The sequence below is a fragment of the Clarias gariepinus genome, chromosome 6 (genome assembly GCF_024256425.1).
Source record: "Clarias gariepinus isolate MV-2021 ecotype Netherlands chromosome 6, CGAR_prim_01v2, whole genome shotgun sequence".
NCBI lineage: Eukaryota > Metazoa > Chordata > Actinopteri > Siluriformes > Clariidae > Clarias > Clarias gariepinus.
The window spans coordinates 874,740-1,018,918 of record NC_071105.1 but is presented as its reverse complement, the minus strand read 5'-3'; the positions used below and the strand labels follow the sequence as shown (position 1 = coordinate 1,018,918).

Genomic DNA, 144,179 nt, shown 5'->3' with positions numbered 1-144,179 from the left:
TCATCTATAAAAGTAATTACAGCTCATCTGTACTAGGGCTGGGCAAAGTTCAAAAATGTTTGATACCGGTACCAATACCTTGACTTTGATATCAGCTTCTGAACTATGTCTCTTTCAATATCAATTATGTAAAATCCACTTCTACAAAAAGGAAAATATTATACATGACTGTACTTACATTTATTCTTGTTTTTTAGCACATTTTCTAATAATGAAGTAAAACTTCCATTACTGTGCTGAAGTATTTTTGACTATCTGTACTTTAACTGAAGTGTTTTCTGTATGAAACCTTTGACTTGTACACACTACGTTTTATTAAAAAACACAAAAGTTCGATTTATTTTTATTTTTTTTTTTACTGAGCGTGCTGGAGAAGATGAGGAGTTTCCAACACTCGGTCCTTTCTCTTTCAAAATGCAAAATATCTGGTTTGTTTTGGACACTGACCAGATTAAACTACTTCAGTATTTTGTTAAAGTTTATCTGATAAGAACCACGTTAGTGAACTAAACTTTCCCTGACAGGAAATGAAAACCCGACCGTGGTTCACTAATTAACCAGTAATTACCTGAAAACACACTGTAGGGCTCTCAGTCGGGCTGCGTTCCAAATCAGTCCCGAGTGTACATCTAGTGCCCTACAGAGTGTGTGAGGTAAACAGCACTGTGTTCCAGCCTGTGTAGCGCACTAGCATAGGAAGTAGAAGCCCATTTAGGACTGAGCCACTGTTAGCCGAGTGTAACTTACCTTGAGCTTTACAGCAGAACGCAGTTAATCACCTCAAATACACCCACAACGGATCAGATGGAACTGTGGGGGTAAAACCCTGTCAGAAATATTGGAATGTAAAGATGATTAGTAGAGTCGGAGAGCTCAGCCTCTTCTGTTTCTGTGGATCTATAAATTCGTCGTACCCATCACTAGCTCCTGCCCACGCTTACCACGCATGCGCAGACCCGAAACACGTAACCACGCTGTAGAGCCCCGCCCATAATGCCATGCTACTACATGCTCCTTGTTTTTTTTTCTGTACGTTTTATTGCGCATTTTATTTAATTCTTGTGGTTATTTAACAGTCGAATAGTAGATTAAGATACAACGTTAAATCCGTAAAAAAGTGTAAAGTATTTAGTAATTAGCCATTACATTTGGGGTTGCTTCACTTGCTCAGGTCTAGATGAAAAATGAAAATCAGCTGATGACCTCAATGTACTCAATGACCAGGTTTTCACATATTTAGAGTTTGTCTTTTCTTGTGACACGGCCATATTCCAGGATGCCAAAATTCAGTCAGTTTCTAAAAGAATTGGGAGAATAGTCCACAGAGTGGTTTAGATCTCCTTTCATTAACAAAAGACATCAGGCAAAAGTTTTCTGGAAATTGATTTTGTGACTAATGTGACTAACTAGTGAATATGGTTATTGAGACTATACCGCATACATTTGCCATGGGAATTATAGCTAAAGCCGGGCCAACAAAATATTAATGTGTGTAACTTTTGTTTGTTCAGACAGTGTAGAAGTATCACAGTCAAACTGAACCAATATAATCACCTGTAAACTCAAACTTCTACATCATATGAAATTAAAATGTTATTTCCCCAAAGCCAAACTTTGCTACTTTGACTTAATGCGATTATATCAGGTCAATATTTTACATATATTTAATTGCCTAAAAGTTTATACATTTTTGTATAGCATATTGAGTCCACATAATTTTGTAGTAGGTCTAACCAGACAAAATCACTCTCTAATTTCAAAGCTTGAAATGAGGAGCAGCTAAAGTTTAAATGCTTCTTTTATATTGAAACGTTGTTTAGTCAGGTTGATCCCATTGAGGTAATCCCTTTTGTAAAGCAGACCTGGACAAAATGTGAGCATTGATAAACCAAACTAAGTAAAATACAATGCAAAGAAGGTTACAAGGTTCATTCTACAGTAAAATTCCTACATCAAAGACTTTATTGTGTCTATTTATAAAAAAAAATATTCAAGTAGTTCTGTGGGTGTTTTTTACATGCATAAATAGGGTTTTACTCTTTATGTGACAGAAGTGGTGCTCTAAACTTGCAAGCATTCACATCTTGTTTTGGCTTGAATATACAGTATATCTAACTTAATTCAGCTTTATTAGCTACTTTTTTCCTAATAAATGTAAAACTAATGTACACTAATAACATCATAGAACTAAGGCACTATTCAGAAACAAAGTCTGAAGTGGCACTCAAATTCCGTTGTGTTTTTGTGCAATATAATGACAATACACACTTTTAATTTCTATTATATTTCTATAAAATAATATCTTTCCAATAACACAAACAGTAGGCAGAAAGTAAGACCAGCTAACTCATGTAAATGTAAATCTACTATAAAAGTTGCATTAATGTAATGTATTTTTCCTCAATTCAAAATAACACTGCTACATTATTTTGTTTGTCTACACTACATCATTGTGGTTATTTTGTGTCTCAAACACTATTGCAAACATTAACATGCCTTCATAAATAAGCATCTAGTATTCATGCTTTTCCCCCAATGCCCGATACACACTTATGTACACGTATGGAATGGTCAAAAACATTTCCTCATTAAAAAAAGACTTAGACTTATGTAATGAAACTGCTACATACAGTATGACACAAATAAATAAATAAATAAATAAATAAATAAAAATTTAGGTGGGAAAGTAATAATATACTGACTATTTAAACAGTATCTGAAATGCACATGATGTTTGTCGACAAAAATATGTAAAATATGAAAGTAGCCTGAAATTGCCAGAAAGTTCTGACACAGACACAGGGAAAAACCCACTTTACAATTATTAAGGAAAGTAACTACAATTCCAATTAAAAGAAAAAAAAATTTTTGTAAAGGTTGGTAATTGGCAATAAAATAAAAAGGCGCCTTTTCAAGTCTTAGAAATTGTTCACTTCAAATTTTACAAATAAAAGTTGGAAATACTCAGATAATCCTTTGTCCATTAACAGAACTCATTACTGCATTTACAAAAGCAACTTAAGACACCAAGAAAGGCGTACACCAATAATGTCCAGGGACATCAAAGACTTCTCTGGGCTCGGTATTCTCTGAGATATACAGGGGCACATGGGGAACGTGATAATACACTGGATACGAGTCAACATTTCTAATAGTTTTTGGAAATTATTAGAAACAGCTCTCGAGTTCTCTGGGTCAAAGAGGAAATAAGGCATCCATGCTGTTATGACCACATGGAAGGGGTAAGTTGCACATCTGTGAGGGCACAAATGCAAAAATATGTTCTTCTTGTAGTAACACAGCAGCACAATACCAAACCTCATTCTTCTCAGATTACACATGCAGAGGACGGCTACTACACTGACCTGTCTTCTTTTGAGACTGTGCGGCACATTATGAATCGAAGACCTGCTTAATGTAAGAATATGGAAATCCCTTTAGCTTAACTAGACCAACTGGTCTCTTCAGTGTCCAAATGCTTAAAGTGTTATTAATAGAAATGGTGATGTTACACAGTGATGATAAACAGTCAACTGTTCCAATTCTTTTGGAGGATGTTACAGGCACCAGATTAGAAATGAGTGAATCTATACAAACAATTAAGTTTACATGATAAATCATCAAATAATGAGTGGTTGTTGTATTTTCAATATAGTACAAGGGAGATTTTACAGATGACTTCTTTTTGGTTTCATTGTCAATTTCCATCTTGTCTCAACATTTTTTATATACAATAGATACAACTGGATGGTCATCTAATTAATGCCCCAAATATCTATGAAGTGGTTAACAATAAACATTTTTAATGAACCGAGCTGATTTCCATTATTTTTGAAAGAAACTTGTAGGACATTTTTATTCTTTTTGACTAAAATGTGTCTGTTTGTGTCTCTGAAAGCTCTTTGCTCTCTCCCCAGTGTGAACTCGCTGGTGTCGTTGCAGATTACCCCTCGTGTTAAAACTCTTTCCACATTCTGAGCACTGATACGGCTTCTCTCCAGTGTGAATGCGCTGGTGATTTAAGAAATTCCCACTCTCGGTAAAACTTTTCCAACAGTGTGAGCACTGATACGGCTTCTCTCCTGTGTGAATGCGCTGGTGTTTTACGAGAGTAACTTTCCAAGTGAAACCCTTTCCACACTGCATGCACTGAAACGGTTTCTCTCCTGTGTGAATCCACTGGTGATGTCGGAACTTAACCCTTTGGTTAAAACTCCTCCCACATTCTAAGCACTGATACGGTTTCTCGCCTGTGTGAAGACGCCGGTGTTGCTTGAGATTACTGTGATTAGTGAAACTCTTGTCACACTCGGAGCACTGATATGGCCTCTCTCCAGTGTGAATGTGCTGGTGTTGCTGAAAGTTGCTTCGAACACTAAAACTTTTGCCACATTCTGTGCAGTAAAAGGGTTTCTCCCCAGTGTGAATGCGCTGGTGTTGTTGGAGGTTCCCTCTTTGGTTGAAACTCCTTCCGCAGTCTGAGCACTGATACGGTTTCTCTCCCGTGTGAATGCGCTGATGAATTATGAGATTTCCTTTCTCGGTATAACTCTTGCTACACTTTGAGCACTGATATCGCTTCCCTTCCGTGTGAATCCACTGGTGTCTTTTGAGATTACCCCTCTCGTTAAAGCTCATCCCACACTCTGAGCACTGATACGGCTTCTCTCCTGTGTGAACGCGCTGGTGTTTTGATAGACAGCTGCTTTGTGTAAAACTCTTCCCACACTCTGAACACTGATATAGCTTCTCTCCTGAATGAACCTGTTGGTGTTTCTTTAGAGTTCTTGTTTTACTTTTGCCAGAATTTGGACACTGATGATAATGTTTCTGCATTTGGTTGTAAGAGGTGTTAGTGTGGAAAGTACCAGATGAATCTCTGTAATCACTGGAGCTCTCTGTGGGCTCCAAGTTCTCAGATTTAATCTCTTCTGACTTCAACATAGCTGGATCTGCTGTGGAGTGATATATAAGGATAGATACATAAGGGAAAACATGAAGAACTAGGACTAGGAAAGACAACAAAAATCAATGGTTCACCCATTTAACATTAACAATGATTAATATTGATTAACAATCTTTGATACATTTGTAAAGTGTCATTTAAAGCTACACAAATCTTTTTCTCTCAGGATTGGTAATAATTATTTAATATTCCAAAAAAACAATGTTCAGCTGCTCAGCCACTGAGGTTGCACAATCCAGTGTAGTCTTAGTGTCGGTCCCAAACTAGAATAAATGAGGAGGGTTGCGTCAGAAAGGGCATCTGCATAAAACATGTGCCAAATCAATATGTGGATTATGAAAGAGATTTCCATACCAGATTGGTTGAGGCCCGGGTTACCGACCCTCTTAGGTACCGTTGGTCAGCATGATACCTGTGGAAATTAGGCTACTGTTAACCCAAGAAATGAAGAGAAATAAAGGGGCAGATGTGTCCAGAAGGAGAGGAAAATAAGGAAGGGTGAAAGCGTAAAGATTGAAATAGGAGCTTTGAATGTTGGCACTATGTGGTGAGGGAGGACATGCACCCTAGGTTTCAGAATGAAACAATTAGTTCAATTATTTTTCACACAGAGAACATTTTTCAAATTGACAGAACGATGGTCAAGAGCACACAATTCATGGTATGTTGATTTGACGTCACTCCGTAAATTGTTAATGTACAGGTGTGATGTCAACCCATGCTATTTATAATTTTTTCTACTTAATGATTCTGCACAAACAAAGAAGCAAAGTACAATTGTACTTTTTAAGCAGGTAGCAGCAGAGGATGAGGCCCACCCACTTGACTGCGAGACACTCCTTTTCTATCACACTGGACCAGCTACAACATATCCTTCTGCATGGTAAAGGAATGCAACAGTGAGCCAGTGCAAAGTGCCGCTTTACATTTAAGCATTTGCCAGATGCCTTCATGAATTGCAATTTTATCTACATATAGATATATGTACTATATATACAGTAGTGTTTAAAATAATAGCAGTCCAACATCAGTAAACGGATCAATAATTGTTTTGGGGAGAAATTATATTTCTTTAAGGTACAGTAAATATTTTACCTGTAGGTGTAGTGGAGTAATAGAAAACAACAGACCCAACAGTCATGACTTGCATGCACCTGATTCTGTGTAATTGAATCATTAATTGAAAAGGGGCGTGTTTAAAATAATAGCAGTGTGGAGTTCAATTAGAGAGGTAAATTATTCTGTGAAAAACAGGTGTCAAACTAATTCAAGGATAAATGCAGAAAAGGTTGTCTTGTGCATTTCTTTCTGAAAATAAAGAGAGATGTCTGGGTCGTTCCAGACATTGTTCAGAAGAACAGCGTACTTTGATTCAAAAGTTGATTAGAAATGGGAAAACATACAAAGAAGTGCAGAAAATGATAGGCTGCTATGCTAAAATGATATTTAATGCTTTAAAATTGAGAACAAAACCAGGAAGCTATCAGCAAAAAGCCCCCATACAGTCCCATTGTTGAAAAAAATACATGTGCTGAAGAGGTTACAGTTCGCCAAATAACACACTGACTGGCCTAAAGAGAAATGGTGCAATATTTTGTGGACTGATGAAAGCAAGACACGACAACGACCCCAGACACACCAGTAAGTGAGCAGCATCTTGGTTCCAGACCAACAAGATTGACGTAATGGAGTTACCAGCCCAATCCCCAGACCCTAATCCAATAGAAAACTTGTGGCCTGACATTAAAAATGCTGCTTCTGAGACAAAAAAATGCTGTTTCTGAGACAAAAAAATGCTGTTTCTGAGACAAAAAAATGCTGTTTCTTGGGCTGGAATACCTGTTCAAATGTGCCAGAAGTTGGTTGACTCCATGCAGCACAGATGTGAAGCAGTTTTCAGAAAGCATGGTTATACAATTAAAAATTAGTTCAGAGATGCACAAGAAAGATTAAATTCACCACTTTGTAAAGATGAGTGATGACACTGCTATTTTTATAACAGACTAATATTTGTTTTTCTTCACTTTCTGTAAACTAATAATACATTTAGGACATTTTTCTTCATGTTGTGATTCAGAATAGAACGTAAGTGTCGATGTTGCACAGCCACTGTTCTGTCAATCCATTTCCACCCTACCTGTCATGTTTTTGCTACATGAGGGTTCTGCACATGCAGAGACTGAAAAGCTTGCAAAGTACTTCATTCATTTTGTTGATTATTTAATGGGGGTCTATCAGAGTATGCTACCCATGAACTCTCAAATAAATATGTCATAATTAAGGATATATACGTGATCCATTTACTGTTCCATAGGGTTCTCTCACTCTCAACATTTTGCGAAAAGGCAGCACAATTTGTGTTTTACTGGTTGTAGGAGAAGAATTACAAATTGCGGCTTCTCTACAAATAAAGCATTAATCATCATCAAACAATACATAATTACCTATACACACTGTAGTTTCTTAATCAGGCTGCGTCCCAAATCAGTCCCGAATGTATCTCTAGTGCCCTACATAGTGTGTGAGGTAAACAGCACTATGTTCTAGTGCCCTACAGAGTGTGTGTGAGGTAAACAGCACTATGTTCTAGTGCCCTACAGAGTGTGTGTGAGGTAAACAGCACCATGTTCTAGTGCCCTACAGAGTGAGTGTGAGGTAAACAGCACTATGTTCTAGTGCCCTACAGAATGAGTGTGAGGTAAACAGCACTATGTTCTAGTGCCCTACAGAGTGTGTGTGAGGTAAACAGCACTATGTTCTAGTGCCCTACAGAGTGTGTGTGAGGTAAACAGCACTATGTTCTAGTGCCCTACAGAGTGAGTGTGAGGTAAACAGCACTATGTTCCAGTGCCCTACAGAGTGTGTGTGAGGTAAACAGCACTATGTTCTAGTGCCCTACAGAGTGTGTGTGAGGTAAACAGCACTATGTTCTAGTGCCCTACAGAGTGTGTGTGAGGTAAACAGCACTATGTTCTAGTGCCCTACAGAGTGTGTGAGGTAAACAGCACTATGTTCTAGTGCCCTACAGAGTGTGTGTGAGGTAAGCAGCACTATGTTCTAGTGCCCTACAGAGTGTGTGAGGTAAACAGCACTATGTTCTAGTGCCCTACAGAGTGTGTGAGGTAAACAGCACTATGTTCTAGTGCCCTACAGTGTGTGTGAGGTAAACAGCACTATGTTCTAGTGCCCTACAGAGTGTGTTTGAGGTAAACAGCACTATGTTCAAGTGCCCTACAGAATGAGTATGAGGTAAACAGCACTATGTTCTAGTGCCCTACAGAGTGTGTGTGAGGTAAACAGCACTATGTTCTAGTGCCCTACAGAGTGTGTGTGAGGTAAACAGCACCATGTTCTAGTGCCCTACAGAGTGAGTGTGAGGTAAACAGCACTATGTTCTAGTGCCCTACAGAATGAGTGTGAGGTAAACAGCACTATGTTCTAGTGCCCTACAGAGTGTGTGTGAGGTAAACAGCACTATGTTCTAGTGCCCTACAGAGTGTGTGTGAGGTAAACAGCACTATGTTCTAGTGCCCTACAGAGTGAGTGTGAGGTAAACAGCACTATGTTCCAGTGCCCTACAGAATGAGTGTGAGGTAAACAGCACTATGTTCCAGTGCCCTACAGAGTGTGTGTGAGGTAAACAGCACTATGTTCCAGTGCCCTACAGAGTGTGTGTGAGGTAAACAGCACTATGTTCTAGTGCCCTACAGAGTGTGTGTGAGGTAAACAGCACTATGTTCAAGTGCCCTACAGAATGAGTGTGAGGTAAACAGCACCATGTTCTAGTGCCCTACAGAGTGAGTGTGAGGTAAACAGCACTATGTTCTAGTGCCCTACAGAATGAGTGTGAGGTAAACAGCACTATGTTCTAGTGCCCTACAGAGTGTGTGTGAGGTAAACAGCACTATGTTCTAGTGCCCTACAGAGTGTGTGTGAGGTAAACAGCACTATGTTCTAGTGCCCTACAGAGTGAGTGTGAGGTAAACAGCACTATGTTCTAGTGCCCTACAGAATGAGTGTGAGGTAAACAGCACTATGTTCCAGTGCCCTACAGAGTGTGTGTGAGGTAAACAGCACTATGTTCTAGTGCCCTACAGAGTGTGTGTGAGGTAAACAGCACTATGTTCTAGTGCCCTACAGAGTGTGTGTGAGGTAAACAGCACTATGTTCTAGTGCCCTACAGAGTGTGTGAGGTAAACAGCACTATGTTCTAGTGCCCTACAGAGTGTGTGTGAGGTAAGCAGCACTATGTTCTAGTGCCCTACAGAGTGTGTGAGGTAAACAGCACTATGTTCTAGTGCCCTACAGAGTGTGTGAGGTAAACAGCACTATGTTCTAGTGCCCTACAGTGTGTGTGAGGTAAACAGCACTATGTTCAAGTGCCCTACAGAATGAGTGTGAGGTAAACAGCACTATGTTCTAGTGCCCTACAGAGTGTGTGTGAGGTAAACAGCACTATGTTCCAGTGCCCTACAGAGTGTGTGTGAGGTAAACAGCACTATGTTCCAGTGCCCTACAGAGTGAGTGTGAGGTAAACAGCACTATGTTCTAGTGCCCTACAGAATGAGTGTGAGGTAAACAGCACTATGTTCTAGTGCCCTACAGAGTGTGTGTGAGGTAAACAGCACTATGTTCTAGTGCCCTACAGAGTGTGTGTGAGGTAAACAGCACTATGTTCTAGTGCCCTACAGAGTGTGTGAGGTAAACAGCACTATGTTCTAGTGCCCTACAGTGTGTGTGAGGTAAACAGCACTATGTTCTAGTGCCCTACAGTGTGTGTGAGGTAAACAGCACTATGTTCTAGTGCCCTACAGAGTGTGTGAGGTAAACAGCACTATGTTCTAGTGCCCTACAGAGTGTGTAAGGTAAACAGCACTATGTTCTAGTGCCCTACAGAGTGTGTGTGAGGTAAACAGCACTATGTTCTAGTGCCCTACAGAATGAGTGTGAGGTAAACAGCACTATGTTCTAGTGCCCTACAGAGTGTGTGTGAGGTAAACAGCACTATGTTCTAGTGCCCTACAGAGTGTGTGTGAGGTAAACAGCACTATGTTCTAGTGCCCTACAGAGTGAGTGTGAGGTAAACAGCACTATGTTCTAGTGCCCTACAGAATGAGTGTGAGGTAAACAGCACTATGTTCCAGTGCCCTACAGAGTGTGTGTGAGGTAAACAGCACTATGTTCTAGTGCCCTACAGAGTGTGTGTGAGGTAAACAGCACTATGTTCTAGTGCCCTACAGAGTGTGTGTGAGGTAAACAGCACTATGTTCTAGTGCCCTACAGAGTGTGTGAGGTAAACAGCACTATGTTCTAGTGCCCTACAGAGTGTGTGTGAGGTAAGCAGCACTATGTTCTAGTGCCCTACAGAGTGTGTGAGGTAAACAGCACTATGTTCTAGTGCCCTACAGAGTGTGTGAGGTAAACAGCACTATGTTCTAGTGCCCTACAGTGTGTGTGAGGTAAACAGCACTATGTTCTAGTGCCCTACAGAGTGTGTTTGAGGTAAACAGCACTATGTTCAAGTGCCCTACAGAATGAGTGTGAGGTAAACAGCACTATGTTCTAGTGCCCTACAGAGTGTGTGTGAGGTAAACAGCACTATGTTCCAGTGCCCTACAGAGTGTGTGTGAGGTAAACAGCACCATGTTCTAGTGCCCTACAGAGTGAGTGTGAGGTAAACAGCACTATGTTCTAGTGCCCTACAGAATGAGTGTGAGGTAAACAGCACTATGTTCTAGTGCCCTACAGAGTGTGTGTGAGGTAAACAGCACTATGTTCTAGTGCCCTACAGAGTGTGTGTGAGGTAAACAGCACTATGTTCTAGTGCCCTACAGAGTGTGTGAGGTAAACAGCACTATGTTCTAGTGCCCTACAGTGTGTGTGAGGTAAACAGCACTATGTTCTAGTGCCCTACAGTGTGTGTGAGGTAAACAGCACTATGTTCTAGTGCCCTACAGAGTGTGTGAGGTAAACAGCACTATGTTCTAGTGCCCTACAGAGTGTGTGAGGTAAACAGCACTATGTTCTAGTGCCCTACAGAGTGTGTGTGAGGTAAACAGCACTATGTTCTAGTGCCCTACAGAGTGTGTGAGGTAAACAGCACTATGTTCCAGCCTGTGTAGCGCACTAGCATAGGAAGTAGAAGCCCATTTAGGACTGAGCCACTGTTAGCCGAGTGTAACTTACCTTGAGCTTTACAGCAGAACGCAGTTAACCACCTCAAATACACCCACAACGGATCAGATGGAACTGTGGGGGTAAAACCCTGTCAGAAATATTGGAATGTAAAGATGATTAGTAGAGTCGGAGAGCTCAGCTCATCAATCAGCAACACTGCAGCACGGCTTCTTCTGCTTCTGGGAATGTGTGGAGGAACGAGACCGAAACGCTCACAGCGACACCTACTGGAGGCTTGTACATTTACTCCCATTGTTATTACCAAAGACGGTGGTTTAAAATCGAAGCCAAAATCACTCTGACGCCCTCTAGTGGCTACATTTATGATGTAATTACTTATAATACTGTAGTGGCTAGATGTGGTACAATTGTTGTTGATAATAATAATAATAATACAAATCAATGACAGATTGTCTCTCTTACACATGTACGCATTGCATAAGTCTTAAAATCTTTTTATATTTTCAATTTACAGTTGTTTTTATCTTGTTTTAGAAAACGTTTCTAAGCAAACATTGATTGGTGTATATTAACACCAATCAATATTATATATTAAATAGTATAAACTATCACACTTATACTGTAGTCTAATACATGATGCACTAATCTCCTGACTATCTCTAAAATAACTTCAGATCATCACATGTGCTGGTGTTTTTAAGTATTCAAATAAATTCTCATGCAGCAGTATGTACAGTATAGACTAGTGCATGTATTATTTTGCCTTTAGTGTAAGCTGTACTACTGTGTTCTGAATCTCCATCACCCTGTTGTTTGCTTCTCCTACAGTTTAGTCATTTCAGTACAGCTCTGTCCTCTTATGAGTCTGTTCTCACTTACACCTGCTTGTGAAAATGCCTCTATTTTGCACCATTTTCTTATTCAATACAGATTATATTACAAAAACCTAAGTGAAAAGTAGAATCTGCACTTGAATTTCAGCACTTTTATAGTATTTGTGTTTTACATCAGAAAGATTAGACATGTGAGGAGTATGAGTCATTCTGTTACCATTGCTTCAAAAATAGATGAAGAATGTTGTAATCAGCTGGTTAGGTACGTTCTAAAACACACACACAGTAATTTATTCCTTACATTCATTGGTATTTATTACATATTTTGTCAGTTAAGGCAAGCTAAATGGTATTGTAAAAAAATTAATAAATAAATACAGGATGAACATAACCATAAATAAAAGAGTGTGATGTTTCCCGGCAAACACTGAGGCAGGCCAATCATTGAAGTCATGTGACTATATGAAAATAAAGCATATATTGCGTGTAATATGACTATGGGTTTATTATAATTATTAATATATTCAGTATGTTTAAAGAGATGTACATCTATTTACAGTGCGTGCACTTTGTTCATGCTCACACTCTTATCTGGATTAGAGCCGAATTCTAATCAGCAATAATTTTCTTTGGTATTAAGTAGCATTGTGCTAACTCTGATTCCTTTGTTAACATCCCATCCCTTACAGAATTGTCTTACTAGACAACTTTAGCATTTTATTATAGTGAGAAATATGCAATACCAATTTTTATAACTATACATCTAATCTGAGAATTTTACATTTATTGCAAGAAAATGTCTTTTGTCTGTATTTCCTTATTAAATGTATAAATGTACAATACATTGCCAAAAGTATTGGCTCATCTGCCTTTACATGCATATAACCTTAAGTAACATCCAATTCTTGATCCATAGGGTTTAATATGATGTTGCAGCTAACCTGCTGCAGCTCTTCTGGAAAGGTTTTCCACTAGGTTTAGGAGTGTGTTCATTTGGAATTTTTGACCATTCTTCTTGAAGCACATTTGTGCACTGGTGCGCAGTCATATTAGAACAGAAGGGGCCGTTCACAAACTGTTCCTAGAAAGTTGGGAGCATAAAACTGTCCAAAATGTCTTGCTGTATGCTGAAGGATTAAGAGTTCCTTTCACTGGAACTAAAAGGCCCACAACCTGACATAATAATCCCCCCCCAAACTTTACATTTCCAGCCTCGTCCATTTTATTGCCAGACATAGTGTCCAGTGTCGGCGTGCTTTACACCACTGCATCCGATGCTTTGCATTGCACCCGGTGATGTAATGGCGATGCAGCTGCTCTGCCGTTGAAACCCACTCCATGAAGCTCTCTACACACTGTTCTTGAGCTAATCTGAAGGCCACGTGAAGTTTGGAGGTCTGTAGCTATTGACTCTGCTGGAAGTTGCCGACCTCTGTGCACTACTGTACGTGTCTCAGCACCCGCTGACCCCACCCTGTGATTTTACGTGGCCTAACACTCTGTGGCTGAGTTGAAGTCGTTCCCAATCGCTTCCACTTTATTATATCATCACTAACAGTAGACTGTGGAATATTCATAGTGAGGAAATTTCACAACTGGACTTATTGCACAGGGGGCGTCCTATCACAGGACCACGCTGGAATTCACGGAGCTCCTGAAAGCGACACGTTCTTTCACAAATGTTTGTAGAAGCGTTCTGCATGCCTAAGCGCCGGATTTTATACACCTGAATTTAATGATTTGGAGGGGTAAGGGGAATACGTTTGGTAATATGGTGTATGTAAATGAATGTCCCAAAAACTAACCATTAACGTCATTTAATTATTTCCCCAAATTATTTTTTGAGTCTATGAAGTGGTCATAATTAAGCATTTAGAATAAATATCTTTAATTTCCACTTTTCCAATTTCCATAAATTTCCAATTTAGTTTCTTAGTTGAACTGCACCAGGTTCTTATTTTCACTGTACGAGTGTGTCGCTGGAATACTCTTCATGTCCTGAACCTCTTGCCACACTCAACTCAATTACTTGCGAGTGTGAATGCGCTGAGATTACCACTTCGCTTGGCAGTACGAGTGTATCTCTCCAGTGTGAATGCGGTGATGTACTCTGAGTGTGTGCCTTTAAATAAAAGTCTCCTGCCATGACACTCGCTGATACGCGCTCTCCTGTGTGAATGCGCTCATGTCTTACGAGACCGCTACTCAGAGTGAAACTCTTTCCACACTGCGAGCACTGATGCGGCTTCTCTCCTGCATGAAAACGCTGGTGTCTTATGAGAGTACTGCTGTCAGTGAAACTCCTCCCACACTCGGGGCAGAAGTGGGGTTTCTGTCCAGTGTGAATGCGCTGGTGTATTTCAAGTGTGTCCTTTCGTTTAAAACTCTTGCCGCAGTCCGCACACTGATACGGTCTCTCTCCTGTGTGTTTGCGCTGGTGCTGTCGGAGGTGACTTCGGGTACTGAAGCTCTTCCCACACGCTGGGCAGTAATAAGGTTTGTCTCCGGTGTGAGTGCGTTGGTGTATATGAAGTGTGTCCTTCCGTTTAAAAGTCCTCCCACATTCCGTACACTGATACGGTCTGTCTTCTTTGTGGATACGCAGGTGCATTCCCAGCGTACTGCTGCATGTAAAACTCTTCCCGCACTGCGAGCACCGGTACGGCTTCTCTCCTGTGTGAATACGCTGGTGTTTTTTAAATTCTCCACTCTCAGTAAAGCTCTTCCCACACTCAGGGCAGTAATAGGGTTTCTCCCCGGTGTGAGAGCGCTGGTGTATGCGCAGCAAGCACTTCTGATTAAATGTTTTCCCACAATCTGCACAGTGATACGGTTTCTCCCCTGTGTGAACACTTTGGTGCATCCTCAGAGAACTGTTGCTGCTGAAGCTTTTTACACACTCCAAGCACTGGTACGGCCTCTCTCCTGTGTGGACACGCTGATGTCTTTGGAGAGTGCGCTTTTGTGTAAATCTCCTTCCGCACTCTAAGCACTGATACGCCTTCACTCCTGTGTGGATAAGCTGGTGTTGTTGAAGGTTACCCTTTCGCGTAAAACTCTTCCCACATTGTGGGCACTGATATGGCCTTTGTCCAGTCTCAACAAACTGGTTTTTTTTGAGATTTACAGTTTCACTGAAACTCTTCCCACCGAAGGCTCTGTAAGAGTTGTTGGTGTGGGAAGCACTTGATGAAATTTGGTGAGTAATGGAGATCTCTATGGGTTCCAATTTCTCACATTTAATCTCACTGGGATTCATCCTAGTTGGATTTCTTGATGTTCTTGCAGATGTGAAATTAAGACATATAGCCAAGAGGACAGCAGGAGGAGACAGGACAACTCACACCTGGAGCAGTAGGAAGCATAAATGGTTAATTGGTCAATATTTTCAACATACAAACTAATATAATAACGTGAAACTCAGCGCTACACATCAGCTGTATACTGTCTGACAGCTGTTGCATTCTGAAGATAAACAACGTTGGGCAAAGAAAAACAGTTGCTTCTAATCAAGTGGAAAAAGCAGGACAAATCTCTAACTAAACCAGCATAAAACAACAGATCGTGCAAGAAACTGAAGACTGCTGATGAGGAAAATGGTTATTACAGCTGCTATCACCTGCCTTGTATTATTATCAGAAGTATCTGTATCAGTTCTGTATCAGATCAGATGGGGTACTGCCCAGACGACAGTTTTAGGGTTAGTTATGTGTAATGCTGTATAATTGGGGTGCAATGATGCATCATTGCAGAATACAAAATTGTTTTCTTAATTATGATCGAATCCAGTTGCTCCAGCTGAACCAATCTAAACCAGGACCTGACTGTGCAAATCTACAACTCGGGAAAAGAAGATCAGTGTATTGTTAATGCTTTTCGGAGCATGTGTGCAAAGAAAGCATTACAAAATTTAGATGAAGCAGTCTCTATTTTTGGCCCTGGGAACCAAAAAAAAGATCATGAGATCCACTCATTAGCATATACAGTAGGGCCCGCGAGATGCCACCTCAAAATTAATGCATTGTTCAGTAACAGGCAAATTTAGCCACATTAAAAATGAAAGGGCACAATACATTTTTAAATACTTGCAGTACTCATTTGTCACACTTAATTCAGATCATCATTCAAATTTTTATATTACACAAAGTTAACCCGAGTGAATACAAACTGCAGTTTTTTTATCATTTCATTTATTAAAGGGAAAACCTGCCTGGCCCTGTGTAAAAAAGGTGAAGGCCATTGCTGACCACTGATTGAGATGACCATAAAAAAACTCAAAAACCCTACAGTGTGACTGAATTAAAAGAAGAAGAGTGGGCCAAAATTCCTCCGCAGCAATGAGAAAGACTCAGTGCCAGTTATCACAAACGCTTGATTGCAGTTGTTACCACCAAGGGAGGCACAACCAGTTTTTAGGTTTCGGGGGCAATTACTTTTTTCAGGTAGGCTTGGACAGGTGGGTTTTGTTTCCTTAATGAATTAAACCATTTAAAACCTGCTTTTTGTATTTACTCAGGTTATCTCTGTGTAATATTAAAATTAGTCTGAAGATCTGAATCATGTAAGTGTGACAAACATGCAAAAATAAATAAACAAATAAATAACAAAAAGAACATGTTCCAATGGGTTTGTTTAAAAATTAGAGCTCGGCGAGTTAATTGATAAAGCAATTTAATCAATCTTCTGTTATTGTTCTGAGCGGAAGGATCAGTTTTTCATTTACAAGTTACTGCTTTTTGTATATAATGACAACGATTAACAATTTCGCATTTTAGAAAAGTACACTTTATACAAATATACATCAGGTTTTTCTCAGGTGGCCAAGTTTCTTCTAAACGACAATTAAGATCATTGAAAGATTTGAATTTTAAACATGTTACAGATACTTTAACATAAAAGGGAAATTGTATTTAGCAAATGTGCTTCTTTTTCATCCAATTCAATTCAATTTTATTTGTATAGCACTTTTAACGATTTACATCATCACAAAGCAGCTTTACACAATCACAAGAATTAAGTTTCCAATAAAATATAAATGTGTATGTATATTTACAAGAAACGAAGCATGGACCCTGAGTGGCATGTTGTGATATGATCCTGTCTAAAGAGTTCACTTTTTCACTAGGTCAGACACTTCTTAGCCACAACACGTTTCGTTAAACATAGTTAAAGAAAGTAATCATTCTGTTAATCATAATTATAAAACAGACAATAATCAGCTGCAAACACGCACTCACACACAAACACTTAAAGGGAAACGCTACACTGTTTAACACTACACAGTATGTGTGAAACAGCACTATGTTCTAGTGCCCTGCAGAGTGTGTGAGTTAAACAGCACTATGTTTTAGTGCACTACGGAGTGTGTGAGTTGAACACCACTATGTTTTAGTGCCCTACAGTGTGTGAGTTGAACACCCCTATGTTCTAGTGCCCTACAGAGTGTGTGAGTTAAACAGCCCTATGTTCTAGTGCCTTACAGAGTGTGTGGGAGGTAAACAGCACTATGTTCTAGTGCCCTACAGAGTGTGTGAGGTAAACAGCACTATGTTCTAGTGCCCTACAGAGTGTGTGAGTTATTCTAGTGCCCTACAGAGTGTGTGTGAGGTAAACAGCACTATGTTCTAGTGCCCTACAGAGTGTGTGTGAGGTAAACAACACTATGTTCTAGTGCCCTACAGAGTGTGTTAAACAGCACTATGTTCCAGTGCCCTACAGAGTGTGTGAGGTAAACAGCACTATGTTCTAGTGCCCTACAGAGTGTGAGATAAACAGCACTATGTTCTAGTGCCCTACAGAGTGTGTGTGAGGTAAACAGCACTATGTTCTAGTGCCCTACAGAGTGTGTGAGGTAAACAAGCACTATGTTCTAGTGCCCTACAGAGTGTGTGTGAGGTAAACAGCACTATGTTCTAGTGACCTACACAGTGTATGTGTGAGGTAAACAGCACTATGTTCTAGTGTCCTACAGAGTGCGTGAGGTAAACAGCCCTATGTTCTAGTGCCCTACAGAGTGTGTGAGGTAAACAGCACTATGTTTTAGTGCCCTACAGAGTGTGTGAGGTAAACAGCCCTATGTTCTAGTGCCCTACAGAGTGTGTGAGGTAAACAGCACTATGTTCTAGTGCCCTACAGAGTGTGTGAGGTAAACAGCACTATGTTCTAGTGCCCTACAGAGTGTGTGAGGTAAACAGCACTATGTTCTAGTGCTCTACAGAGTTTGTGTGAGGTAAGCAGCACTATGTTCTAGTGCCCTACAGAGTGTGTGTGAGGTAAACAGCACTATGTTCTAGTGCCCTACAGAGTGTGTGTGAGGTAAACAGCACTATGTTCTAGTGCCCTACAGAGTGTGTGAGGTAAACAGCACTATGTTCTAGTGCCCTACAGTGTGTGTGAGGTAAACAGCACTATGTTCTAGTGTCCTACAGAGTGTGTGAGGTAAACAGCACTATGTTCTAGTGCCCTACAGAGTGTGTGAGGTAAACAGCACTATGTTCCAGCCTGTGTAGCGCACTAGCATAGGAAGTAGAAGCCCATTTAGGACTGAGCCACTGTTAGCCGAGTGTAACTTACCTTGAGCTTTACAGCAGAACGCAGTTAACCACCTCAAATACACCCACAACGGATCAGATGGAACTGTGGGGGTAAAACCCTGTCAGAAATATTGGAATGTAAAGATGATTAGTAATGATGTCACACATGACCCGATAGCGCTGAATCGTGTTGAACAGAAGGGGCGCGTGTCGGTGCCCTGGATGTCACGTGACCAGCGACAAACGACGCCGCGCGTTTGCCTGAATCACGTGACTGATTGTCTCAACTGGCTTATTAATTAGAATGAGAAAGTTTTTTATTGACAAGTACATTTGTACGTACAAGAAATTGTACGTTTTAGTGCGACAAAAAAACCCTTAAGATTTAGGGCTAATACTCATGACTCATTATACTCATTAACGGCTCGTTACTACAGGAGTTATTTCTGAGCGGAGTCACCGAGAAAGAGCAGGACTTCTTTTAATTTAAAGCAATCTGAAGTAGTTTCTACCAAATAAGGTGTTCCTGTAATAAATTGCTGTATTATACTCTGGGTCTTTTACTCTTTTACTTTTAGAAAGTGGGTTTGTATTTTTAATTAAAATGTTCCGAGATGTTAGTTATGTCTACAAACCTTTGTGCAGTAGATTTTTTTAAACAACATAAATAACTAGGATTGCCGTTACAGTGAGTCATTAATTCTAGGTTAAAATTAATATGACTGGGTATAGTTTTAATTTATAAGTCTTTAAACATGCATCTTTATCCTCTTTTGTTTTCATCAAGCAGATTCTCCACTTTTTCCCTCCAAATGTGAAGTGTCTGCTATGCCTTGCTCTCCATGATGAGGGGATACCAGGCAAATTTGTGAAAATGGAAATCTCCAGAACAAGCCACACAGATAAAGTAGGGCCTTGACTAAAACACTACAGTTATGATCATGTCTTTATTACAATACATTCACCCAGATGTTCTCTAGATGTCCAGAAGCTTGTTGTGGATGAGGCTCGTATCAACGTGATTGTGAAGAACTCTCAATCATTAAGAGGTGATTGAAGATGAGGGATTCAGGAAGTTCGTCCATGTTTTGGATCCAGTCTACACACTCCCAACAGGATAGGTATGTGTTGCAACGCTAGAAATAATGGTTCTTGTTCTGTGGCCAGTCATGCTGTTTTCTAGGTTCTACAGGCACTATGGTGGAGGAGAGCCGCCTGTGGCAGTGAGTGTGTCAACAGACATGTGGACACCCATCAATGTGAAGGCATATCTTACTATAACAACTCATTTCATCAATGATGACAAACTGATGACCATTTTGCTAGTTGTGGAACATTTTTTCAGAATAAAGTACTGGCTCATTTTCATCAAGGCTCAGTGGAACTCTCAAAGGAAAAAAACAGGTGTCTCGCTCAAAGTTTATCCCATTAATGAAGATGCATCATGTATACAGTGTATACTGGCAGCATGCAGTGATTAAAACTGGCAGATAACTAAGGCCACTGAGTCAGGGACACCGACACACTGATACACTGACAGAGCAAATGAGGCAGTCAAGAGACTGAAGACTGATTGTGAAAATGTAATGACAAGGCCACATGGTTATGTTTAAGGAGATACCCAGCTTTCATCAGCTGGTGTGGACACTGCTCTACCAGGTACTTTGGGAACTAAAGCCAGTTCAGGCAAGGTTTATTCCTATAGCATAGCTCTTATGTTTGCTAAAAATTACCTGTAAACTTCTTTTCTTTTACTCATTTAAATAGGTGGTGATCTCTGGCTTCTGTTTAAAAGAAGTTTGTACCAGAGCCAGGTACAGAGAAAAGCACCAGCAGATTTTACTCTGGTGGTGCAGCAATAACTCCGAGATAGGAACATTGCAAGAACAGAAGATCCATAACAATGCTGGAAGGAACAAACAATTGGGCCCCCATTCGTACCAGGTGGCACTCCGGCCTCTTCAGTTCCTTGTGAAATGGTGGGTTCAAAGACAGATGTCTTAATTCTTAATGTCTTAATCCTCATCAGTTAAACAACACTACACAAGCACTGTAATTTTGTGTCTGTATTTTCAGCTACACGCACACATTTTCTGACATCGTACCGCTTGCAATGTTCGGGATTATTTGTTATATAAAGTGTGTTCACTAGATGGCAGCACAATGAGCTCTTAACTGAGGCTTAATGCATTGCAGAAATACTGTATATATCTATGAATGCAGTGAACAGTTTCACAGTTCCTTTGCCTGTGTATGTGTGGCGGAACACGACCTAAACGCTCACAGCGCCTCCTGCTGGAGCAATTTGCACTCCCACGAGTATTTGTAAGCCCAAACTTGTGCATTTATTGATTCTGTGCTTTATTAGTATGACACTAAAGTTAGTTTTTCTTTTTGTGGCTATATTGAATTGTAAAACTTTAGAAACAAGTCACAAAATGACAACAGAAGAAAAAAATACACACGTTTAATTGTGCATTCATAAAGAAATATTTGGAGGAAGTCACAAAAAGAAAGATCATGTAATAATAAAAATAATAAAACATTAATGGTGTAAAAAAAAAAGAAAAAAGAAGAAGAAGTCACTTACTGACCCTCACCTTGTGGGAGGTGTGGCATTGGGACAGCTTGACACATGCTAACTAGGTAATTTGAAAGTCAGCAAATTAAGTAACTTTTGATTTCATAATTCATACAAAAAGTAAAATGATTATAATACATGCATGCCAGTCAAGTCGTGATAGGCATACACATATCTCATCCCATAACCTCATACTCCAGTACATCTATCCTGAATGGCAACTACGCTAATTCTCTCCATCTGTTCTGTACTTTTCTACCCATCCCGAGGCATCTGGAGTTTGTACCAGCTTCAGTAGACAAAGGCCAACCCTGCAAGGATCCTGAGGCATCCAGAGAAGGACCAGCTCCAGCTGGATTCTGCTTTATGATGGTTTGAGCTACACATCCTGCTCCTGTGCTCCAGACCCCATCTGCCCTCTGCACCTACTGACTCCCTGTGCTGAACTTCATGTTAATTTAAAGAATTTCTGTTACATTGAACTTTCAGCTGCATAACACACATGATGTTATATCATCTCTATCTGATTTAACCCTGTTGAGTCTGGTTCCTCTCAATGTTTCTTCCTATTGCCATCTCAGGGAGTTTTTCCTTGCCACCCTTGGCTTGCTCATCAGAGACATTTCATTCATCATTCATTCATTCATCTCATTATTATCTAGACACATTTTTCTCATACATACATGAAAAAAAAAATCATTTTTGTGAAGCTGCTTTGAGACAATGACCATTGTTAAAAGCACCATATAAATAAAATTGAATTGAATCAAGTGTAAATGCAACAAAATCAGGCGAATGCAGATTTACAGTCTCATGAGATTTGTTTTATTTTATTACTTTTTACTGGCATGAAGAAGAAACTGAAATTTAACAAATATAGATGATGAATATTACAAATTTCATGATTTCTCATACCATCTACTTAATCATACAGTCTTGGAATTGAACAACAGGTGTAATCTTGCTGGCATCTTATTTTCTTATTTTATGTAAATTGGGCATTTGCAATAAAAAAAATCTGGTAGTGAGTGAATTTGAAAGACTTGTATATTGCTTCTTTCAATAGTCTGTAAAATTCTATTGGAATGAAACCACTGCCGTCCATTTGAGACTCTTGATTCATTATTAACAATGTGATTTTGCTAAAACTTAAACTTTGCTCCATTACACTGAACCAATGTAATCTTCCTTAAAATCAAATGTGGCCATTAGAGATAAGAGAAACAATTTCCGTGATTCTTTTGTGTGGCAATTCATTGACTTCCAATTCAAGTTTTTACAATTAATTGTTAACTTACATGTGTTTACATTTGAGGTGGTGAAACACTGCAGTTCCTGGATGCTCCTACAGAAACTATTCCATTGGCAGGCAGAACAGTGTCCTGTTGTTTGGAATGGTAACAAAAACGTAAATCGCATCTAAAGATACTTTGAAAATCACAATGCAAACTTATATTAAAGTAACATGATTTCCCTTGAAGCCAAACTTTTTAAAATGTCAAACTTAAAAAGCAACTTTACACTGACTTACATTTACAAAGTAAAATATATTTTTTCACAGAATACACTAAAATTTTTGGTGATCACATTTACAGTACATTACATTGATCTCTTGGAATTTCTTCTGTATCTTCTAATTATAACTAGAAATGTACCTTTTCATTTACTTTAATTTTAATTTTCCAAGGCAGCTTTATGCAAAAATTGTCATTACAACATGATGTATTTGTGGTATACAGACCACTTATTAACTAACCAGCTAGCTCAAAGGTTCCTCTCTACATCCCAGGCAAGGGCTTGACTATTACTTTGGTTTGTCAAAGATTGCTTTCAAAGGTGTCTATATTTTTCTAATAAATATATAAATCATGCACTCTAAATGCACAATATTTTTTATACAGATGTCCCACTAAATATGTAGGAGTAAAGACATAAATGGAAAATACAAGATGCACAGAACGTTAAAACCAGAGTTTCTAAATCTACTACAACGTCACATTAATATGTAGTTTTCCTCAAGTACAACTTACAAAATTACACCGCTGTAAGGTTCTTTTTTGAATCACAATATTGTAGTGTAATCCTACAGCTCTCTGCATTTCAGACATCATTGCATACATTAACATGCTTTAATAAATTAGCATTTCTCTATTTTTTGTTTTTCAAATATCCAATATGATTATAACTTTCTATGTTAACACACATACAAGTCTGGAACGAAGAACATTTTTAAATAAGATATGACTCAGCTAGGTAACAAATGCTAATGTAATGAATATAACTTTAAACTGAAAATTCAGTTTAAAAAAAAGTTTGACGACAACATACACACAGCCTGGCCAAACAAAAAAAAGTCACACTTTCAGAAGGGTTAAATTATTGGTCTTGCATCAAGCAAAGAAAACAACTAAGGTTTGTAGTTTTAAGGATCTGTAACTGGGTGAGAACCCTTCAGCACATTATCAAAACGTGGTAGGATAGTGCTGAACAGTCAACTCTGTAGAAGAAATGTAGTATGAAAAGAAATTATGAACAGATCACTTAAACATTTGGAGAAATTGCATAGTAAAACAAAAAATCGTCAGTAAATAAAACCGAGCTACATTTAATAGTGAAAGTAAGAATTTCCATACACACGCAGCGTGATGAGAACTCATGGGATTGGGACTAAACAGCTGTGTGTCCATAAGAAAACTACTGGTTAGCAAGACTCATGTGGACTGATGGCCACTGTACAAGCCTCTGGAGATAGTGTTATGATCTGGGGTTGGTTCAGTTGCTCAGGTCTGGGCTCAGCAATAAAATCAAGGCAGCTGACCACCTGAATGTACTAAATTACCAGGTTATCACATCTATGGAGGTTTAATTCCCTGATGGGACGGACATATTCCAGGACTCGGACTATGAAAAACTGTTTCTGGGAGCATGAGGAATCATTAAATGTGATTAAATGAAATCTCTTTTTTTTGGACAGGTAGTGTAGGTTCACCTAGCAGAAAAGAAAAAAAAATACTGCTTTGACGTAACTAAGTAAAAAGTATACCATTACTGTTAACAGTAATTAAAAATGCTCAAATGTTCCAAAGATAGGCTGGAGGCTAGAAAAAGTTCCGATGTCATCCCTCTCACTGACGTGTACGTTACCTGTCTAAGATGAGAAATTTACATAAACTAAAAACAAACAAAAAAACATCCAGAGATATATTTTGCATGAATGTACTAAAAACTACTTTTTTATGGTCGTCCAATTATTGCCCAAAATCATTTTTATGAGACTTTGAAGTGATTTGGAATAATTCCAGCTAATTTCCACACTTTCTGAGGAGAACTGAGGCATGGCCTGTGTGTATAGGTTTGTGTTGCTGAAACACTTGCTACCCTCAGCTCGGTTTCTCACGGAGGTGAACACGCTGGTGTCGTTGGAGATTACCACTTTGGTTAAAACTCTTCCCACACTCTAAGCACCGATACGGCTTCTCTCCTGTGTGAATGCGCTGGTGTGATGTCAGATGACTACTGCTAATGAAACTCTTCCCACACTGAGAGCACTGATACGGCCTCTCTCCCGTGTGAATGCGTTGGTGCTTTTGAAAATTACTAAGATTTTTAAAACTCCTCCCACACACGGAGCAGAAATAAGGTTTCTGTCCGGTGTGAATGCATTGGTGGATTTGAAGCGTGTCCTTTCGAATGAAAGTTTTCCCACATTCCACACACCGATACGGTCTCTCTCCCGTGTGAATGCGCTGGTGTTTTATCAGATTCCTGAAGTCAGTAAAACGTTTCCCACACTGTGAGCAGTGATGCGGTCTCTCTCCTGTATGAACACGCTGGTGGTTTGTGAGACTACTCCTCCCAGTAAAACTCTTTCCACACTCGGGGCAGTAATAGGGTTTCTCTCCGGTGTGAATGCGCTGGTGTTCTTGTAGTGTGTACTTTTGTTTAAATGTTTTCCCACATTCCTCACATTTATACGGCCTTTCTCCAGTGTGAATGCGCTGGTGTGATGTCAGATTGCTACTGCTAGTAAAACTCTTTCCACACTGTAAGCACAGATACGGTCTCTCTCCTGTGTGAATACGCAGGTGGCTTTCGAGAGTACTCTTCTCGGTAAAAGTCTTCCCACACTCGGGGCAGTAATAGGGTTTCTCTCCAGTGTGAACATGTTGGTGTACTTGAAGTGAGCACTTTTGATTAAAGGTTTTCCCACATTCTTTACAACAATACGGTTTCTCTCCTGTGTGAAGGCGCTGGTGTATTTTTAAATTACGTTTATCAGCAAAACATTTCCCACACTGTACGCACTGGTACGGCTTCTCTCCTGTGTGAACGCGCTGATGCTTTTGAAGAGCGCGCTTTTGTTTAAAACTTCTGCCACACTGTGAGCACTGATACGGCTTCTCTCCTGTGTGAATAAGCTGGTGTTTTTTGAGACTCTCCTTTCGGGTAAAGCTCTTCCCACACTCTGTGCATATTTGCAATTTTTCTTCTTTACGAACCCACTGGTGATGAAGGAGATGATCACTTTGTGAAAAACTCTTTTCATACTCTGGGTACTGATACGAATTTGGTCTTGTGTCAATGAGGTTTCTAGTTTCACTGAAACTCTCGCCACAAAAGGGAAAGTGGTGAGTCTGTTGTTGCATTTGTTCATAAGAGTTACTCATGTAGGAAGAACCTGGTGACATCTGGTTAGTAATAGAGATCTCTATAGGTTCAATTTTCTCACATTTAATCTCATCTGAATTCATCATTGTTGAATCTCTTGAAGTTTGTGCAAAGGATAATATAGGATATGCAGGAAGAAGGCAGCAGGAGAAGAACTTAAACCTGGATCAGAAAGAAGCATAAATATTCAATGATTTGAATTTCCAACAAACCAACCAGACAGTTTAATTTTATAATCTGAAAGTCAGCGCTACACAACAGCTGTAGGAGAAGGGTGCATCCAGACTGAAAAAGCCAAAAATGAAAAACCGTTCCTGCTCTACAAGTTAAAGAGCCATAACATAACATAAATGACAAACCATTTAATAAGAAACGCAACCTCACCAAAGTAAAGTCCACAATACTAATCCTTTCTCGTGAAACGTTCTTTCTTAAAGGGTCTGCCATCTTCCACATATCAAAGTTACAGACCTATTTAGAGAACACGGGGTAATAGAAGTGTTGGAGTATGCAGAAGTCACGCTTCATTTCTACAGGCAATTTGGAAACAGTTATTATCATGATCTGCATATCTTTGGACTGTGGGAGAAAACCAAAGTACCCAGGGGAACACAGATCAAAGGCATGAATTAAACCCTCAAACCTGGAGGTGCAAGGCCACAGTGCTAACCTGTGACACTGCCACATGAAAAATGTATAAAATTTAAAAAATGTGGGTACAAAGAGTGAACGCGCCATTCTGTATATAAAATTCTTGCAAAGAGAAATGGCAGGTGTCTACTCACATTATGTGTTAAATTACCTTGTAAGAATAAAAGTAAAATAGGTAGTAGGAAAATGTATATGTTTAAATTTTATAAATTGTAAATTTAATAGGCTTCGAGAAAAGAGGGAGGACTCTGCAAGGGAGGACTCTGCAATTAATGGAACATCTGGCATACAACGGCCTGGACTGTGGAAACCTACATTATGGCCGACACTAATCTGGCTTTTTCATCTTACGCCTAGATGTCCTTACCAAAGCGCAAGTCCAGATAAATGTAGGGGAGCGGGTCTATGGAGTGGTGATCCAAAAGAAGAAGATTTATTTCCCATTCCAAAGTCAATTTCCAAATATGTAGTCTTGGTACCCTACTGAGGGTTCTAGATAAACTGTAAACCTATACACATGGCTGTGGTTCCTCTCCCAGCTCCAATTTCTTTAACCCTGATGGCAGAAGCATCTGAGGCACAAGAGGCTATGATGGCAATCGATCATCAGGAAATGCTGAACCACTTTTGGGTTTGGCCCTCAGTCTGTTCTCCTATAGACACACCATATACATACAACCAATAAAATTCCTGTTCGAACTAAAGCTTATCGTGTTTCTTCAGTGAAAAAGTAAATTATTGAAGACCACCAGATGCTGGAGGGTGTTAGTTCTCTAGAGCTACAGACTGGTACTGTCAAGTGGAAATGGATCTTGAAAGTAAACCAAAGACTGCATTCATCAACCCATTCAGGTTATGTTCATTTATGTGTATGTCATTTGGTCATTACAGCATTTATTACAGCATCTAATGGAGTCTGTGCTGGGGAATTCCGAGGCAGGATATGTTTTGTTTATATCACCAAATTAATTACCTATTTGCCAAGCCTGGAACAACACCAGAAATCTCTCCCGAGAAGATCGGCTCTAAGCCCCTTTTTGTTTGCTCTGGTGATGGACAGGATGACAGATGAGGTAAGACAGGAGTCTCCATGGACTATGATGTTTTCAGATGACATTGTGCTTTGTAGAGAAAGCAGGGAACAGGTGAAAGAAAATTTGGAGAGGTTGAGAAAGCAGAAGCAGAAAGCAGATGCTCTGGAAAGCAGAAGAATGAAGGTTAGCCACAGCAAGACAGAATATTTGTGTGTATCCAAGAGGGACCCAACTGGGACAGTGAGGCTACAGGGAGCAGAAGTAAGGAGGGTGAGGGACTTTAAGTTCTTAGAGTCAACGGTCCAGAGCAACAAAGAGTGTGAGGGCCAGGGGTAGCTCAGTGGTTAAGGCATTGGATTACGGTTCAGAAGATCCCAGGTTTAAACCCCACAACCACCAGGTTGCCACTGCTGGGCCCTTGAGCAAGATGTGTAATGAAATAAAAAGTAAGTCGCTCTGGATAAGAGCGTCTTCCAACTGCCTAAATGTAAATGTGGAAAGGAGGTGACGAGGCGGGTACAGACAGGAGAAAAGTGTCAGGTGTGTCGTGCGATAAAAGAGTATCAGCGAGAAGGAAAGGTGTACAGGACAGTGGTGAGACCAGCAATGCTTAGAGACAGTGGCACTGAAGAAAAGACAGAGCTAGAGGTAGCAGAGCTGAAGGTGTTGAGGGTTTCTTTGGGAGTGACAGGGATTCATCAGAGGGACAACCCATGTTGGATGTTTTGGAGATAAAGTCAGAGAGGCCAGATTGAGGTGGTTTGGATATGTTCAGAGGAGTGATTTTGAGCATATTGGTAGAAGGATGCTGAGGTTGGAACTAGGTTTAGAGGACGACCAAGGAGGAGATTTATAGATGTAATGAGAGAGGACATGAAGTTAGTTGGTGCGAAAGAAGAGGATGCAAAGGATGGAGTTAGATGGAAGCAGATAATTCGCTGTGGCGACCCCTGAAAGGGAACAGCCAAAAGACAAAGAAGAAAATGTATCGCAGCAGTATGCTTAACATAAACTTGGTCATCTGTGTCATGTCTGAAGTTATAGTTTTGGAGCAGCGCAGGTTGTAGGAGGTGTTACTCACATCTCATTTTTTCCCACGGTTTTTTAGACTTTAACAGGAGACAGGGCTCGCAAGGCACAGGCAGGCACTCTTCAGTTTTTTGCTAGCCCAAAATAAATTGAAAGTAGCCCAAATAAAAAAAAGATTAGTTTTAATGTATAATATTGTGAAGGAAAAAAAACAATGAATCAAAAATTAGTTCAAACACACAAATTACAGCAACTTGATGATTTTAATTTTTTATAAACTCAAATATTTGGTTCTAACTGAAAAGAAATTTTTATTAACTTGTAAGAAGTTTGCATGTCCTCCCCATGATCGGTGGGTTTCACTTGTGTAGTCCGGTTTCCTCTTACAGTCCAAGGACAAAGATTACACCAAGTGGTGTTCCCAAATTGCCGTAGTGTATGAATGCGCATGTGAATGTTGACCGGCAGTTCCCCCACGGTTGTAAAAATGGGAATAAATACAATAGTAATAACAATGGCCCCAACAGTCCCTAGTTGGACTACAGAGGTTCCTAGATGGATCTATGTAAAATATCTAATATTGTAAATTAGCATAATACTAGAATGTAAACTTCATTAATGCATTAGAACTGTAATAATCCTGATCTTCAGTCAGAATCTCTGAATATGAATGGAATATTAATCAGAATGTTTTTATTTACATTAAACTCATTAGATCTGACTATATAGACTAATGTAATAGTCTGACATCCTAAAACACACACAGTATATAATTTCTATGCAATATTGTTATTTAGGACAGCACTGCATATCTAGTGCCCTACAGAGTGTGAGGTACACAGCACTATGTTCTAGTGCCCTACAGAGTGTGTGAGTTAATCTAGTGCCCTACAGAGTGTATGAGTTAAACATCACTATGTTCTAGTGCCCTACAGAGTGTGTGAGTTAAACATCACTATGTTCTAGTGCCCTACAGAGTGTGTGAGGTAAACAGCACTATGTTCTAGTGCCCTACAGAGTGTGTGTGAGGTAAACAGTACTATGTTCTAGTGCCCTACAGAGTGTGTGTGAGGTAAACAGTACTATGTTCTAGTGCCCTACAGAGTGTGTGTGAGGTAAACAGTACTATGTTCTAGTGCCCTACAGAGTGTGTGTGAGGTAAACAAGCACTATGTTCTAGTGCCCTACAGAGTGTGTGAGGTAAACAGCACTATGTTCTAGTGCCCTACAGAGTGTGTTTGGGGTAAACAGCACTATGTTCTACTGCCCTACAGAGTGTGTGTGAGGTAAACAGCACTATGTTCTACTGCCCTACAGAGTGTGTGTGAGGTAAACAGCACTATGTTCTAGTGCCCTACAGAGTGTGTGTGAGGTAAACAGCACTATGTTCTAGTGCCCTACAGAGTGTGTGATGTAAACAGCACTATGTTCTAGTGCACTACAGTGTGTGTGATGTAAACAGCACTATGTTCTAGTGCACTACAGTGTGTGTGAGGTAAACAGCACTATGTTCTAGTGCCCTACAGAGTGAGTGAGGTAAACAGCACTATGTTCTAGTGCCCTACAGAGTGTGTGTGAGGTAAACAGCACTATGTTCTAGTGTCCTACAGAGTGTGTGAGGTAAACAGCACTATGTTCTAGTGCCCTACAGAGTGTGTGTGAGGTAAACAGCACTATGCTCTAGTGCCCTACAGTGTGTGTGAGGTAAACAGCACTATGTTCTAGTGCCCTACAGAGTGTGTGATGTAAACAGCACTATGTTCTAGTGCACTACAGTGTGTGTGAGGTAAACAGCACTATGTTCTAGTGCCCTACAGAGTGAGTAAGGTAAACAGCACTATGTTCTAGTGCCCTACAGAGTGTGTGTGAGGTAAACAGCACTATGTTCTAGTGTCCTACAGAGTGTGTGAGGTAAACAGCACTATGTTCTAGTGCCCTACAGAGTGTGTGTGAGGTAAACAGCACTATGCTCTAGTGCCCTACAGTGTGTGTGAGGTAAACAGCACTATGTTCTAGTGCCCTACAGAGTGTGTGATGTAAACAGCACTATGTTCTAGTGCCCTACAGAGTGTGTGATGTAAACAGCACTATGTTCTAGTGCCCTACAGAGTGTGTGATGTAAACAGCACTATGTTCTAGTGCCCTACAGAGTGTGTGTGAGGTAAACAGCATTATGTTCTAGTGCCCTACAGAGTGTGTGTGAGGTAAACAGCACTATGTTCTAGTGCCCTACAGAGTGTGTGTGAGGTAAACAGCACTATGTTCTAGTGCCCTACAGAGTGTGTGAGGTAAACAGCACTATGTTCTAGTGCCCTACAGAGTGTGTGAGGTAAACAGCACTATGTTCTAGTGCCCTACAGAGTGTGTGTGAGGTGAACAGCACTATGTTCTAGTGCCCTACAGAGTGTGTGTGAGGTAAACAGCACTATGTTCTAGTGCCCTACAGAGTGTGTGAGGTAAACAGCACTATGTTCTAGTGCCCTACAGAGTGTGTGAGGTAAATAGCACTATGTTTTAGTGCCCTACAGAGTGAGTGAGGTAAACAGCACTATGTTCTAGTGCCCTACAGAGTGTGTGTGAGGTAAACAGCACTATGATCTAGTGTCCTACAGAGTGTGTGAGGTAAACAGCACTATGTTCTAGTGCCCTACAGAGTGTGTGAGGTAAACAGCACTATGTTCTAGTGCCCTACAGAGTGTGTGAGGTAAACATCACTATGTTCTAGTGCCCTACAGAGTGTGTGAGGTAAACAGCACTATGTTCTAGTGCCCTACAGAGTGTGTGTGAGGTAAACAGCACTGTGTTCTAGTGCCCTACAGAGTGTGTGAGGTAAACAGCACTATGTTCCAGTGCCCTACAGAGTGTGTGAGGTAAACAGCACTATGTTCCAGTGCCCTATAGAGTGTGTGTGAGGTAAACAGCACTATGTTCTAGTGCCCTACAGAGTGTGTGTGAGGTAAACAGCACTATGTTCTAGTGCCTTACAGAGTGTGTGAGGTAAACAGCACTATGTTCTAGTGCCCTACAGAGTGTGTGAGGTAAATAGCACTATGTTTTAGTGCCCTACAGAGTGAGTGAGGTAAACAGCACTATGTTCTAGTGCCCTACAGAGTGTGTGTGAGGTAAACAGCACTATGATCTAGTGTCCTACAGAGTGTGTGAGGTAAACAGCACTATGTTCTAGTGCCCTACAGAGTGTGTGAGGTAAACAGCACTATGTTCTAGTGCCCTACAGAGTGTGTGAGGTAAACATCACTATGTTCTAGTGCCCTACAGAGTGTGTGAGGTAAACAGCACTATGTTCTAGTGCCCTACAGAGTGTGTGTGAGGTAAACAGCACTGTGTTCTAGTGCCCTACAGAGTGTGTGAGGTAAACAGCACTATGTTCCAGTGCCCTACAGAGTGTGTGAGGTAAACAGCACTATGTTCCAGTGCCCTATAGAGTGTGTGTGAGGTAAACAGCACTATGTTCTAGTGCCCTACAGAGTGTGTGAGGTAAACAGCACTATGTTCTAGTGCCCTACAGAGTGTGTGAGGTAAACAGCACTATGTTCTAGTGCCCTACAGAGTGTGTGTGAGGTAAACAGCACTATGTTCTAGTGCCCTACAGTGTGTGTGAGGTAAACAGCACTATGTTCCAGCCTGTGTAGCGCACTAGCATAGGAAGTAGAAGCCCATTTAGGACTGAGCCACTGTTAGCCGAGTGTAACTTACCTTGAGCTTTACAGCAGAACGCAGTTAACCACCTCAAATACACCCACAACGGATCAGATGGAACTGTGGGGGTAAAACCCTGTCAGAAATATTGGAATGTAAAGATGATTAGTAGAGTCGGAGAGCTCAGCTCATCAATCAGCAACACTGCAGCACGGCTTCTTCTGCTTCTGGGAATGTGTGGAGGAACGAGACCGAAACGCTCACAGCGACACCTACTGGAGGATCAGGGCACTCACACATCAGTTAACAGGGAAATACAATGAAATAAAACCACACACAAGGACTGAACCAAACTCTTCCTTCCTCTAATCAGCATAACAACACCAGGCTCTTTATATACCAGACTAAAGCAGGTCAAAGCACAGATCTGCACACATGCAGGATAAAATAATCACATTGGATATAAATGAATTTATAAATAAATATTTCAAAGGAGCATTTCTATGGAAACATTAATATTTTGAGAATCCTCCAGATTTATAAAAAAAATCTCATACTGTGATAGTGTCGAAATAACACACAAGAGCACTAAACACACCTTCAGTGACGACATTCGCTCTGTTATCTCTGAAATGTTCAGGGTGATTCTACAGAGGAGATGGAGTTTAGTGGAGAGAATCAGCTGGAGTGCACTCACACGTCTGACACACCTGGAACTTGTATAATAGCAATAACTTACTTTTAAACTTTAGGGATCAACAAAAGGTAAGCTTAATGCATTTTATTAAAGAAAATAAATTTAATACTTCATACTGTTCTCTGGTAACACTAATGACAATTTAATGACAAATCATAACTAATAACAAAATGGCTTCCATGAGACAACATGGTCTTCAGTTAGGTCAAAATCAATTATTAGATGTAGTCAGTTTTTATGTCCAATTTATATTTAATGAGGAACACCATGAATATACATATAATTACTAATGTCATTGATGGACTTAAAAGCTTTAAATAAAATTGTAAAATGAATGTTTCTAACCAAGAGAGATATCTGATGAAGCTCTTATTTGTCCTGCACTCTTTATCTAGTGACTCAGGAACGATCAATTGTGTTTCACAATAAAACTCTTCACACACACTCACATTCCCTACAAACTTAAATAATTCTTCTGATTGTCTCAAGCTGCTTTTTGACAATGACAATTGTTAAAAGCGCTATACAAATAAAATTCAATTTGAATTTCCTTGAATTATCCCTTTGTTTAAACAAAAATGCTACGATTAAAAATTGAACATTAAAGTAAGAAAATGTATATTGAAAGTACAGACTGTATTTTCGAAACATATACAAGTCATGTGTCTGTTATGTTCATTTAAATGATTGTCATCACTTTCTACCTTTTTTGTAGTGACCAGAATATCTATCTCCAGTTATATCAAGTCATTTATAAACAATTATATCTAGTATTTTACACCTACATTCACATACAACTTTACCAGAAAACTGATGAATGAGGGGCGTGTCTGTATTATCCTTGTAATGTCTCCCTGACCGACCCATCTGTACCTGCCCTCGCTGTGCCTGTGACTAATAAACCTCTGAATCACAGAGCCGGATAATCACTGAATAATTCATCTTTCCTTAATGTTTTGTCAAAAGTTTAAACTTACAGATCATAGAAACTGTGTGATTTGTAGTTATTTAAAAATGTGTATGAATTGCAACTGTTTTAATTAAAATTGAAATAAATCTGTGTTTAAAACAGGACTACATTGCAGGGCGCGCACACACACACACACATACTACGAGCAATGTAAGAATGCCAGTTAGCCTAAACTGCATGTCTTTGAACTGTGAGAGAAAACCGGAGTACCCGGAGGAAACCCACAAACAAATTTTGTATTAAAAATGGATCCATATTGGGTAACCACCAAAAATGTATTATTATTATTATTATTATGTGACTTGTTTTAGTAGTAAATGCAAATTTTTGTGCTTTATTAGTATTTTCATGTTATGTTTTTCTGATGTTGTCAGATCATTATAGGATTGCATTTGATTTCGTTGTACTACACTGACAATAAAGTGAACCTTAAACCTTGAAAAAACACAGGGTGTACAGACTTTTGCTCAGCACCCTACATTAATAATACATTAAAAAAAAAATCACACAGTACAGTATATAACAAGGAAACAAATTGAAAAGAGTGAAAGTGCTTTAAAGATTTTTAAGGCAAAACAATCCCTTATGGTTAAAGGCTTCTGAACCCTAGCGAGTCCCAGTGTGTCCCAGTTTATATTTACACGTTGTTGTTCTCGGCCGTGTGAGCGCGTCTGTGCTGCCCAAAACTCTGGTGCGGCTCCTCTCCGACGTGGACGCGGTGGTGCTTTCGGAGGTTACTCTGGTTACTGAAGGTCTTCCCACAGTCCGAGCAGCGGTAAGGCTTCTCTCCAGTGTGAGTGCGCTGGTGTAACTGGAGCGAGTCCTCACGATTAAAGCTCTTCTCACACTCCGAGCAGCGGTACGGCTTGTCGCCACTGTGAACAGACTGGTGTTGTTGGAGATTACTCCTCTGTGTGAAACTCATCCCGCAGTCCGAGCAGCGGTACGGCCGGTCTCCCGTGTGGACGCGCAGGTGCCGCTGGAGATTACTCTGGCTGGTAAAGCTCTTCCCGCACTCTGTGCAGCGATAGGGCTTGTGCCCGGTGTGAACACGTTGGTGTATCTGAAGAGCGGTCCCTTGCCTGAAACTCTTCCCACAGTCTAAGCAGTAGTAGGGTTTGTCTCCCGTGTGGATGCGCAGGTGGATCTGGAGACCGGTGCCTTGTCGAAAACGCTTCCCACACTTTAAGCAGTTATAGGGTTTGTCTCCGGTGTGGATGCGCAGGTGCTGCTGAAGGTTACTCTGGCTGGTGAAACTCTTTGCGCACAGCGAACACCGATACGGTTTCTCTCCCGTGTGAACTCGCTGGTGTTTAACGAGGCTCCCGCTCTCAATAAAACTCTTCTCACACTGCACACACTGGTACGGCCTCTCTCCCGTGTGGATGCGCCGGTGCCGCTGGAGGTTACTCTGGCTGCTGAAGTTCTTCCCGCACAGCGAGCAGTGATACGGCTTCTCTCCGGCGTGAACGCCCTGATGCTTCCTGAGATTGCTCTTCTGACTAAATCTCTTGCCACACTGCAAGCACTGATACGGCTTCTCTCCCGTGTGAACGCGCTGATGTTCTTTGAGCGTACTTATCTGACTGAAACTCTTCCAACACTCGGAGCATCGGTGAACATTTTTTTTCACTGGTGTGCGAGAGGTGTCGCCGAGGAAAGCACCGGGTGACATTTGAGGACTGTTGGAGCTCTCTGTGGGTGCCAGATCCTCACATTTCATCTCCTCAGACTTCATATTAGCATGAAATCTTTTACTTGTTACTGCAGAGAGGAATGCACGATGTGTAGGAATGAAGAGAACAGATGGTGACAGAATGTCACTTGATGAAATCTGGATGGGAAATAAGAAAAAATGTTTACGTGTTTAATAGTAATAATAATAATAATATGAAATAGCTTTATGTTGATAACTAGATGTCAACTTGTGTTACTTCCGGGTCACACTAAAGTGAGGATGAAGGTGACTATTAGTAATCGTACCTCTTAATGATGAAAGGAATCATCTGGAGACTGAAGCACATATTCAGCTTTATTATAGCATCTTAACATGTGGCCCCTACATGTGGCTGTTCTGCTCCATATGACCACATACACGTTAAAGCTGGAACTGTAATCAGAACACCATTTCTATATTTATATATCAATGCACTACATTTCAAAATCTTCTTACACCTCATGTTAATTGCAAATTTTTTTTTAAAAAAGTTAAACGTAGAAATCTAATGACTATCGAGACGTTGCATAATGCAATAACGTTTATCATCCAGGAGGTGTCGGTGTAGAGCCAGGTGTCAAACGCTTTCCATAATTAGCGTTATTAGCGCAGAGTGTGTGAGGTAAACAGCACTATGTCCTAGTGCCCTACAGAGTGTGTGAGGTAAACAGCACTATGTCCTAGTGCCCTACAGAGTGTGTGAGGTAAACAGCACTATGTCCTAGTGCCCTACAGAGTGTGTGAGGTAAACAGCACTATGTACTAGTGCCCTACAGAGTGTGTGAGGTAAACAGCACTATGTCCTAGTGCCCTACAGAGTGTGTGAGGTAAACAGCACTATGTCCTAGTGCCCTACAGAGTGTGTGAGGTAAACAGCACTATGTCCTAGTGCCCTACAGAGTGTGAGGTAAACAGCACTATGTTATAGTGCCCTACAGAGTGTGTGAGGTAAACAGCACTATGTCCTAATGCCCTACAGAATGTGTGAGGTAAACAGCACTATGTTCTAGTGCCCTACAGAGTGTGTGTGAGGTAAACAGCACTATGTTCTAGTGCCCTACAGAGCGTGTGTGAGTTAAACAGCACTATGTTCTAGTGCCCTACAGTGTGTGTGTGAGGTAAACAGCACTATGTTCTAGTGCCCTACAGAGTGTGTGAGGTAAACAGCACTATGTTCTAGTGCCCTACAGAGAGTGTGAGGTAAACAGCACTATGTTCTAGTGCCCTACAGAGTGTGTGTGAGGTAAACAGCACTGTTTTAGTGCTCTACAGAGTGTGTGTGAGGTAAACAGCACTATGTTCTAGTGCCCTACAGAGTGTGTGTGAGGTAAACAGCACTATGTTCTAGTGCCCTACAGAGTGTGTGAGGTAAACAGCACTATGTACTAGTGCCCTACAGAGTGTGTGAGGTAAACAGCACTATGTCCTAGTGCCCTACAGAGTGTGTGAGGTAAACAGCACTATGTCCTAGTGCCCTACAGAGTGTGTGAGGTAAACAGCACTATGTCCTAGTGCCCTACAGAGTGTGAGGTAAACAGCACTATGTTATAGTGCCCTACAGAGTGTGTGAGGTAAACAGCACTATGTCCTAATGCCCTACAGAATGTGTGAGGTAAACAGCACTATGTTCTAGTGCCCTACAGAGTGTGTGTGAGGTAAACAGCACTATGTTCTAGTGCCCTACAGAGCGTGTGTGAGTTAAACAGCACTATGTTCTAGTGCCCTACAGTGTGTGTGTGAGGTAAACAGCACTATGTTCTAGTGCCCTACAGAGTGTGTGAGGTAAACAGCACTATGTTCTAGTGCCCTACAGAGTGTGTGAGGTAAACAGCACTATGTTCTAGTGCCCTACAGAGTGTGTGTGAGGTAAACAGCACTATGTTCTAGTGCCCTACAGAGTGTGTGTGAGGTAAACAGCACTATGTTCTAGTGCCCTACAGAGTGTGTGTGAGGTAAACAGCACTATGTTCTAGTGCCCTACAGAGTGTGTGTGTGAGGTAAACAGCACTATGTTCTAGTGCCCTACAGAGTGTGTGTGTGAGGTAAACAGCACTATGTTCTAGTGCCCTACAGAGTGTGTGTGTGAGGTAAACAGCACTATGTTCTAGTGCCCTACAGAGTGTGTGTGTGAGGTAAACAGCACTATGTTCTAGTGCCCTACAGAGTGTGTGTGTGAGGTAAACAGCACTATGTTCTAGTGCCCTACAGAGTGTGTGTGTGAGGTAAACAGCACTATGTTCTAGTGCCCTACAGAGTGTGTGTGTGAGGTAAACAGCACTATGTTCTAGTGCCCTACAGAGTGTGTGTGTGAGGTAAACAGCACTATGTTCTAGTGCCCTACAGAGTGTGTGTGTGAGGTAAACAGCACTATGTTCTAGTGCCCTACAGAGTGTGTGTGAGGTAAACAGCACTATGTTCTAGTGCCCTACAGAGTGTGTGTGAGGTAAACAGCACTATGTTCTAGTGCCCTACAGAGTGTGTGTGAGGTAAACAGCACTATGTTCTAGTGCCCTACAGAGTGTGTGAGGTAAACAGCACTATGTTCTAGTGCCCTACAGAGTGTGAGGTAAACAGCACTATGTTCTTGGGCCCTACAAAGTGTGTGGGGTAAACAGCACTAGGTTCTAGTGCCCTACAGAGTGTGAGATAAACAGCACTAGGTTCTAGTGCCCTACAGAGTCTGTGAGGTAAACAGCACTATGTTCAGTGCCCTACAGAGTCTGTGAGGTAAACAGCACTATGTTCTATTGGCCTACAGAGTCTGTGAGGTAAACAGCACTATGTTCTAGTGTCCTACAGAGTGTGTTTGGGGTAAACAGCACTATGTTCTAGTGTCCTACAGAGTGTGTGAGGTAAACAGCACTATGTTCTAGTGCCCTACAGAGTGTGTGAGGTAAACAGCACTATGTTCTAGTGCCCTACAGAGTGTGTGAGGTAAACAGCACTATGTTCTAGTGCCCTACAGAGTGTGTGTGAGGTAAACAGCACTATGTTCTAGTGCCCTACAGAGTGTGTGAGGTAAACAGCACTATGTTCTAGTGCCCTACAGAGTGTGTGAGGTAAACAGCACTATGTTCCAGTGCCCTATAGAGTGTGTGTGAGGTAAACAGCACTATGTTCTAGTGCCCTACAGAGTGTGTGAGGTAAACAGCACTATGTTCTAGTGCCCTATAGAGTGTGTGAGGTAAACAGCACTATGTTCTAGTGCCCTATAGAGTGTGTGAGGTAAACAGCACTATGTTCTAGTGCCCTACAGAGTGTGTGTGAGGTAAACAGCACTATGTTCTAGTGCCCTACAGAGTGTGTGTGAGGTAAACAGCACTATGTTCTAGTGCCCTACAGAGTGTGTGAGGTAAACAGCACTATGTTCTAGTGCCCTACAGTGTGTGTGAGGTAAACAGCACTATGTTCTAGTGCCCTACAGAGTGTGTGAGGTAAACAGCACTATGTTCTAGTGCCCTACAGAGTGTGTGAGGTAAACAGCACTATGTTCTAGTGCCCTACAGAGTGTGTGAGGTAAACAGCACTATGTTCTAGTGCCCTACAGAGTGTGTGAGGTAAACAGCACTATGTTCTAGTGCCCTACAGAGTGTGTGAGGTAAACAGCACTATGTTCTAGTGCCCTACAGAGTGTGTGAGGTAAACAGCACTATGTTCCAGTGCCCTACAGAGTGTGTGTGAGGTAAACAGCACTATGTTCTAGTGCCCTACAGAGTGTGTGTGAGGTAAACAGCACTATGTTCTAGTGCCCTACAGAGTGTGTGTGAGGTAAACAGCACTATGTTCTAGTGCCCTACAGAGTGTGTGTGAGGTAAACAGCACTATGTTCTAGTGCCCTACAGAGTGTGTGTGAGGTAAACAGCACTATGTTCTAGTGCCCTACAGTGTGTGTGTGAGGTAAACAGCACTATGTTCTAGTGCCCTACAGAGTGTGTGTGAGGTAAACAGCACTATGTTCTAGTGCCCTACAGAGTGTGTGAGGTAAACAGCACTATGTTCTAGTGCCCTACAGAGTGTGAGGTAAATAGCACTAGGTTCTAGTGCCCTACAGAGTGTGGGGTAAACAGCACTAGGTTCTAGTGCCCTACAGAGTCTGTGAGGTAAACAGCACTATGTTCAGTGCCCTACAGAGTCTGTGAGGTAAACAGCACTATGTTCTATTGGCCTACAGAGTCTGTGAGGTAAACAGCACTATGTTCTAGTGTCCTACAGAGTGTGTTTGGGGTAAACAGCACTATGTTCTAGTGTCCTACAGAGTGTGTTTGGGGTAAACAGCACTATGTTCTAGTGCCCTACAGAGTGTGTGAGGTAAACAGCACTATGTTCTAGTGCCCTACAGAGTGTGTGAGGTAAACAGCACTATGTTCTAGTGCCCTACAGAGTGTGTGTGAGGTAAACAGCACTATGTTCTAGTGCCCTATAGAGTGTGTGTGAGGTAAACAGCACTATGTTCTAGTGCCCTACAGAGTGTGTGAGGTAAACAGCACTATGTTCTAGTGCCCTATAGAGTGTGTGAGGTAAACAGCACTATGTTCTAGTGCCCTACAGAGTGTGTGTGAGGTAAACAGCACTATGTTCTAGTGCCCTACAGAGTGTGTGTGAGGTAAACAGCACTATGTTCTAGTGCCCTACAGAGTGTGTGTGAGGTAAACAGCACTATGTTCTAGTGCCCTACAGTGTGTGTGAGGTAAACAGCACTATGTTCTAGTGCCCTACAGAGTGTGTGAGGTAAACAGCACTATGTTCTAGTGCCCTACAGAGTGTGTGAGGTAAACAGCACTATGTTCTAGTGCCCTACAGAGTGTGTGAGGTAAACAGCACTATGTTCTAGTGCCCTACAGAGTGTGTGAGGTAAACAGCACTATGTTCTAGTGCCCTACAGAGTGTGTGAGGTAAACAGCACTATGTTCCAGTGCCCTACAGAGTGTGTGTGAGGTAAACAGCACTATGTTCTAGTGCCCTACAGAGTGTGTGTGTGAGGTAAACAGCACTATGTTCTAGTGCCCTACAGAGTGTGTGTGAGGTAAACAGCACTATGTTCTAGTGCCCTACAGAGTGTGTGTGAGGTAAACAGCACTATGTTCTAGTGCCCTACAGAGTGTGTGTGAGGTAAACAGCACTATGTTCTAGTGCCCTACAGAGTGTGTGTGAGGTAAACAGCACTATGTTCTAGTGCCCTACAGAGTGTGTGTGAGGTAAACAGCACTATGTTCTAGTGCCCTACAGAGTGTGTGTGAGGTAAACAGCACTATGTTCTAGTGCCCTACAGAGTGTGTGTGAGGTAAACAGCACTATGTTCTAGTGCCCTACAGAGTGTGTGTGAGGTAAACAGCACTATGTTCTAGTGCCCTACAGAGTGTGTGTGAGGTAAACAGCACTATGTTCTAGTGCCCTACAGAGTGTGTGTGAGGTAAACAGCACTATGTTCTAGTGCCCTACAGAGTGTGTGTGAGGTAAACAGCACTATGTTCTAGTGCCCTACAGAGTGTGTGTGAGGTAAACAGCACTATGTTCTAGTGCCCTACAGAGTGTGTGTGAGGTAAACAGCACTATGTTCTAGTGCCCTACAGAGTGTGTGTGAGGTAAACAGCACTATGTTCTAGTGCCCTACAGAGTGTGTGTGAGGTAAACAGCACTATGTTCTAGTGCCCTACAGAGTGTGTGAGGTAAACAGCACTATGTTCTAGTGCCCTACAGAGTGTGTGAGGTAAACAGCACTATGTTCTAGTGCCCTACAGAGTGTGTGAGGTAAACAGCACTATGTTCCAGTGCCCTATAGAGTGTGTGTGAGGTAAACAGCACTATGTTCTAGTGCCCTACAGAGTGTGTGAGGTAAACAGCACTATGTTCTAGTGCCCTACAGAGTGTGTGTGAGGTAAACAGCACTATGTTCTAGTGCCCTACAGAGTGTGTGTGAGGTAAACAGCACTATGTTCTAGTGCCCTACAGAGTGTGTGTGAGGTAAACAGCACTATGTTCTAGTGCCCTACAGAGTGTGTGTGAGGTAAACAGCACTATGTTCTAGTGCCCTACAGAGTGTGTGTGAGGTAAACAGCACTATGTTCTAGTGCCCTACAGAGTGTGTGTGAGGTAAACAGCACTATGTTCTAGTGCCCTACAGAGTGTGTGTGAGGTAAACAGCACTATGTTCTAGTGCCCTACAGAGTGTGTGAGGTAAACAGCACTATGTTCCAGCCTGTGTAGCGCACTAGCATAGGAAGTAGAAGCCCATTTAGGACTGAGCCACTGTTAGCCGAGTGTAACTTACCTTGAGCTTTACAGCAGAACGCAGTTAACCACCTCAAATACACCCACAACGGATCAGATGGAACTGTGGGGGTAAAACCCTGTCAGAAATATTGGAATGTAAAGATGATTAGTAGAGTCGGAGAGCTCAGCTCATCAATCAGCAACACTGCAGCACGGCTTCTTCTGATTCTGGGAATGTGTGGAGGAACGAGACCGAAACGCTCCCTTTGCTAAGTCCAGTAGGTGGCAGTAGTGCATTAAATAATCGGTTTATAACTGCCATAAAAAGGTTAGAAAAAAGACGAAGAAGAAGTGGAAGAGAAGAAACCCCTCTCTAATCATCTGCTAACGACTCTACTAATCATCTTTACATTCCAATATTTCTGACAGGGTTTTACCCCCACAGTTCCATCTGATCCGTTGTGGGTGTATTTGAGGTGGTTAACTGCGTTCTGCTGTAAAGCTCAAGGTAAGTTACACTCGGCTAACAGTGGCTCAGTCCTAAATGGGCTTCTACTTCCTATGCTAGTGCGCTACACAGGCTGGAACACTCGCACACTCTGTAGGGCACTAGATGTACACTCGGGACTGATTAGGGACGCAGCCTGAATATACAGCTGGCTATAGCTTTCTCTCACTCTCTCTCTCTCTCTGTGTGTGTGTGTGTGTGTGTGTGTGAGGAGCTGTAGTGATGGTTGATGTAACTATGAGGAGTTTAGTTTATTTAAGTGAGCTGCTGGCTGATGATTAAATATTCAGGGAAACGTAAAGTGGAGTTTATTACAGAAGCGCATTGCATTCACACAATAAAAAATATCACGGGGCTTATGTCATAATTATGACTTAATATCTCCTAATTCTGACTTATTATCGCATGTAATTATTGGGGTTAGGTCATTGCTTCTGAGAGACAGGGACAATGGAGCAAATATTGCCAAGTTGAATTCGCTTTTATTTTTTTCTTGTATTGAGACACTGGTAGATATTAATGTCATTGGGTTATTTGGATGATATCATTAGTATAACAACACTGCACTGGTATCTAAAGTGCTTAGGACTCTTCTCAAAGTGGCGCTTTTTCTTCAGGAGCAGCTAAACCTGTAACGATGCGGGTCTTACGACGGGCAGAACCACGCATAAATACTCTGCAATATTCTGAACGGGCAGGTCCACAGAAAAGACAGACAGACAAAGTGTGCTGTTTAGAGACAGAGGCAAAGCCCCAGCCTCTGACTTTCTGAGATGCTGGGGAGTGAGAGAGTGGGAGTGAGAGAGGGGGAGTGAGAGAGGGGGAGTGAGAGAGACGGGGAGTGAGTGAGGGAGGGGGAGAGAGAGAGGGGGAGTGAGGGAGGGGGAGTGAGAGAGAGGGGGAGTGAGGGAGGGGGAGAGAGAGAGGGGGAGTGAGGGAGGGTGAGAGAGAGAGGGGGAGTGAGGGAGGGAGGGGGAGAGAGAGAGGGGGAGTGAGGGAGGGGGAGTGAGAGAGGGGGAGAGAGAGAGAGGGGGAGTGAGAGAGGGGGAGAGAGAGAGGGGGAGAGAGAGAGAGGGGGAGTGAGAGAGGGGGAGAGAGAGAGGGGGAGAGAGAGAGGGGGAGTGAGGGAGGGTGAGAGAGAGAGGGGGAGTGAGGGAGGGTGAGAGAGGGAGGGGGAGTGAGAGAGGGGGAGTGTGAGAGACGGTGAGAGAGAGGGTGAGAGAGAGAGGGGGAGTGAGGGAGGGGGAGTGAGAGAGAGGGAGTGAGGGAGAGAGGGGGGGTGAGAGAGAGAGGGGGGGTGAGAGAGAGAGGGGGAGTGAGGGAGGGTGAGCGAGAGAAGGAGGGAGCGGCACGCATCAGTCCAGCGCGCGCACTCAGGTTAAGTACAGTGTGAAAGTACAAAAAAGACACAACCCCCCCCCCCCCCCCCCCCCTATAAATCCTCAGTAAGGGCGAACGCCCCGAGAGGATCTAAAGTTTATTTTTAGTTTCCCGAGCCCCGTCCGTTCTCTGTTAGACGGCGGAGCTCTGTTCATTTTGTGTTTTCAGTTTTAAAAAGTTCCTAATTAATAATCCCCCACTATCTCCAAACCGAAAGGTCTTCCCGTGTGTATCATAAGCACTCTTACAACAACCCCTATTTCACTGATCCCCTCCAAAGCCCTGTGTTAGGGCTCTTATACACATCAAACACATTGTGGTGCGGCTCTCCATACCGCCCCACGTAACAAAACCAATATGGAATGCTTCATGGATACACAATCATGCATTTAAAATGCATCCAAGCTGGCTTTGTGGTATCTCAGAGAATTATCTGGCACCTGCTTAAAGTTCTGGATCCTTGTTTCTGAGCAAAAGGATGCAGTAACTTTCGTTTCCGATGTCATGCGCTAAAATGCCCCCTTCCACAAACTGCCTCATAATCTCATAATTATGAGATAGTAAGTCATAATTATTACATAATTTCTGAGATTTTTTTTCTTTTTTCTTTTGTGAATGTAATGCGCTTCCGTAGTTTAGAAGGTGGTTAAGGAGAAGTTTAAAGTTTCATTTCAGAGAAAAAATAGTTTATAATTGTTAAAAAAAACATTTGTGTATACGCAAGCAGTTGGTCACAAGTGATATGTCATGTAGTGTTGAAGCACTCAGCATTAGGTGGACTGCATCATCATTTGTGCATCTTTCTGGCACATCTCCTCTTACACCAGATGGAGCAACACACTTTTTAGGCCCTCTCCATCGAACCTGAACAGCAGCCATTACTACTCTCTTAAATGTTAATTCATAAGGTTGTGTTGATCTGAAATAAGGGGTATAAAACAAATCAATGGGGTTTATTATCTTAAATATATTTAACTCTTATTTGTTGCATCTTTCTGATCCAGACACACAGGAGTGCTGTCCTGCTGCACGTCGTCTGTTTCCTACATATTTCATATTTCACTTCCACAATAACATCAAGGGATGAATTTAGACGACATTAAATGCGAGATTTTGGAACCTCCAGAGAGCTTCATCAGTCAGCAGAGCTCGTCTTCTCACACTGACCCCCCTCAGGGCGAAAGGAGAATTCACATCTGCTCAGAATGTGGGAAGAGTTTCAGTCAGAAGAGTTCCCTCACAACCCACCAGCGGATTCACACCGGGGAGAGGCCGTACCAGTGCTCCCACTGCAGGAAGTGTTTCAACCTCAGCAGCATTCTTAGAAAACACTTGCGGATTCACACGGGAGAGAAACCGTATCGGTGCTTGCAGTGCGGGAAGTGTTTCAGCCTAAGGAACACGCTCAAACGACACCAGCGCATCCACACCGGAGAGAAGCCGTACCAGTGCTCACAGTGCGGGAAGAGTTTCACCGAGAGAGGCAGTCTCAGACAACACCAGCGCGTCCACACCGGAGAGAAGCCGTACCGATGCTTGGAGTGCGGGAAGACGTTTTCCGTTCAAGGCAGCCTGCAGCATCACCAGCGCATTCACACTAAAGACAAACCATATCGCTGTCCGGACTGTGGGAAGACGTTCAGGAAAGGAGCTCATCTCCAAGCACACCAGCACGTTCACACAGGAGAGAAGCCCTACTACTGCTCAGTGTGTTGGAAGGGTTTTAGCAGACACGGCTGTTTCCTGAGACATCAGCTCATTCACACCGGAGAGAAGCCGCATCGCTGCCTGCAGTGTGGGAGGAGCTTCAGGAGGCGATGTCACTTACAGCGACACCAGCACATTCACACTGAAGATAAACCCCATCACTGTTCAGTGTGTGGGAGGAGTTTCAGAGAAGAACCTGATCTCCAAGCACACCAGCACGCTCACACACGAGAGAAGCCGTACCAGTGCTCCCAGTGTGGGAAAAGGTTCAGAAACCGAAACCATTTTCAGCGCCACCAGCGTGTTCACACGGCCGAGAGTGCTGACGTGTGGAGATTCTCATCGAGTAGTGTGGGAGTTAACTAAATCTCTGTTTGTGTGTGTGTGTGGCGGGGGACGACGACGACTGAAGACGGGAGCGGACGGTTATCATGAAAAAAATATAGTCACTTTATAGAGATGGGGAAAAAATCTATTCGGTTACGTATCGCACTACTTTTAGCAATTTATGGTTAGTCACACTGACTGACAAAAATCCAAAGATCCAAAATCTATTTTCATGCAGTTATAAAATGTACACGTGCTTGAAGTCGTGGTGGTAAAATGTTGCAGTTCCTCTATAATCCTGCAGGTGGACCCTTCACACATTGACAGGCAGATCAGCATCCTGTGTGGTAGGAGCGAATTATTTGCATGGATTTGTTGAAAATTTGTACAATATCAATAAATAATGATATGGAATCGGGATATTTATAGATAGAACCTTTACTCTCTCTGCTGAAAATTCCTTGGTGGATTTTATTTGTACTAAAATGTTTTGTGGATTATTCTGGTGAAAGTCCTGTAACCCCTGCTCTCTCCTCAGTACTGCGGACCGCACAGGCCTTCCCTCACCCATGCTGAGACCCACCGTTAGTGTCATTAAACACTGCACAACACCTGGGACACAGAGTAATACACATAGTTAAACATCCCAGTGCTGTTACTGTCTATTATCATTACTCATGGAACATCTCTCGTCCGATCGGATTACTCAGTCATAACTAACTGTTATCTGCTTTTCTTTATAGTTTTATTTATTTGCAGTGGTATTAGCCAAGGAAATTGAAATTGGTGCATCTGTATTATTATTATTATTATTATTATTATTATTATTTAAAGACGTCAGTGCTGCTGAATCAAATCGGATTAAACATTCCGTTCTCTGAATCTACATTTCGTCCATGATTAACAGCTCTACTGTACACACTACATCAGAGATGCTTGTGTAGATTTTTTTATGCTAAAACTGCATTTTTAAACCATGGTTTTATGGTTTTTGTGAGCATTTGTTTTATAAAAAAGCTGACGTCACCTGCACATGGTGAACCTGCACGTGTGTTTATTTGACTATTTTAGAGTTTACTATTTTATTTTGCTTTGTTTTATTGTTAAACTCTTCTCTTGAGTTGCACTATGATAGGAGCTGCGGTGTGCAGGGCTGTACCTGAACACCACTGCAGGCCGTTCTGAGACTGGAGCGATCAGTTGCACATAGACAGTGATTTTATTAAAAAGTTTACAAATCTCTGTAGGTGTTTGTGGTTAAAAAGTTTAACCCAGGTAGTATCGTGTTAATATGTGATGTCATATAGCAACTAACATTTCTATCTAAAAATGTTTTTGGGGAAAAAAGATTTATGTTAAACTCATGTCCAGAAGTAATGATAATCTGCATCTGTGTTTAATCATGTGATTTTGAGTGACTGCAAATAAACATTCCCTTTTTTGTAGGAGTTTCTTCACATGTGCTTGTTTTTAGCAGTTATTTCCAAAACATTACATGTACTACAGAGTTGAAACTACTGGTTCTACTCACACCCTAACCCCATGGCAGAACTGTTCCAATACTTACCCATGACAGAATAAGTACTGTTCCAATACTTATGCTTATGTTTGAAAACCTTGCCTGTTTTTTCAGGCATTTTTTTTTTTTTTTTCTGTTGCTAAGTTTGCATTTGTACTTGTGTTCATATTGTTTCCAGTCTGTTATGTAATACACTGCTCTTTTCTTTCTGCTGCTCCTGGTAGTAATTGCCACAGCGGGTCATCTATCATGTGAATTTACACCCAGGTTTTATGTCCAATGCCAATCCTGATACCCTCTTCTGTTTTTCATTGCTAATGGGGCTTGGGTCCAGCACTAAGAAGAAGAAAAATTTTTTGTCACATTAACATTGATTACAGCGCAATGAAATTCTTCTCTTCACATATCCCAGCTTTTTAAGAACTTTGTCAAAGCATAGGGTCAGCCATGATAAAGTCAAATGCAAGGCGTAAGAGCCAGCAGTGGCAGCTTGGTGGAGCTCTGACCTTCTGAGCAGTAACTCAAAGCCTTAACTTACTGAGCCACTTCTGCTGGTGCAACCCACACCCCATTGGCAATCCTAATGCTTCAGCATAGACATTGGACGATGCTATGCTTTTGTTGCTGCTTTGCACAATGAAAATTGTTAAGTGCTATACAAATAAAATTGAATTGAATTGAATTTTCATCAACTTTGTGTCCATAGTTTGTTGAAGGCCCTTTTCTATTCCAACATGCCTATGTCCCATTCCACAAAGGAAGGACTATAAAGACAGGGTTTGATGAGTACCGTGTGGAAAAACTTGACAGGCCCCATTGAGCACCTTTGGGATGAACTGGAACGGATATTGTGAGCGAGGTCTTCTCGTCTAACATTAGTGTCTGATCTCATCAATGCTGTACAGAATGAATGAGCAGGAATTCACACAGAAACACTTAAACATCTTGTGGACAGCCTTCCAAGAATAGTGGAAGCTGTTATCGTTGCAAAAGGGGGGCTGACTCTTTATTGAAGTGTGTGTATTTGGATGCAGTATCGCAGCAGGTTTGGCCAAATACTTTTGTCCATATGTCATGTTTCAACTTCCAGATACCCTTGACCTGGATGACTGTGAATCTTCAGATTTTTTCTCCATGTAGTGTATATTTGCAAAGCAGCCTCATGTTGCTCATGTTGATTAGGAGTTCTACTAGGAAGTAGTCTGATTTAGGGCTTTATTATACAATTTGAAAAGATTTTTTACTGTTAAATTTGGTTTTCCTTCGTCTTTGAGCTCATTAATGCATCAATCCTCCAGTAGGTGTCGCTGTGATCGCGTTCCGTCACAACTTCACAGAAACAGAAGAAAACGACGAGATGAACTGAGCTGAGCTCTCCGACTCTACTAATCATCTTTACATTCCAATATTTCTGACAGGGTTTTACCCCCACAGTTCCATCTGATCCGTTGTGGGTGTATTTGAGGTGGTTAACTGCGTTCTGCTGTAAAGCTCAAGGTAAGTTACACTCGGCTAACAGTGGCTCAGTCCTGAATGGGCTTCTACTTCCTATGCTAGTGCGCTACACAGGCTGGAACATAGTGCTGTTTACCTCACACACTCTGTAGGGCACTAGAACATAGTGCTGTTTACCTCACACACTCTGTAGGGCACTAGAACATAGTGCTGTTTACCTCACACACTCTGTAGGGCACTAGAACATAGTGCTGTTTACCTCACACACTCTGTAGGGCACTAGAACATAGTGCTGTTTACCTCACACACTCTGTAGGGCACTAGAACATAGTGCTGTTTACCTCACACACACTCTGTAGGGCACTAGAACATAGTGCTGTTTACCTCACACACTCTGTAGGGCACTAGAACATAGTGCTGTTTACCTCACACACTCTGTAGGACACTAGAGCATAGTGCTGTTTACCTCACACACTCTGTAGGACACTAGAGCATAGTGCTGTTTACCTCACACACACTCTTTAGGGCACTAGAACATAGTGCTGTTTACCTCACACACTCTGTAGGGCAGTAGATCATAGTGCTGTTTACCTCACACACTCTGTAGGGCACTAGAACATAGTGCTGTTTACCACACACACTCTGTAGGGCACTAGAACATAGTGCTGTTTACCTCACACACTGTAGGGCACTAGAACATAGTGCTGTTTACCTCACACACTCTGTAGGGCACTAGAACATAGTGCTGTTTACCACACACACTCTGTAGGGCACTAGAACATAGTGCTGTTTACCTCACACACTGTAGGGCACTAGAACATAGTGCTGTTTACCTCACACACTCTGTAGGGCACTAGAACATAGTGCTGTTTACCACACACACTCTGTAGGGCACTAGAACATAGTGCTGTTTACCTCACACACTGTAGGGCACTAGAACATAGTGCTGTTTACCTCACACACTCTGTAGGGCACTAGAACATAGTGCTGTTTACCTCACACACTCTCTGTAGGGCACTAGAACATAGTGCTGTTTACCACACACACTCTGTAGGGCACTAGAACATAGTGCTGTTTACCACACACACTCTGTAGGGCACTAGAACATAGTGCTGTTTACCACACACACTCTGTAGGGCACTAGAACATAGTGCTGTTTACCTCACACACTCTGTAGGGCACTAGAACATAGTGCTGTTTACCTCACACACACTCTGTAGGGCACTAGAACATAGTGCTGTTTACCTCACACACACTCTGTAGGGCACTAGAACATAGTGCTGTTTACCTCACACACACACTGTAGGGCACTAGAACATAGTGCTGTTTACCTCACACACACACTGTAGGGCACTAGAACATAGTGCTGTTTACCTCACACACACTCTGTAGGGCACTAGAACATAGTGCTGTTTACCTCACACACACTCTGTAGGGCACTAGAACATAGTGCTGTTTACCTCACACATTCTGTAGGGCACTAGAACATAGTGCTGTTTACCTCACACACTCTGTAGGGCACTAGAACATAGTGCTGTTTACCTCACACATTCTGTAGGGCACTAGAACATAGTGCTGTTTACCTCACACACTCTGTAGGGCACTAGAACATAGTGCTGTTTACCTCACACACTCTGTAGGGCACTAGAACATAGTGCTGTTTACCTCACACTAGATATACATTCGGGATTGATTTGGGACACAGCCCGACTGAGAAGTTACTGTGTGTGTGTGTGTGTGTGTGTGTGTGTGTGTGTGTGTGAACAGATGATTAGTGACTGGTTGTATATTTATTAATAGCTGGTATTTACGTTCATGTTAGAGTTCACACTACCTTGTGGTTTCGCTCACTGCTGCTGGAGTGTTTATTTGCTCTCACTGGGAGAGACTGGAGTAATCAGGTCAGGACTGTACAGTACACACACACACACACTGCATGCAATAATGATCAGGTGTTAATACACTAACACACTGTACACAAGTAAGTGCTCGGTGTAAGGGTCAGTCAGGGGTGTGTGTGTGTGTGTGTGCGCGCAACGAATTTGAGTTTTTGATGTTAATTAATTACACTTTAGTGAAAGTAGCAAAGTTTGTATAATAAAACTAGTGAGTTCTTCATATGTGTACAGACTCTACACACATTTACTCAGAGTGTGGATGTTATTTTGTTACACTGTGAGCGTCCAGGTCACCAGGGCTGTGGTGTTAGTGTGTGTGTTACGTTGTGTTATGTTGCAGTGTGTTGTGTTATGTTAGAGTGTCGTGATGTTTTACAGTGTGTTGTTTTGTGTTACGTTGTGTTGTGTTATGGTGTGTTTTGTTACTTTGTGTTGCAGTGTGTTGTGTTACATTGTATTATGGTGTATTACAGTGTGTTGTGTTGCAGTGTGTTATGTTGCGGTGTGTTGTTTTGTGTTACTTTGTGTTGCAGTGTGTTGTGTTACATTGTATTATGGTGTATTACAGTGTGTTGTGTTACAGTGTGTTGTGTTGGAGTGCGTTGTGTTACTGTGTTATGTTGTATTACAGTGTTGTCATGTTGCGTTGTTACGTTGTGCTGTGTTGCAGTGTGTTGTGTTAGTGTTGTGGTGTTTTACAGTTTATTATGGTGTGTTATGTTGTTACAGTGTGTATTAGTGTGGTGTGTTGTTACGTTGTGTTTTGTTGCAGTGTGTTGTGTTATAGTGTGTGTTAGTTTGGTGTGTTGTGTTGCGGTTTGTTGTGTTGTGTTCTGTGTTCTGTTATGATGTGTTGAGTTGTATTATAGTCTTGTTACGTTGTGTTATGTTGTGTTGCGGTGTGTTGTGTTGCAGTGTCTTAGTATGTTGTGTTGCAGTGTGTTGTTAGGTTGTGTTGTGTTACGGTGTGTTGTTGTATTACGTTGTGTTGTTAGTGTGTTAGTGTTTTGTTTTGGTGGGGTGTTTTTTGTTACTATGTGTTGTGTTGCAGTCTGTTGTGTTGCAGTGTGTTGTTACGTTGTGTTGTTATGTCGTGTTGTGTTACTGTGTGTTGTTAGTGTGTTAGTGTTGTGTTTTGGTGTTTTTTTTGTTACTGTGTGTTGTGCTGCAGTATGTTGTGTTGCGGTGTGTTGTGTTGCAGTGTGTTAGTATGTTGTGTTGTTACATTGTGTTGTGTTGCAGTGTGTTTTGCTGTGTTGCAGTGTGTTACGGTGTGTTGTGTTGCAGTGCGTTGTGTTACTGTGTAATGTTGTGTTACACAAATGGATTATTTTTTTGGCCACTTGAAAGAAATGGTTGGGTTCAAACTAAAGGTGCCACATTTTTAAAAAGTTGTTTAGAAGGAATAGAGAAGACGGTAGGACGGTTCTCTTCCATATGGTGGACTCAACCATGTAGAACCATCCTCGACTCCCCTGTCACAGGTCACCTGATCAGTCACCTCTGGTTGTTCCGTGGTCATGGTGAGGTTGAAGGGTGACCGTGCTTTCGGTCGTTATGCAGACCTGCTGTGTACGTCACTTTGGCCAACTGTTGTTGTAAATGTGCTTTAAAAAAATGATACTTACTATTTGATGCGGAATAATAAACTCCATCAGTGTGTGTAGGAAAGTGGCACAATGAGAGCAAAGGAGGAATAATCTGACCCAAAAACAAAATTAGCCAATAATAAAATTTAAAACATTACTGCGTCAGTGTTGATTTTTATGAATTAATTTAATTCCTGACCTTATTGGTTCTCACAATAGCTTTGCTTTTCTCATCTGTTCTGTAGCTCAGAATTTCTGTTTGTAAAATTAAGCGAAAGATTATGGATTTTAGAAATATTAACCGATTTTCCTTTTTTCTGTTACAGGGTAACGCGAGAACATTAGTAGATCCGGTTAGCACGACTTCAGGTGAGATCAACTGCAACAGTCAAGACTCCACAGTAAACCTCAGGACTCAAAGCTCATCACACACTTTCTCCGTTAACTCCCCTTACAAACTGATGGGAAATGAAACGCACCCCTGCACACAGTGTGGAAAGGTTTTCAGTCAGAAGAGCACGCTCAAAGAGCACCAACAAATTCACACAGGAGAAAAGCCGTATCGCTGCTCGGATTGTGAGAAGCGTTTCAATCAGAAGAGTGCTTTCAGAAAACACCAGTGTGTTCACTCGGGAGAGAAGCCGCATCACTGCCCGAACTGCGGCAAGAGCTTCAGTCAGAAAAGTACTCTTAAAGAACACCACCGAGTTCACACAGGAGAGAAGCCGTATCGATGCTCACAGTGCGGGAAGAGTTTCAGTCAGAACGGAAATCTGAAAAAACACCAGCGGATTCACTCCGGAGAGAAGCCGTACCAGTGCTCGCAGTGCCGCAAGGATTTCATGAGCCAGAGCGATCTCCAGCGGCACCAGCGCGTTCACTCCGGAGAGAAGCTGTACCAGTGTGTGCAGTGTGAGAAGAGTTTTATCGAGAGCGGGAATCTTATAAAGCACCAGAGGATTCACACAGGAGAGAAGCCTTACCACTGTTCGCACTGCGGGAAGAGTTTCACGCAGAAAAGCAACCTCCGAAAACACCTGCGCATTCACACCGGAGACAAACCCCATTACTGCGCAGAATGCGGGAAGAGTTTCACCCAAGGAACCGATCTCCAAGTGCACCAGCGTGTTCACACCGGGGAGAAGCCGTATCGCTGCTCGCTGTGCGGGAAGAGTTTCACTAGTCAGAGCAATCTCCTGCGACACCAGCGCATCCACACCGGAGAGAAGCCGTACCAGTGCTCAGAGTGCGGGAAGAGTTTTATCGAGAGAGGTATTCTCGTACAACACCTGCGAGTCCACACCGGAGAGAAGCCGTATCGGTGCGCGCACTGCGGCACGAGTTTTACACAAAAGGGGAATCTCCGGAAACACTTACACATACACAGTGGAGAGAAACCGTATCAGTGCTTAGACTGTGGGAAGAGTTTTACACAGGGAGCCGACCTCCAGGTTCACCGACACGTTCACACCGGGGAGAAGCCTTATTACTGTCCCGCCTGCGGAAAGAGCTTCACCAGGCATAGCAGCTTCCAGCGACACCAGCGTGTTCACACCGGAGAGAAGCCGTATCAGTGCGCGGAGTGTGGTCAAAGCTTTATTGAGAACAGTAAGCTGATGAAACACCAGACTGCTCATGCAGGACTGCGGCAACACCAGGATCTTCACACAGCTGACATCAAGGACATGCCGCAGTTTTTTTTAGAAAACGGTGTATGCATTAATTAGTTTAATTACAAATTTAAATACGAATTTTGGGTTAAACAAGATCTTTTAAATCTGGTATTGTGTGTTCCTTTTTTATCGGAGGAGACTGTGGAATTTGAAATCTATAGAATTATGAAACTTTATACAGTGTGGAAATGAACAGTGTGTTACTCTAAAGGTCATTAATTAATGATCGTGCATATTTATTATTTTATTTGTAATGCATGGCCATTAAGGAGATTACCAAGACATTATTATATTCAGTACATAGATTATATCTTTTCTTGAATTCTTGTAATCCCTTTGAGACAATGATGGAGCAGTTATAACTTTAAATGACCGTAGAGGGAAACAAATGATCTACATTAATAATTAACCTACATCACAGTTTGACCTGATCCGTAAATGTTTGTCTGCTAACTATTAGCTTGCATTTTATCCTGGATCAGAATTAAATCCAAGCCTTGCGACTTTTCTTTTGCAGGTTGGAGATCAGAGTGAGTCAGTAATATTTTGAATATGCACAGGCATCGGACAGGATTATATAGAGAGATGGGTAAAATGGATTCAGTGATGGATCGCGATTCTCTTGCACATCAATTCATGTATCTCCACATCAATTGAAAAAAATAATCCTATATCATCCTGCAGGTGGTGCTATTCACTCAGCTCTGTCTTCTGTGTAGGAGTTTGTTAAAAAGTGCAAGAAATTTTTTACAAAAAAAAGGACATTATATACCTATCTCATAGGTGTGTGTGCATGCATTTCATATGTAGTTGTTTGAGTAGTTAGTAGTATATATGTACGTGTGACTATTTCATATATGTGTATGCAAGTGTTTCATGTGTGTATGCTTGAGTGAAGTTTGATTTAAGCCCTATACGGCGCCTCATATGGGAGAGTTTCATCAGCATGAATTGTCTTCATAAACAATTAGCGTGTTCATGCTGAGAATCAGTGCCACTCCCCAGAGGAACTCTCAGAAGTTCCAGTTCGTGCTTGGTGTTGTAGAACAAGGACGTGCTGCAGACTGTGTTATAGACGTCAGACCTCAAAGAACCACCGTAATGATCGTATTAATTCCTGAATGTTTAAACATTAATCTAAATTTCTTTAGTTAAAACAATGTGGTATGGTATTAAGAATAAAGGAAATATTTCATGAATATTTCCAGATGATTCTGAAAGGTGTACTTAGTCACATGATTAGGGCTGATTATAATATTTAAGGAAGAAACATGGTTAAAACAGGGCCAGTATTTCTTTTAACACACTTTGCTTGAATTTGCATACATTAATCCTCAGCACAACTTTTAAGTGCAATGCACATTTTGAAATTATACTATATTATTATTATTATACTACAATAATAAAAATAATAAAAATTCATAAAAAAAATAAACAGATGAAAACAACAGCTCAGCCCATACATGACCATAGGAGGGTAACAAATTAAGGGAAAAAGTAATAATAATAATCCAGTAATGGATTAAGAAATGCAGTTGAGGTTGACAACAAAGGGCCAATAAATTTTAGATAAGGATCCCAGACCTCCCAGAAAGCACTCATGAAAAAATTAGTCATAAATGAAACTTCTTTGTTGGGAATAAAGACCATAATAATGTTTTTTTTTTAGAGTTTTTATGCATTTCCACTATATTGAATTACTGTTATGGCATCGTTTCCTTTGTCTTAATTTATGGTTTTGTGTGGACTTACTTTCATTTTTTCATTCTTTTTATCTCTTTTTTAAATTAATGGCAATTATATTAAATGACCAGTTTTTACAGATGTTCTTAACAGTGTTTACAGTCCCCACTTGAGTGATCTAGTACAAGGTTGTGTTTCTGAGAGCTCTTCTTTATGTCTCTCTGGATAAGGGTGTTTGATTAATGTTCTGATGTATTGCAAGTGAAATATGGTGTCCCACAAGGGTCAGTTTTAGGATCTCTGCTGTTCTCAATATACATGCTTCCCCTGGGTAACATCATTAGAAGACATGGGATTAGTTTCCATTGTTATGCTGATGATACCCAATTATATATATCAACAAAACCAGACGAAATACCTAAGTTGTCTAGATTAACCGAGTGTGTCCAGGAAATAAAAGATTGGATGACCAATAACTTTCTTTTACTAAATTCAGATAAGACAGAGATATTACTCATCGGCCCCAAAACCAGCACACAACAGCTTTCACAATTCAGCCTGCGTTTAGAAGGATGTACTGTTACTACTAGCTCAACAGTAAAAGACCTGGGCGTAATATTAGACAGTAACTTGTCCTTTGAAAATCATATTTCCAATATCACAAAAACAGCCTTTTTCCATCTTAGAAATATCACCAAACTTAGGAGCATCTTATCCGTATCTGATGCAGAAAAGCTAGTTCATGCATTCATGACCTCCAGACTGGACTATTGTAATACATTACTAGGTGGTTGTCCTGCATCCTCAATAAACAAGCTTCAGTTAGTCCAAAATGCAGCCGCCAGGGTTCTCACTAGATCCAGAAAATATGATCATATAACCCCCAATATTATCATCCCTGCACTGGCTACCTGTTCAGTTTAGAATTAATTACAAAATAGTATTACTTACATACAAGGCTTTAAATGGTTTAGCTCCCACATACCTAACCAGTCTTCTGATACGCTATAATCCGCCACGCTCCTTAAGATCACAAAACTCTGGACTTCTTGTAATTCCCAGAATTTCAAAATCTACAAAAGGGGGTAGGGCTTTTTCATATTTAGCTCCAAAACTTTGGAATAGCCTTCTAGACACTGTTCGGGGCTCAGACACAGTTTCCCAGTTTAAAAGTAGACTCAAGACGCATCTCTTTAAGTCTCTGGCATACGCGTAACTCATCCCATAACCTCATACTCCAGTACATCTATTCTGAATGGCAACTACGCTAATTCTCTCCATCTGTTCTGTACTTTTCTACCCATCCCGAGGCATCTGGAGATTGTACCAGCTTCAGTAGATAAAGGGCCAACCCTGTGAGGATCCTGAGGCCTCCAGAGAAGGACCAGCTGGAGTCTGCTTTATGATGGCTGGAGCTACACATCCTGCTCCTGTGCTCCCAGTGATCCAGACCCCATCTGCCCTCTGCACCTACTGACTCCCTGTGCTGAACTGGACTTCGTGTTAATTTAAAGAATTTCTGTTATATTGAACTTTCACCCGCATAACACACATGATGTTATATAAATTCATCCATTCATTCATCTCATTATTGTCTAGACACATTTTTCTCACACATACACACTTCCATAAATTATCTTTTTTATATTTTCTTTTCATTTTTGTGAAGCAGCTTTGAGACATTAACCATTGTTAAAAGCGCTATATAAATAAAATAAATAAAACCAAACGAATTAAGAAAATATATATATAAAAAAACCTATAAATGTTTAATTGAGTAATTACCACAATTACTATTTAATTTTTTAATTTTTAATTTTTTTTATTCACTGTTAGCCTAGACAGGATCCTGATACACACTCCACTCCACTAGGTGGCGGTACTTACTTACTTAAAGTAGTTTAGCAACCGCCAAAAACACCAGAAGAAGCCGTGCTGCAGTGTTGCTGATTGATGAGCTGAGCTCTCCGACTCTACTAATCATCTTTACATTCCAATATTTCTGACAGGGTTTTACCCCCACAGTTCCATCTGATCCGTTGTGGGTGTATTTGAGGTGGTTAACTGCGTTCTGCTGTAAAGCTCAAGGTAAGTTACACTCGGCTAACAGTGGCTCAGTCCTAAATGGGCTTCTACTTCCTATGCTAGTGCGCTACACAGGCTGGAACATAGTGCTGTTTACCTCACACACTCTGTAGGGCACTAGAACATAGTGCTGTTTACCTCATACACACTGTAGGGCACTAGAACATAGTGCTGTTTACCTCACACACACTCTGTAGGGCACTAGAACATAGTGCTGTTTACCTCACACACTCTGTAGGGCACTAGAACATAGTGCTGTTTACCTCACACACTCTGTAGGGCACTAGAACATAGTGCTGTTTACCTCACACACACTCTGTAGGGCACTAGAACATAGTGCTGTTTACCTCACACACTCTGTAGGGCACTAGAACATAGTGCTGTTTACCTCACACACTCTGTAGGACACTAGAGCATAGTGCTGTTTACCTCACACACTCTGTAGGACACTAGAGCATAGTGCTGTTTACCTCACACACTCTGTAGGACACTAGAGCATAGTGCTGTTTACCTCACACACACTCTTTAGGGCACTAGAACATAGTGCTGTTTACCTCACACACTCTGTAGGGCACTAGAACATAGTGCTGTTTACCTCACACACTCTGTAGGGCACTAGAACATAGTGCTGTTTACCTCACACACACTGTAGGGCACTAGAACATAGTGCTGTTTACCTCACACACTCTGTAGGGCACTAGAACATAGTGCTGTTTACCTCACACACTCTGTAGGGCACTAGAACATAGTGCTGTTTACCTCACACACTCTGTAGGGCACTAGAACATAGTGCTGTTTACCTTACACACTCTGTAGGGCACTAGAACATAGTGCTGTTTACCTCACACACACTCTGTAGGGCACTGGAACATAGTGCTGTTTACCTCACACACACTCTGTAGGGCACTGGAACATAGTGCTGTTTACCTCACACACACTCTGTAGGGCACTAGAACCTAGTGCTGTTTACCTCACACACTCTGTAGGGCACTAGAACATAGTGCTGTCTACCTCACACACTCTGTAGGGCACTAGAACATAGTGCTGTTTACCTCACACACTCTGTAGGGCACTAGAACATAGTGCTGTTTACCTCACACACTCTGTAGGGCACTAGAACATAGTGCTGTTTACCTCACACACACTCTTTAGGGCACTAGAACATAGTGCTGTTTACCTCACACACTCTGTAGGGCACTAGAACATAGTGCTGTTTACCTCACACACTCTGTAGGACACTAGAGCATAGTGCTGTTTACCTCACACACTCTGTAGGACACTAGAGCATAGTGCTGTTTACCTCACACACTCTGTAGGACACTAGAGCATAGTGCTGTTTACCTCACACACACTCTTTAGGGCACTAGAACATAGTGCTGTTTACCTCACACACTCTGTAGGGCAGTAGATCATAGTGCTGTTTACCTCACACACTCTGTAGGGCAGTAGAACATAGTGCTGTTTACCTTACACACTCTGTAGGGCACTAGAACATAGTGCTGTTTACCTTACACACTCTGTAGGGCACTAGAACATAGTGCTGTTTACCTCACACACACTCTGTAGGGCACTGGAACATAGTGCTGTTTACCTCACACACACTCTGTAGGGCACTGGAACATAGTGCTGTTTACCTCACACACACTCTGTAGGGCACTAGAACCTAGTGCTGTTTACCTCACACACTCTGTAGGGCACTAGAACATAGTGCTGTTTACCTCACACACTCTGTAGGGCACTAGAACATAGTGCTGTTTACCTCACACACACTCTGTAGGGCACTAGAACATAGTGCTGTTTACCTCACACTCTGTAGGGCACTAGAACATAGTGCTGTTTACCTCACACACTCTGTAGGGCACTAGAACCTAGTGCTGTTTACCTCACACACACTCTGTAGGGCACTAGAACATAGTGCTGTTTACCTCACACACACTCTGTAGGGCACTAGAACATAGTGCTGTTTACCTCACACACACTCTGTAGGGCACTTGAACATAATGCTGTTTACCTCACACACACTCTGTAGGGCACTAGAACATAGTGCTGTTTACCTCACACACACTCTGTAGGGCACTAGAACATAGTGCTGTTTACCTCACACACACTCTGTAGGGCACTAGAACATAGTGCTGTTCACCTCACACACTCTGTAGGGCACTAGAACATAGTGCTGTTTACCTCACGATATTATCGTCCTATCTCTGTTCTACCATTTGTGTCTAAGGTCTTAGAAAAGATTGTGTTTCTTGAACTCCAATCTTTTCTTGCTTTAAACAGCTTGTTTGAGCATTTTCAATCTGGTTTTAAGGCGGCCCACAGTACTGAATCAGCCCTCTTGAGAGTGCTAAACGACATCTTTTTAGCCACTGATACGGGGGATTCTGTGGTCCTTGTTCTTTTAGATTTATCAGCTGCGTTCGACACTATTAGTCACGCAATATTATTACATGACTAGTTTATTTATATAGCAATATTATTACATAGACTAGAGTCTTGGGTGGGTCTCTCTGGCATAGTTTTAAAATGGTTTCAGTCATTTTTATCCGACAGAAAATATGTGGTTAAGATAGGAGATTTTTCCTCATCGACGACGACTTTTCCCTGTGGTCTTCCACAAGGCTCTGTGTTGGCTCCTACTCTATTCTCATTGTACATGCTACCTCTGGCCTCCATTTTTAGGAAACATGGGGTATCTTTCCACTTTTATGCTGACGACATGCAAATCTACTTACCTTTTAAGAAAAATGATGACCTGGCCATGACTACTTTGTTATCCTGCTTAGATGAAGTTAAATCTTGGTTATCTCATAATTTTTTATCCCTTAATAAAAAAAAAAAAACACACGAAGGCCCCTGATCTTAATCTGGGTTCTCTATCAGCCTTTAGATCCCCTTAGGTTCGGAATTTAGGTTTCCTATTAGATGATTCACTAAAACTTGAGAAACAAATCTCTACCGTGATTGGATCTAGCTATTATCAGCTCCGTACGCTCGCAAAGATTAGACCTTTTCTCACTGATAAGACTCTAGAGATGGCCATTCATGCTTTCATTACAACCCGCCTTGACTATTGTAGCTCTCTCTATTATGGTATCTCTGAATCTCAAATCGCCCGTCTTCAACTGGTCCAGAACGCTGCTGCTAAATTTCTCTTGAAAAAGAAAAAAAGGGATCATGTGACTTCGCTTTTGAAACCCTTCATTGGCTGCCTGTTCTCTTCCGAATTCATTTTAAAATTTTACTATTTGTGTTTAAATCGTTACACCAGCAAGCACCCATTTACTTATCTGAATTGCTGCACCACCATACCCCCCCCCCCTGAGAAGTTTGAGATCCTGTGACCAGAACCTCCTCTTAATCCCACACTCCAGACTTAAGCGTAGAGGTGACCGTGCTTTTTTGGTTATTGGGCCTCGTCTTTGAGGTGGTTAACTGCGTTCTGCTGTAAAGCTCAAGGTAAGTTACAATCGGCTAACAGTGGCTCAGTCCTAAATGGGCTTCTACTTCCTATGCTAGTGCGCTACACAGGCTGGAACATAGTGCTGTTTACCTCACACACACTCTGTAGGGCACTAGAACATAGTGCCATTTACCTCACACACTCTGTAGGGCACTAGAACATAGTGCTGTTTACCTCACACACTCTGTCGGGCACTAGAACATAGTGCTGTTTACCTCACACACTCTGTAGGGCACTAGAACATAGTGCTGTTTACCTCACACACTCTGTAGGGCACTAGAACATGGTGCTGTTCACCTCACACACTCTGTAGGGCACTAGAACATAGTGCTGTTTACCTCACACACACTCTGTAGGGCACTAGAACATAGTGCTGTTTACCTCACACACTCTGTAGAGCACTAGATACGCAGTGCTGTTTAACTCACACAATCTGTAGGGCACTAGAACATAGTGCTGTTTATTTCACACACTCTGTAGGGCACTAGAACATAGTGTTTATCAACGTAATAATCTTTGTATGATAAAATGACTTGTGGCATGAATCTACACAAAGAGCGTCAGTTTCAAATAATCATTCAACGCTGAACTCAAACAGCAAAAGAACATGATAATAATAATCAAAAGAATAATAATTTCTGTCCAGCATTGAATAATTATTATTAATTAAAGCTGCTTACATCACACGCTTTTACTTTTTAAAAATGCAATGTTTAATCAGCAAGTATGTCGCCTCTCTTTATGATAGATGAATATTCTGACTGAAACAAAGCTGCTTGTGTCGACTCATATTGGGAGCATTTTGATCAAAGGGGAGATGAAAAGTGAAAGTGTGTACCAACACAGCACAATGCATGTGTGTGAATGGCTGAAATGTGTTTGTGAATAAACCTTTTAGTGAATGTAAAATGTTCGATATGCGTCGATATGAGAGATTTATAAATTTCTCTGATAGATTTCTCCTCTATCAGCCTTTAGATCCCCTTAGGTTCGTAATTTAGGTTTCCTATTAGATGATTCACTAAAACTTGAGAAACAAATCTCTACCGTGATTGGATCTAGCTTTTATCAGCTCTGTACGCTCGCAAAGATTAGACCTTTTCTCACTGATAAGACTCTAGAGATGGCCATTCATGCTTTCATTACAACCCGCCTTGACTATTGTAACTCTCTCTATTATGGTTCACCTCACACACTCTGTAGTGCACTAGAACATGGTGCTGTTCACCTCACACACTCTGTAGGGCACTAGAACATAGTGCTGTTTACCTCACACACACTCTGTAGGGCACTAGAACATAGTGCTGTTTACCTCACACACTCTGTAGAGCACTAGATACGCAGTGCTGTTTAACTCACACACTCTGTAGGGCACTAGAACATAGTGCTGTTTATTTCACACACTCTGTAGGGCACTAGATTTTTCTTTCCCAGAAATACAACAAACACAAATTTATACGTGTTAAATAATCGCTGTCTATGCGGCGCTGTGCAAAACGCACGCCGATGTGAGCCGCTTTCTTTCAGTCATAATATACCAACATATTTTTGCTGTGTAGTGGACCACGCGCAACCTTTTGAATAGCACTAACTGCACAGACCAAACTGTTATCTTCTTGTACTGTTATAAAAATTAAAAGTATAAACAAACAAAATACAGCTTTTTTTGTCAGAGCTAAACGGAAAAGTGAAGGTTACCGATTAGGCGCGTGGTCCGTTGCCTACCAACACTGAACGAAACGAGGCATAATCGTGGTGTTTGCTTCGGTTATGGCATAGCATAGTTTATTATCTGCTGTGGTAGATCTGATTTATTCAAACGCAGTAATAAAGCTTCATATCCTCAGGATGGGTCATTACATTGTTTTAGAGATAATTTCAAAGCGAGTTCAGAACTAAATCGCTGCTGCTGCTCCATCTAAAGCACTGTCACACTAAAAAACATCCAAGCCGTTCAGAAGCTTGAAATAGAACAAACGAACTAATAAATTGTCTCGTTATAAAATTAAGCTTTTTTTCCCATTTTTTTTCTCTTCCTTTGTCCCCTTAGAAACTCTGTAGTAGGTTTTCTCAGTTAAATATGAAAAAAAATATAGCTGATTATCAACGCAGGAATGAATGGCGCATTGTCCAAGTGCAAGTTGATCTTGTAGCGAAATTATTTGCTTTGGGTGAAAGCGCCATCTAGCGATCATTGTGTGTCAGCGACAGCTTCTCATTCAAAACAATGGCAACCGGTAAATCACGTTAAAAGTAGGTGACACTGGCGCGGCGCTTCTAGTGTTCTCTGGCTTAAATTTATATCAGTTTCTTTCTGAAAATTTCCCCAGTTATACTCTTCTAAAACCCTTATAAAGCTAATGAGCCAGACAATGAAGCTGTGGGAAAGAGTAGTGGAAGCTAGGTTAAGGGCAGAGGTGAGCATTTGTGAGCAGCAATATGGTTTTATGCCTAGAAAGAGTACATCAGATGCAGTATTTGCTTTAAGGATGCTGGCGGAGAAGTACAGAGAAGGTAACAGGGAGTTGCATTGTGTCTTTTTAGATTTAGAGAAAACGTATGACAGGGTGCCAACAGAGGAGCTGTGGTATTGTATGAGAAGGTCTGGAGTGGCAGAGAAGTATGTTAGAGTGGTGCAGGACATGTATGAGAGCTGTAAGACAGTGGTAAGATGTGCTGTAGGTGTGACAGAAGAGTTCAAGGTGGAGGTGGATCTGCATCAAGGATCGGCTCTAAGCCCCTTTTTGTTTGCTCTAGTCATGGACAGGATGACAGATGAGGTAAGACAGGAGTCCCCATGGACTATGATGTTTGCAGATGACATTGTGCTCTGTAGCGAGAGCAGGGAACAGATGGAGGAAAATTTGGAGAGGTGGAGGTATGCTCTGGAAAGCAGAGGAATGAAGGTTAGCCGCAGCAAGACGGAATACATGTGTGTAAATGAGAGGGACCCAGGAGGATCGGTGAGGCTACAGGGAGCAGAGGTAAAGAAGGTTCAGGATTTTAAGTACTTAGGGTCAACGGTCCAGAGCAACGGAGAGTGTTCAAAGGAGGTGAAGAGGCGGGTACAGGCAGGTTGGGATGGGTGGAGAAAAGTGTCTGGTGTGTTGTGCGATAAAAGAGTATCAGCAAGAATGAAAGGAAAGGTGTACAGGACAGTAGTGAGACCAGCAATGCTCTACGGCTTAGAGACAGTGGCGCTGAAGAAAAGACAGGAGGCAGAGTTGGAGGTAGCAGAGCTGAAGATGTTGAGGTTCTCTTTGGGAGTAACAAGGATGGACAGGACCAAGAATGAGTTTATCAGAGGGACAACCCACGTTAGATGTTTTGGAGATAAAGTCAGAGAGGCCAGATTGAGGTGGTTTAGACATGTGCAGAGGAGAGATTGTGAATATATCGGTAGAAGGATGCTGAGGTTGGAACTGCCAGGCAGGAGGTCTAGAGGAAGACCAAAGAGGAGATTTATGGATGCAGTGAGAGAGGACATGAAGTTAGTTGGTGTGAGAGAAGAGAATGCAGAGCAAGTTGGAGTTGGTAGTCTGAAATACCAGGCTTTTGCTTCTGTCTCTATCAGGGAGGTGGCATCCTGAAAACAGATCCTGAAAAAATCTAAAGACATCCCAAGTCACCTCCAGTGTATCCAGATAAGAGAAGGCATGATGTCATCCTATGCTCCTGCCTGCTCCTGCTAAGCATAATTCAGTGGGTGAAGAGCTTAGAGATAGAGCTACAGATTCTATTACTGTCACCTTATCAGGTGAAATAAGGTTTTTTTATTTGTTATACATTGCTGAACTGTTTTTCTATTTTTGATCCAGATATGACGTGCCTTGTCTTCTCCTGCAGTCCTCTCTTCTACGGATCATAACTCTCTTTTTTACAAAAACATCAAGGCTAAGATGAAGTCAGATGAGGTTAAAGTTGAGCGTCCAGAGTCCACGGAGAGCTCCAGCAGTCAGCAACGCTCATCTTTCAAACGAAAGCAAAAAGCAGTTAACCTCTGCTCACATTGTGGCAAGAGTTTTACTCAGATGAGCACACTCATAAGGCATCAGCGCACACACACCGGAGAGAAACCGTATCAGTGCTCGCACTGCGGGAAAAGTTTCACTTACAAGAGCACGCTCATTAAACACCAGCGCACGCACACCGGAGAGAAGCCATACCAATGTTCACACTGCGGGAAAAGTTTTAGTCAAACGACCACGCTCTTTAATCACCAGCGCATTCACACTGGAGAGAAGCCGTACCAGTGCTCAGAGTGCGGGACAGGTTTCAAACAAAAGGGTCATTTAAAAAAACACCTCCGAGTCCACACTGGAGAAAGGCCGTATCCGTGTTCAGAGTGCGGGAAGGACTTCACCAGGCTAAGCCATCTCCAGCAACACCAGCACATCCACATGGGAGAGAAGCCGTATCCATGTTCATGTTGTGGAAAGAGTTTTACTGACAAGAGTAAGCTGTTAAAACATCAGCGTGTTCACACTGGAGAGAAGCCGTATCCCTGCTTAAATTGTGGAAGGAGTTTTGCAGAAAGGAGGACTTTACAGCATCATCTGCTAATTCACAGCGGAGACAAACCCTACCAGTGCTCAAAGTGTGGGAAGTGTTTTAGAGAAAAGAATGCTCTCCGAGTGCACCAACACATCCACACGGGGCAAAAGCCTTATTACTGCCATCAGTGCGGGAAAGGTTTTACCACTCACAGACGTTTCCAGGAACATGAGCGCGTTCACACGGGAGAGAAGCTGTACGAGTGCCCGCAGTGCGGAAAGAGTTTTAATAATCAGAGTAATCTCAGAGAACACAAGCGCATTCACACAGGAGAGAAGCCGTATCAGTGCTCCGAGTGTGGGAAAAGTTTTGTAAGACGAAGTTACTTGCAGAGACACAAACACACTGCTGTGGCTGAGATGGTGGACAGTTCTCAGCAAAAAGTTTAGGAATGAACTCTGGGTAGTTGTCATTCTTTCATATTCCTTGTTTCTTCCTTGATGGGCAGTGAGGGTTTTATCATGATCAAACTGCGAACTTAAAAAAAAGTATTAAAGCAGCAGATGGCTTTAATACATTGTTATTAACAAAATGAATTATTTTTAATATATGTTATTAACAAAAATATAATTTTTTTCTTTCATCTAAAGAAAATAGAATGCTTTTTGGAATTGTAAAGGTACGAAATAAATATAATACAAATTTCACATTTAATTAGTTAATTACTAATAAGCACCAGGCGCTTTTTTTCTCCATTTAAGTTTAATTTAAACAATTATAGTGAATTAATCACCAAAATTATTTATGTTAGACAAATTTATTTAATTTTAATACTACTGTTGTCACTCTGGTTTCATTTAAAAACAAGACCATTAAAAAATACAATGTCAAATACTGCACATTACGTGAACTGCTCAAGTAATGGGTTAGTTAAAATAGAGTATATATGTGAGCTACTGAGAAATACGATTCTAAACAAAAATTAACACTCACTCACTCGCTTATCGTCTATACCGCTTTATTCTGTATTCAGGGTCATGGAGGGCCTGGAGCCTTTCGCAGGCTAACTTGGGGCACGAGGCGAGGTACACCCTGGACAAGGTGCCAATCCATCACATGGCATTAACAGTGAACACATTGAAATGTAGGTTAAATTTGTAATGCGCTGAATTGATAATTAATCATTAACATTGATAATGTAGACATTTAAGAGTTAACTTGTTTTCCTGCATTTGCATAAATTCCATAAGTGCTACAAAATATTAATTAATAAAATTGATTTTAGCACAGAATTAGTTTTTAGCACTGTCTAGAGGGGATTTTATTATTGTGAAGTTTTTTTTGAGTCCGTCTGTGACTGGTTGAGACTTGGGAATACTTAGCACTAGGGTCGGTAGACAGGAAAAGCTAATTTTTATAGCACCAACTCTTCAAATATGCATGTAGGGAGTGTGTCTCTTAAGGAGGGCTTTGTATGCAGTTCATGTGGTCAAGGTTAATGTTGCTTTTAATGTAACTTTTACATCCTATATTTGCTTCCTTAATCAAGTCAAATGGTTTTTTCTTTTTTTATGATTTTTTTTTTTTAAGATTCCATCGGGCTGAGGCACAGAGACTGTCTGAGCTAGATGTAATAGTGAAAGAAATGTGAGTCCTATAAACAAAAGGTGTACACTTTGCAGCACGTTAGCTGTGGAGCAGTAACGTAAAATCTTAAAGCACTAGTAAACTTTGTTAGAAAGTGCGTATATTTAGTAATATTTGCATTATTATAATCAGTACCGCTATAGGTCGGCATTGATGACTCAGTTGTAGGTTTCCCAGCTGCCATTTGGAAGGCCCAGGTTCAATTCCCACCCCAATGCCCAAACCCCAGCCTCTGAATGCAGTCCCGGTCCCAAGCCCCGATAAAATGGGAGGGTTGCATCAGGAAAGGCATCCGGCATAAAACCTGTGCCATAGTTGTTGTAAGTATCGGATGGTCCGTTGTGGTGACCCCACGACGGGTGCTGCCGAAAGTGTAAGTGAATATCATTATTATTATTATTGCTGCTTCTTTGTCTTTTGTTGTTCCCTTTTAGGGGTCACCACACCGAATCATCTGCCTCCATCTAACCCTATTCTCTATCAATTACATTTTTTTTGTATAGCGCTTTTAACAATTGTCATTGTCACAAAGAAGCTTTACACAATTAAAAGGAAAATTATGGAGGTTTGTATAAAATGGGAATGTGTATGAATCAAAATTATTAACTAGATCCTGATGATAAGCCTAGGGCAACGATAGCAAGGAAAACTTCCTGAGATGGCAATGGGAAGAAACCTTAAGAGGAACCAGACTCAACAGGGAATCCATCCTCATTTGATTGATAACGGATAGCAGGGATTGATCTGCAGTCATACTGTGTGTTAGGAGACTGGAAGTTCAGTATAACAGGAGGTTTGTTTAAATGAATATAGAGGCTAGTTCATTATTGGAGGCTCAGGTAGACTGTAGGAAATTCAAGTCCTGAACTGTTGAGTGACTGCAGTCACGAGTCCTCAGAGAACAGCTGTCTGCATTAGCCGAGGACAGGACTGCCTTTATGGCAAAGTGGAGCCATCCCCAGTCACCACACGCATCCCTAACAGACCATATGGGGCATCCGTGTGACAAGATCTCCAACCAGAAGTGGGGCACCAGAATGAGTAATTTTTTGTATTAATTATTTTTATATGAATATTTTTGGGATGTAAAATGAATCGTCTGAGTTTCCATTATTTATTATGGGGGAAATTTGCTTTGATATACGAGTGTTTTGACCTACAAGTATGCTTCCTAAACGCATTATGCTCGCAATCCAAGGTTTCATTGTATAGCAAGCAGGGACTCTGCCACAACTATCTGTGACAGCATGACTAAAAGGGAAAGCCAGAAGGAAGCACCTTAATGGCTCCCTGAGATGTAAAGCAACCAATCACTTTACTGTCAACAAACTTGAGGGATCAATGAGAGTGGGGAGGACAACATCTAAACATACCAGTTCACCATAATACTCTACGTCCATGAGTCCCCCAGATCTGCTCATTTGCCTAAGGCTAATCTATTTACAAAAATGCTTGGCTAAATAAATATAGTTTTGGCCTAAACACTGAGACTGTGTCCACACATTTTTCGTAATATGCGGTTCTGACAAGCAGCCTGCATCCTTTAATCGAGGTAGGCGCGGCGAATTGTAAGACACTAGCAGTTCACTCAGATACTGCGGTGAGACTATTTAATGCTTGTCATGTCAAAGGTAGTACAGCGGAACCTCGGATTGCGGGTAACGTTCCAGGTTTGCAAACGTTCCGCATATGGTATAATCAACATCCATGCACACGTGTACATCACGTTCTCATCACCTCTGTTCCCTTCCCCAACATGTCCATTAAAAGCTGCACCAATCACCACTCTTACCTCTGGGGATATGCTCTGCATTACTTCATCTAACTCACTCAAGAATTTCTCCTTCTATTCCAACTCACATACTACCTGTGGCGCATAACCACTAACAACATTGAGCATCACAGTTCCTACTCTATTTCTTTTCCTATACAACATAAAACCCTACTCCTAAGCTTCTAGCCTTGCTATGTTTTCACCTGTTTTCCTGGACACACAGTATTTCCACCTTCCTTCTCTACATCATGTCAACCAACTCTTGCCTCCCTGTCATATGCTTCATAACATTCTAAGGTCCTACTGTGACTGTCTTTGGTGGTGCTTTTACACAATATACAGTATGGTACTGGATGTTTGATTTGTGCAAATATTGATTTAAAGATGGTTGTAATAATTTAGTTAAACAAAAACTTGATGCTTTTAACAGCAGATTGCATATAGTCAGTTCAACTGTTTATAAGAATGTAAAGATATAATAATGAGCCCTAGTCATGTGAGTAAGTGCTTACTGTATATCTTATAATGGGTATTGATTAGGTGATGACTAGGTAATTAAATACTGTAAGGAGCACTAATCACATGAATACATACTTAAATGTGATAACTTGGTACTTACTGTAAATATTATAATGAGCCTTAACATGACTGAGTATGCATTTGTTTTTAGGGTATATTTGTCAAATTATACAAATGTTTTTGGATCATTGTTTAAGCATTCAGCTGTTATAATTATTATACATTTATTTTGATAGCCAAATACATCTTTAAATGGACGTACAGTATATGCTTGATTTACAAGCATATACATCTTTAAATGGACGTACAGTATATGCTTGATTTATTCATTATCAAGATGATGTCCATCATTATTAAAATTCTAATAAAGAACAGTCAAATACTTGGGTACATGCCATACTTAATTATAAGCATATACACGCTTTTGACCTCTTGGCTGTAAGATGTTTTAGGATTTTTTTTTTATAATTTTTTTTTTGCAGACAAAGTAGAATACATTAAAGACAAAAGCATAATCAAATGAAGTACCCTTTATAATAGCTTTGCATTCATACAGCTACTGTGTTTTATTTATTTTTTTTATTATTTTTTTTACAGTAATTTCTCCTTTTAACATCAGGTGAGATGGTCCATGACAGTGACAATGAAGACATTCTCATGCTTGTTCTTTATTGTATGTTCTTTTACCTTAAAACCTCCACATTGAGTCAATAAAATTGTATCTTTTTTTTTATTATTTTTTTTTACAGCTAGTACACTCTCACTTATACATCTATACCGCTTCATACTGTATTCATGGTCGCGGGGACCTGGAGCTTATCCTAGGAGGCTTAGGGCACGAGGCAGGGTACACACTGGACAGGGTGCCAATCCATCGTAGGGCGCGCACACACATGTCTATTCACACACTACAGGGAATTAAGGAATGCCAATTAGCCTAATGTACATGTCTTTGGACCCTGGATCTGTAAAGCTATACCACTGTGCTGCCCGCAAGTACACACATTAAAATAAAATTTTATTAGGTGTAGAAATAGGTGTACAACTTTGTTTTTAAAAGAGATTAGATTTTTTAGGTGAGGCTGTTCATGTGGGACTAAAGATGAACAAATGCATCAATTCATCAAATCAGTGGTGGGTTTTAATCAGACTGGACTTAACAAGAAGGTTTTACTTGAACACTTATTAGATTTGCTTGATGTTCGCTGGAATTTATTAACTGCTATGAGTTAAATAACCCTGCAAAGATGCTGCTTCATTACTGAAGGTTTTTTAAACTATAAGGGGCGTTATTATTATTATTAAAATAATAATAAGTCAAACTTTCTGGTAAACTAAGACCTCAAACCGATTGACGTTTACAGCCGACTTCAAGCACATAACAGTGATGAGACTCTTAGCTGCAGTAAAACATTTCAATGGTGCAAACCTTCTATTGTTATTATTGTTATTATTATTGTTATTATTATTTTTTTTTTTTGGTGCAAACTTAACTGACATGTTTTAGGAAATTACTGAGGGTGTGCCTTTACAAGGCGGCTTTGGCCTTTTTTTCAAAATTTTACCCTAATCCTCCAGTAGGTGTCGCTGTGACCGTTTCGGTCTCGTTCCTCCACACATTCCCAGAAGCAGAAGAAGCCGTGCTGCAGTGTTGCTGATTGATGAGCTGAGCTCTCCGACTCTACTAATCATCTTTACATTCCAATATTTCTGACAGGGTTTTACCCCCACAGTTCCATCTGATCCGTTGTGGGTGTATTTGAGGTGGTTAACTGCGTTCTGCTGTAAAGCTCAAGGTAAGTTACACTCGGCTAACAGTGGCTCAGTCCTAAATGGGCTTCTACTTCCTATGCTAGTGCGCTACACAGGCTGGAACATAGTGCTGTTTACCTCACACACACTGTAGGGCACTAGAACATAGTGCTGTTTACCTCACACACTCTGTAGGGCACTAGAACATAGTGCTGTTTACCTCACACACTCTATAGGGCACTAGAACATAGTGCTGTTTACCTCACACACTCTGTAGGGCACTAGAACATAGTGCTGTTTACCTCACACACTCTGTAGGGCACTAGAACATAGTGCTGTTTACCTCACACACTCTGTAGGGCACTAGAACATAGTGCTGTTTACCTCACACACACTCTGTAGGGCACTAGAACATAGTGCTGTTTACCTCACTCACTCTGTAGGGCACTAGAAAATAGTGCTGTTTACATCACACACTCTGTAGGGCACTAGAACATAGTGCTGTTTACCTCACACACTCTGTAGGGCACTAGAACATAGTGCTGTTTACCTCACACACTCTGTAGGGCACTAGAACATAGTGCTGTTTACCTCATACACACTGTAGGGCACTAGAACATAGTGCTGTTTACCTCACACACACTGTAGGGCACTAGAATATAGTGCTGTTTACCTTACACACTCTGTAGGGCACTAGAACATAGTGCTGTTTACCTCATACACTCTGTAGGGCACTAGAACATAGTGCTGTTTACCTCACACACTCTGTAGGGCACTAGAACATAGTGCTGTTTACCTCACACACTCTGTAGGGCACTAGAACATAGTGCTGTTTACCCCACACACTCTGTAGGGCATTAGGACATAGTGCTGTTTACCTCACACACTCTGTAGGGCACTAGAACATAGTGCTGTTTACCTCACACACACTCTGTAGGGCACTAGAACATAGTGCTGTTTACCTCACACACACACTGTAGGGCACTAGAACATAGTGCTGTTTACCTCACTCTGTAGGGCATTAGGACATAGTGCTGTTTACCTCACACACACTCTGTAGGGCACTAGAACATAGTGCTGCTTACCTCACACACACTCTGTAGGGCACTAGAACATAGTGCTGTTTACCCCACACTGTAGGGCACTAGAACATAGTGCTGTTTACCCCACACTGTAGGGCACTAGAACATAGTGCTGCTTACCTCACACACACTCTGTAGGGCACTAGAACATAGTGCTGTTTACCCCACACACTCTGTAGGGCACTAGAACATAGTGCTGCTTACCACACACACACTCTGTAGGGCACTAGAACATAGTGCTGTTTACCTCACACACTCTGTAGGGCACTAGAACATAGTGCTGTTTACCTCACACACACTCTGTAGGGCACTAGAACATAGTGCTGTTTACCTCACACACACTCTGTAGGGCACTAGAACATAGTGCTGTTTACCTCACTCTGTAGGGCATTAGGACATAGTGCTGTTTACCTCACACACTCTGTAGGGCACTAGGACATAGTGCTGTTTACCTCACACACACTCTGTAGGGCACTAGAACATAGTGCTGCTTACCTCACACACACTCTGTAGGGCACTAGAACATAGTGCTGTTTACCCCACACACTCTGTAGGGCACTAGAACATAGTGCTGTTTACCTCACACACACTCTGTAGGGCACTAGAACATAGTGCTGTTTACCTTACACACTCTGTAGGGCACTAGAACATAGTGCTGTTTACCTCACACACTCTGTAAGGCACTAGAACATAGTGCTGTTTACCTCACACACACTCTGTAGGGCATTAGAACATAGTGCTGTTTACCCTCACACACACTCTGTAGGGCACTAGAACATAGTGCTGTTTACCTCACACACACTCTGTAGGGCACTAGAACATAGTGCTGTTTACCTCACACACTCTGTAGGCCAATAAAACATGGTGCTGTTTAACTCACTCTGTAGGACACTAAACATAGTGCTGTTTACCTCACACACTCTGTAGGGCACTAGAACATAGTGCTGTTTATCTCACACTCTGTAGGGCACTAGAACATAGTGCTGTTTATCTCACACTCTGTAGGGCACTAGAACATAGTGCTGTTTACCTCACACACACTCTCTAGGGCACTAGAACATAGTGCTGTTTACCTCACACACTCTGTAGGGCACTAGAACATAGTGCTGTTTACCTCACACACACTGTAGGGCACTAGAACATATTGCTGACTACTTTACACACTCTGTAGGGCACTAGAACATTGTGCTGTTTACCTCACGCTGTTTAACTCACACACTCCGTAGGGCACTAGAACATTGTGCTGTTTACTCCACACACACTCTGTAGGGCACTAAAACTGTTCTAGTGCCCTACAGAGTGCTGTTTACCTCACACACTGTAGGGCACTAGAACATAGTGCTGTTTCTTATCGGAAAATAAAATTTTGTTTACGAGTGTTTTGGAATATGAGCCAACTTCCGGAATGAATTATCCTCGTTCCACTGTACTTAATTATAATTTTGTCCATCTCAATTTCTTCCATCATCTTGTTCTTTTTTTTTTATGAGTTTTCACCCTGGATCCTCGTCTGATCCCACATGATTGTTTGGACGTGAACTTAAAAAGCTCTTATGTTGAAAGGGACAGTTTAAAGCTTAGAGAAAAGCAGGGCATCCAGACTGGGACACACATTTAGGAGTCCGATCTGAGTCTGATTTCAAACCACACTGTGTAAAAAACAAAGCAAAAAAAAAACAAAACAGTCAAATGACTGGCAGTAACGGCTGCCAAACAAAAACCGTAGTAGTTATTTAATCATTTCTACAGAAACAAAATAATTTTACAGATTTTTCATTCTGATACTGATTTATGCTCTGGATAAGAGCGTCTGCTTTTTCTTTTTAAACGATTCTTTAACGTGACTCAGAAGAACGAGTCATCTCTGCGAGTGATTGGTTCATTTTCTACTGGACGCGCATGCGCAAAGCATCACAAAACCTCTGTAGGTTATATACAGGAAACTGAATTAAGTAGTTACCTTTGAGTCTTTTCGGGTTCAAATTGTTTGTTCTTTTCAAATTCAAATTCAAATTTTATTTGTCACATACACAAACATACACAGTACGAAATGTAGTGAAATGCATTATACGACTGCCATTGACCCTAAAAGAGAATTAAAGTTTACAAATAAGAAATAAATATAAATAAAAAGAATACGATAGAAATTAAATAGAAAAATTAAATTAAACTAGGAAAATATAGAACTAAAAATAAAAATAGAAATGTGCTAGAAAAAATAGAACTAAAAATAAGAATAGAAACATGATGTGCATAAAAATAGAAATATACTGTACATAGAAATATGATATAGAAATAGAATATTTGTTATATAGACGCTAATAGCGCTAATAGAATAAATGATTTGGACCAGAAGATATGAGAGGTGACCTGTTTATTCTGTTTATCATGATATGTCCTTAGCTGCATTGTAATATTTTCATTAATGGAACTGTAGCTAACATTTCTGTATGTAGACGTGTTGCAGGTCTGTTTGAAAATGTGACATTATGTTTTATTTCTGATGAAAAGAACGAAATGAACTAAATGACTCAAAAAAAAGATTAGTTTAATTTGATGAATGAGTTTCAAAGGACCGAGTCAATAAAATGATCCAAACTTTCCATCACTAGTCTTCACTGCTTTGAATTTACACAGAACCGTTTACTTTTAACTTTATCTATTTGAAGGACACCTGTTAAAATACGCCCCAAAAAATCTGGCCGTCTAAACAAGGCCTAAAAATTCTTGTCCTTTTTACTAATAGTCTTAAGGCTTTGAAATAGCCGTAAGATCTGTATTAACTAGCTTTAAACTTACTTTGACCTTGCTCCTGATTAAATCAGTTTTAACATAAACTTAATACCTGGATTCAGTGCATGAATCCTTTTTGAAAATCCCCTTTATCGCAGTTGATGGTCTCCTCTTGCACTACAGAATGTTTTCCAGAGAAGACTACATTGATGAGAGCAACATGTACAGAGGGTGAAGTTTGCAGGAGGGGAAACCAGCACTTAAAATCATTAAATCAATCATGTCTTTTCTACTATAAATTCATAAATTATAAGTTCGTTTTATGCGTCTTTGCTACTTGGTACTTTGAATGTGGTTATTAAATATTATTAATAAAGTTGAAACTAATATAATCTGATCTTTTTCTTTTATTGTTTTTAGTGTTTTGTGATGATATTTTCATTGGCTTGCATGCACCCACAACCATAACACTGCATGATAAAGTGTATACACAGTTCAACAGTAAGGTTTAAACACTTGATTATTCTACCAAGTGCAGCTCACTCTGTAATAAATCAAATATCCATAAATTAACTTGCATCTTTACATTTGATTAACGAATGTTTTGTTATTGTTACTGTAAATCCTAAACCAGGTGTGATGATATTAAAGCTGTCTAAAACTGTCTTTAAAAACAAAACAAACTATACAACCGAAAAAAGGTCTATATACCAGGTTCGTCGCGGCTTCTGCGACCTCGGTCACTCTGGTCAGATGCATTTGCTCGTGTGAATCCAACATGAATAAGCACTCACCTGCCTTGTGAATCTCACCCCTCAACCCCCCCACTCCCACCGCTTTCACCGTGTAATCTTGAGGTCTTAAATGAAACCATTCGGTGAAGAATATTTACATGGAAGTGGAGTTTGTCTAAATGATAGAACGTCATAGTTTTTATGGATCGACAAAGCCAGAAACTTTACATATCCTATGTCTCAAAAGGGCTTCAATCAGTGGCCCTTTTTCAAATTGGATAAGGCCCTTTTCAAGATGCCTTTTACATATTTCAAATTTTTTACCTTTCTGTTTGTTAATTGAAAATATAAAAAAACACTGACTATTTATGCTTCTTTCTTATGCAGGTTTGAGTTGTCCTGTCTCCTTCTGCCGTCTTCTTTCCTACATGTGTTAAATTTACCTCTGCAAGAAGATTAAACCAGGATGAATCCAGATGAGATTAAATGTGAGAATTTGGATCCCATAGAGATTTCCAGTACTCACCCGGTATCACCAGGTACTTCCCAAACAAACATCTCTCAGAGAGAAAAGCAACAACAAAATCATCCGTGTCCTTTTTGTGGGAAGAGTTTCAGTACAAAAAACAGTCTGAAAGTACACAAGCGTCTTCACACTGGGCAAAAGCCGTTTCAGTGCCCAGACTGCGGGAAGAGTTTTAACCAAAGGGGAAACCTTCAAGAACACCAGCGCGTTCACACCGGTGACAAGCCGTATCAGTGCTCAGAGTGTGGGCGGAGTTTTATTTACAGTACCAGTCTGAGAAGGCATGAGCGAACTCACACAGGAGAGAAACCGTATCAGTGTTCAGACTGCGGAAAGAGTTTTAACCATAGGAGTAGTCTCCGACAGCACCAGCACGTTCACACAGGAGTGAAGCCGTATCAGTGCTCAGAGTGTGGGAAGAGTTTCACTAACAGTAATGGTCTGAGAAACCACAAGCAGCTTCACACGGGAGAAAAGCCGTATCAGTGTGAGGAATGCGGAAAGGCTTTTAATCAAAAGCGCAATCTTCAAGTTCACCAAAGCATTCACACCGGCGAGAAACGTTATTACTGCCCAGAGTGTGGGCGGAGTTTCAGGCTTCTAAGCAATCTCCAAAAACACCGCCGCATCCACACGGGAGAGAGACCGTATCAGTGCTCAGAGTGCGGGAAGAGTTTCACTCAGAGTAATGGTCTCATAAAACACCTGCAAGTTCACACGGGAGAGAAGCCGTATCAGTGCCTGCAGTGTGGCAAGAGTTTTGCCGACAGCTGGAAACTGGTGAGCCATCAGCAAATTCACACAGAAGACAAACCGTATCAGTGCTCAGACTGTGGGAAGACTTTTTTCCGAAAGGACAGCCTAGAAGTACACCAGCGCATTCACACTGGAGAGAAACCGTACTGGTGCCCAGAGTGCGGGGAGAGTTTTAGGATTATAAGCAGCTTTCAAGTTCACCAACACATTCACACAGGAGAGAAGCCGTATCAGTGCTCAGAATGTGGCAAGAGTTTCACCCGAAGTGGAAATCTCAAACAACACCAGCGCATTCACACCCGCGAGAAACTTTTTAGAGTGTGGCCGGAGATTGAGGAGGCGAAGAACTTTGTCTCAGAAAGTGTGGAAGTTAGCTAAGTTTATTCACTTGTAAAATTATGATCACTTCATAGACTCTAATGAAGATTTTAGGCATTATTTTAATGAATAGGTCATTTTTGTTCATTAAAATATAATACACTTCTGTCTGGATGTGTCTTGGGCTTTTTGGAAAAGGTGTAAAGGTTCCAGATTGTAATGACTGAGTGGTGACCTCATGCGGCCGCTTTGAACTTTAGACACATTGTTCTGAAAAATATGGGAACTATTTAAACAATGCATGATTATTTTCTTTCTTTTTATTCATTCAGTTTAAATAGTCAGTGCATTTTTATTGGTAGATCAAAGCTACAGCCATGTGTAAAAGTTAGAACCCAGTGTTTTAATTCTATTTTATGTTCAAAAAAATAAATAAATAAATGATCACCTGATTGTATGTGAGGTTATATTTCCCTAATACTGAGACCTGCTTTGTTCAGATGATTTTATGTTTTTACTAAAAAAAAAAAACAAAAAAAAACCATAGGATTAACAGGGGGGTACTAACTTTTACAAATGACTATACAGTGGAATCTCGGATTGCGAGTAATCTGGTTTGCAAGCGTTCAGCAAATTTTTTAAATAAATTTTGTCTTGATAAACGAGCGAGTCTTAATTACGCATGTGCATCACTAGTTTTTGTTGTAACTATTTCATGCCTTTCTGTTGTCAATAAAGGCATAAGTTACAGAACTCTTGGTTCTGCGTTACTATACTTTTCAAAGGTAAAGTACAGGTTAATTTGTTTTATTTTAACTTTATATTTTGTATTAATTATTTTTATATGAATATTTTTGGGCTGTAGAACGAATCGTCTGAGTTTCTGTTATCTCTTCTAAGGGACATTTACTTTGATTATAAGTGTTTTGATATACAAGCACGCTTCCAGAATGAATTATGCTCGCAACCCAAGGTTCCACTGTATACCACTGTGATACATTACGGTTATTTATTTATTTATTTATTTGTTTGTTTGTTTGTTTTAACCCTGAAAGGAGAAACTGTTTGTGTCGAGCTTTTAGTCGATGGTACCAAAGTTACATAATTAGGCCATGCCTTAATAGAAAGATTATTTTTGCTCATTTCATACTTGTGTGTTAGTACTGTAGATAATCCGTGCATTATAGCTGTCTTGGACATTTAAAACACATGACTGAATTTATGAAATCATATTAATGTATCCAACAGAGTTTAAGTGATTTAAGTTTTACATTTTGTACTGTAGACAAACAAATTATGCAGCAGTGTAATTTGGGTATGTTGCACTTAAGGAAAAAACACATCATTTAATGTTTATAGATTTAGAAACTGTGGCAGTAATTTGCTATGTTTAGATTTTTCTTTCTGTATAATCTGTATATTTGTTTGTTGTATAATAAATCATTATATACATTTGCTTCTGAAAACATAGTAATTCTTCTGCAAGAAAGTATGGTGCATTTTTAATAGGGTATATTTTGTATATTGGAATTTTTTTTCATAGTAAGGAATTAATAAATTAAAAACATTTTCAAACATTTGACAAGTAACAAGGAAAGGCCTCTTCGAGAATATTAATAAGAACACTCAGGGGCTAACAAACCTTTTTTAAGTGAGAATACAACAAAACAAAGTATTATGTGAATTGCAGCAGTCATACTGCAGAAGAGAACCGTCTAGAAGGACAACCATCTCTGCAGCAATCCACTAATCAGGCCTATATGGTAGAGTGGCCAGACAGAAGCCATTTCTTAGTAAAAGGCACATGGCAGCCGTCTGGAGTTTGCCAAATGGCCACTGAAGGACTCTCAGACCATAAGAAACAAAATTCTCAGGTCTGATGAGACTCTCTGGCCGCTCTACCATATAGACCTGATTGGACGAAGTTAATCACCTCAAATACACAGTTCACAGTCACATACCCCGCGACCCTGAATACAGGATTAAGCAGTATAGACGGTGAGTGAGTAAGTTTAAACATGCACAACTCACACCAAGGTGCCTTTAAGCCACGTCCCCTCACACAGAAAGGCGGTTCACACTCAAATGTTTTGCACATCGTGGGGCATTGCTGTTTCTTAGGGGTATAAATATGCGAAAGATCAATATGACCTGTGGTAACCTGATGAGGCGGGTACAGGTGGGATTAGGGTGGGATTAGTCATACGTGAATAAAGGAGTGCAAATTTCTCCTTGTCTTTACTCCAATAAAAGTGTTTTTCTGAGCAGAAACGTGTGTCGCTAAAGTGTGCGGTATACATGGTTCTATATACCTGATTTGAGAACCACCACTGTAAAGGTGCTCCTTAATATTTATTTTTAATTAAAAGATTATTAGAAATGATTTTGGATTAACATGTTCATAGAACATTTATCATTTTCTAAAATAAGGCTTTACTTTATTAAATTTTATAATAAAGGTAGGGGTAAAGGGCAAATCTGAGAAGTTAAAGAATTCCCCAACACTTTACTTTAACCTCTGGTTTAAAGTAAAAAAAAAAAAAAAAATTACAATATTTTTGGAGAAAATATTTTTTTACAATGTTTTTTTTTATAGAATTTTTTTGAACACAAAAAGAGAATAAAAAAACAATAGCTCAGCACATGCATGATTATAATAGAAAAGAAAAGAACGAATATACATTAATACAGACCTGATTCCAAAAAAGTTTTGAATAAAAACAGAATGCAATGATGTGGAAGTTTCAAATTTCAATATTTTATTTAGAATACAACATAGATGACAGATCAAATGTTTAAACTGAGAAAAATTATAAGGGAAAAATAAGTTGATTTTAAATTTCATGGCATCAACACATCTAAAAAAAAAAAAGTTGGGACAAGGCCATGTTTAAAAAAAGCAATTTCCCTCTGGAATTAATAAAGTTCTTTGAATCTTAAATGTTTACCACCATGTGGAGTCCCCTCTTTTTTTAAAAAAAAACAGTCTGCAAACGTCTGGGGACTGAGGACACAAGTTGCTCAAGTTTAGGAATAGAAATTTTGTCCCATTCTTGTCTAATACAGGCTTCTAGTTTACTGTCTTAGGTCTTCTTTGCTTCATCTTCCTCTTTATGATGCACCAAATGTTTTCTATGAGTAAAAGATCTGGACTGCAGGCTGGCCATTTCAGTACCCGGATCCTTCTCCTACGCAGCCATGATGTTGTAATTGATGCAGTATGTGGTTTGGCATTGTCATGTTGAAAAATGCAAGGTCTTCCCTGAAAGAGACGACGTCTGGATGGGAGCACATGTTATTCTAGAACTTGAATATACTGTAGCGTTTTTACGCCAGAAAGAATGATGGAGAGACGAGTGAGCTTATTTGCTGCCCAATGCAATGGCTGGGAGTACTTTATTTAGCACACAGCAGGTATGGCATGAGCAGCACCTTCACTCAGGAGCCTACATCCAATTCAGTGTCAGCCTGAACCAGAGCACATTTCACACGTCACACACCCCCAACACACACACAACAGGGCCGAAGCCACTAACCCAAACACCTTTCCCCATCATGGTGAACACACCGACATCCCCGCAAAGCATGCTGGTCGCCAGCCTCCGCCCCGCCCACGCCACAATACCTTTCAGCATTGATGGTACCTTTCCAGATGTTCATGCTCCCCATACCATACGAGATGCAGGCTTCTGAACTGAGCGCTAATAAAAACTTGGGTTGTCCTTGTCCTCTTTAAAATTTTGATTCGTCTGACCACAGAACAGTTTTCCACTTTGCCGCAGTCCATTTTAAATGAGCCTTGGCCCAGAGAAAACGCCTGCGCTTCTGGATCATGTTTAGATATGGCTTCTTTTTTGATCTATAGAGTTTTAGTTGGCAGCGGTGAATGACCCGGTGGATTGTGTTCACTGACAATGTTCTCTGGAAGCATTCCTGAGCCCATGTTGGGATTTCCATTACAGTGGCATTACTTTATGTGATGCAGTGCCGTCTAAGGGCCCGAAGATCACGGGCATCCAGTGTGATCATCCGGCCTTGACCCTTACACACAGAGATTGTTCCAGAATCTTTGGATGATATTATACACTGTAGATGATGATAACTTTAAACTCTGTAATTTTCCTCTGAGAAACTCCTTTCTGATATTGCGGCAATATTTTTGGTGATCCTCTGCCCATCTTGACTTCTGAGAGACACTGCCACTCTGAGAGGCTCTTTTTATACCCAATCATGTTGCCAATTGACCTAATAAGTTGCAACTTGGTCCTCCAGCTGATTCTTATCCGGCCTCTTATTGCTACCTGTCCCAACTTTTTTGAAATGTGTAGATCTCATGAAATCCAAAATGTGCCAATATTTGGCATGACATTTCAAAATGTCTCACTTTTAACATTTGATATTTTATCTATATTTTATTCTAAATAAAATATTGAAATTTGAACCTTCCACTTCATTGCATTCTGTTTGTATTCACAATTTGTACAGTGTCCCAACTTTTTTGGAATCGGGTTTGTACATACAGTGGTGTGAAAAAGTGCCCACTTACTGATTTCTTTTTTTCTTGCATATTTGTTACATTTTAATGTTTAAGATCATAAGCAAATAAAATATTAGTCAAAGATAACACAAGTAAACATCATGCAGCAACAACTGCAATCAAGCGTTTTCAGTAACTTGCGATGAGTCTGTTACCGCGCTGTGGAGGAATTTTGGCCCACTCGTTTATTTTTGCAGAATTGTTGTAATTCATCCACATTGGATAGTTTTCAAATATAAACCGCCTTTTTAAGGTCAAGCCACAGCACCTCAATTGGATTCAGGTCAGGACTTTCACTAGGCCACTGCAAAGTCTTTATTTTGTTTTTCTTTAGCCATTCAGAGGTGGACTTGCTGGTGTGCTTTGGATTATTGTCCTGCTGCAGAACCCAAGTTTTCTTTAGCTTGAGGTCACAAACAGATGGTCAGACATTCTCCCTCAGGAAATTTTGGTACACAGCTGAATTCATGGTTCCATTTATCACAGCAAGTTTTCCATGTTGTGAATCAGCAAAACAACCCAATCACACTACCACCACCATATTTTACTGTTGGTATGATGTCCTTTTCTTAAAATGCTGTGTTACTTTTATGCCACACATAATGGGACACACACCTTTCAAAAAGTTTTGTTTCCTCGGTCCACAGAGTATTTTCCCAAAAGTTTTGGGGATCATCAAGACATTTTCTGGCAAAACTGAGACGAGCCTTTATGTTCTTTTTGTTCTGCAGTGTTGTTCATTTTGGAACTTAAACCATGCAAACCATTTTTGCCCCGTCTCTTTCTTATGGTGGAGTCATGGACACTCAACTGAAGCAAGAGAGGCCTGCAGCTCTTTGGATGTTGTTATAGGGTCTCTCGTGACCTCTTGGATGAGTTGTCGCTTCGCTCCTGGGAAGGTTCTTCACTGTTTCATGGTTTTGCCATTTGTAGATTATGGCTCTCACTGTGGCTCGCTGCAGTCCCAAAGCTTTAGAAATGGCTTTATAACCTTTTCCAGACTGATAGATCTAAATTAAATAAAATTTTTATTTGTCACATACACATTAATACACAGATGTGAAAGATATGATATTGTTAGGTTTTAAAATGATGAAGAAGAGTGTCTGAGCTAAGTTTTAAGCTAAGAGAATAAGAGTTCTTTTTTGTTGTGTCCGCTGCACCTTGATATACTTACCGGTCCGAGCCCGTTCGACATGCTATGTCCATGATTGTCCGGTCTACAGTGTACTGGAGTGTGTTCACAGATGAATAATGTCCATGTGTGTCCATTTCTGTGCAGTGTTGCAAAAACGCGGAGATGATTATGTTAATCTGTGTGTTTATCTGGTTGAAAGACCGTATCGCCTGCGGGAAGTAGCTCCTCCTCAGTCTCTCTGTGTTGGCCTTCAGGGAGCGGAAGCGCTTTCCTGACCGCAACATAGAGAACAGTCTATTGTTGGGGTGGCTGAGGTCCTTCACGATCTTCCTGGCCTTGGTCCAGCACCGCTTGCTGTAGATTGAGTGCAGGTCAGGGAGCTTGGTGCGAATAATGCGCTCAGCTGATCACACCACCCTCTGTAGAGCTTGTCTGTCCTTCATGGTGCTGTTCCCGAACCAGGTTGAGATGTTTTCCGTCAGGATGCTCTCTATGGTGCAGAAGTAAAAGATCCTGAGCACCTTAGAGGGTAGTCTAAAGTCTGTCAAACGCCTGAGGTAGTAGACACGCTGCCGGGCCATTTTCACCACAGTGTTGATGTGACAGGACCATGACAGGTCCTGCGTGATGTAAACACCGAGGTATCTGAAGCTGTCCACTCTCTCCACTGGGCTCCTGTTGATGATGGGGGTCTGGTAGTTCCTCTCCTGCTTTGTACTAAAGTCCACTATCAACTCCTTCGTCTTGCTGACGTTCAGGAGGAGATTGTTTCTCTGGCACCAGTTCTCCAGATTTCCAACCTCCTTCAAATAGGCTGTCTCGTCATTGTCAGAGATCAGGCCCACCACGACAGTGTCGTCAGCAAACTCAATGATGGTGGTGGAGTTTGTAGTGGCTATGCAGTCATAGGTATACAACAAGTACAGCAGGGTGCTCAGAACACAACCCTGGGGGGCTCCAGTGCTGAGAGTGAGAGAGGCTGAGACATGTCCACCCATCCTTACTGCCTGTGGTCTGCCAGTTAGGAAGTTGGAGATCCACTGACACATTGATGAGCTGAGTCCCAGGTGCTCCAGCTTGGTGGTGATTGTGGAGGGAATTATGGTATTAAATGCAGAGCTGTAGTCGATGAAGAGCATTTTAACATAATTCCCTTTCCGAGTGTCCAGGTGAGTGAGTAATGTGTGGAGGAGATGTGAGATTGCATCGTCTGTGGAACGGTTCAGGCGGTATGCATACTGTAGTGGGTCAAGTGTGTTCGATAGTGAGGAGATGATGAAGTCTCTGACCAGGTGCTCAAAGCACTTCATCACTACTGAGGTGAGGGCTACAGGGGGATAGTCATTGAGAGAAGCAGGATGGGGTTTCTTTGTAACAGGAACAATAATGGACTCTTTGAAGAATGTGGGGATCACCGACTGAGATAAAGAGGGGTTGAATATCTCTGTGAACACAGGTGCTAGCTGGTCTGCACAGGCTCTGAGGAGTCGACCTGAGATGCTGTCTTCCTGGTGTTTACTCTCCTGAAGGCTCTCCTCACATCATGCTCAGAGATGATGAACCCATTTCCGGTTCTGGCAGTGTCTTCCTGTCTGCAGCCGTTAGCACCACTAGCATTAGCATTGCTAGCGTCTTTAGCTGCAGCCTTGAAGTGAGCATAGAAAGTGTTCAGTTCGTCTGCCAGAGTCATGTCCGCGTTCGTCATACCGGTTGTTGGTGCTTTATAGTCTGTTATTGTTCTTAGTCCCTTCCACAGGCTCCTAGAATCACTCTGTTGAAGTTGTGACTCTAGTTTCCTCCCGTAGCGCTGCTTCACCTCTTTCAACGCCTTCTGCACGTTATATGTGGCAGCCTTGTACAGGTCCATGTCCCCCGACGCCAGTCCCGCATTGTAGGCAGCGGTGCGAGATCTCAGAGCATCGCGGATGGTTTTATCCACCCACAGCTTCTGGAAACGTTCAGATAGTCTTTTTTCCACGGTATCATCCGTTAGTCTCCCAATGAATCCCACAACCGCTTCCGTAAACACATTCTGCATCATCGAGTGCGTCCTTTAACGCGGCCACCGATTTGTCCGTCCAACAAGCGACCTCCCTGTGAACCGGAACTTCCTGTTTGAGTCTTTGTTTGTATTTTTGCATTAGGAAAGATGGCGGCGTGGTCGGATTATTCAAACAGAGGGCAGAGGTTGGTGTCCCGGTGCTGTGTTTGGTGCGTGGGGGGGTGCCTCATGCAGCTCGCATAAGGCAGTGTCCGTGTCCGCTTGAGGCGGGAAATTATTTTCTTTCTCATTTATTTTTGAATTTCTTTGGATCTCAGCAGGATGTCTAGTTTTTGAGGATCTTTTAGTCTATTTCACTTTGTCAAGCAGGTCAGAATTAAGTGATTTCTTGATTGCGAACAAGTGTGGCAGTAAGCAGGCATGGGTGTGCCTAGAGAAATTGAACTCAGGTGGGATAAACGATAATTATGTTTTAACAGAGGGCGACAAACACTTTTTCACACAGGGCTATGTAGTTTTGGATTTTGTATTTTCATTTAAAAACTGCATGATGTGTTTACTTGTGTTATCTTTGACTAATATTTAAATTTGTTTGTTGATCTGAAACATTAAAGTGTAATACAAACATGAAAACAAATAAAAATTAGTAAGGGGGCAAACATTTTTTCACACCACTTACATAAGCGAATATATAAGTAAAATAACAACTCCTTTTAGGGTTACAGTAACTAACTAACTAACTAACTAACTAACTAATTAAATAAATCACCATAACTTATACAGTTATGTCTAAAAAAGTGCCCCCTTTTTTAATTCTATGTGTGTGTGTATGTGTATATGTGTGTGTGTGTGTGTGTGTGTGTTAGACATAATATCATCTGATCATAGCTGGTTTCAGTATTGGTCACATACAACTTCAGACAAAGAAATAGTTTACCATTAACCATTTTAACTGTAAATGGAATTTACACTTATTGTTAAAATACCCCCCCCCCCCCCCCCTCATTCAAAGAAACAGTTTTCTCAGAATTTCATCACCAGGAGAAACATTTTGCACTAGTAAGTTCCATGGGTACAAACAACCCTCTGTGGCCTGACTGACCGTCAGTGGATCTGTATGTGAGCAAATTCCCATGTGAGTGCCCTGATCCTCCAGTAGGTGTCGCTGTGAGCGTTTCGGTCTCGTTCCTCCACACATTCCCAGAAGCAGAAGAAGCCGTGCTGCAGTGTTGCTGATTGATGAGCTGAGCTCTCCGACTCTACTAATCATCTTTACATTCCAATATTTCTGACAGGGTTTTACCCCCACAGTTCCATCTGATCCGTTGTGGGTGTATTTGAGGTGGTTAACTGCGTTCTGCTGTAAAGCTCAAGGTAAGTTACACTCGGCTAACAGTATCACTGTGTGTGTGTGTGTGTGTGTGTGTGTGTAAGGATACTTTATAACTGTTAATGCTGCACTACACTGTGGTGAGTCTCTTGGTTGGTAATTAATGTGTCAAATAAATGAGTTTATTATTTACTTTCCTGAGTGAGGAGTTTAATCTGGTCAGTAAAAGGTAATATGATGATAACAGACTCCCAAACGGAGTGAAGTTATTTTAGTTAAAGTGGTTAAAGCCCAGTATTGTGCAGTGTTCCTGTTGTACCACCAGGGGGCCCCTCAGGCCGTGACTCCACAGGTGCTGGTCGTTAGGGTGGGGGTGGGGGTGCGTGCGGGTGTGGTGGTGTTGTGTGCGGGTGTGGTGGTGTTGTGTTGGGTGTTGGGTGTTGGGGTGGGTGTTGGGGGTGGGGTTGGGTGTTGGGGTGGGTGTTGGGTGTGGGGTTGGGTGTTGTGTTGTGGGTGGGGGTGGTGTTGTGGGTGCGGGTGTGGTGTTGGGTGTGGTGTTGGGTGTTGGGTGTGGGGTTGGGTGTGGGGGTGGTGTTGTGGGTGCGGGTGGTGTTGTGGGTGCGGGTGGTGTTGGGTGTGGGGGTGGTGTTGGGTGTGGGGGTGGTGTTGTGTTGTGTGCGGGTTTTGTGGGTGGGTGTGTTAGCTTGACACAGTTAGCTGGATTTGATTGTTGTGGATTTGTCCTGATCTTGGATTGTTTCGTTCTTTGATGCGCTTCCCGCATTTGCTGTCAAAGCAACATGTCCATAAGCTGCTCGATAGCAGGTTTATTTCATGTAAACAGGGTTTAGGCTCCTGGCGGGTTCTGATTGGTTGAAATGGCGAGGTCACAGCTGGTTAAAGAGCACGACTGACGCGGACTGACTCACGTGGGAAAAGGAAATAAATCTTGCATATATATATACACACACACACAGTATGCCCCCCTGCCATGGATTGTTCCCCCGCCCAAATAATCACTATCAAATATTATATTAGAACATAAATTTATATGTTTATTATCATCAAATATGATATTAATAATAATAATAAACCCTCGGCATAAGACAGCCGTCAAGAGCATTAATACAAATTCTTGTATAATGTTTATTTTGTAACACGTTTATTTTTCAGGGGTTTGTCATGTCAAATAAATATTAATATATAATTTTAAAAAATATTATATATATTTGCATATTCAGTGGTTTACAAATTACAGGAGAAAATAAAATAAGAAATATAAAAATAAATATGTTGTATATGAAAAAAATAGAATTTTCTTTTTTAAATACAAAATGTATACTTTGTATTGTTTATTTTATTTCTATTTTTTATATACAACATCCATGGGAGAAAAAGTTGAGCCGCTCTTTTTCTATTTCGTCAACCAATCAAAGGGCTTGTGATCAGTGTTTCTACTGTCGATCGTATCGCCTTTTAAACCAACGCACAATAATCCTAGACAACAGAAGAACCGTGCACAACTGTGCTTGAAGAACCAACTTAGCCAGATCGTTATTAGCACGATGATCTCGTCTTAAATGTGTCAGTTCATCTCAGATGTGTCAAGTGACATATGAAGAACGGACCCCTAGTGTGTTTGGAGATCGGATCAACATCCTCGAACCCCTCACCCACTGGACCGCCACGTTGTGATGGTGAGGTGAAGCCTCTCAGCCAACAGTTCCTTCAACAGGTTTATTTCATGAAGCCTCATTCCAGGGCTCATTGTACTATTTATTATTATTATTATTATTATTATTATTATTATAATCAGGTATATTGTATTATCACATTATGCACTTAAAATCATACAGCCATTATTCTTATACTTCTTCTGATGAGTCTCATATTCACAGATGACTCTCTCTTTCTCCAGATATTGTACGACATGTAAGACGTTTTACTGCTAGTGCTGGATAAATCACTCAGATATACACACACACACACACACACACACACTCTGAAATCTCTCTCTTAGTAGCGGGACACTTCAGCTGTGGACGTGATGCCACAAACTAGTTTTGCGGTATCAGATGTGGTTGAAATCTGCTTTGGTGTGTAAAATGCACAAGCTGCCCTAAGTGCCAGGATCGGCGTTTCGTTCGGTCTCTAGTACATTTACATTTATTTAAACATATTGATTCGATTTTATTCGGTGTGATTGAGCACTCAGCTGAGCAGGTAAGTTTAAGGCCTTTTGATCAAATGCAAGAGTTACATGAAGCAACAGTAGAATCTCCACAATATTCTTTATTTAGTAGAATTTGGGAAATGTGGTGAGCCAAAACTTTCATCAGGTTTACAAAAGTTTACATTGTTTTGCTTTGTACATGTGACTATGTTGTTGAATGCTGCTCCCTCGTACAGTAAAGTGCTCAACTCAAAACACAAAAACTGAAGCAAAGTGGTGAAGGTTTTGTTTGTCTTTTGACTAAGCACATGGAAAGGTGACTTGTTCTTTTTATATGACGCGTTTGAGACATTACAGAATGTGAGATTATTAAATTTTATTCAGAGTAAAGTAACTTTTAATTCCACACACAAACTAGTAAATGTCACTAAAAAAACAACCTTTAGCTTAAAATTTCAACTCGTTTAAAAATCTAAAGTTTTTTTTCCCTAAACACATGAACGTTCTAATGATGTCACAATTTGCACATGAACACTTGGGGCACCGTAAATAAAGCAAAAACAGTATAAAAGGTGGCGTGTGCACTGAGTTACTGATGCACTGCATCAGGCAGAATTTATATTTAAAAATTACTCACAAACATCTGGAATCATAAAGCTAGGTCAAGGTCAGCGCAAGGTCTGAAATGTAAAAGTTTTTTTTCTGTATCTCATAGAAATGAAATGTCATCTTGTCACGTTGGCACTTTGTCGCTGGTTTGCACATTTGCACGTGCACTTGTTGTCTTTTTTTTTATATAAAACTTAGTTTTTCTGTTAAAATGTCTTTCTGTTTTGTCTCAGCTAGTCAGCTAATTAGGTTTCTTAGTTAGTTTTTGTTAATTTATGGTGTATGTAGCACCTTAGTCCTGGAGGAATGTTGTTTCGTTTCATTGTGTACTGAACTGTATATGGGTAAATTGACAATAAAAGCCAACTTGAACTAATAGGGACAGGAATCAGCAGTCACCTTCCGATACGATATCACGATACCTCGTGCCGATTTAAAATTTGGATTAAAACTGCAATTTTAAAGTACAATGATATTATAAATATCCTGTTTTTATATAAAAATTTTCTCAGATTTTGTTTAGTTTAAAGTTTAAAGAGTAATTAAATGTTGCACCCTTCTTGCTAACATTAGTTTTCTTACTTAAAAACCAAAGGCAGAACTAACTTCAAATACAAGAGTTTAACATTTAACTTTAAATTGAAATTAAACCCAGGCGGCCTCAAGGGTCCAGGTTCGATTCCCGTCTCTGTGTGCATGGAGTTTGCATGTTCTCCCTGTGCTTGGTGGGTTTCCTCCGGCTACTCTGGTTTCCTCCCACAGTCCAAAGACATGCAGATTAGGCTAATTAGCGTTCCCAAATTGCCCGTAATGTGTGTGTGTGTGTGTGTGTACAACTATTAACCTGTCTGTCTATTCAATACTTGGACTAATTCCCCCCAACTGTGTTTGACTGATGGCACTTAGTTAGTAACCTAGTAACCCAGTGTAAGTATCTATCCAGTGTCTGCCAAATGCCTAAATGTTAATGTAAAGGGTTTATAGCGCCACCTGTAGAATTATAAAGATAATTAGCGTTGGCAGTGTTTAAGTGTGTGTAATGAGCAGGTTTGAGACTAATTCGCTCAAAGTTTGGAGAAAAAGGCAGATTGAAGGGTTTTACCGCACATGTCATTTTTCATAACGTTACGCCACAAAATGTGTTTCTCTTGCGCCATTTGAAAGTTTCTGCGATCGGTACAGAATGGTTTTATCTGAGGCTGATCGTGCGATCACCGGTCCAGCCAGTCACGCTGAAAACAAGATGGTTCTGGTCACTGATCGAATGACTGCTTCCTCTCTATTATGAAGATAATAAAGAGTTTTTCATAAATGGATTTTGAAGTCAGAGTCGCGATACGTGAATCAGCACACAAAAGAATCACGATTTATAATCTTTTTTTTCCCACCATCTCTAGTATCTCATGTTCTTCCTGTTTTAATTATATTACGTCTAGTTCAGACAAACAAATTAATCACGAAGACTACAGTTTTTTACCTGACATCCTTGTTGATGCCCTCGGCGCTACGTTTAAACTGCGTTGTCAGCTTATAAAGTAAAATCAGACGGTGTGGTTTTCTTGCTAAAAATATTAAACCCTGGACCATTTTTGCCTCTTTTTTTTTTTTCAACCAGATGTAAGCAGTGTCCAGGGTTTCCCCGTCACATCATACATGTACCTCCCCAAGAACGGCAGGAGGTCTGACCAGGACAAAGTCAAAGAAAAGTAAATGTGAGGTTCCAGAACAGACCAAGAGCCCCAGCAGTCTCCTCCGCTTGTCCGGTAACGTCCACACTGAGACCTCCGACAGCTGTGGGGAAAACGAGCTCTACTACTGCTCCCTTTGTGGGAGGAGCTTCAGTACAATATGTAACCTGAACAGCACTGGCGTATTGACTCGGGAGAGAGGGTGTATCAGTGCACCGAGTCTGGGAGGAGTTTTGTTCAAAGCAGTCAGCTCAAGCAGCACCAGCGCATCTACACCGGGGAGAAGCTGTTCACCTGTGTCCAGTGTAGAAGGAGCTTCAGCGGATGGGCGCTCTGCAGTCACACCGACGCAGTCACGCCAGGTTAAAGCCTTGTACCTGCTCTCAGTGCGGAAGTGTTTCACCAGCCGGTGTAATCTTGGAAACCAGGAGACTTTTAGTGTTACTCAGGCTGTTGGGTGACCGGTACACACCGGCAACAACAGTCATGTCACAGCTTGCAGCGCAGAATTAGTCTCACTCTAGTGGACGTCACCAAACACACCAAAACCTTCACATAATGAAATAAACCAACAGATGGAATCATGTCAAGCTAATTCAGTTAGATATAAATTATTGAAGAAAAGCTTTTTCCAGCAAGGAGGTTGAAATGAAACAACTGTAATGAAACTGTAATATTTTTTAATATAAAATAAAAAGATGAAATAAAAAAAATATATAAATGTTTGATAAACCTAAGTATTGTTTCATTTACTTCAGTTAACACATATGACCTAAAACACTCCCTAACACAGGCAAAATATTATGCACTGATCAGCCATAAAACTGTGAGCAACCATTTAACCTTGCGTATGTCCCCTACCATGCCACCACGACTGCGACGCGTCCTGCTCGGATTCAGTGGCCTAGACCTTAGTTTGCTTCTTGTTGAAATCCTTACTGTATGCTTGCTCGTTGTTTTCTTCTTTAACACTTAAACTTCTGGGACAAAATGTTCACTTGCCCCACCCACTTCCACGTGCCATTGTAATTAGATGTCGTAACTATATACAGGGACAGTTACAAGGGCCAGATCGTGATGGGTCAGACTGCAGCTCTTGTGCGATGTTCCCGGTGTGCAGGGGTCAGGACATAGCAACGATGCTCCAAAAATGGAAAACTGGAGATCAGTGACAGACTAGTGTGCGGCCAAGGCTCACTGAGACACGAGGGGAGTGAAGGCTGGCCCGTGCAGTCCGATCAAATAGAAGGGCTAGTGTAGATCAGACCGCTGACAGTAAAACCTATATATCTTTGAAAATTATTACTACATTTCATCATTGCTTACAGTGGTAAATACAACACTTTATTTACTGGGAGTTAACTGAAACTTTTCTTGGGTGGTAAATCATTCTTACACATGTAAGGTTGTATATGCAGACACACTCTTTCATCGACCGTTTTTAGGTTTAGGCACAGTGTGCACAGAGTGGTAGGGAATTCATGTATCTCACACTCTGACTTATGAACACTAGCGATCACTGTTCTTGATTTTATAACCATCGAGGTGACAGTTCAGCACTTCGCTTCCATGGTGTGAGAATGTGTCGAAGGCTCCTTAACCAGTTCCAGTCATTTCAGATCTCCTTAGTTCCTTTTGGACCTTGATGCAGGCCAATAATTTGACCCTTCTAAAGGGGTGACTTTTTTTTATTATTTTATTTTAAGCTAGGCAGTGTGTATCTCCACGTAATCATTGTGTCCCCTTATTTTGTGGTGATGTAAAAACTCACATGTGTAACCATTGTCCCATTAAACCTGGGTAGGTAAAAATGTTGCTTGTAATTTGAAACAAGCAAGAACCTGGGGAGTCCTCATGATTTACTGGAACAACTTGACATTTAACCAGCTGATACGAGCCAATGTCATGCCTCTTCTTAAATTCCAACCAAAACACAGATCACCTTCCTGACACTAAAGCATTTGTGTATATCTGAATTTTGTTGATGGACAAATATGGAGTTTGTGTTAAAATATTCCTCCATTAACCAGTTTGACTGTTTCTCTGATGCAGATTTGAGGGTTGTCTCGTCTGTACCTTTGCAAGAACATCCAGGGATTCTGCTGATATGAAGTCAGACGAGAGCGACCAAAGTAATCAACAAAGCTCATCTGGTCCTTCTTGCAATAACAGCTCTTACACACAAGTGCAGAAAGGGATTCACCCCTGCTCAGAGTGCGGGAAGAGTTTCACCAGCCAGAGCAGCGTCCTGCGACATCGGCGCATCCACACCGGGGAGAAACCGCATGGCTGCTCACAGTGCGAGAAGAGCTTCAGTGAGAGATGTGACCTCTTACGACACCTGAGAACTCACTCGGGAGAGAAGCCGTACGAGTGCCCGCAGTGTGGGAAGAGTTTTGCACAAAGGGGAAATCTCCAAAAACACCTAACAATTCACACGGGAGCGAAACCGTATCCCTGCTCGGAGTGTGGGAAGAGTTTCACACAAGGGACCGACCTTGAGCTACACCGACACGTTCACACCGGGGAGAAGCCCTTCCACTGTTCGGCGTGTGAAAAGAGTTTCAGGAGTTACATTAATTTCCACAGACATCAGCGCATTCACACTGGGGAGAAGCCGTATCCGTGCTCCCAGTGTGAGAAGAGTTTTAGAAACCAGAGTAATCTTAGAGAGCACCACCGCGTTCACACGGGGGAGAAGCCGTATTACTGCGCAGACTGCGGGAAAGGTTTCGCTAACCAGAGTAATTTCCAACAACACCAGCGCATTCACACCGGAGCGAAGCCCTATCGCTGCTCACGCTGCGGGAAGAGGTTTAGGACGCAGAAAAACTTCAAGCGCCACCAACACACTCACACAGCTGAGGATGAAGAGATGTAGTAGTTCTCATTGAGTTCATTAGACCTCTCCTAAATGCTCGCTTTGATGGAATTAGCTTTTGTTGTACTAGGTCTACTGTATACAGCAGTTAAATGTTTTATATCTTATGAAACCGAAATACTTTTACATGAAAGTAGAAATTTAGCATTTTCCCTGATCATGCTTTGCATTTAAGCTGCACTGGTAGTCTCGGGTTCACTTCATGCAGCTCAGGCAGTTTCTCCTGAAGTTCCTGACGGTAATCCAACAGACTTGTGTGACAAACCACATGGTTATTTCTACTTAACCATTTAACGTTTTTGCACCAGATAATGTTTGGAAGTCTGTGTCGGTAATGAAGTCGTGAAATAAAAGACCTACAATAAAAGTTGTATTAATCAACAGTAGAGTGTCTCTTGCGCAGTACTGTACAATCTGACGCAGGGTGGCGTATAATCAGGTGGCAAAGGGTCCACTGCGGAGCACACACTCATACAATTCAAATCAGTTGTAATCAGTTTTTAGGTTTCACACATCCTCACCACCTTCTACAGAGGAACTATCGAGAGCATCCTGAGCGTCTGCATCACTGTCTGGTTTAGGAACTGTGTGAGGACAGTCGAGAAGATCATCAGGGTCGCTCTCCCCTCTACTGAAGACATCTACACCACACGCTACATCCGCAAAGCCACCAGCATTGGACTGATCACACACACACCCCTCACACACACACTCTGTACCCTCCTGCCTTCTGGAAAAAGGTACCGATGCATTCAGGCCTCACATCCAGACTGTGTAACAGCTTTTATTCCACAAGCCATCCGTCTCCTCAACAAGAAGAAACTGGTCTGATACACACACACACACACACACACACACACACTTGTGTATTTAACTGTATATGACAATAAAAGCCTACCTGACTTGAACTCAAGTATCTAATCAAAACTTGTTTGTGCGAGTAGAGAAAAGACAATCTGATAAACTCTATGCAAAGAAGATGTGTTGCACTGCATGAGGCAAATGGTGGTCACACCAGATACTGGCCAGTTCTGAGTCCCCAGACCCCCAATAAAGCAAAAAACTGCACATTCCAGGGTGGCCTTTTATTGTGGGCAGTATAAGGTACACCTGTGCACTACTCATGATGTCAGATCAGCATCTTGATGTGGCACACCTGTGAGGTGGGATGGATTATGAACTTCCATCCCACACAAGCATCAACTTCACAAGCATCACGAGCATCAACTTCACACAAGCATACTTTAAGTCCATCTCATGAAAAATCGGAGCAGAAACAAAGGTGTTGCGTTTATATTTTTGTTGAGTGTATGTTCATATTATCAGAGGTCTCTCTGTGTTAACCCAGATTCATGTGAGTGCCCTGATCCTCCAGTAGGTGTCGCTGTGAGCGTTTCGGTCTCGTTCCTCCACACATTCCCAGAAGCAGAAGAAGCCGTGCTGCAGTGTTGCTGATTGATGAGCTGAGCTCTCCGACTCTACTAATCATCTTTACATTCCAATATTTCTGACAGGGTTTTACCCCCACAGTTCCATCTGATCCGTTGTGGGTGTATTTGAGGTGGTTAACTGCGTTCTGCTGTAAAGCTCAAGGTAAGTTACACTCGGCTAACAGTGGCTCAGTCCTAAATGGGCTTCTACTTCCTATGCTAGTGCGCTACACAGGCTGGAACATAGTGCTGTTTACCTCACACACACTGTAGGGCACTAGAACATAGTGCTGTTTACCTCACACACTCTGTAGGGCACTAGAACATAGTGCTGTTTACCTCACACACACTCTGTAGGGCACTAGAACATAGTGCTGTTTACCTCACACACTCTGTAGGGCACTAGAACATTGTGCTGTTTACCTCATACACTGTAGGGCACTAGAACATAGTGCTGTTTACCTCACACACACTCTGTAGGGCACTAGAACATAGTGCTGTTTACCTCACACACACTCTGTAGGGCACTAGAACATAGTGCTGTTTACCTTACACACACTCTGTAGGGCACTAGAACATAGTGCTGTTTACCTCATACACTCTGTAGGGCACTAGAACATAGTGCTGTTTACCTCACACACACTGTAGGGCACTAGAACATAGTGCTGTTTACCTCACACACTCTGTAGGGCACTAGAACATAGTGCTGTTTACCTCACACACTCTGTAGGGCACTAGAACATAGTGCTGTTTACCTCATACACTCTGTAGGGCACTAGAACATAGTGCTGTTTACCTCACACACACTGTAGGGCACTAGAACATAGTGCTGTTTACCTCACACACTCTGTAGGGCACTAGAACATAGTGCTGTTTACCTCACACACACTCTGTAGGGCACTAGAACATAGTGCTGATTACCTCACACACTCTGTTTGGCACTAGAACATAGTGCTGTTTACCTCACACACTCTGTAGGGCACTAGAACATAGTGCTGTTTACCTCACACACACTCTGTAGGGCACTAGAACATAGTGCTGTTTACCTCACACACACTCTGTAGGGCACTAGAACATAGTGCTGTTTAACTCACACACACTCTGTAGGGCACTAGAACATAGTGCTGTTTACCTCACACACGTCTGTAGGGCACTAGAACATAGTGCTGTTTAACTCACACACGCTCTGTAGGGCACTAGAATATAGTGCTGTTTACCTCACACACACACTCTGTAGGGCACTAGAACATAGTGCTGTTTACATCACACACTCTGTAGGGCACTAGAACATAGTGCTGTTTACCTCACACACTCTGGATGGCACTCTGTAGGGTACTAGAAAATAGTGCTGTTTACCTCACACACACTCTGGAGGGCACTAGAACATAGTGCTGTTTACCTCACACTCTGTAGGGCACTAGAACATAGTGCTGTTTACCTCACACACACTCTGTAGGGCACTAGAACATAGTGCTGTTTACCTCACACACACTCTGTAGGGCACTAGAACATAGTGCTGTTTACCTCACACTCATTCTGTAGGGCACTAGAACATAGTGCTGTTTACCTCACACTCACTCTGTAGGGCACTAGAACATGGTGCTGTTTACCTCACACACACTCTGTAGGGCACTAGAACATAGTGCTGTTTACCTCACACACACTCTGTAGGGCACTAGAACATAGTGCTGTTTACCTCACACACACTCTGTAGGGCACTAGAACATAGTGCTGTTTACCTCATACACTCTGTAGGGCACTGGAACATAGTGCTGTTTACCTCACACACTCTGTAGGGCACTAGAACATAGTGCTGTTTACCTCACACACACTCTGTAGGGCACTAGAACATAGTGCTGTTTACCTCACACACTCTGTAGGGCACTAGAACATAGTGCTGTTTACCTCACACACACTCTGTAGGGCAGTAGAACATAGTGCTGTTTACCTCACACACTCTGTAGGGCACTAGAACATAGTGCTGTTTACCTCACACACTCTGTAGGGCACTAGAACATAGTGCTGTTTACCTCACACACACTCTGTAGGGCACTAGAACATAGTGCTGTTTACCTCACACACTCTGTAGGGCACTAGAGCATAGTGCTGTTTACCTCACACACACTCTGTAGGGCACTAGAACATAGTGCTGTTTACCTCACACACTCTGTAGGGCACTAGAACATAGTGCTGTTTACCTCACACACACTCTGTACGGCACTAGAACATAGTGCTGTTTACCTCACACACTCTGTAGGGCACTAGAACATAGTGCTGTTCACCTCACACACTCTGTAGGGCACTAGAAAATAGTGCTGTTTAACTCACACACTCTGTAGGGCACTAGAACATAGTGCTGTTTACCTCACACACACTCTGTAGGGCACTAGAACATAGTGCTGTTTACCTCACACACACTCTGTAGGGCACTGGAACATAGTGCTGTTTACCTCACACACACTCTGTAGGGCACTAGAACATAGTGCTGTTTACCTCACACACACTCTGTAGGGCACTAGAACATAGTGCTGTTTACCTCACACACACTCTGTAGGGCACTAGAACATAGTGCTGTTTACCTCACACATACTCTGTAGGGCACTAGAACATAGTGCTGTTTACCTCACACACTCTGTAGGGCACTAGAACATAGTGCTGTTTACCTCACACACTCTGTAGGGCACTAGAACATAGTGCTGTTTACCTCACACACACTCTGTAGGGCACTAGAACATAGTGCTGTTTACCTCACACACACTCTGTAGGGCACTAGAACATAGTGCTGTTTACCTCACACTCATTCTGTAGGGCACTAGAACATAGTGCTGTTTACCTCACACTCACTCTGTAGGGCACTAGAACATGGTGCTGTTTACCTCACACACACTCTGTAGGGCACTAGAACATAGTGCTGTTTACCTCACACACACTCTGTAGGGCACTAGAACATAGTGCTGTTTACCTCACACACACTCTGTAGGGCACTAGAACATAGTGCTGTTTACCTCATACACTCTGTAGGGCACTGGAACATAGTGCTGTTTACCTCACACACTCTGTAGGGCACTAGAACATAGTGCTGTTTACCTCACACACACTCTGTAGGGCACTAGAACATAGTGCTGTTTACCTCACACACTCTGTAGGGCACTAGAGCATAGTGCTGTTTACCTCACACACACTCTGTAGGGCAGTAGAACATAGTGCTGTTTACCTCACACACTCTGTAGGGCACTAGAACATAGTGCTGTTTACCTCACACACTCTGTAGGGCACTAGAACATAGTGCTGTTTACCTCACACACACTCTGTAGGGCACTAGAACATAGTGCTGTTTACCTCACACACTCTGTAGGTTCTGACCATGATTTGCTGCAGTCCCAAAGTCTTGGAAATGGCTTACCCTTTAGAAATGTAACCCTTTCCAGACTAGTACAGTACCAGGGGTGAATGGTAGAACCATAATTAGACCCAATTCTAAGACAGGATATAAGGCACAATCTTGTTCCCTGTTTGGGAAATTCAACCATGCAACCTGTTTCACTACAAAGGTTTAAACAGGACATGTTCCGGCGCAGCAATGATAACATGTTTATGGAAGTGGTTGTTGGATTCATTGGGAAAAACGACTATCAGAACGTTTTCCAATCAAAAGCTGTGGGTGGATAAAACCGTCCGCAACTATGCGAGATCTGGCCTTAGATGCAAGATTTGCGTTGGGTAACATGGAATCGTACAAGGCTGCGTCATAAAACACTCGCAAAGTGGAAGCAGCCTACGGTAAGGTATCTGGAAGCACATTTCCAACACAGTGGCTCTAGGAGCCTGTGGCAGGGACTAAGGACGATAACGTATAAAGCACCAACATCCAGAATGACAAACAAGGATGTGTCTCTGGCAAACGAGCTAAACACCTTCCTGGCTTGCTTCAAGGCTGCGGCTAACAGAGCTAGTGATGCTAGCGGTGCTAATGACTGCAGACAAAAGAAGAATGCCAACACAGGAAACACATTTATCATTTCCGAACATGACGTGACGAGGATCTTTAGGAGGGTGAACACCAGGAAAGCAGCAGGACCAGACGACATCTCTGGTTGAGTTCTCAGAGCTTGCGCTGACCAGCTAGGCTATGTGGAGGTGCTTTGAAGCTGACCAGAGATGTCATCAACTGGCAGACCACAAGCAGTACGGATGGACACACAGACATGTCCCCCCTGTCAGTCAGAGCAGATAAATGGAGTTCCTGCTCAGAGCACTCAGCATTAAATATACATTTACCTTACACATTGTGTGACAGTGACAATACCTAACTGTTATCTTTTCTTTTTTCTCTTCTCTCTCTCTCCCTCTGTCTCTCTCTCTCTCTCTGCCCTCTGGACCTGTCTGACTTGTCCTGGTGCACCACTTTTGGTTGGGGATTTCGGCGCATGGAGCCCCCGTGTTGTCTGCTTGAGATGCGTGTGGTGACTGGGAACGGTTCAACTTCTCTATGAAGACAATCGGCACCGTTGCCCTCGGCTTGTTTATCAGGGACTCTTTAATAATTTTCATTTACTGCATACACATTTCACATTTGATACACATTTCCATAATTTTCTTTGGCTTCTGTAAACCTGTTTTGCGACATGACTACACAAATAAAATTTAATTGAAAAGAGGAATTGCCAGAGGAACAAGCTCCTCCAAAACATCAGCTAGACAAAGGAGTTGATGGTGGGCTTCAGTACAAAGCGTAAGAGGAACTACCAGACCCCCGTGATAGTGGACAGAATCCGATACCTCGCTGTCCTGCAATCAATCTACAGCAGGTGGTGCTGGACCAAGGCCAGGAAGATCAAGAAGGACCTCAGCCACTGCTTGGGACTTGCATTTGTTTCCTTCACACCTGTGTTGAAGCACACTACATTATTCACCACATTGCACATTTCTACACATCTCTTGTTTCAAATTCAAGACTCGCACACTGCTATTGTGACACACATTTCTCTAGATTGCAACATGTTTTTTTTTTTTTTAATCTTTTTTTTAAAAGATATTTTGCGTTCTGCACTTTTGTTGAACAGGTTCTATTTAAGTGAATTCTTAATTTAACAGGTCTGGCAGTATTCAGGCCAGAATGTGGCAAGTGACATTTAACTCAGCTTTCCAAACAAAAGTCTATTAATGATTTAGCTGGGGGTGATTACTTTTTTGCATAGGGCCAGGTAAGTTTGGCTGTTTTTTTTTTTTTTTTACCTTAATAAATAAAATCATCATTTAAAAACTGCATTTACTAGGTTTATCTCAAATCATTTGTGTGACAAATATAGACAAATTTAAATCAGAAAGGGGCAAATACTTTCTCACAGCACTGTATGTGAGACTGTATGTCAAGACTTTTTTTTTATTTGAGTTAACCATTTGTATGGAATGGAGGGCATACTTCTTTTCCCTGTCAATCATAGCAACACTCCTTTGTGAGCTCTTGCATGTTGAGGGCAGGTGGTGCTCTTACGGTTCTCTGTGAAAAGGCATGAGAAGAAGTTTTTTTTTTTTTTGGTGTTTTTTTTTTTAAATGAGGAGGTTGGCTTTACCTGAGAACTGGCAAGGGGAGAAATTAGGAGAAACCCATCACAGAGATATCAGTGACTTGTACAGTACATGCAGGTAATGGTTATCAGTTTGGTCCTGGTGCAGATCCCTGTGGTTCAGACAGGGCGTCTCATGGTGTTGTAGCTCTGATTCCCAGTTTATTAAAAATAGTTAAATTGCCTGATTTGTTGAACCTCTATTTTTTTCACTTCTTTTCGTCTTTTTCCAATACAGATTTGAGTGGTGTCCTGTCTCCTCATCCCATCAGTATTTAACCATGATGAAACCAGAAGAGATTAAATGTGAGGATGTGGAGCCTGTGGAGAGCTGCAGCAGTGAGCAAATGCTACCTAATACTCTGCACGATAAGATCTCTCACAGACGAGTGCCAAAAGTGATTCATCACTGCTCACTGTGTGGGAAGAGCTTCAGTCGGAAGACTTACCTCAGGCAGCACCAGCGCGTTCACACGGGGGAGAAGCCGTATCACTGCCCGCAGTGTGGGAAGCGTTTCAGTCAGAGGAGTCACGTCAAACAGCACCAGCGCATCCACACGGGGGAGAAGCCATACCGATGCCCAGAGTGCGGCAAGACGTTCACCTGCCAGAGTCACCTCCAGCGGCACCAGCGCATCCACGCGGGAGAGAAGCCGTATCAGTGCTCGCACTGCGAGAAGAGTTTCAGCGAAAAAGGTTTCCTCATCAATCACCTGCGTGTTCACACTGGAGAGAAGCCGTATCAGTGCGGCGAGTGCGGCGTGAGCTTCACACAGAGGAGCAACCTCCAGAAACACCAGCGCATTCACACCGGGGACAAACCATACCTCTGCCTGGTGTGTGGGAAGAGCTTCACGCAGAAGTCGACGCTCCAAATACACCAGCGCATTCACACCGGAGAGAAGCCGTATTACTGCTCGCAGTGCGCAAAGAACTTCAGTACCCTGAGTAACCTCCGGAAACACCAGCGCGTTCACACCGGAGAGAAGACGTTCCGCTGCTCCGAGTGCGGCAAGAGCTTCAGGACGCACAAAAACTTCCAGCTTCATAAACACGTGTATGTGACGGAGAGCGACGACGTGCTGCAGCGCGCTACAGAAAGTGTGGGAGTTAACTAGCTCTATTCAGAATGATGACTTTAAGACCAGCAAGATATTTAACCGCATCATTAAACCGCTCAGAATTTTTAATATGTGTTTCTTGCTGTGTATTGAAAGAACAATGGGGATTTTATCCCTATGAACTCTGGGATAATGTGGAAAGTATTTAATCCAAATTATTTCATGTTCCTTGAAAACTGAGTTTTTAGAAATATTTTTATAATTGTATTCTTGACTCTCAATTCTCAGATTCCTGTAATCCCAGGTCAGCATGGTCAGCATTTTTTTTTTATCAAAAAGCATTTTTATTCTTACAGTAGCTACTCTTTCAATAAAAGAAATTGTGCATTTTGTTGATTAAAAAACATCAGAATTTAAGGAATGATGGCCTCCATCATTCCAGTTAACCATTAGGTGTACTTGCATTGAAACTAATAATTAGAATCATGTGACCACCTCAATCCAAACTCACCATCCAGATTGGAATCAATACTCAATCACAATGATCGGTGACGTAAACCCTGAACAACACTCTTCAGTCACTGCCTGTACCCGTGGGGTACCTCTGGACAATAAGCTGCACGCTGCCACGCTGCCTCCGATCCTCTAGCACGGCTCAGCTTGTCTCACCATCTACCAATGCATCCAGACTCTTTTCTGCTCTGGCACCTATGTGGTGGAGTGAACTTCCTCTAGATGTCCGTACAGTCCGTACGGATAGCTAGAGTCTCTGGCAATTGTTAAGCCATGACTAAAGGCCTATATGTTTTTTAGGTGTCTGAGTTAACTCCCTTCACACAATCCCTAACTATTTGTCCTGATCGCTGTCGCTGATTTTGTCCAAGAGTGATGGAGTGCTGCATCAGATGACCTGGCCTCCACCATCACCCGATCTAAGTCAAGTTGAGGAGGTTTGGAATGAGTTGGACTGGAGAGTACAGGAAAAGCAGCCAAAAAGTTCTCAGCACCCCTGGAAACTCCTTCAAGAGTGTTGGAAAACCTTTTATGGTGACGACCTCATGAGGCTGACTGAAAGAACGCCAACAGTGTGCAAAGCTGGCAACAAAACAAAAGGTGGCGAAAATGTAAAACATATTCTGGGTTATTTAACACAGTTTAATACTCTTTAGTATTAATGTACAATGATAAAAAACAGAAAAATAAAAACTCTGAATTAGACATGAATAGAATTCACATTTTTGACTGGTTCTGTGTGCGTATTTCCATCTGTGTGTATGTATTTGTCATATATATACGGTGCCATGCAAAAGTATTCATACCCCTTGAACTTTTGCACATTTCGTCACAACCACAAATGTAAATGTCTTGGTAGGTTTGCAGTCATGCCGTACTCTTTTCATTTTCAGATGATGGATTGAACAGTGTTCCCTGAGATGTTCGAAGCTTTGGGATATAAAAATATTTAAACTTCTCTACAACTTTATCCCTGACCTGTCTGGTGTGTTTTTTTCTGGGCTTCATGATGCTGTTTGTTCACTAATGTTCTCTAATAAACCTCTGAGGTCTTCACAGAACAGCTGTATTTATACTGAAATTAAATTACACATAACTGGACTCTTATTTACTAATCAGGTGACTTGTGAAGGTGATCGTTTCTACTGGATTTTAGTGAGGGGGGGTCACAGTAAAGGCTGGGGGGATACAAATGCACGCCACACTTTTTAGATTTTTATTTGTAAACCATTTATAATTTTTTCACTTTTTGTGAAAAACACGATTTTGTGCCACTTTGTTTTGGTCTATAACATAAAATCCTGAAAACTACATTTATGTTTGTGGTTTTAATGTGAAAAAATAGGGAAAAGAATATATATACAGAGGCAGATAAAAAAGTATATACACTTCAGGAAAAAAAATTGTCTGATGTATATTATACTAATAATATTACATATCAATATATAACTTATTGCAATGAAATTAATATTAAAATGTTTATAGAGGTTTTTTTTCTTTTCCTAAAGTGTGTATACATTTTTGGCTGCCTCTGTATATATAGAGTGACTGCAGACACTATCACGTATCCTTAGCAGCTCTATCCAAACAGGACATGCATTCAGCACCACAGCCAGCTCCACTGCACACAGGAGAGGGGCGGGGCACCCTAACTCTCCAGGGCTGGCAGTGCCTAATTCCTCACCATCCTGTGGGTGATCGCAGTGTATAAAAGCCAGTGAGTGATTTGTTCTGGGTGCATGACCCGCTAAATTTGCTCTCCCTGTCCCGTCCCAGCATTTGTTTTCACAGTATTTTGCAGATTCTCTTATAAACAGCAACTTAAATGTTTTTATTTCCTTTTACATCTGAGCAGTTGACGGTTATGGGGCTTGCTTAAAGGGGTTTGAACCCGTGACTTTCTGATCAGTAGTCCAACACCTTACCCACTGAGCTACCCCTGCCCATAGCACACTCGGACTTTACAAAAAGTCCACTGAGACAAGACAAAACCCTGACAAGGAGTCTACAGCGGAGCCCGCCTGCCTCCTCGGCCTCTTCATCCTCTATCTCGGCCAGCCCGGCCCGTCTACCAACCTTGATCGCCCACTGCTACTGCCAAGGGTCTGGTGAGGGTGCAATACGACAGTGTTAACCACTAAGCCACTGTGCCGCCTTTTATGTTTATGTTTATATTAAAAAGGGATTTTATTATTATACTGTGACTCCAAAAAATTTATTTGCATTTGATATGAATTATTCACACAGTAAGGACAAGGCACAAAATATATGACTGTTTAGATCTTAAAATAATTTCTATTTCCTATAAAATAAATTCCATAATATATTGTTTTTTATTTAAATTTACAGTAATGAAACAACTGGTCAAAGCAGACAGATGGTTTACAAGCACACACACACACACACACACACAAACTTGTTAAGTTATGTAAAGCTTGTTAAATGATTTATATTTGAAACTAAATTTTAAAATGTTTGAAGTTTATTGTTGTATTTGTGTGTTTTGCCTACACAACATTAATTTCAAATGTTATTTGTCACACACAGTCATACACAGTACGATATGCAGTGAAATGTTTATACGACCGCCAGTGACCTTAAAAAGAGCATTAAAACTTATAATAAGAAATAAATTATTAATAAAATAAATACGATAGAAAATTAAATTTAACTAGGATAAAAAATAGAAATGAAAATAGAAATATACTGTACATAAAACATTTTTTTAGAAAATTTAAATTTGGTGTGAAATGATGGTGTGCAAATGTGCATAAAAAGTGATTTATTAAAGTGTCTTTGTGCCATGGTCCAGAATGTAAACATAAACATGTAAGTGTAAATAAATTTTATATAAAAATAAATATATTAATTATTATCACCCATTGATTTTTTTCAGCATGAGTATATCTGTGTGTGTGTGTGTGTGTGTAGTTGAGGTTAGGATTATAAACTCCATGCTTCAGAGGTCACGAGCGGCTAAAGCAGGTCATACAGGTTTACCCAGAATGCTCTGCTTCCTATTTCCCGACATGCCGCGCGCTATTTTGAATAAGTGCGCGAGGCTGCGCTGAGGTACCGGGCGCTAACGGTAGCGTTACATCAGGGAGCGTCGCGTGAACAGCGCGGAAATTGGGTTTTCGGTAAGTGAGCTGTTAGATAAACTAGTTAAAGACTGGTTAAAGACTAGTGATGAGTTAACCAGCGTTTGTTTAGTCACCAAGCTGCGCACGAGCTCAGTATGTGTTAGCTTAGCATCACAGGCGTAGCGCGAGACCGACCTACACTAACGGTTTAATAGCAACTCCTTAAAGACCGGAAACTTATTTAATTAAAATATGATTTAATGTGCAAAAGTCGGTTTGTTTTATTCATTAATAAGTAACAGTGTACGGCAGTGTCTTAGGATGGGTGTTTGTGATTGGTTTGCTCTCTTGTCAATCACTTTATAGACACGCCCATAACAGCTCGTCACACCTTTTTTATTTTGCTGAAAATAATATCATACAAAGCTAATAACACAATCCAAACATAGCCAAGGAAGAATGGATTAAAAAACAGGAAATAAAAATATATCCCTTATGACTCACATCGTCACACTCTCATTAAACATGATCGCTACCCCACTGTGTGCCTGGGGGTGGAGCTTTGTGTGCCTGGGGGTGGAGTCAGTGGGGACAGTCATTGATTAACTCTGACCTAATGCACTGAGATGTCCAGCTCGGAATGCTGGCATGTGATTGGATGCGCCAGCTGTCGATTACTTTGTAAACACTTAAACGTCCCAGTGTAAACACAGGGGGCGTGGCTTCATGATCAGGTGTCATTCACGTGTCGAGCACATGGACTGATTGGGACCTAAAAGCAGACCACTCTCACCTGGAACACCCTTGACCTGCCCTTGACTCCATGTCCCTCAGGAGAACCTGTGACATGTAATCATATGCTCTGACGTCACTTTTCTCCTGAGGTCAAAAGTCAGTCAAGAGGTTAATGCAGACTTTTGCTACATTCGATTTTAAACTGTACATCTTAATCTGGAACAAACAGCAGGGGTCATAGCAGCAAGTCTTAATTGATGGGGGGAAAATGCATGTTGGAATATATGATGTAGAATTCACAAATTTGAAATCATAATTGAGGGCCATGGTTAGCTTAGTGGTTAAGCATTGGATTACAACCACCACCAAGTTGCCACTGTTGGGCCCTTGAGCGCGGCCCTTAACCCTCAACTGCTCAGATGTGTAATGAGATAAAAATGTAAGTCGCTCTGGATAAGAGCGTCTGCCAAATGCCTAAATGTAATGTAAATTAAAAATTTTATTCTCTCTTTTTATCTTAAGTGATTTGTAAGTTTTGTGAATACTAAACTCATGATTTTTTGACAGAAATTACTGAAAATTACTACCCTTTATTTTTGTGTCCCAAAAATGTTTTCATGAACATAATCCAACTGTTTGTGTTGCGAGTGATTACTCTGCATCTGAGCTGTTTGTTTGTTTGTTTTGTACAGAAGAAGAATGAAATGTCTAAAAACAGATGAGTATGTCCAGCGGATCTCGTGTGTAAAGGACACGGCTGTTTTATACAATGAGCTAAAGGTGAGAAATGTGTAAATATAAAAAAAGTTTTTTTAAATAAGAATAAAGTGTGTGGTATTAAACCTGTAGCAGGGTGTGCTGATGTGTGTGGTTGTGAAAACTGCCACCCCTACAGAAACACGTGAAGGACGGCCTCGGACCGTTCGGCCGGACGGCGTGCGATCGGATCATTCGGGCCTGCAACCAGCGGCTGGGCGGAGGAGCTCTGGAGGCGGAGCTTCAGGAGCGACTGGTCGATCTGGTGGAGCTGGCCACGCAGGGGTACGAAACCGTCACAGAACCTGGAGCACAGGGTTCCTCACTTTATCTGGAGAAGATCATCTTCCACGTCCTGCAGAAGCTGGTCACACATGGAGCTCATGCCGCGGCGGGTCGACTCGGGGACTTCATGTACCTCAGACTGCAGGAGGCGTCCTCACAGGTACGGGACTCCAGGAGAGGAGAGGGTCTTGTATGATGCAAGTACAGACTTATACACAGCCAAGCTTACAGAGAGCTTGTCTACACCTCTCTTAATTGGATGATAATTCCAACAAACATTGTCTAGGTACTAGGAAGTCAACACAACTGGCTGTACACAATGTTGCAGTACAGTGAGTCCCCGACTTATGAACATTCTACCCGCACTGGTGCGCAGTCATGTTTCTAAAGAAAGAAAACATAATGTATGTGCAAGAAGTTGTTTAGGAGCACTAACTGCAAATAGTGCAGACTCTAGTGCGCCCCCTGTGGTCTATGTACACATTTACAAAATAATTTAGATCTGTGATTTAAACACCAAACCTTAGAGTGAAAAAAGAAAAGATAGCAATTGTTTATCTGTATATCTTTTAATGGTTCAATGTGGAATCTTAACTTTTTACCCTTTTTTGTCTAAATTGCATCTGATGTTAATTTATTTATTTTTTGATGACAGGTTGAAGACTTCAGCGTGCTGGTGCGGAACTGTTTCGCCGTCCTCTGGAATGGCTGGAGCGGCGCTCAGGTCTCCGGACTGTCGTCTAGACAGAGACTGGGCGGACAGTTGCGGGCTGTGTGTTTCCGTCTGCTAGAGGAGAACTCCTCCGGCTCGTCTAAAGTCCCCGTGTTTGTGGAGGAGGTGCTGAGCGAGTACGAGCGTGCACAGGGGACCCTGACCCGGGACGATGCGGCGTTTTTGCTCTCGGAGTTCCGGAAGCGTTTTCTGGAGCAGGCCCTGACTCCGCCCGCGCTGACTGTGGCGTGTGAGGCGGTAGTCAAGGCGTGTAAGCCGCTGTGTAAGAACGGCCTGTGGGAGGAAGCAGCGCAGCTGGTAGACCTAGCGCTGGTGTGCTTGCGGGAGCGCGGTGAGGGATTGTGCTCAGCAGCGGGACTGGCGCTGCAGGCGGTGCGACTGCATCGAGACCTCGGCGCCGGAGCGGAGTGCAGCAGGACGTTCACAGACTGCGCTCGCGTCCTCCGGGGCCTGCCTGCTGCTCTCGGTGCGGCAGAAGGCCACGCCCTGATGGAGGCGTGCCAGCTAGTTGTCTGGGCGACAGAGGCGGGGCAGACGACCGGCATGGGCGGAGCTACACTCATGGCCAGCTTTTCGTTCTGGGAGGAATATCAGGAGTTTGTGATAAGACAGCAGGAGGTGAGGGCGTCCCCCCCATGTGTCCTTTGCTTCTCCTTGAGGTGAGACCGCGTCTTCATGCCGTGTGTCTGTTTTTCAGAGCTCGCCGCAGCTGCAGTATTCTCTGTGCTTCAGTCTGTACCAGGGCTTCACCAGCACCTACGACAGTTTACACACCTCACAGGTAACGCGCACACACACGCGCGCACAAAAATGATTTAAGCCTGTTTGCTTGTGTAGCTATTCGTCTAGCGGTGGGGGGGGCCCCTACACCACACCCTGATGTACATCTGTTAGGACTGTCGCCTTCCCCCCGCAGGGTCCAGGCTCATTTCCTGTCTCTGTGTGTGGGGAGTTTGCATGTTCTCCCCGTGCTTGGTGGGTTTCCTCCGGGTACTCCAGTTTCCTCCCACAGTCCAAAGATATGCAGGTTGGGCTAATTGGCATTCCCAAATTGCCCGTAGTGTGTGTCTGAGTGTCTATGCCCTGCGATGGATTGGCACCCTGTCCAGGGTGTACCCTGCCTCGTGCCAAAGTCTCCTGGCATAGGCTCCGCCCCCGCAACCCTGAATACAGCCTAAAGCGGTATTGAAGATGAGTGAGTGAGAGTGAGCGTTAGATGTTACCATTATACCCAGGTTTAGTACCAGGAGTTCCTGCTTAATATCACTAAGTCGATTTTAATGAACTTAAAATCAAGTTACTTTTGTGCAGCGGTTTATGTATCAGTGCGCTGACTGATCTAATTTTTTTTATTTATACATTTTTACATATAAGAGGGTAGAATGTTGCAGTTCCTCTGTGATCCTGCAGGTTTCTGTTCCCACTTCCTGTGTGGGAGGAGCAAAATATTTGCAAAGTTTGTTCAGAATTTTAACATAACCTGAAAGACAAATTAATATTGGACTGTGTGTTTGTGTTTAGGACTCGGTTGTTGAGTTTCTGGACAGAATCCTGTTGTACTGCCAGGCAACTGCGGGACGCATGATGACGGAAATCCGCAAACTGTCCAATGATGGCTTCTTCCTGAAAGCAGGTAAAACACACCTGTACATTCCCATCAGGGGAGCGCTATCACTCTGCGCGGAGTTTCTCCTTGTAGAGAAAGATTACAGTTTCAGTCCCTCAGTATCTCTTGCCTGTAGTTCTGAACACACAGAACACAGCACATTTTAATCAGAGGTAGCGTTTCCTGATCACTTTAACACTGTTAAATCTCTTGTGAGTTTCGTCAATCCGCTGGATGAAAATAAAATGTATAAAATAAATTAATTAATTAATTAAAGTTCACTATTAAACATGAACCCACAAATCACTGGGAGAAGTGGTATGGGTTTATGGGCGGGGCGCTAAAGAACCAAAACATGACTTAAGCTGTGTTCCATTCCGAAGTGTACTTCACAGGGAGCTCCCTAGTCCCTGCTCCATATGTAGGGAATATCGGTGAGGAACTTCTCTCGACAAAACTCCACCGTTCGAACACCCTGCAGTGTCGCCAGAGCTGATGTCACTTCCTCCGCGCGTTACCATGGTAACATAAGCACCTCTAATACCCGTTACTGCACCTGCCCATGTTTTAATACCATGAGACAACAATGTAAAGAACCTGTTCTGCAAGATAAAACCAAAAAAACTTTTACAATTTCTAGCAGAAGTGCATCTAAACAACTTTGTGTAAAATCTTTTCGACTGGCCAAGGCCTTTTTTTTTTTTTTCATTTTATTATTATTATTATTATTATTATTATTATTATTATTATTATTTATTTTTTCACACTACCCTTTAAATCATTTATTATATCTATAACATAATATTCTTGGTTGGTATAAATTAGTTAAATGTCTAATATCTATCTGCCATGAAATACGCAGATAGATACGGCAATAAACCTTAATACAAACAAATACCCGTCGCTGCTGCTGTGGAAATTTTCACTATGGACATCAAATATTGAATGTTTACTGAATCAAAACCTAACACCATTACAAAACGTACTATTGAAATGTGTGTAACTTTAATAATTGATTATTAATCAATCTGTAAAAAAAATCTCTGTAGATCTTTAGTCAATATAATATAATACTAAGGATTTCTTTATTCAATTTAAATGTAAAACTTTGTCCTTTTAATATGATGTAATTCTCAATAATATTGATGATAAATATTTAAATCCGATTTGGCGCTCCCCCCACCACCACAGTGAACACACTGAGTAGTGCTCTCTCTGCGGGGTACTTCAGGACGATCGGAACCCGACCCTTTAGTGTTCGTCTTGGCGTGTGTTTGGGAGAGACTGATGGGGTCGGATGAGTTTAAAGAACTAAAAGCAGTAAATCAGATCTCTGAGAAACTTATCAAAGATCTGATCCTGCAGTGATGGTGTGAATTAGACCTGACAGGGACGAGTGAAGGTCAGGGTTTTGTTTTAAATCACAGAAGATTAGTTTATGTAAATTTATACCACATGCAGGATAATGCAGTGTAAACTCATCTCTGGTTTAAAACTCATCTCTCACTGGGAATTAGCCTGTTAAGTGGGGGTGGGGGGGGGTTCATTTTGAAGTGTCTTGTTATACAAACTATTCATTCAGACACTTGGTCATTAGAATACACACGTTTAATGTGACTGAGACAGAATGTTTAAAATATAACCATTGTTTAGGAGGTATCAGGTTCGAGTCTCACCACGACCCTGAGCGACGCCCTTAACCCACAGCAAAACAACAGATTACATAACAGAGCATCGTGTATACATGTGTACTATTAACATGATTAGTTCTGACTGTGTGTGTGTGTGTGTGTGTGTAGTGTCTGTGGTGAACAACGTGGTGTACGAGTTGTTTAACAGGAAGCTGTATGAGGAAGCGTATGGACTGGTGGAGATTATTTGCCAGGAGCTGAGTAGAGACTGTCCCTCCTCTTTTCCTGTGGACAGGGTTAGTCCCGCCCCCGTGACCTCTCTTTCTCACTCACACACACACACACACACAGACTCTCACACCGGTTTGCTCATTTCTTGGTTGTGTGCGTGCAGGTGAACCGCTGCTTCATGTTGGCGGTGCAGTGCAGTCGGCGAGCGTCTCGTCTGGACCGAGCTCTAGACTGGGTCGTGCGCTGGATTCGGGTTTTAGGTTCTCGGGTTCTGGATCATCTTACAGAACCGGTGTCGCTGTGGGTTAAGACCAAGTGCGACGCAGCGCGGGCCGGAGAGGACGACACGCGCCTCAGGTGAACCTGCCGCGCCCGTGGTTTACCGGAGATTATTTTCAGATTAAATTGTTCCTGTAGAACCCGTAACCGTCGCTGTCTCTCGGTCAGGACCCTGAGGGACGGTCTGGGAGCGGCCACGGTTGACGAGGAGGTGTGTCTGCGTCTCCTGGAGGAGGAGCTTCGGCTGTATAAGGAGCAGAGCGGCGACACGGCACAGGAGCGCTATAACACACTCTGTGATCTGCTTGAGATCTGCCACGAGGAAACCACACACACGCTCCGCCGCGCCTCGTACCTGTGTGACATGGCCCAGGTGGTGTGTTACCGGGACTTCAGTGAACAGACTGACTGGTGTGTACACACACACACACACGCGCGCACACACACACAGTTCAGTAATGTGGTATTTAAGAATTAGATGAGAGTAAAATGGTCTTCATTTGCATACTGTAACCTGATAGGCTCGTACATCTTATGATGTAATAATACTTATTGTTTGCCTTTTCAGCACTCGGATTGTGTCTCATTTCAGATGTGTAATAGTTAATGTGTTGTGGTTGTAATTCCGGTTGTACTCTGCTCGAGTGTGTGTAATTTTCTCCTTTCAGCTCTGCAGTGGATTTTGTTCATGAGGCTCTGCGCTTGTTGGAGGAGGAGCCTGAGACGGAGGAGAGCTCTGATAGGCTGAGGGATGAGAAGGCGCACGCCTCCCTCTGGCTCTACATCTGCACGCTTGAGGCCAATCTACAGGAGGTCAGGGGCGGGACTATTCACTTTTTATAGGGGAAATCAACTTCTGCTGTAGGAAATCTAAATTAGAAGGCGCTGTCAATCCAGAAGACTCCGCCCCCTTTACCTGGTGTTTGCTGGTGTGAATTTGCACACACTAACCTGATAGGCTTGTGCTCTTAACCCCCGCCAAACACTCCAATGTTGTCCTGGCTACGGTCGTCTCACTCTAACGCGTCTATACCGCGTTATTCTGTGTACAGGGTCACAGGGGGCGGGCCTAGCTCAGGAGACTTGGGGCATGAGGTGGGGTACACCCTGGGCAGGGTGCCAATCCATCACAGAGAACACGAACACACGCACACATTTACACACTACAGGCAATTTGGAAACACCAATTACACACACGCACGCGCGCACACACACACACATGTATATCTAAGGCGGGAATCAAACCCAGGTTCAAAGGATCCCCCCTGTTTTTTTTAACAGTGAACAGGGATGATGCAAATCAGTTAACAGAAATCAAAAAATTGTATAGATGTATAGTTTGATAAGTTTATCTCTAAGGATTAAGGGAACGCTCTCTGGGACATGAGGAGTCGGGACTGGGTTCACCTGATGTGACAGAATCACGATACTCCGGTGTTGATTCGGTTTGTATCGTGATTCTGTCATATCGGAATTACACTATCTGTAACAGTACCGTCCCAGTTCATTCAGATTCTGTTAGAATTCTAAAGAAACTAAAGTTAGTGTGTGTGTGTGTGTGTGTGTGTGCGCGCGCTTGGCATCAGGCGGTGGACACGGAACGGCGTCTGCGTGCGGTGCAGGAGGGCAGTAAGACCGCGGCTGATCTGGAGCCAGTTCCCACTAACGACCTGGAGTACGAGGACAAGCAGAAGGTCCAGGAGAGTCAACTGGTGTATGACGGACTGCGCTTTAATCTGTCTGAGCACAATAGTGAGAAACACACACAAACACACACACACCCTTATACACTCTCACTGTGTCTGAAACAGAAGTGTATTCTCACACACTGATCTTAAGTCATTTAAAACAGATATTTTCATTGAAAAGGAGTGTGTGTATGTATATATAATATGTATGTAATAAATACATAAATTCATGCACTGTCATTATTTAGCAATCAAACAACATGTAGTGAGACGTGTTTAAAAGTTTGTGCACTTAGTTCAAATTGAATGATAAATGGTCCTGAGAGCTGCTTCTGGTTTAATCGAATGTATTTCGTATCTGCCTGAAGAAAGGAAAAAAAATAAGTTGTTATATGTCACAAAAATTGGGTGTTAGAATTGTTGGGGACCTAAATGTCATGTACAATTAGAGCTGCACGATTTGACAATCACATTGCAATTATTTTGACCCCCCCTGTCTAGAGCACATGGAGCCCTTAGATAAGTGTTTATTGCTCTGGGAGACTCTGCTGAAGGACGCCTCTGTACCTGCAGTCAGGGACCCCAAACACACCGCCTCCTCCATCCTGATTATGGCTGCATTGTACACCCTCATGGGCAAGGTACACACACACACACACACACACACACATGCTCAAGGTAGATCTATGCACAGGAGCAGGATGTGTAGCTCCAACCATCATAAAGCAGAATCCAGCTGGAGCTGGTCCTTCTCTAGATGCCTCAGGATCCTCACAGGGTTGGCCTTTGTCTACTGAAGCTGGTACAATCTCCAGATGCCTTGAGATGGGTAGAAAAGTACAGAACAGATGGAGAGAATTAGCGTAGTTGCCATTCAGAATAGATGTACTGAAGTATGAGGTTATGGGATGAGTTACGCGTATGCCAGATTAAAGAGATGCGTCTTGAGTCTACTTTTAAACTGGGAAACTGTGTCTGAGCCCCGAACACTGTCTGGAAGGCTATTCCAAAGTTTTGGAGCTCAATATGAAAAAACAATTAGGTTTTGTTAGGCGAGCCACTGTATTAAATAAGAACCTGGGATTGTTTTGGTTTCTTGCTATCAGTTGGCTAAGATGCTCGGTCCTAGCGGTTTTTAGAGCCTGTCTGTAGCTGCACATACTGTCTTTATATGCAATTCGAAAAACTTCTAATTTAGTTTTCCTCGAGGTTACGGGTTGCTCTCTTTAGGGCGCGAGTATGACTATTGTACCAAGGAGCAAGTGTTTTATCTCTGACTTTTTTTAATCTGATGGGAGCAGCAGTGTCTAATGTACTGGTAAAAATAGTACCCATGCTGCTGGTCACTTCATCTAGATCGTCTGCATTTAGGGGTCTAATAAGTAATTGGGACAGATCCGGCAGATTACTTGTGAATTTGTCTTTAGTAGTCGGATTCATATTTCTAACAAATCGATAACGTGGGGAGACGCAGCTAATCTGTTCTACATGTAGAGTATATATCAGGAGGTGATGATCTGTGATATCATGACTTTGAGGTAAGATCTCTATATTAGAGACATCTATACCATGAGATATAATTAAATCTAGTGTATGATTACAGCGGTGAGTTGATCTATTTATAGTTTGTTTAACCCCAAAGGAATTTGATAAGTCCATAAATGCGAGGGCTAAAGTGTCGTTAGCATCATCTACATGTTAAAGTCAGCTCCTCAGTGTTTAGTAGGCTTTAAATACTCAACCCGGTGAGATACAGCTACATCACACTACTGTTAACGAGCATAACTGGATTAAAATAATGACATTGAAAATCTAATCAGGTCAATGGTCTACCTAATGCTTTACAACACACACACACACACGTGCGTGCGCGGCTCATTCGTTGATCTGGTCCTCCCGTAGACGCTGCAGGCTCTGCAGTCCTATCAGCTGGCAGCGTCTCTTCTTCAGCTCCTCGGTGACGTCCAGAACAGCGCCAGCGCTTCACTCCACGCCGCTAAACTCCTGCTAGACCTGGGCTCTCCACACCTCGCACAGGTGAGTGTGTGTGTGGGGTGGGCGTAGGTGTGTGTGTTGGGGGCTCTCGTCGCCGTGTGTTTATTACAGTGTTGGTGCTGTTTGTGTTCTCAGGTCCAGTTGGATCAGGTTCAGAGGTGTTTAAATACCAACTGTGAGGGAGCGAGTGTCCTGTCTGTCACTAACACACTGCTCAGGGCACAGCTCCACTACACACTCGGAGAGGTGGAGTACACACACACACACACACACACACACACACACACATTGGTCTGTGGATGTGAGTACACATGTATTGTACATAAGTAGTAAAGTGTGTGTGTGTGTGTGTCAGGTGGAGACGGGTGTACACGGTGTGTGTGAGGTGTTGAAGGAGACGGCGCTGCATCACTCTAAAGGCTGGTACATGCTGAAGGCTCGAGCTCTGCAGACCGCCAGCGCCTTCCTCAGCCTCGACACGGAGACGCTGCACACACACCTGCGCCAGACCATCATCCAGCACGGTACACACACACACACACACACACACACACTATAAACGGCACAAGCCTGTTCCACCTCTAAACTCCGTGTGTGTGCAGGTGTAAAGACTCCGGACACGGCCCAGTATGAAGCCCTGAAGCTGTTGTGCAGTCTCGTCATGATGCTGCTGGGACACGGGTTTTACGGAGCTCCCAGTCTCAACACTGACACGCGATTCGTAGACCAAGGTACGTACACACACACACACACACACTGATGGCCAGATGACAGGATTGGATCGATGAGTCAGATGTCAGTTCAGAATCAGTTGTACATGTTAAACAGTCTACAGCTGACACATTCATGCTCCTCGTCTCCTGATGCTGCCACCTGCTGGACTGGAGTCTGATGATCATGTCTCTGGTTTTAGTGACTAATTCACATCCGATCAAAATCACTGCAACACACGCACGCACACAAACGAGCTAATCAGATAATATGATCTGAGAGCGAGCCTCACTAACTGGTTTTAGATATTTATTTACTATGATTTTAATTTATTTTTTTCCCACTTCCCTTTAAATCTCCTACATTATATCTATAACATTATATTGGTTGGTATAAATTAGTTACATGGTAAATATGTATCTGCCATGAAATAGCCTGTGAAGCTGATACGGCAATAAACTCTAGTACAAACTAACTGGTTTTTGTCTTTCTCTCACTCACACACACACACACACACACACACACACACACACACACCAGTGCTGTTAAATACTCTGAAATGAGATGAAGTTATTACTGATGATGCATGTTGAAGTTTTTGTCGGAGTGTAGAACGAGCATATGAGAGTGTGTGTACGTGTGTGTGTGTGTAGGGGACAGTGTGGTGTTTAAGTGGCTGCTGCTCAGTGAGGTGTTGCTCTGCTCCGAGAGGATGGTGCGTCTGAGGAGCGCGAGTGGAGCGGCTCATGAAGCCAAAGCTCAGTGTCTCGAGGCTCTCAAACTTGCCACCAAACTGCACACACTCAGCCAGTAAGTCCTGCTTTACACACTCTCACACACACCAAACTTCAATCACTATAAATAACCAACACCTATAATGAGCAGGACTCGACCCTCAGCCTCCACGCCAGGCTGCAGTGGTGTGTTCCACCTGCATGAGACAAATCTGTTTGTGTGTGTTGTAGCTGTGCTGAGCTGCTGGTGTTGAAAGCCGAGCTGGAGTTGATGAAAGGTGGAGGTGAAGCCGGTGTTCTGGATCTGGAGCAGGTCCGACACTTACTGGATCTCTGCACAGGTGATCAGATCTTTTGGACAGCCTGCGTTCTGATTGGTCCATTTGATTTCTCTTTCATCAGCAGTGCAGCTGTTTGTGATCAGATGTGTCTCTCCTGTTATGGTTTTAGATTTTGGTGAGCAGCAGCAGAAGTCGGAGGTGAAGTTAAAACCCCGTAAAGGCCGCCCGGCTGTTAGAGGCCCCGCCCCCGAGCTCCAGGAGGAGCAGGAGGAGGAAGAGGACATGCGTGGGCTCCTGAGCTCCCGCTCTCTGGGCCGGGAGGCGTTAGAGGAGCTGAGCGGGTTGGGGCAGGACGCCTCGCCCCCTCTGAAGCCCAAACGGCAGCGTCTGCTGTCCTGCCTGAGCCACGCCGAGAGCTGCTCCTGCCCCTGCTGCACCGAACCCGCCCTGGCTCGGGTCGCCGTGCTCTGGGCCCTGGCGCAGGCCGACGCCCAGAGCGAGGTGCAGAATTCTCGACGTCTGCGCCACGTCGCTAGGCTTCGGTGTCGTCACATCGGCGCAAAGCTCCACACCCGTCTGGCAGCGCTGATGTGCGTTAAACCGCCGGAAAAGCCGCGCATGCTGCAGACGGAGGTGGTGAGGGCGCACCTGAGCGCGGTGCTGACACACCTGTGCCGCGGCCTGGCCGAGACGGGTAAAGCCAGCGCTCTGTGGGAGGAGATGGAGGCGGGCCTGAAGGCCGCGGAGCCCCGGGGGGCGCTGTTCCCCGAGCTGGGGCATCTGAAAGCGGCGCTGCTGGGGGCCAAGGGCGTGGCCTTGTGTCTGGCTCTGGCTGGAAAGAAGCAGTGCAGCCCTGACGAGCTGTTCTCCTTGGCGTGGGGCTGGACTCCTCCCGCTCCCCCCAAACCCAAAGCGCAGGTCAAACCCCGAGGAAAGAGCTCCAGCGGTGACGGACCCCTCCCAGCACCTTCAGCTAAGAACCTCACGGAGAACAAGCAGGAGGTGTGTGTAGACACGGGGAGTAAAAAAGTCACTATTGCTTCCTCAAAGAAAACCAAGAGCTCCGTAACAAAAATCAGCATCATGAACCCGGGCGCGGTCTTCAAAACCCCCAGAGCGTCCCGAACGCCCAGACCCAGGGCCGTCTCCACCATGACACCCGCCGGCACCGACCTGAGCGCCTTCGACTTCACCACAGAGGTGCCCGATATTACAGTGAGCTCTACTCCTCTTCCTGCAGCCAAGGCCACGCCCAGTAGCCGCTGCGGGGTCACGAGATCAAAGGACGCGTCAAAGGGTTCCTTTCAGGTTTTTGAAGATGCGTCGCCTCTCCAAGACAAACCTGTACCGGTTCCAGCAGCTCCGAAACGGACCAAACGCTCACGCTTTAAGGTCTGAAAAGAGATCCTCATACTCGCACACGCGTACACGTCTCATTTTATATTTACCCATAATCCCTTGCTGTCCCTCCCAGGTGGAGTTCAGCGATGAGAGCGACGCCGAGCCGGCTGAGGTGCCGAAGACGAAATCGCACGACAAGCGCGCCGTATCTTCGGCTCCCAAACCCGCCTCTAAAGTCTCTCTGAGCCGGGCCTCCGAACGGGACGGGCCCAGACACACCAGAACCGGCAAGAAAAGCACCGCCCTCTGCAACAGTGGCGCCTCCTCCGAGGAAGAAACGCGGCCGCGGCGGGGGCGAGGGAGGAAAGGTCCGAGCGGCGGCGATGTGGATAAACCTGAGAGGATGAGGATGATCCGCGAGGATGAAGACGAAGGAGGTCTGGACATCAGTCTGGAGGACCTTCATGAGTCTGACTCAGAGCTGCTGGACACAGGTGTGTGTAATGATGGGTTACAGCTGTACTAGGTGTGTGTAACGATGGGTTACAGCTGTACTGTGTGTGTGTGTAGGGGGCGTGGCTGAAGGCCCTGACGCTGACTGTGAGGTTCTCAGGAGAGATCTGGGAGCAGACCTGACCCGAGACTGTGTGAAGGAGCTCAGGAGCTCTGGGCAGACTGGACTAACACTACCTCACACACACGCCACACCAGGTGAGTGACATCACTGACCTCAACACGGCTCAATTAACACAGTGAGCTCTTAATTCAAGAAAAGAACAGTAATCAGAATGATTGAGGTGTGTGTGTGTGTGTGTGTGTGTGCGTGCGTGCGCGCAGATGAGCTCTCTGTAGATGGGATCCGTTCTCTCTTGACATCCTCTTGGCTCCTCCTCCACCACTTCCCAAGCCCCTCCCTCTACCCACACATGTGCTTGCTGCTCGCCCAGTCACTCGGCACGTCCGATCCCATCACCACGGCGATGCTGCACGCTCAGTCGCTGGGCGTGGCCTCTCGTCACCACATGACTCGTCACCTGGCCAATCGGATCAGGTGTGTCGAGCGGCCCGTGTTTGTTTCAAGTTCATGGCTTTCTTTTTATTTCTCTTATATTTGTGGATTTTCCACCTTTAACTACCTCATTTCACTAAAGTTAAATTCAGTTTTATTTCCATAGTGTTTTTAACAATAAATATTGTCGCAAAGCAGCTTTTACACAATCAAAAGAAATTCTGAAAGTTTGTATAAAGTGTGTGTGTGTGAATCAGAATGATGAAGTTCTTCCTCCTCGCCGTTAGGAAGCTGAAGAAGTCGAGCGGTGACGTATCGGAGAGTCTGAGCGGACTGAGTCTGGAGGAATCACCCAGTCAGACGCAGACGAACTCCCTGTCTGCCCTCGAGAGCGTCTACTCCTTCACCTGCACGCAGCCGGAGCAGTTCCCCCACACACACTGCACAGAGTTCACACAGCAGCTCCAGCACCTGCCCTCAGGTAACCCCACCTACAAGCTGAGACCTAACCGCCGCTTTTATTGGCTGTGATTTAACTGGAGTGTGTGTGTGTGTGTGGTCTCGTGCAGGTGTAACCGTGTGCCTGCTCTCCCTCGTGGGGACACGTCCCGGTGAGATTGGCAGCACCGTTCTTATCACGCGGTTGGAACGTGACTCCGCCCCCATCACCATGAGGATCCCGACTGCGCAGACACGCGTATGAGCAACGTGTAGCTTTCTGTAGTGTACTGTACCTCGATGTGTGTGCTCTAGTGTGTTTATGCATCGTGTGTGTGTGTGTGTGTGTAGCGCCCGATGGCCGTGCTGCTGGAGGAGATGGAGGCGGTGCTGCAGAGCCAGAAGAAGGTGAGCGCGGTGACGGACAAGGCGGACTGGTGGGAGGGCAGGAAGGCTCTCGACGCTCGTGTGCAGGTGAAACATTCAGCCCACTTACACTCACTCGTTAATATTCTCTCATTAATCTCACACAAATCAACATTTCATAATTACTTTAAACATCTTTATAAGTAATGTGAGCCATGTAGACACTCTAAAGTGCACTTAAGGTTGGACACAGGTGTTGGACCCTATGTAGTGCACTAGGTTGGAGTAGGGGAGAGTGTTTGAGACAGTCATAGCCTGCAGTAAAAGCCATGTTTGGAGTTTTATCCATCAGTCACCTGTTCATCATTTCTATACATTTTCAGAAACTTCTCGAGGAGATAGAGGAGGCGTTGGGTGTGTGGCGAGCCTTGCTCCTCCCCATGACCTCCGACCCTGAGCTGTCGGCTCAAATGAAAGCCCTTGAGTGTTCAGTGAGAGGATCGAGGCTCACGGCGGACGTGCTGAAGGTCAGAGAGACGAGCGCGTACCTGATGGCGACCCTGACGGACCTTGATGTTAAACGCTCTCTTGTTCCTGCAGGTGGTCCTTTCTGCAGCGCCGCTCCTGTCTCCGTCTGACCTGCAGTCTCTGTCTGAGGGGGCGTGTCTGCAAGATGGAGACTTCCTGAAGCTGCTCCGGAAGAGTGTGTGTGAGCTGAGGGGGAGAGAGGAACCTCAGGGACACACACTCCTCATCCTGGACAAGGTGGATCTCTGGGAGATGCAGATCTCGGATTATAATACAGGGACGAGGGGTTTAATGTGGGCTCTGCTAATTAAAGTGTGTGTGTGTGTGTGTGTGTGTGCAGTATCTTCAGAAGCTGCCATGGGAGAACATCTCGTGCTTAAAGCCTCGTTCTGTCACTCGTATGCCGTCACTTCACACCATACTGGGGCACAGTCACCTCCAAGCGGTACACACACACACACACACACACACACACACACACTCTGCTCCACTCTACACTGATGTGTTTATAGATACGGTCATGTGACCCGAATGCTCTACCCCTCCCCCTCAGGTGGACCCAGACTGCGTGCTGTCGCGTGGTGTTGATCCTCAGCAGGTGTATTTTGTTCTAAACCCTGACGGAAACCTTCCGGAGACGGAGAAGCGCTTCAGAGACTGGTTTACCGGGTGAGTGATGTTCCAGCTGAAGATCCTGCGTTCTGGTTTCAGCCCTGTTTCTGTTTCACTCCTTTTCTAAACGCGCGGTTTCGGTGTCTAGTTTTAAACGAGCGGGGTGGTGACGGAGAACAGGACGTGTGCTCCGTCACCCCAGTGTAGACGCTCCTGAAGCCGTGTGTGAGCTAGCTCGTGGCCCTCCGTCGTTGTTGGTGTGGTCAGGTGTGTAGGACGAGTGTAAATGTGGTGACCTACAGGAGTCTTCATCCTCACTGAGCCGCGTCCCACACCTCACCTCACCTCACGCCACGTGTTACCTGAGCACGGCCCTGCTGCTGTGACCTTACACGGGCGTGGCCCGGGTTTCTGTAAACGAGCTAAAGCACTGAGCCGTTCGTGAGTGTGAAGGACCTCTGCAGGACGTTCATCACTACAGAAACGCATCTACATCATCAGTCACCTTTAATATTATAACTTTATGGGACTGCATTTATACTGATGTCGTGTGTGTGTGTGTGTGTGTGATGTTCACAGTGAGCGGGCGTGGCAGGGTGTGTGTGGAGCTCCTCCTGATCCTGATCAGCTCCAGGAGGCTGTCTCCACTAAAGACCTGTACATGTGAGTAGGGCGCTGATCTATAAACCACAGTGTGTGTGTCAGTCATATTAACACTGAACCGATCCGTGTCGTGTGCTGGTGCAGTTATATAGGACACGGAGCCGGAGCGCGCTTCCTGGACACGCAGCGTCTCCTCCGCGGGAACGTCCGCGCGGTGTCCCTGCTGCTCGGGTGCAGTAGTGCTGCGCTTAGTGTCCAGGGGAACATGGAGGGGAACGGAATCGTCCTCAGCTACCTCAACGCCGGCTGGTAATTATCTCTCTCTCTTTCTCTCACACACACATGTTATTTAACTCAGTCTATTTTATTTATTTATTTATTTTTTTACAATTTTACATACAATTCGTCTCCCTAGTGGACAAACTGTAAATTCTGTTAAATCACTTCTTAAGACCTCAGTATTAACCAAACGTCTCAGAATCAATCGAAGGAATTCGGCTTAAAGATCATTTACGACTGAAAATATTCTTATCTCGGTGTAGGACACAACAGTTTATGAAGCTTCCTACTCTTACTCTCAGTGAGGAGTGGGACTGCGCTGAGGAAACTGTGTGACATCACTGTTTATGACACTGAGAGCCGTAAAGTAGGTTACATGTTATAGTGGGTGTTGTAGTTTTACAGGTTTTTGTAGTTTTAAACAGTGGAAAAGTGAAATGCTGTAATCGGCGGCAATTGTGTGAAAGCTTCATGCACACAGATGAGACGTATATACTTTGTGTGTGTGTACTGTATGTATTATGGGAAAACACTTTTTTTTTTTTTTTTACACAAAGTTTAATTCATTATTTCCGACACGGTCACTGTTTCAAAGTTGCATCTTTAGTGTTAATAAAAACCCGTCCAGTGTGAGTGTCTCCTGTGGAGACAGTGTACATGTTCATTAATGAGCTCCGTCACTAAAATGTCTCTCCTCTGCACATGTCTCTGCCCAAATATCATGTCCTCACTACTCCTAAAAAGTTAAGACACCTCCAGAGCTCTTCTACGTTTTGGTGGAGATTAAAGTGATTTCCCTATTTTAATAATCTTGATAAGTTGTTGTTACTTATAAAAGTAGGACCAAAACTGCATCACTTACACTGAGACGCTTTTAGTAAAAACAGGACCTAAAGTGCAATCGTTTGAATCAGGAAACATGAACACACACACGCGCACCTTGATTGTTTCCTCGTTCACTCCTGTGTGCACAAAAGTCCACCCGAGTAATGTTTAAATTTAGGGTTCACAAAGACTGTGGTGTCACTCCTGCATAACCAATCAGAATGCTTTATTCATTTATGTCTTTATTGTTTTACTTTATTGGAGTTGGATGGTAAAGTTGTTTACTCCATGGCCTTAGCTCGTGCTTTTGCACCGTTAGGAATCCGAGTACTGTACACTGTAGAAAGTGTTTGCGTGTGAGAAAGTGATGGTGCCTCCAGTGGCCTCTTCCTTCTCAACAGTGTTTCATTGCAGTTGTGACTTGTATCACTGACCACAGCGTTAACACACCGCTGCTTTAACCCTTCTTGTGTGTGTGTGTGTGTGTGTGTGTGTGTGTGTGTGTGTGTGTGTGTGTGTGTGTGTGTGTGTGTGTGTGTGTGTGTGTGTGTGTGTGTGTGTGTGTGTTGCAGTCCATTAGTGTTGGGGAACCTGTGGGACGTGACGGATCGTGATATCGACCGCTTCACCTCAGCCCTCTTACAGTCCTGGCTCTCCTCTGGGTCTGGCTCCTCCCTGCTCCAGCACCTGATCCAATCCCGTGACTCCACACACCTCAAGCACATGATAGGCGCTGCACCGGTGGCGTACGGCCTCCCTGTACACCTGCGCTAACACACACACACATGCGCGCACACACTAGCCCCAGTCCTGTTATTACAGTGGTATTTCAGCAACATTGCTGTCACATGACCACCGACCTGAAGTCGTGTATGTTGGTTTTACAGCTTAGATTTTCATGATTTAAAGATTTTCAACACTTTGAGATTTTAATCTGTGTATTTTGAATACTTGTACATTTGTTTTATAAAATCTTGTTCTGTTTGCTGTTTTAAATTGCTGTGACAGATTTGTAACTTATATTAAATTTATAAAACTTTTTTGTGAATGGTCATTTTTAGATTGTAAATGTACTTTAGTTTAATACTCAGTAATAAAGGACTAGGAGTTTAAGCTTGAAAGTGTTTAGCTCTGTACAAGCAGCTCATTCTTTAATTAAAACTATTGTTGCCTGCTCGTATCCGTGTGGTGTGGAGGAGCCACCAGAGGGTGCTGTGCTTTATATCATACCAATAGTTAGTTATTTGTCCTCATTCTAAAACTACAGTGGATGCAGAGCTGCTCCAGACCCGTTTGTGTTTGGGTCAGATATTCTGCTGTGGACACGCCTTGCCGGGACAAGGTGCTCCATGTGTGAGGGAGGAAAATAAACCTTCAAAGCTGAAGTCATAAAATATTTCAAATAAAAATTCTAAAGTTATTTGTCACAAACACAGTTTGATATGAAGTAAAATGTTTAAAATAAATTCTAAGTATAAGGTGTTAACATCACATCGGCTGCTCTTTGGGCCCAAGATCTCATTTAGAGCTGAACAACTTTCGTGTTGAATGTCATGTGCTCAACTCAACAGGAAGTCCGTTATTTTGGGTCATGCACCAAATGAATTATGATGTACTTCATCTTATTATATGACTATATATATATATATAATCACTTTAATACCTTCTTTACCTACTAAACCACTCTAACTTCTCCAAATTTTTAAGTTTTTCATCACTTTTCTGCTATCCGAAGTGCCAAAACACCATATGGGGCGACCGTCCGGCCTTGACTTTAGTTAGGACAACTGGTTTAAAAACACTTTAAATCAACTTAAATATATCCCTTTTCCTAGTTGGCATAATTTTAAACATGTTTTACATCCATTGACAAAACTATAAAGCATTTGCTTATATATTTCTATCATGATATACAAACGAATGTTGTCCGAATTATGTTGATTCTATCCATTTCATCCGGGGCGACCATCAACAAACCACAATTTTGGGACCTTTATTTTAAAAAACATCTCAAGGATGGGATACTGCATCAGCCAGACACAAGTGAAGACCCCCTGGAAACAACTGTATAGTAAATCAGTCTCTCATATAGTAAAAAAAAGCTGTTTTTTAACTGCTGTAATGTCGTAGGCACTTTTAGTCTGAAAAGTGGGGCGACCACCCCAAAACTGTGAATTATAATTTTTTTCCACAAATCTATATTTTGATGATAAATTTGATAGTGCTTTGTCACTAGAAGAAGCTAGTTTGGTTTCTGAGGCTAACCGTTAGCCTGTTATACTTGAGTAAACCTGAAAACATCATATGGGGCGAGTATCATGTGGGGCGATCACTGCTAAATGTTTTAAATGATAGATATATGTCCTATATTTGTAGTTTTCATATTCTATACATCAATTATATACATAGAGTTAATTGTTTAAGTATAATTATTTGTATATTTTATCTTTTTTTTCTAAATTCAGCCATTTTCCATTCCTTTTATAGGGATAAACATTTATTTTAACTGGATAATGAAGGAGACTCTGATATTATAGAATAAACTTGTGAAATAATGGTTTTCATAAAATGAAAGGGCAGTTTATCTTTCTTCATCAGTTTATCTACTTACTGATACGAGTTCAACTAGTCTTAATGATACATAAAAATGTGAATTCTGAGATATATTACGGTCGCCCCAGATGACTTTTTTAAGGCTGTGTTTTATTAACTTAAGTGTAAAAACACTAAAATGACAATTTTTTTACTTTTCTTTATAAAGGCACGTGTACACTACATTCCAAGTGTTTAGAAAATGGCTAAACATATCCATATTTTTGGTATTTTAAAATTGGCCTATTAAAAAGTCTTATCCGTCAGTGACCCACACATAGATGATGATGATGATGATGAAGATGATGAAGGTCTGACTCACATCACTTCCGGAAAGCGACGCGAACGAAGACCTACAGCTTCCGGTTGACCCGGAAGTGTTCCCTTTCCTCCAACATGGCGGTCAATCTTACCGAGTTGTCTCTCCCGCAGCTGGAAGGATTAAAGTCTCAGCTGGATCAGGTTATATAATTATTATTATTATTATTATTATTAATATAAACTCCGGAAAACACCAAAGTCATGTTTATTACAGAGAGAGGAGTGTGTGTGTGTGTGTGTGTGTGAGAGAGAGAGAGAGGAGTGTGTGTGTGTGAGAGAGAGAGGAGTGTGTGTGTGTGTGAGAGAGAGAGGAGTGTGTGTGTGTGTGAGAGAGAGAGAGGTGTGTGTGTGAGAGAGAGAGGTGTGTGTGAGAGAGAGGAGTGTGTGTGTGAGAGAGAGGAGTGTGTGTGTGTGTGAGAGAGGAGTGTGTGTGTGTGTGAGAGAGAGAGGAGTGTGTGTGTGTGTGAGAGAGAGAGGAGTGTGTGTGTGTGAGAGAGGAGTGTGTGTGTGTGTGTGTGAGAGAGGAGTGTGTGTGTGAGAGAGGAGTGTGAGAGAGGAGTGTGTGTGAGAGAGGAGTGTGTGTGAGAGAGGAGTGTGAGAGAGGAGTGTGTGTGAGAGAGAGGAGTGTGAGAGAGGAGTGTGTGTGAGAGAGAGGAGTGTGTGTGAGAGAGAGGAGTGTGTGTGAGAGAGAGGAGTGTGTGTGTGAGAGAGGAGTGAGTGAGTGTGTGTGTGTGTGTGAGAGAGGTGTGTGTGTGTGTGAGAGGTGTGTGTGTGTGTGAGAGGTGTGTGTGTGTGTGAGAGGAGTGTGCGTGTGAGAGAGGAGTGTGCGTGTGAGAGAGGAGTGTGCGTGTGAGAGAGGAGTGTGCGTGTGAGAGAGGTGTGTGCGTGTGAGAGGAGTGTGTGCGTGTGAGAGGTGTGTGCGTGTGAGAGAGGAGTGTGCGTGTGAGAGAGGAGTGTGCGTGTGAGAGAGGAGTGTGCGTGTGAGAGAGGTGTGTGCGTGTGAGAGAGGTGTGTGCGTGTGAGAGAGGTGTGTGCGTGTGAGAGAGGAGTGTGCGTGTGAGAGAGGAGTGTGCGTGTGAGAGAGGAGTGTGCGTGTGAGAGAGGAGTGTGCGTGTGAGAGAGGTGTGTGCGTGTGAGAGAGGTGTGTGCGTGTGAGAGAGGTGTGTGCGTGTGAGAGGAGTGTGTGTGCGTGTGTGAGAGAGGTGCGTGTGTGAGAGAGGAGTGTGTGTGTGTGTGTGAGAGGAGTGTGTGTGTGTGTGTGAGAGGAGTGTGTGTGTGTGTGTGAGAGAGAGGAGTGTGTGTGTGTGTGTGAGAGAGAGGAGTGTGTGTGAGGTGTGTGTGTGTGTGTGTGTGTGTGTGAGAGGAGTGTGTGTGTGTGTGTGTGAGAGAGGAGTGTGTGTGAGGAGTGTGTGTGTGTGTGTGAGAGGAGTGTGTGTGTGAGAGGAGTGTGTGTGTGAGAGGAGTGTGTGTGTGTCGTTAGAATTAAACCTCACAGAGACACAAATACACCCTTTTACAGGAGTTTTATGATTCACTGTGTAAATAAAATAAAAACTGTTAAGAAATATTAGACTCTCAGATATTAAACACTGAAATAAAGGAGCATATTTATTATTATTATTATTGTTATTATTATTATTATTATTACACATTCCATACATTAGTGTGGAGTAAATAAATAATAAAACTAAAGTTAGCCTGGATTACATCATAATATTTTCATATATATTTTTGTTCATATTTTTAGTTCATATATTTCATAAGTCAGGTGGCTGAAGTAAATGTTTAAGCTGCGCGTTTCTTATTCGCCATTTGGTTTATGAACAATTGTTTTCTGTCTGGGCGGAGCAGACCGACCGCGGGTACAGCGGGTACAGCCGGCACTCGCGTTTAAATATCAACACCATCGGGACTTAATGTATACCTATATAATTATTTATAACTAAGATGTTATTAATCACTTTTCAGCGCACGTTTAAGGCGCCGTCACGGCTAACCGAAATCAAAAACCCCGTCGTAATTTTGCTTCCTCAATGTAAATGTTAGAGCAGTAAAGTTACAGAAGGTCTTTTTATAGTTTTTCTTCAGGACGTCTCTGATGTTTTAGTAAATCTCTGTGGTGTTAAACCCTGCCGCTCCAACAAAGTGAATAATAATCAGAACATCGAGGTGTTTCAGAGATGATTTACCATTAAAATGTTTATAAAAAATAAAAGAAGAGGCACAAGGCCGTGTGTGTGGACTTATTACAAAGTTACAACTAAAATAAAATATAATAAAAAAGTCACACACCCTGAGATTTTATTCAGTCACTTTTAGCTGTGATTACACACACACACACACACACACACACACAGTTCATGTGTGTGAATGATTTCTCCCACTCTGCAGTACGGCGTGTGCCATCACGGAAGAGAAACTCCACAGTCTGTTCATTTAACATCGAGCATCAGAGTGAAACATTATGAACTTAAACCAAATTGAAGAAGAAACTGTGTGTGTGTGTGTGTGTGTGTGTGTGTGTTCCTCTCCTACAAGAGCTGTTAGAGTTTGATTTTTATTCAGGAGAGAATGATGTCGTAGTTGTTTTATTTTTTGTCCATCTCAAGCTGCTGGATGTGGGCGGGACACCCGTCTGATCTGTTGTTTGTCCTCAGGAGACGGAGTTCCTCTCGTCGTCCATCGCGCAGCTGAAAGTGGTGCAGACCAAATACGTGGAGGCGAAGGACAGCCTGAACGTCCTAAAGAAGAGTAACGAGGGTGAGCTTCGCCCGTATTAACACCTGAGTCTGTTCATGTCACACTGCTGAGTGTGTGTGCGCTCATTAAAGTGTGTGTGTCTCTCTCTCTCTCTCTCAGGGAAGGAGTTACTCGTCCCTCTGACCAGCTCCGTATCCTTCCCCTGATCTCACCTCCATCACCTGGAGCTCTGCACTGTCTCACCCAGTCTCAGCCGAAGGCGGGAGAGTGGGTGGGGCTTAACTTTATGCTAATGAGATATGACACTGTTTAATGACTGCACTTACAGGTGATTGTGTGAGTGTGTGTGTGTGTGTCAGGGTAACCATGGCACCCGCAGTAAGTAGTGTCTGATTGTCCTTAACCTGTATGAAGATGTACGTCCCCGGGACTCTGAACGACGTGGATCACGTGCTGATTAACGTGGGGACGGGATACTTTGTCGAGAAGGTGAGTCCATCATCATCATCATCATCATCTACACACACGCAGACGGTTTGACAGCTGGAGAGCTCCTGATTGGCTGGAAAACTGTTCCACACCCCCAGGAGGGGTCAAAGGTCAGGTGATGAGGAAGATGATCAGAGGGACGCGCTCAGTCCTGCTTCCTCTCACTGCTCATTATAATATTTAAATACTGAGTCATGTGACCAGGGCGGTTGCATATCTTTGCATAAATTAAACATTAGAAACACCCTCTGACCAATCAGAGCACAGGATGTCCCTCCTGGTCAAGTAAGCACGTGTGTGTGTGTGTGTGTGTGTGTGTGTGTGTGTGTGTGTTTCAGAACGTGGAGGACGGTAGAGATTTCTTTAAGCGCAAAATCGACTTCCTGACCAAACAGATTGAGAAAATTCAGCCGACTCTGCAGGAGAAATACGGCATGAAGCAGGGTGAGTACATCCCCCTGTGTGTGTGTGTGTGTGTGTGTGTGTGTGTGTGTGTGTGTGTGTGTGTGTGTGTGTGTGTGTGTGTGTTTAGAATCAATTCATACAGCATACTTCTATATAAACTGATTTGAGGGCGAGCGCTGTTTTCTGTGACGTGTCCGGGTCGCTCTCATCTTTAACGTGTCCTGGTTTATTTTCTTCTCTTCCAGCTGTGGTTGAAGTCATGAACATGAAGCTCCAGCAGCTGCACAGCCAACAGACACCGCAGTCCAGCACCGCCAAGGCCTAGGGTCTCACACACACACACACACACACACACACAGGTCTCCATAGTATAAGTTATAAGTTGTTCTGTGAGTATTGAGATGTGAAATAAAGTCTTAATCAAGATTCCTGTGTTTATGAAGATTCATTACAGCCTAGAAACCGTTTTGTCACTGAGCCTTTCTCTGGCTAAGTGTGTGTGTGTGTGTGTGTGTGTGTGTGTGTGCATGTGCGTGCGCGTGCCTGCCTGCCCCTGTTCCAGATGTTGTGTGTCAGTGCAGTAGGCTGATGAGGCCAGACATCTGCATCCTGACAATCAGACGTCATCATATTTGTCATTTATATTTTTCTTTTTTAATAAGAAGCAGAGCTGATGATGCAGATGAAGTTGAAATTAAGTACATCAGTAATTTTACATTTTTCTGTATTATTGACCCGCTCGTTTTAATCTTGGATTATTTAAACTTTGCTTTTAAATGTTTATAAATTATAATTATTTTAATTAATATTATTTTTATCCTATTTATTATTTTTGTTTAGATGTTTGTAACTTATTGTTTAACCTTTATTAGTTTCATTTTACTTTTCATTTTTTCGAACAGTTATTTCACTTTAGCTCATTTATTAACCTGATTCATTATTTTGTTTATCTGGATTGTTAGATTTATTTTTTCGTAAAATATATTTTTAAATGTACTGTATATACACTCACCTAAAGGATTATTAGGAACACCACACTAATACGGTGTTTGACCCCCTTTCACCTTCAGAACTGCCTTAATTCTACGTGGCATTGATTCAACAAGGTGCTGAAAGCATTCTTTAGAAATGTTGGCCCATATTGATAGGATAGCATCTTGCAGTTGATGGAGATCTGTGGGATGAACATCCAGGGCACGAAGCTCCCGTTCCACCACATCCCAAAGATGCTCTATTGGATTGAGATCTGGTGACTGTGGGGGCCATTTTAGTACAGTGAACTTATTGTCATGTTCAAGAAACCAATTTGAAATGATTGGAGCTTTGTGACATGGTGCATTATCCTGCTGGAGGTAGCCATCAGAGGATGGGTACATGGTGGTCATAAAGGGATGGACATGATCAGAAACAATGCTCAGGTAGCCCGTGGCATTTAAACCATGCCCAATTGGCACTAAGGGGCCTGAAGTGTGCCATGAAAACATCCCCCACACCATTACACCACCACCACCAGCCTGCACAGTGGTAACAAGGCATGATGGATCCATGTTCTCATTCTGTTTACGCCAAATTCTGACTCTACCATTTGAACGTCTCAACAGAAATCGAGACTCATCAGACCAGGCAACATTTTTCCAGTCTTCAACTGTCCAATTTTGGTGAACTGGTGCAAAATGTAGCCTCTTTTTCCTATTTGTAGTGAAGATGAGTGGTACCCGGTGGGGTCTTCTGCTGTTGTAGCCCATCTGCCTCAAGGTTGTGCGTGTTGTGGCTTCACAAATGCTTTGCTGCATACCTCGGTTGTAACGAGTGGTTATTTCAGTCAAAGTTCAAGTTCAAGTAGGCTTTATTGTCATTACAAACATATACAGTTAGTACACAGTGAAACGAAACAACGTTCCTCTAGGACCAAGGTGCTACATGCAACATAAATTTACAACATAAATTAACAGAGACACTAAACTAGCTAACCAAGAGGCCTAGTTAACTGGCTAGCAGAGACAGGACAGAGAGACCTAACATAAATTACAACATAAATTTACAAAAACTAACTAGCTAAGTATAACAATTTTAACAGACAACATAAAGTGCACGTGCAAATGTGCAAACAAGAGCAACAACAAAGTGACAGTGCGCAACCACGACATAACAGAACATAAAAAATGGTGTTGAGGTAGTGGGTAAACGTAAACATTCTTTAAAAACAGCAGCAAGAATTGAGGAATTAGTGCAAAAATTAGTCCAGTAATGATCATTGTGCAAAAGAGATAAACAGTGAAGCATTTACAGGTTGGTGTTTACGATAATTTGGTGGTGTAGGTCAGTGTGTCTGCACTTGTGTTGATTAGTCAGTCCAGTCCCAATATTTTGAGGTAGTTGAGTTAAGCTGTGTGATAATGTTTGTGTTAGTGAGTTTGTGTGTGTGTGTGTGTGTGTGTGTGTGTGTTTATCAGTCCAGTCCCTTTTTGTTGAGGAGACGGATGGCTTGTGGAAAAAAGCTCTTGCACAGTCTGGATGTGTGTGCCCAAATGCTTCGGTACCTTTTTCCAGATGGCAGGAGTGTGAAGTGTGTGTGAGAGGGGTGTGTCCGATCAGCCACAATGCTGTTGGCTTTGCGGATGCAGCGTGTGGTGTAGATGTCTTCAATAGAGGGGAGAGAGACCCCGATGATCTTCTCCGCTGTCCTCACTATCCGCTGTAGGGTTTTGCGATCCGATATGGCACAATTCCCAAACCAGACAGTGATGCAGCCGCTCAGGATGCTCTCGATAGTTCCTCTATAGAAGGTGGTCAGGATCGGTGGTGGAAGCTGGGCCTTTCTCAGTCTTCTCAGAAAGAAGAGACGTTGTTGGGCTTTCTTGTGTAGGGAGCTGGTGTTGAGGGACCAGCTGAGGTCCTTCTCTAGGTGGACACCCAGGAATTTGATGTTTTCAACGATTCCCACAGAGGAGCCGTTGATGCTCAGCGGAGAATGGTTGCCTCGTGTCCTCCTAAAGTCAACAACCATCTCCTTTGTCTTGTCAACATTTAGAGACAGGTTGTTGTCTTTACACCAGTCCGTTAGCCTCTGCACTTCCTCTCTGTACGCTGACTCGTCGTTCTTGCTAATGAGACCCACCACGGTCGTGTCATCAGCGAACTTAATGATGTGGTTCGAACTGTATGTTGCTACACAGTCGTGAGTCAGCAGTGTGAACAGCAGAGGACTGAGCACGCAGCCTTGTGGGGCCCCAGTGCTCAGTGTGGTGGTGCTGGAGGGGCAGTTCCCGATCCGTACTGACTGAGGCCTACCGGTCAGAAAGTCCAGGATCTAGTTGCAGAGGGAGGTGTTCAGGCCCAACAGGTTCAATTCAATTCAATTCAAGATTCAAATAACTTTATTAATCCCAGAGGGAAATTGCTTATGCTCGGTTACAGGTGCTCACAGTTGTTAACTAAGAAAGGTAATAAAGAATAAAGGTAATAAATAATAATAATAATAATAATCTTAAAAAAAAAATAAAAAAAAAAGTCTTAAAACAGTAAGTACCATAAGAATATGACTCAGGGCCACTTGTAAGTATTGCACAGTAATCTAGTATTGTTTATGTAATATTGTATTATTGTGTGTGATCTTGTTCAGCTTCCCTATCAGTTGTTGGGGGATGATAGTGTTGAATGCTGAGCTAAAATCTATGTACAGCATTCGAACATATGTGTCCTTCTTGTCCAAGTGTGTGAGGGCAAGATGTAGTGTAGTGAAGATGGCGTCGTCCGTTGAGCGGTTAGGACGATACGCAAATTGCAGTGGGTCAAGTGAGGAGGGCAGCAGGGTCTTGATGTGTCTCATGACGAGCCGCTCAAAGCACTTCATAATGGTGGGTGTAAGTGCAACGGGACGGTAGTCATTGAGACAGGACACAGTAGACTTCTTGGGCACGGGGACGATGGTGGTGGCCTTGAAGCACGTGGGAACGACGGCGCTGCTCAGAGAGATGTTAAAGATGTCGGTGAGAACATCTGCCAGCTGTTCAGCACATTCTCTGAGCACTCTGCCTGGGATGTTGTCTGGTCCAGCAGCTTTACGTGGGTTGACTCTGCGTAGAGTTTTCCTCACCTCAGCTGTAGTGAGACACAGCACCTGGTCGTTCGGAGAAGGGGTGGTCTTTCTCGCCGCCACGTCGTTCTGCCTGTCAAACCGAGCATAAAAGTTATTCAGCGCATCTGGAAGGGAGCCGTCACTGTCACAGAAGTTGCTCTTCTATCAGCTTAAATCAGTCGGCCCATTCTCCTCTGACCTCTAGCATCAACAAGGCATTTTCGCCCACAGGACTGCTGCATACTGGATGTTTTTCCCTTTTCACACCATTCTTTGTAAACCCTAGAAATGGTTGTGCGTGAAAATCCCAGTAACTGAGCAGATTGTGAAATACTCAGACCGGCCCGTCTGGCACCAACAACCATGCCACGCTCAAAACTGCTTAAATCAATTTTCTTTCCCATTCTGACATTCAGTTTGGAGTTCACACCCCTAAATGCATTGAAGCAACTGCCATGTGATTTGTTGATTAGATAATTGCATTAATGAGAAATTGAACAGGTGTTCTAATAATCCTTTAGGTGAGTGTATATACGGTATATTTAAAGAAAAGGAATTTACAATAATTCATCATAGACTGTAAGTTTTAAGAGTTTATTAAAAGTAGATCAAAGGATAAAGATGAAGTTTTGTCTTAAAACCACTCCAGCGTGTTAAAATTCACTTATACCACTTCAGCGCTGTTATTTCAGCCAAAGTGAAAATATGAACTAATCCCAGTCAAAATATTCACTTTATCTTTTCTAATTAATATCTATTGGTGCAGGTGTTTGTTTACATTGAGACAGACAGACAGATGTTCTGAGACACACTGAGTCGGTTTCTGTGTGAAACATAAAGACATCAGTGAGAGAGTGAGTTCTGACCCAGTGTACACACTAAACTCTCTTATATAGTCAAACTCGGGTCAGTGTGTGTGTGTGTGTGTGTGTGTGTGTCAGGACCCCAGTTGTCTAAATGCAGTTCTGTTTGTTTGTTTGATTGATGCTGGTGCTCGGTTGCCATGCGGTGAGAGCGCGCGCCGGTCGGTTGCTATGCGGAGTGTTGCACGGTGTTGCTATGGGCGGTGGGCGCATGCGCAGTCAGCGCGGTGAGAGTCTGGACGCCGGTACGGAGAGAGAGAGAGAGACACACACACACACACACACACACACACAGTCCGGCTCGGTTTGGTTGTCTTCTTAGTCCCGGGGTCAGTGTGTGTGTGTGTGTGTGTGTGTGTGTGGAGGAGACACACACACACACACACGGACTGCGGACTGAGCGCTGAATCCGGCGGATGAGTTCGGTGGGGGGGGACCGGGGGGGGGAGCAGGACCAGGAGGAGAGCATGGTGAGTAAAACAGGGGCCTTTAGGGGCGGGATCAGTCACTAGGTGACGTCATTCATCATAATCAGTCGTTTGCATATCAATAGATAATTACAGTCAGATTTACAGAATATAAAATGTGTAAGAAGTTAAATAATAAACACTAGGGGGCGCTGTTACAGGAAAATAATCAACACTGGGATTGTTCGTGTGTGTGTGTGTGTGTGTGTGTGAGAGCATCACCAGGGTCACCTCCTGTGAGGTTTTTATTGATAATCCCTGACTGCATCAGATTTAATCAGCATGATCGAGAGATTAATAATCTAACTGCTCTGCTTACGTCCTCACACACACACACACACACACACACACGCACAATGTTTCTGTGGGTACACAAAACACAATAATAATAATATCACATTTCACATCACGCTGCTTAACTACATTAACTTTAATGAATGTTCTTCAGCTCTGAGGGATGCGACATGACAGGTAGTGGTGTCGAGTGCAGGAGGACATCACAGCTTTAAACAGTACAGTGTGGAATAGGATTATAACAATATAAACTCTGCCTGTAAATGTATTGAAATAAACATATAATAAAATAGTATATAAAGTAATATGATAAAAAAGATAAACCGCCCATAGTGTATTGTTTGTGTGTGTGTGTGGTTGTAAAAAGTTGGGTTCTCAGCGACATGTTTTCCGTGTGAGTGATGGTGTGAAGCTGAGGGTCGTTACATCCATCCTTCGTGCTGTTTGAATGAGTTCAATTCAATTCAATTCAATTTTATTTGTATAGCGCTTTTAACGATTTACATCATCACAAAGCAGCTTTACACAATCAAAAGAACTAAGTTTGTATGAAATGTGAATGTGTATGAATCAAAATGATATGATTGTCCCTGATGAGCAAGCCTAGGACGACGGCGACAGTGGCAAGGAAAAACTCCCTGAGATGGTAATAGGAAGAAACCTTGAGAGGAACCAGACTCAACAGGGAACCCATCCTCATCTGGGTGATAACAGATAGCAGGGATTGATGTGCATAATAATATGCGAGACTGAAAGTTCAGTATAAGAGGAGATGTGTAAGATTAAAGTCCAGTTTGTTCCTGGAGGCTCAGGTAGAAATATGAGAAATTCCAATCCTGAACTATTGAGCGACTGAAGTCACAGGTCCTCAGAGAACAGCTGTCTGCATCAGTCGAGGACAGGACCACCTTCATGGAAAAGTGGAACCAACCCCAGTCACCACACGCATTCCAGGCAGACCACACATCCATGTGATGAGATCTCCAACCAGAAGCAGGACTTCAGGATGACTTAGACAGGTCCAGCGGGCAGAGGGGGTCTGGATCACTGGCAGCTCAGGAGAGACATGTATAGCTCGACAGAGAGATAGGTAGAGGAAAAAGGAGAGAGGGAGAGAGAGAGAGAGAGGAGAGAGCAGAAAAGGAGAGAGCAAAGAGATGGAGAAATAACAGTTAGGTATGGTCACAGTCACACAATGTATAATGTGAATGTATATTAACTGTAGAGTGCAAGCAGAGACTCCGGCAGGACTAACTATGACATCATAACTAAAAGGGAGAGCCAGAAGGAAACACAAACACGAGGGCTTCCAGAGATGTAAGGCAACCAATCACCTCACCGTCAACAAACCTGAGTGATCAATGAGAGTGAGGAAGACAGCATCCAAACATACCAGTTCACCATAATACTCTACGTCCATGAGTCCCCCAGATCTGCTCCTTTACCTAAGGCTAATCTATTTATAAAAATGCATGATTTAATAATTGGGTTTTTAGCCTGGACTTAAACACTGAGACTGTGTCTGAGTCCCGAACACTATTTGGAAGACTATTCCATAACTTTGGGGCTTTGTAAGAAAAAGCTCCGCCCCCAGCTGTATTTTTCATAATACGCGGTACTGAGAAGCAGCCTGCATCCTTTGATCGAAGTAGGCGTGGCGGATTGTAAGACACTAGCAGTTCGCTCAGGTACTGCGGCGCGAGACTATTTAATGCTTTATACGTCAAGAGTAGTATTTTAAAATCGATGCGAAATTTCACAGGGAGCCAATGGAGTGAAGATAAGATAGGGGTGATGTGCTCATATCTTCTGGTTCGAATGAGGACTCTTGCTGCTGCATTCTGGACTAATTGAAGCTTGTTTAGCACCTAGCTGAACAACCAGACAGTAAGGCATTACAATAGTCCAACCTAGACGTGATAAAAGCATGAACTAGTTTTTCTGCATCGTTTAGTGACAATATATTTCTTATCTTGGCAATATTTCTGAGATGAAAGAATGCTATCCTGGTAATATTATCTACATGTGCTTCAAATGAAAGGCTTGAATCAATAATCACACTGAGGTCTTTTACTGTTGTACTTGATGTAACAGAAAGGCCATCTAAAGTTACAGTGTGATCAGAAAGCTTACTTCTAGCTGCTTGTGGTCCTATGACTAGAACTTCTGTTTTATCAGGATATGAGTTCTAGTCTTAGTTTTTTCGGCTGCCCCCTTTGGCACAGTTTTACGCCCGACGCCCTTCCTGACACCTCCCTCCCTGGGCTGGGGTTTGGACATCGGGTGGGACTCGAACCCGGCCCTTCTGCGTGGCAGGAGATGAACCTACCACTGAGTCCCCAATGTTTTAGCAACAAAAAAGCAACACATCGTCACATTTACATTTAGGCATTTGGCAGACGATCTTATCCAGAGCGACTTACAAAAAGTGCTTTAATGACGTGTTTATCATGTTTTTGTTTGTTTGTAGAATAATGCTGATGGTATAAACACGCGGAGAGCTCTGATTGGTCAGGCCTGTTTATCTCGAGTGTCAGTGAGGACCAGATGCTTTTTGGGCCGCGACTTGTTGCTAGAGGACACGATAAAGGGCACACGTGTGTGTGTTTCCGGTTAGGTCCGAGTTTAAGACTTGTTCGCTGAAACATTTACATCATAATCACGATCACCACAAAGTGTAAATAAAACTCACGTGTGTTTTAAAGGATCGTGTTTTTGGGATTAAATTTTTTGTGTTAAAAGTAAAAAGACCGGCTGCGTTCTCGCCATGTGCTCACTCTCACTTCCGGGAAAACCCGCCGGACGTGGCGGAGGACCAATCAGATCGCACCGATTGTGTGACGTTGCCTGCGTTCGGGCAAGCTGGAACGCCACAATCGGAAGGCGGAGCGTAAACGCGCTGATTGACAGTTGCGCTGGCCAATCAGAGCGCCTCACCGGCACTTGGACCCCATGCGCGAGGACTCCTAAGCGTTGAACTTTGCGCTCGCGTGCGGCTTCACTTCCTCTGGTGTGTGTGTTTCTGTCAGTAAACGTGTCGAATCTGGATTTATATCTGTGAGGTGAAAATCAGCCGGAGTTTAGTGACTGTGAAGAGAAAATAAAAGTATCATGCTGCTGTTTGTGGAGGTGAGTGTGTGTGTGTGTGTGTGTGTGTGTGTCCGCGCGCGTGCTGCGGTGTCGAGGCCGCGAGTTTAAACTTTAATCCTCGTTAAAATAAATCAATCAATCCTCTGGTGATAAGGGGGAATTAAATGTCTCGCAGCGCGGGTGTGTGTTTATTGTTTTACCTGAGGAAGTTTTTTTTTTTTTTTTTCAAGCCGTGTGATTTTGAATCGTTAGCAGAACTAGCCGGCCACGTGACCGGGAGCTAGCTGTGCACGCGCTCAGGGGCAGCATGGCGCGCGCCCCGGGGTCACACGGTTTGGTTATTTAAAGAACCAAACGGGTTTATATATAAAAAACAACAACAATAAAATAAGTACGCGCTGTAGAAAATAATAGTCATTGCATTCAGCATAAATATATAAAACACTAATGTGCTAAATCCTACACCTGTTAATATTAATCAGGATTAAACTATTTGTTTATAATAATAATAATAATAATGATAGTGTCGGTGTGAGATGATAAGCGCGTGCTTTTTGCATGTCTAATGCTCAAGGTTAGTTGTTTTAAACCGTTTGTGTGTGTGTTAGGGTTGGACATTAACGTTTGCCTCTCCAGCATTGGCGTGTGTGTGTGTGTGTGTGTGTGTGTGTAAAAGAGAAAGTTCTGGATTATTTATTATGTTGTATAAAAGTCCATATTTCAGGAGTTTTCCAGACGACCCCTAACCACACGTGAGCTCAGGAGTGAAGTCACCTGTCAGAGCTGGTGTGTGTGTGTGTGTACCCCTGCTGCAACCTGAGTGGAGCTGAGTGGTGTGTGTTAGGTGAAGCTCATGTCAGGAGAGGGCACAAACTTTTTCTCGGTGTATTTAGAGATCCACAAGTCCGTATTTTATATAAGGGTGTGTGAGTGAGTCAGAGACTGTCTATCTAAAACCCGCTCCAGAAATCTCCAGTAGAGGTCACATGACTTTAAGGCTGCTGTGTGATTGGCTGACGTGACTCCACCTGTGTGTTTAGGTGACCACAAAGGGAACCACTCTGAACCCTAACGCCAAGGTGTGGCAGGAGACGTCGGCTCCTCTCTCCCAGAGCAGCGAGGAGGCCACAGAGACTCCTGATTGGCCGCAGGGAGACCACGTCCCCTCCGAACACTTGGGCGGTAAGACACCAGGCACTCATGTACACCGTGATCACGCTCCATCAGGTTTATGTGGTGATCTTTAGAAGAAAAGGGGTTGATTGTAATTTATTACCTTATTAATGTTACATCATCGTTTCGCCTTGCTCTGATTGGTCACCGCGCGGATACTGTGCGTGTTTAGTGCATGAAGCTCCACCCACCAGCCTTACCTGTTCGCAGTGAGATGAAACTGTCTAAGACTTGGTCCACACGAAACCGGTGCGTTCCCTATCCGATCATTTTTTTTCCTCGTTCTAAAAAGAATTGCATAAAAACAGGGCGTTGTCTCAAGAAATACCTGCTTACGCACGAAACCACTGAAAACAGTGTAGTATATATGCCAGACCAGTATGGGGCGCTGTAATTCTGCCATAGAGATACACTATACACAGAGAAGAAGACTTTGAGCATGCGCATAACCTTCGCGCTGTATACGAACCAAGATGGTGTTGTCCATTATCGCTTGTTGCTCATAACAGTTGCATAGAAGCAATAGATTTAGCTGTAATAAAGCTAGTAGGCTTCGTAGCAACACGAACACAATCATGTAGTCCGCCATTATTGTTGTTGCTGTTACGTGTGACGCAGCAGACACGTGATGTGATGACATAATCGTTTCACAAAATATACGGATTGGCTGTACACATGAACCCGCAAGGACGCCGTTTTCAGATTTATCTACTTTGGGACCCGGTTTAAAAAAAATTAGCGGTTTCAGTCTCCTAAAACGCCGGATCCGTGTGGACGAAACGCCAATACGAAAAAATTTTTATATACGTATACAGCGAAACGCGTCTTCATGTGGACAGGCCTTTAATTCCCCAGAATGTTCCAGAACCTGTGTGGAAACGCTGTTTTTCTCCGCAGGATCTAAAGACAACAGTGCTGTGTGTGGAGACTCCGCCCCTCACATAGACCCCGCCCTGCTGAACGGCCTTGACCTGGCAGATTTGGAGTACACTGCGTACCAACCAGGTCTGTGTTCCACACACACACACACACACACACACACAGCTTACTTGCATACTTCATGCAACTGTGGACTTTACACACACACTCACACTGCAACTGTTATTATAAGTGTGTGTATATGTGTGTATAGTGGGTGAAGAGATGTCTGAGGAGAATCTGAGGGAGTCCCTTAAGAAACAGCTGGAGTTCTGCTTCTCCAGGTAACTCTCACACACTCACAAAAGGTCCTCACACAAGTTAAAGCAGTGGTGTGTATTAGTTAGCGCTCCCTACTGGGGTCAGTTATACTGCAGTAAGACACGTTAATGCGCTTAACTCAAGCACTAGCTCAGTGGTTAAGGCATTGGACTACGGTTCAGAAGATCCCAGGTTCAAACCCCACAACCCCCAAGTTGCCACTGTTGGGCCCTTGAGCGCGGCCCTTAACCCTCAACTGATCAGATGTGTAATGAGATAAAAACACATGTAAGTCGCTCTGGATAAGAGCGTCTGCCAAAATATAAGTATATATTTAATACCTAAATGTAAGCACTGCCTTTTAAGGAAAGGAGGAGGGGCTTATGCTTTTTCTGGGGGCGGAGTTACACAGCAATATCTTATCATCTGAAGATTCAACAAAAACGCCTCAGTAATGTTAGTCTGTGTGTTTAGAGAGAACTTGTCGAAGGACCTGTACCTGCTCTCTCAGATGGACAGTGATCAGTTCGTCCCCGTATGGACCGTCGCCAACATGGAGGCCGTGAAGCTCCTGACCTCTGACCTGAACCTGGTCGTGGAGGTGCTGAGAGGTACGCACCCCTGTCTCGTTTCACCTCCTGTTCTTAACCTTCACGTGCTGTGGATCACACCGCTCAAGCTCTGTCCCCTGTAACCCCTCTGTCCCCCCACAGCGTCCCCCCTGGTCCAGGTGGACGAGAAAGGCGAGAAGGTTCGGCCCAATCACAAGCGCTGCATCATCATCCTCAGAGAGGTTCCTGAGAGCACACCTGTGCAGGTGAGGGCAGACACACACATACACACACACTGGGCAGTCTTAAGGCACATGCGCCTGTTCTCACCAGTCTTCGACAGGCTTTAGATGCCATTTCATGCCTCGTGTGTGTGTTACAGGAGGTGGAGGCTCTGTTTAAGAGCGAGAAGTGTCCTCAGGTCATCAGTGTGGAATTTGCACACAATAACAACTGGTACATCACCTTCCAGTCTGATACTGACGCTCAACAGGTACAACGCGCGCACACACTCAAGCACACTAGACTGACTGTGATGTGTCTGTTGTGTAACCCCTGTGCTCCCCGTTTCCCTGCAGGCCTACAGGTATTTGCGGGAGGAAGTGAAGACGTTTCAGGACAAACCCATAATGGTGAGTTCAGATCAGTGGGGGAGGGGCTGGGGGGGACTTTAGGGGTGAATAATTGACCACTAGTTTTGTCCCTGCATGCATGGACTTGCAGCTGTCCTATCACCTAAAGAAGAACAGCTGTGTTGTGGTGTATCCCCACCCCAACCTTCCCTTTTTTCCCTTAAAAGGAAATGTATGTAATCCTAACATTTGTCACCTTTTTGTTAACAAGTATTTCAAGTTGTATATGAAGCAAAAACATTACATAACTGCACCTTAAGAGGCAGAGCTGCTTTTTCTTCTGAGTTGATTAGCAGTTGGTGCAATATTGCCACCTCCTGGCCTGGAGTAGAAGATTGTGAAGATGAGAGAATTTTTTTTTTTATACAAGACTCAAATTTTATTAAAATAAGCATCAGTGTTTATAGTAATACTTGAATGCAGCTGCTTATGAGACGCATCAGTATTGTTTAGTCGCATTAAGACTCACACTGCATGAAAATCACACAGACTACCCATGAATCAGTGCTGTTGACACGGTGAGTCAGTTTGTTACCCCTCCTTTGTGTAGAGGGGAGGGGGTGGTGGTTATTGTTGGCGTGTTTTTGCCCTGGTGTTCCTGCCCCGGTGATGATCAGTATCGCGCTTGGAAGGATCCAGACCCACTGCTGCTGTGGGGGGGGATTCTCTCCTCTATTCTCTTTCTCTCTCTCCTTTCTTCTCCCTCCCCCTATGTCCCTCGTCCCCCTCCCCCTCGGTGCAGTCGTGTTCTGCCCTAATGACCGTGAGATTATGAGATCTGAGGGGGAGCAGGGCAGAAACACATCACAATCCACACACACGCACACCTCCTTGTATATAACTTGTGTAATAATGACATTTCTGTGCTTTCCCCCCCACCTCTAGGCTCGTATTAAGGCCATAAGCACACACTTTGCTAAGACCGGTTACGGTGGTGTGGATTCGGGTGTGTACACTGGGGGCGCTCAGTCTCAGTACGCGTCTCCACTCTACCTGCAGCAAGTGTTCCAGCCTCAGCAGTACCCACTCTACAGCCACCTCCCCCCCTCCTGGAGCACGTCGCCTGCACCGTACTTCGAAACGCCGCTGGTAAGGGAACGGGTGTGTGACGAAGTCATTGATGACATGGTAACTACAGTGGGTGGTAGTGGGTTACGGCGGTCACTAGATGGCCTCCTAAACACCGGGCGGGTAATGAAGTGACTCGAGCGGGCGAAGTCCAAATATCTTATCTTTGTGAAAGAACCTGAATGTTTTTTTTTTCTTTTGAATTAAATTTATTATTAGTAGTAGTAGTATTTAATCCCTCCACCCTAATTTTTGTGACTTAACGTCCACCTTCTGCCTTCTGTGTTCCACAGGGTTCCGTTTTAGGACCTCTGCTGTTTGTAAATTACATCCTAAAGGAGTTGTATATAAAACATTTTTTAAGTTTTTGATTTTTGTCAAGAAGGTGGGAAGTAGTAACGGGACAAAATGAATACAGGTTAAATAAGTGTGAGGGTTATTTAGTGTCTTACACACTTTTATTTGCGAAGCCGATTACCCTCGAGCGTGTGTGAGAGGAAATCAGAACCTTGATACAACAACCACTCAGGTGTGTGTTTGTGTCATTCCACCCACTTTTTATGTTGTGTAAGACCCAGTGATGAGAAACTAAAGCGCATAAGAGGGATATGGAGGGAGGGGTAAGGACTTTTGGAAATTCTCTCTCTTTCTGTTCTTTTTTTCTTTTGCACTCTTTCCTGAAAGTTCTTCTCCTCTATCTCCGTCCCTGTGAGTGGTGAGATTATGAGATCTGAGGGTCTGTGCGCCTGACAGGAGATTAAGATCAGCAAGTCCCTGAATGTGACGTGTGTATGCGTGTGTGTCTCTCTCTTCTAGGCTCCATTTCCCAACGGTACCTTTAATGGTTTTAACGGAGCAGGAAGTTACAAGAGTGGCTCGTCTCCTGTCGGGATCACGCGACACTTCCCTCGCAACCGGTACGTAAATCCCAACAAAGGCGGATGGGACACTTCAGACACACGCATTATAGCATGTTGGTTGTAAGCATGTATGGTTCTGACTCCAAAATTAATTTCATAAAACAGTTTTTTAATTCATGTTGTGTTTGAGGTGGTAGAATGCTGCAGTTCCTCTATAATCTTATAGGTGGTGCACATTGAAACCATTGGCATTCAGCACTGCGTCCTGTGAGGTCAGAGCGAAATTATTTCTGAAGTTTGTTTAGGATTGTAACCAAAAAAAACAATAACCTTAAAGACAGAATATTTATAAAATAGTGATCCTTACAGAACATCAATACAAATTTACTCCACAGAAAAGGATTGTGATATTGTATCATTTGGCCCCCGAAAC

The 144,179-nt window shown here is 42.6% G+C and overlaps 5 protein-coding genes across 15 annotated transcripts in view; 4 read left to right on the top strand and 1 right to left on the bottom strand.

The window, feature by feature from the left end:
- Nucleotides 1–1,965: 1,965 nt before the first annotated feature.
- On the bottom strand, nt 1,966–41,903 carry LOC128526246 (zinc finger protein 850-like). 2 transcript variants are annotated; one of them, XM_053497902.1, is made up of 4 exons: nt 41,743–41,903; nt 35,741–35,867; nt 34,445–35,591; nt 22,099–25,537 (listed from the first exon to the last, which is right to left on the bottom strand). In XM_053497902.1, the coding sequence occupies exons 3-4, from the start codon at nt 35,493–35,495 to the stop codon at nt 24,432–24,434; spliced, it is 2,157 nt and encodes a 718-aa protein (XP_053353877.1). In that variant the 5' UTR covers nt 35,496–35,591; nt 35,741–35,867; nt 41,743–41,903; the 3' UTR covers nt 22,099–24,431. The 2 variants fall into 2 exon arrangements, with proteins under 2 accessions (XP_053353876.1, XP_053353877.1); XM_053497901.1 differs by lacking the exons at nt 22,099–25,537; nt 34,445–35,591; nt 35,741–35,867; nt 41,743–41,903 and adding exons at nt 1,966–4,955; nt 5,321–5,378; nt 11,153–11,351.
- A 10,485-nt stretch (nt 41,904–52,388) lies between these two features.
- On the top strand, nt 52,389–103,136 carry LOC128526244 (zinc finger protein 850-like). Of its 10 annotated transcripts, XM_053497894.1 has the most exons (5): nt 57,352–57,511; nt 64,790–65,836; nt 76,317–77,306; nt 92,975–93,597; nt 101,092–103,136. In XM_053497894.1, exons 2-5 carry the CDS (start codon nt 64,871–64,873, stop codon nt 101,777–101,779), a joined length of 3,267 nt encoding a protein of 1,088 aa, XP_053353869.1. In that variant the 5' UTR covers nt 57,352–57,511; nt 64,790–64,870; the 3' UTR covers nt 101,780–103,136. The 10 variants fall into 10 exon arrangements, with proteins under 10 accessions (XP_053353871.1, XP_053353870.1, XP_053353874.1 ...); XM_053497896.1 differs by lacking the exons at nt 57,352–57,511; nt 76,317–77,306; nt 92,975–93,597; nt 101,092–103,136 and adding exons at nt 52,389–53,654; nt 64,113–64,117 and having other exon boundaries at nt 64,991–66,179; XM_053497893.1 differs by lacking the exons at nt 76,317–77,306; nt 92,975–93,597; nt 101,092–103,136 and adding an exon at nt 66,499–66,777 and having other exon boundaries at nt 64,790–65,927.
- A 2,131-nt stretch (nt 103,137–105,267) lies between these two features.
- Nucleotides 105,268–124,025, top strand: espl1 (extra spindle pole bodies like 1, separase). Its single transcript, XM_053497858.1, has 32 exons — nt 105,268–105,375; nt 106,746–106,833; nt 106,949–107,254; nt 107,750–108,445; nt 108,525–108,608; nt 109,349–109,460; nt 111,233–111,360; nt 111,459–111,652; nt 111,743–111,985; nt 112,243–112,387; nt 113,161–113,326; nt 113,764–113,903; nt 115,165–115,299; nt 115,393–115,503; nt 115,613–115,781; nt 115,860–115,988; nt 116,622–116,778; nt 116,934–117,043; nt 117,153–118,375; nt 118,458–118,818; nt 118,895–119,035; nt 119,162–119,375; nt 119,621–119,814; nt 119,903–120,030; nt 120,123–120,245; nt 120,521–120,664; nt 120,738–120,902; nt 121,006–121,110; nt 121,219–121,334; nt 121,857–121,940; nt 122,025–122,189; nt 123,557–124,025. Exons 2-32 carry the CDS (start codon nt 106,753–106,755, stop codon nt 123,756–123,758), a joined length of 6,471 nt encoding a protein of 2,156 aa, XP_053353833.1. The 5' UTR covers nt 105,268–105,375; nt 106,746–106,752; the 3' UTR covers nt 123,759–124,025.
- A 1,892-nt stretch (nt 124,026–125,917) lies between these two features.
- Nucleotides 125,918–129,917, top strand: pfdn5 (prefoldin 5). The gene is made up of 6 exons (XM_053497914.1): nt 125,918–126,038; nt 128,555–128,657; nt 128,757–128,788; nt 129,012–129,086; nt 129,425–129,530; nt 129,737–129,917. Exons 1-6 carry the CDS (start codon nt 125,973–125,975, stop codon nt 129,814–129,816), a joined length of 462 nt encoding a protein of 153 aa, XP_053353889.1. The 5' UTR covers nt 125,918–125,972; the 3' UTR covers nt 129,817–129,917.
- Nucleotides 129,918–138,164: 8,247 nt separating this feature from the next.
- The window catches only part of larp4ab (La ribonucleoprotein 4Ab), a 12,601-nt gene continuing 6,586 nt past the window's right edge, over nt 138,165–144,179 (top strand). Inside the window, exons 1-10 of the mRNA XM_053497865.1 lie at nt 138,165–138,322; nt 139,324–139,465; nt 140,354–140,461; nt 140,589–140,658; nt 141,110–141,246; nt 141,349–141,452; nt 141,569–141,679; nt 141,765–141,818; nt 142,704–142,907; nt 143,703–143,803. Of these exons, the coding sequence (XP_053353840.1) occupies nt 138,305–138,322; nt 139,324–139,465; nt 140,354–140,461; nt 140,589–140,658; nt 141,110–141,246; nt 141,349–141,452; nt 141,569–141,679; nt 141,765–141,818; nt 142,704–142,907; nt 143,703–143,803 (1,049 nt within the window). The 5' untranslated portion in view covers nt 138,165–138,304. The remainder of the gene's footprint in view (nt 138,323–139,323; nt 139,466–140,353; nt 140,462–140,588; nt 140,659–141,109; nt 141,247–141,348; nt 141,453–141,568; nt 141,680–141,764; nt 141,819–142,703; nt 142,908–143,702; nt 143,804–144,179) is intronic.

Bases quoted from the DNA above. Each gene is read 5' to 3' on its own strand.
- LOC128526246 (XM_053497902.1), bottom strand. From the start codon at position 35,495: ATGAAGTCTGAGGAGATGAAATGTGAGGATCTGGCACCCACAGAGAGC. The intron at 25,538-34,444 runs GTTTTGGGCAGC...TTCGTAAAGAAG, and splicing joins CGGAGAGGAGCCGCACCAGA to AAAAATTGCAAATATGCACA.
- LOC128526244 (XM_053497894.1), top strand. From the start codon at position 64,871: ATGAAGTCAGATGAGGTTAAAGTTGAGCGTCCAGAGTCCACGGAGAGC. The intron at 65,837-76,316 runs GTAAGACGAAGT...TTTTGTGGGAAG, and splicing joins CCGAGTGTGGGAAAAGTTTT to AGTTTCAGTACAAAAAACAG. The intron at 77,307-92,974 runs GTGTGGCCGGAG...ACACAAGTGCAG, and splicing joins CCCGCGAGAAACTTTTTAGA to AAAGGGATTCACCCCTGCTC.
- espl1 (XM_053497858.1), top strand. From the start codon at position 106,753: ATGAAATGTCTAAAAACAGATGAGTATGTCCAGCGGATCTCGTGTGTA. The intron at 109,461-111,232 runs GTAAAACACACC...GTGTGTGTGTAG, and splicing joins TGGCTTCTTCCTGAAAGCAG to TGTCTGTGGTGAACAACGTG. The intron at 120,246-120,520 runs GTGAAACATTCA...ATACATTTTCAG, and splicing joins CTCTCGACGCTCGTGTGCAG to AAACTTCTCGAGGAGATAGA.
- pfdn5 (XM_053497914.1), top strand. From the start codon at position 125,973: ATGGCGGTCAATCTTACCGAGTTGTCTCTCCCGCAGCTGGAAGGATTA. The intron at 128,658-128,756 runs GTGAGCTTCGCC...TCTCTCTCTCAG, and splicing joins CCTAAAGAAGAGTAACGAGG to GGAAGGAGTTACTCGTCCCT. The intron at 129,087-129,424 runs GTGAGTCCATCA...TGTGTGTTTCAG, and splicing joins CGGGATACTTTGTCGAGAAG to AACGTGGAGGACGGTAGAGA.